The sequence below is a fragment of the Alosa pseudoharengus genome, unplaced genomic scaffold, assembly GCF_046254945.1.
Source record: "Alosa pseudoharengus isolate Yale_2024_CS ecotype anadromous, Long Island Sound unplaced genomic scaffold, YU_APseudo_1.1 YU_APseudo_1.1_scf_22, whole genome shotgun sequence".
NCBI classification, from domain to species: Eukaryota; Metazoa; Chordata; class Actinopteri; order Clupeiformes; family Clupeidae; genus Alosa; species Alosa pseudoharengus.
Window position 1 is genome coordinate 22,653,102 of NW_027468680.1, and position 144,179 is coordinate 22,797,280.

Consider the following 144,179-nt stretch of genomic DNA (forward strand, 5'->3'; position numbering starts at 1 on the left):
ACTTGTATTCCTCTAATAGGCAAATAAGATCCAATTTAGGTTTGAGGCGGGCATTCAACTGAAAGACATACCGTCATAAATTCTGAATATAGACAGGATGGCATTTAAGGGCATATGCATAACTGGTCTTATAAAATCCAACAGCTAGCATTCCAGAGTCTGGGTCACTCTGTGTGGCGCTTGCAATAATAATCTCTCGGCTGGCTGCGAAAAGAGAGTCAAGGCCACAGAAATGGCGGCCCTAATAATGAGCAGCGCATTACAAGTTAAGGAAAAGTTCATGAAAAGAACGCATTCCAGAGGTAACCTCTAGGTGGTGGAATAAGATGACAGAAGTCCAGAAAAAGCCTCTAGCTATACGCAAAAATAAGTTGTGATGTTCATATATAAAACATTGTTATCCAAAGCAAGAAATGAGGTGAATAAATATACATGTATAATGGGCTCTATGGTGAGCACATGTGTAAAACAAGGGAAGGCAGAGGCCTGAAAAACCACAAGACTTTTTTTACAGTAAGGTAATCCTGAGTTTGTTTTGCAGTGCGTCTTCAAAACTGGCCCTCATGTCTTCCAGGTGCAAACCAGATATGAGCGTCTGGACTACTGGCACAAGCCCTACACAAACAAAACAGGAAGCTTTTGCCCAGCGACTGAACTCGCTTCAGTGATCAGCATAATGTGTCACTCAATATCTTAGTGATAAACTCTACCTGGCAAACGTACTGTACAGCTTTGAAAGTTTTTGATAGCTTTGTTTTGCTTTTGTTTGCTTTGAGACAGTGAGTAAAAGAGAAACCTAGAAAAAAAAGAAAAGAAAAGAGAAAGAAAAAAGACAAAGATGGATCACTGGCGTTTCGTAATTTGTTCCGTTTGCCCTTGTTTAATTACGAGAGGAGAGAAAAAGACAATCTACTGAAGAGGCACAGACACAACACACAGATAGCCAAACAATCCAAAATAATGAGGGGAAAATCATGTTTGACATTCACCACTGGCAGTATGCTCCTGTGACGGCTAGACAGACAGCAGCTGGGACGCTTCGTCATAGTGATGGTGGCCATATTCATTACACGGCCAGCCAGGAAGATATTTCAGCAGGGTGGGATGGAATTCCCACTACAGAGTAACCTCTCACAGGAAAAACAACTCAAAGGCAGCATTGTCCACTACAACCACAAGAATCAATGAGTCAGGCCTAACAAGCCCATCTACATGTATGTCAAGTATGACAATTTCCCATTCATGACCTTGCAAAAGGCCATTAAAGGTTCTCTCGCACCAGACAGGCAAACTAAAGAGATTCACAATGTCTTAACTAGAAATTAACTATGTCTTAACTAAGTATTAAGTACTAAGTCTTAAGTAAGTATTATCTAATATTTGGGCTCTCTTCATTATGCAACATGAACACATCAAATTTAAGAGGGTCTTTTATAACATGTACAGTCCAACAGAAGAGCCGATTCAAGAGGATCTTATACAGTCCAAAAGAAGAGCCAGGCAAAAAATAAATAAATAAAAAACACATCTTTTCTCTGCTCTTGACATGAGAGAAGCCCATCCCATAATCAATTAAGTAAGAATGTGTTTTACCTCGGACCAAATTCATTTAATTTTCATTTCCTTTGGCGATGATCAAGATAGTTCCTTTTTAAGTGTTTAAGGCAAAGTTTCCTCTGTTTCCAGTATCTGATTCCTGTTAAATTCAGACAATGTGAAAACTGCTACCATGCATGCCACAATCAGTTAAATCACTGGAAGGCTATGTTTAAGGTTTTGTAAACATTCAGGATTATCATGCAAGCAACACAGACTTCTGTTTGGAGTCTGTGTACAGCAAGACAGCAAAAAGCTAGCTAGCCTGCAGTATCCCATCACCGCTGTCATCAGTCAAGTGGAGAAAATGGCACTAATTTCACTGATGCATCAACACTCCGTTGGGGTCCTCAGGAAGCAGGGTTGCTATAATAAGTCCCTTGATAGCCATCACATCAGCAGCTTTAGCTGTTTCAATGAGGCGTAGATACTAATGTTTACAGTGCGTTATGACCAATCAACAAGCTAATTCCAAATATTTACAGATCCAGATTTTGAAGTATCAGGATGTTTTTTCTTCTTCTACTTTTCCATGCCATTCCATAAATGATCTTAAACCTGCTGACGAGTGACGCAGTGGCTTTACATGAAATCTAATGAACTTAGAATTCTAATGAACTGACGTAATTCTTGGGATACTTAACTTTTTTAATGCCTCCACAAGAACTACAGTATGTGCCCTACTCTGTTAGAGTATGGGCTACAGATGGTGTCACAAAAATCATACAAATTTATATAAATATTTAGTTCAATTGTAAACTAAACACAAGCATAACAGGCTATTGCTAACTATTTTGTTGTTCAAAACAACTCCAATTAATATCACTTTGGTCCCAAATGAATGTTTACACTTGTTATCACCCAAAGACAGATACTAGGTTGATCTTAGACTGGAGTTCTTCTTTAATATAATTGATCATTTAACTACTGGTATAAAACTACATCTGAGAACTTCTTGTTGACTTAAAACAGGCACCAAACACTGAACTTAGGGATGTTGCAAAGGCAGCCATACCCTTACTCTTAGAGGTAGTTATCAATTGTTGATGTTTGGCCAAAACCACTACTCGACTCCTCTGAGAGAAGCCTTTTGCTAAGGTATGTTTTCACTGGAAACACCACTGAGGCAGAGCAATATAAGCAGAAGGCAGAAACATATAAATAATGAGAACAGGCAAAGACGTCTTTTGGAATGTTACGTAACACGGCAAAACAGAAGTAAATTTTCCCATCTCCATTTTAATGGCCCAGAGCGTAACTCATTGACCATGCTTATTTTGTCTTCTTTTAGGCCATCTTGTTAGGATTGTATAAGAATTCACCCATAAAATCATGTCATGTATGACTTGGTTATGTACATCTTCTGTATGGCTATGGTTTTCACACTTGCACATTTGCAATCTCCTAAGTAGCAGTAGGCCTACAGCAAAGCTTGAGCTGGATCCTAGTTAAACTAAGTGTAGGCCTACACTTGCTATTTTATATATTTACATGATTTTTTGATTAATAAAGTATATTCTTTAAAACATGCAACATACTTGGACAAAAATGTAGAAAATGTACTGATGTCCTCACAAATAAATGGCTAGTGCTGTTGCCTAAAGTAAATTATATGTAAAACCTGATGTAAATATTTACCGCTGGAACACTGGCTCAATTACAATCAGACCTCGTCTTTACCAATGTAATAAAGTGCTGAGGTACTGGGTCTATTTGTAATAATAATAATAATAGTTAATAATAAACAGTTGTGCTGAAGATGAAATAGATCAAAAGCTAAGAGAGAGTTTCAGGAGTTGGCAAGGTTAATATATGTTAGACCAGAACAGGTAGTAGTGATCAGTGATATATGATGTAATTTTCATAACATATGAGGAAATTAAGAAAAAATGGAGTGATTTCACAGTGTAAGCAAAAATTCAGTCTGTGCTTTGCTAAACTTGTCCTGGCCTGCATCCAAAACAAATCTGTCTGACTTTTCTCCTTCAACACACCCTTCATCACAGCATTTAAGTCACTTGAAGTGACCAAAACCAACATAGTGCCTTTAGGTAAAATGCTAAATGCTGTCATATTTCCATCCATGTTTCCCAGCTTGAAAATGAAATGGCAATGCATTGCCAGGTTCTTTCTGAAGGGACATTAATCATATCTGAATATCCATTTAAAACACTTTCTTTCTGTTGCATTATGCACGCTATCTCAACACTTTCATTTGGCCTTAATTAAGTCTTAATTAAATCTTGCTATTATGTTATAAGAGTCCTGATTACTGATGTTTGATGAGTATGCAAATTAGAACATCTTCATCCAACTGTGATTTTAAGCCAAAGCACAGTCTGGGGTAGTTGTGTAGAATGGCTTAATTTCTCTACCTTGTGTCTCTTGCTTCTCACCACAACATGGAGGAACCATCAATCAGCCTCAATGTCTTTCCTAAAAGAAAACAAACAAAGTATAATTAACAATGTCTCTAGTCATAAGTCAAACAGTGTAACTTTTACAAGCAAGGACAGGGTTTGATGTTGACATAACTCACTCAACATCAGTCAAAGTCAAACTTAACATTAATCATGACATTTAATATTTCATTTTAGCAATATGTCACTGGCAAAACTCAGACAGATTAAAAACTGGATGAATCATAAATTAAATCTGAAATTAAATACATTTAAAAAAAAAAAAAATTGAACTGATCATTGAAATGTCTAGCACTAACTTAACTTTATTTCAGTATTTATGTCTGAGAGGTGTGTGTATAGTGTGTGTTTGTTTTGTGTATGTGTGTTTCTGTGTGTGTGTGTGTGGGTTCGCTTGTGAGTGTGTGTGTGTGTGTGTGTATGTGTGTGTGTGTTTGCGTGCATGCACACGTGCCTGCGTGTGTGTTTTATGTGTGTGTCTTTATGTGGGTGTGTGCCTGCATGTGTGCGTGTGTGTGTGCGTGCGTGTGTGTAGCTGATATGGCCCCCCATGAACGGAATTCCATGAAACATTCAGAGGGTGTCAAATTTCAATTTTCAAATGTTGTGCAGTTCAGCTGATGATACAGTACCTGCGATTACAATGCCTTTGCCTTTTCATTTTTAACTAGGCGGCGCTATACCTCAAATGAGGATATGGGATGTGTTGACATGGTCTCTGGAGACCAACATACAAAAATAATTTGGTCATCTTAGTTCTCAAGATATTCACAGAAAACTGTCTCTGGCCATCTACAGGCCGATTGATGTACACTAAATATACACATACATTTATTTATTGTATGGCCCCTCCATGAACGGAATTCCATGGAACTTGGCATGCATTTAGAGGGTGTCAATGATCCTACTCATCAAATAATGTGCAGTTTTGAACATGTCAGCCAAAAACGTCTCGTTTTTGCTTTTTCATTTTTAACTAGGTGATGCTATACCTCAAATGAGTGGATAGGGGATGAGTTGACATGACCCCTTTAGACCAACATACAAAAAAAAGTTGGTCATCCTAGGCTCTATGGTTTTCAAGATATTCATAGAAAACTGTGTCCGGCCTACCCTCCTTTCAGGGGGGCCAGTGCGGTGGGTGAGCGACGGATCAAAACGAAAAACAATGGTTCCTTATCATCCTTGTGGGGCTACATGCCCACCAAGTTTCGTGCAGCCCGGTCTTTCAGTGACCCGGGAATCATGGATGTAAATTCACTGAAGAATTTTTTTTTTTTTTTTTTAAACAAAAATTAAACCTATATGACCGCCGCTTCGCTAGCGCGGCAGTCATAATAATCAGTAGAGAGTGTAAGGGAAAGTTGAATGGCAATGACCTCAGCTGCAGTCCAAATGGAAACAAAATACTACAGACCAATGACAACTGCCCAGGGATAGTGAAAGTACCCTTTTCTGTAAAAAAAATTGTCTATGAAAAAGTATGACTATGTTACACAAAATTGCATTTTTTCAATGCAACAGAGCTTGAAAATGTCTGTCAATGACCATGGATTGGAGTAGTGATGGATGTAAATGTGGGAAGGAATACAACAGTTTTCTAGATTTGAACAATTTGATAGATCAGTCATTTTACCATTATCAATGCATACCTGCTTAGCTACTTATTGAAGTACTTAGCTTTAGGTCTTTGCTGTGTGTGTTCCACCAAGCCACAGTATAGATCTTGATTAGGGAAGGTAAACAGCAATCAAGAGCTTTTACAGTGAAGACAAGAAAGGCTTAAACCACAGAAATGCAGGTCAATGTTTGTGTTTCCTGCAAAATGTATTTAATGACAAAAGAACTATGCACAGACAGAAGTGTTTCCTCTATGTTGCCTTTTAAATGATCCTGCCGACGTGTCAGTGTCCTTCCCCTGACTGCCGCTCACATTGCAATTGCAAACAAAGTAGAACTAGTGAGAGGTTATTAGGGCCCGTCCAGATTCACTCCACATATTGATTGAGGTTGCGGACTGGCCTACCCCCACTGCTAAAAAAAAAAAGTCTAGAGGAAGCACTGGACAGTGCACTATTGTTTTCACAGAAAACATAGTTGGAAGGCAGGAAAGTTTGATCACGGACAGGCATCTGCAGCTGTGGATGTTGGGGGAGATGGTGTGACCGTGTGGATTATGTAAATGTGAATTGTAGTCTGGTGTTCTGTGAAACATCAAATGATGCATGCCTTTTTTGAAAGACACAAAAGCAAAGTTGTCTTCATTTCATTTTCCCTCTGAATAGCCTGATTTATTAATTGTTTGGCTCTTTCTGCAATTTCAGATTTTTGACAATTTGAAAGCAAACGCCTTGTAAATACTACCAAGTCATGTCCCGGGAAGTTAAACTAAAACACATTACGCAACTGTTTTGCAACACAGCCTTAATGTTTAAAGATCATGATTTATTGTTATTCCTCCAGAAATGTTACAAGGTTTCCATGTGAAATACTACAATGCCAGATTCACTAGGTTCATTTTAGAGAAACAGAAAGAAGTCTATAAATATGTCTATGGCTGCCACCTCCTGCCACTCTAACAATGTTGGTACAGCATGCAAACTATTCTATGGTAGTGAGGTAAAACCACCACAAAAAATTTTAAAAGAATAACTTAAAGGAAAACCAATATTCTGTTAAAATCACGTCACCTGAACTTTTAATCCATCAATTATCACCACGTCAGGAACTTTATTCTAAAATTATGTTTGATGTTTCAACCACTGAATCTTATATTATATCCCACTGACATTCATAAATATATGTGAAACACTAACACTATGGTAATGTTGTCAACAAGGGACTGTGAGGGAGCTGGCTTAGTTGCTCATATGCTGTCAACAACCCTTAATGTAGAACAGCAGACTGTTCTTAGAGCACACAGCGAACAATAAGACTATTGACTGTTCAAAACTGTGAGAAGCACATGTTCTTGATCCATGAAGGGATATTATGTGCAATGAACACCTTACATTTGAATGTGCTGCCATTGTGCCATTTTTCCTGATTGTTTAAACACATTTACCAGATTTATAGGCATCCAAACCATCTTCAATATCACTGCTCTTTGCACAAAAGAAACTCATATTGCAAATCTGTAAACACATTTGGATTGATTTCATGCTTTTATGAAACACTCAAAAAAGTAAAAAAAACTCACCCAAAACCAAATTTATTATTTAGAAAAGCATGAATAATGCTTCATAAACAGATACCGAATCTGCTCAAATATATGAGTCATTACTCTCAGTGGTGGAGGAAGTACTGAAACTCAGTACTTAAGTAAAAGTACAAATACACAGAGAAATATTTACTTTAGTAAAAGTAAAAGTACCACAATGACAACCCTACTTAAGTAAAAGTAAAAAGTACCTGATTTTAAATGTACTTTAAGTATTAAAAGTAAAAGTATTTGCATAATGATTTATTCTCTTAATATCTTCTAAAAGGAAAAATCAGTATGGGCTGTGGTATTTTAATTAAGCTAGTTTTAGGTTATACTCGACTAAATAGTTTTAAGCTAATGCAATTGTGCTTGCCATCTGTGGCACAGTTTACATTCTGACCTACAAGACTGTAATTCTGGTTACTAGGGTGATCTGCTGAGTAATATAATTCAGCAAAACACGAGATCCTGAAGCAGAGAGGGTTAAAGCGGAGCTATATCAAGGATCTTTGCCTGAAGTTTAACGGGGTAGACAATGGAAACGTCGGGTGGATCGTAATGCTAATTATGCTGATTGAACAGAAAAGTTGCTGAGAAAGGTGTCTTTATAATTAGGTTCAGTTTCACTTGCGCAGACGCATAGACATTGAATGAGCGCTCACATTACTACCCCCCAATTGTAGGCTATGCATCTTTATTTGATAACACACAATTAAGGAATATTTCCTAATCTGGAAAATGTTACGTTGTTTCCGGCCACCGATTCATTAATAGTCTAGGCTACCATTCATTTGTGCCACAAATGATCAGACGTGTGACAGAAGCATGGGCAGAGCCTGTAACTTCGCTGATCCGCGGATAGCAATCTCATCAGAGAGGAAGGCACAGAACACCGTTGCATGTACAGTGTAGCCATGGGTCTGGTGAATATAGCCTACCGAATGCAGATGGCTACAAGCTCACGCTTTGCCTGGTCTAGACTAAAAGCTTATGTTTCTAAGAATGCACGTAGCGCTCCAGAATCTTTGGTAGCAACCCCGCCCCCTGGTAAAACAAACGTGTTTGTCAGAGAGAAAAAAAAACTGATCATAAAATGTATCGTAAAAAGGAACGATGGTGTTGTAGAAATGTAGCGGAGTAAAAGTACAGATAATTGCTGTAAAACGTAACGAAGTAAAAGTCAAAAGTATGCACTATACATTTTACTTAAGTAAAGTACAAATACGTGGAAAATTTACTTAAGTACAGTAACGAAGTATTTGTACTTCGTTACATTCCACCACTGATTACTCTGAAAAAAGTCAGCTTGATGAATGATGGTGCATTAGCCAATGTTTCCTCAAATCAATTCATGAGAGACAATAAAGAATGGCTATTTGGAACCTCACCAGTATTAGCTCATCTTCTTTAGGTGGCAGCTGATACCAACTTGGCTGACTGTCACAGTTAAAAAAAAAATGACAGCACTGACCAATATCACATGCTTTCCCAGTTTCCATACTTGTGTGAGAGAGAGAGAGAGAGAGAAAAAAAAGAGAGAGTGTTTGTGTGTGTGTGTGTGTTTGTGCATTTGCATTGTATGTCTTGTCGATGGATGCTTTTCAGTTCCTCTGTGTTGGCTGCTTAAGCAGTGCTGACAGAAACTCTAGTGCTGAATCTGACCAGTTTTGTATTGAACCACTGTTTTTTCACCTTTGCTTGGAAGCGTTTGGAACTTGAATTTCATTTATGGCTAGGCAGTGAGGTGAATCCACGTGGTTTACTCTGGAAAACTTAATGTCAGAGGTAATGATGCTCCTCTGCTGACTTATTGACAGATGATCCTGATTGGCCAGTCACAACTAAGTCCTGTCTCTGAAAAACAGCAGTTTTTCTAAGAACAGCTCAGACAAGAGAGAGCTGATCCAGGATACTGACGTGTGAACAAAGCAGACATGAACTGAGCATGGCTTTTACATTCGTTTTTGATGAACAATTTTTTCCCCCCCATATGTGAGGAGGCATATGGAGGACATGGTGATTTTGGTCAATTATGGTGTGACAGACATGCAAAGTCGTGTCCAAAGGTTAACCTATACATCAGCAGCCACACACTCTGCATTGTGTAAAAATGCTGGAGGCTATATCACACAGGGAGCGCCATGGGTTCTGTATTTCATGCAAAGACACCTCACTTGTTCAGCCCTGACAACTTTTGCAGAGTAAGTCTCTTGGTTTCAGGTTACCTGAGCCTGGCCAGATAACGGTTTCAGGGTTTTTTTTTAGACTGTTCTAATCTGAAAGGACAATTATGTCAAAGGGGGTGTGGAAAATATGAGCAATAGAACCTCAGAATGGCACTTATGATGAATAAATAATAGAAGTCAAAGAGTAGCACCCTGGAAAACATTTTCCATTTGAAGATGAGATTCCTTCCCGGTACGCTAAAAACAATCAGCAATGTCAAAAATGACAAAAACTGCCTGTTTTTGTTCTGTTGGTGAAACCTAAATGGTAATGCCATACCTTGACTTCAGCCTATCACAGGAAGTAGATAATAAGAGATAAGATCACCTGGACAAAATCAGAGAGCAGAATTGAAAACTATTCTGTCCTGATACTTGGTGTTTGCTTACTATGATACAACAGATGTTAATGATATAAATGGCAATGAGAGTTTAATGTAAATGTCTTTAGAATAAAGTTCCATTTGAGTGGTTTTAAGAAGCACGCAACCTCTATTATTTACATCTGCAATCAATCATGGGGTTACATTTTAGGCTCGCTCGCCTTCCATAATAATTCGGAAATGACACCAGGTGCAAACTAAACTTAGACAAACGGCATGAAATAATGAAGTAATAAAATCATAAAATCAGGCCAGAAGGATTCTTGGCAAGAATAATTTTAGTTAATATGTTTTACGAAACAAATCATTTTTTGCAATTACAAATATATCGAAAAGCTATACTGTATACTAGCTTGAATTGTAAATGGGTTCATAGGAACACCGCATTATGAATCATTCACAGCTTTAGTCATGTATGACAATTTTACCAGTGACAATATTCACCGGGATTGAGAAATACGATGAAAATGAAACTGGATGGAATTGGTGACTCTTGAGTGTCATACCAGTCAGGTTGATTTGTGGTGCTGCCACTGCATTATGCAAGTTAACATTAAAGCAAAAAAAAGAAACTTATTTAATTTACTGCTACTCATATGGTTGTAGTTTATGCACATGTGTGTACAAGAGGACTCCAGAGGGGGAGGCACAGCATATGTTGATAAAAGTCCAAGAAAACAAAAAGGCCCAACCATTAAACAAAGTCTTTTACTATGCTACTGAAATGAAAAGAAGAGAATGAGTATATCAACTGTCTTTTATAGGCTCTACATGATTGAGGCTTTGGAGGGACAAATGTTTTTTTCCTGTTTGGAACAAACCCTGAAATCTGCTACTCCCTGAAGGCACTCCTGGTGTGCTCACTTGCCAGTTGAGGGCTTGATGAAATAAAAAGTGTTCCATATAAGGATGGAAGAATGGGTAATATTTACCGTATGAGCTATTCTTGACATTTATGTAAATTCTTTGTAATGGCTTCATGGGGAAAATGTATAATTAGGTAAGGCATGAATTAGTTCAGTTTCTTCCTATCAGACCACTACTCTCTGCACAACTTAATAGACTTAATTGACATTGACAATTTTCACACTTACTATTAAAAAATACAAATACTTGGAGGCCCATTCCCCCCACTTGGAAAATAAACCAGCCACAAAGTCACATTTTTGAGTTAAAAAGTATCTCAAAATGTTTAGCTCAAAATTCTGACTGACTATCTTAAATCTTTCACCTAAAATGCCTAAGTCAAAAGTTTGACTTTGTAACATCTCAAAATTTCTATTTCGTATCTCTTATTTTGACTTAGTGAGGCCAACAACTAAAATACATAGTTATTATGTGATAATGCAAGATTTTTCTCATGTTCCTAAAAAAGAACTGGATCGAATAGTAACACTTTTAAATGCTTTTTTTTTACAACAGAAAACAGTTTTAAATTCCTTTCCCTTTAGGACATAATTCACTGGGCCGTTTGCAGTGTTAATCCAAATAAATACAGATTGTAATCTAGGTTTTATCCTTTCACTACAACTGAATAGATAAACAGGTGTCATCAGAGGTAGTGAGGTTTCATATCATTTTGTTTCAGTGCTGTATCTTCTGTGTTTTCTTAAAAGATTACCCGAGTGACCTTTGGCTTTACCTCAGGTTGCAGTGCTCCTAAGTGATTCGGCTTTCACAGGAAACTCTACCTGGGAAAATCATCAGTGTGCTGTTCTTGAAATATTTCTGAAGAACTTTCTGATCTTTCCCACCAAACCAGCACTTGGGTAATCAGAGTCTAGCCACAGATGTCGCTAGACAATCTAAACACCAATGGTCCCCCTCCATTAAATATCATGTTCTGGGGAACTGGGGGCATCCCACTCCATTAAACACGTTCACTATTTTAAACTAGACAGAAAATATTCAGGTGGTGTAGCCTTCCAGGCTCAACCATGTGTCCGATCTAAAGACTTTTTGATTTAGGGTCCGATTCCAAGATCTTAATTTCTAATAGTACAAGTATAAGTATATATACTTTTTTGATCCCGTGAGGGAAATTTGGTCTCTGCATTCTCTCTCTGGACACGGCGCAGTGAGCTGCCTGCTACAACGGCGGCGCTCTGGGAGCAGTGAGGGGTTAGGTGCCTTGCTCAAGGGCACTTCAGCCACGGCCCACTGGTCGGGGCTCGAACCAGCAACCCTCCGGTTACAAGTCCAGAGTGCTAACCAGTGGGCCACGGCTGCCCATATACATATGTTTTGAAAGATAAAGTGTTAGGTGATGTTAGATGGGGTTAATGATGTTCTTTAAAGTTAATGATTGCCGTAAAAGAAGGCTTTTGGGATCTTCGGCCTGACCCTAGGACCCCAAATCTTTCTTTAAGACTGCGCTGTGCTTTATGTCATCCTGATGGAATGTTTTATCTCTTGACCTCGGAAGTGTTCTTGAGATGACATTTCCAATATGATCTCAGAAAAAACTTGAAGAACCGTGTCTTTTTCACATCCCCTCATAAGTTACAAGAAGCATGTCTTAAAAAGCTGATGTTTTGAATTGATGCATTTAGTAATGATGTCATGTGTTGATAGAGGGAACAAGCAAGAAACTTTATAAGCCATTATGAAGGGTGATGCTTGATGTATCAGCATTCTTGCATGTAAGATACTACCATGTTTAAAGAGTACAAAAATAAATTATCAAACAACCTTATATGACCAGAGTCGGAGTCGGCACAAGATCCACCACTGTTCTTGGACTATGATGAAAGGACTACTTGATAGCGTACTTTATGATATGCTATAACCAATTCCCTTGCACTGACTAATTGTATGCACTGGTTGTTGTATGCTTTTCTAAGCATGCATATTCAAATTAGCATGTAGATGATGGGGAAATGGTAGAATTGGAGTTCGTCCATTAGAAGGAAATGAAAACATGAGTCAGCATGATCGAGGTTTAACGAGGGGACACCCCGTGCAGACATGAAAGTCCATGGGGACTCTCGGCATCTGCTTTGTGGAAAATCAATTAAAGCCAAATCTTGTTAAAGTACCTGTTTTAAAGCACCATTTCCTCAGCAGACAATTCACAGCCTCTGAACACTCAACATTTGTGGTTACTTTACAGGGACACAAGTGTGCTTGCGCTTTTTTATTTGTTCCTGTGTCCCTGTCTGCAATCTATTTACACCTAAAACCTTATATAACCCCTATCCCTGGCACCACTGGTAAAGTATGTAGAAGAAGACTAGATCCTGATGGAAAGGGTTGCCTTCTGTCTAGGATGGTTGGAAATGTCTTCTCCAAACATACCCTAAGGTGTGCCATAAACACTGCCTTCGTATAAAGACTCAGTTCAAGCGCACATTTGGATCCTTGTTGATGACTGAGTTTCCCTAGCATTCCTCAGAATAAAGAAAGCAAGAAAACAAAATAGGAAATGGAAAGCTAGGGTACGGGAAGGCCTATGAATTACCCAATGCTGGGAATCAGCTGTGGAGTATAGTCACTCATTCCTCAGAGCCATTCCCCCTGGCAAAGTTAAAATCATGTCCCTACAAGAGTTAATCAATCCATTATTGTTTGGACAAGAGTAAAACCCTGATTTGTGCAATTAAACCACCACTTATTTTACCATTTAATTTCAATTCACAGTGAAAGCCACAGCTTTTAATGATAAAGTTAATGGGCCAGCCATGTGCTTATTTTTTTGTTAATGTTATGGCCTGTGCTGTCAAACAAAACTTTTTCTAAGGGCAACTAGTTCTGGGCATTTGTCCAATGCTGTTGCTTTTGGGTGTCATGGCAACTGACAGGTGGGACAAGAAGGTGAGTATGGCATGCAGATAAGTAGCGGTGACTCAGTACTCTGTATCTGATGCATGTAATCTAAAGAACATCTGGCTGAGTTGCCCCTGGTACCTGGCCAGCTGTCTAGGCCAGCGGGTCAGAAGACGCGAGCCACAGATGTGCGGCATGTGTAGTTAGCTCAGACTGACCAGTCAGGCATTTAATTCATGTGAGGGTGAGATTCCAGTTGCGGATCAGCTTTTCTCTTACATCAGCAACCTGGGTTCAACTATAGTAGTTCCAATTCATTATCTTATGTATGAATGATTCATTATTAATTACTTATTAATTAACATATGGATTAACATTTAGAACCTCAATGCAGGCTTCATGTATGCACATCTAGAAATCTGTTCACGTAAATACAGAAGTAATATTTCTTGCATTTTATATTCTTTCCATATAAAGGCTCTGTACAGCATGTACTGTATCAGACGAATACTTAAAGTCTACTCAATCTCATTCTGTAGGCAGATACAGGTACAGGCACAACAGTGAATCCAAGCCTGACACATATACACTGAGCTGCAATGAGCAACTCTGGTAATATTTTAAATATGTGAAAACCTGACCTTGGTTCTTACACTTAGCAAGGGCAGCAAAATCACAAATCAAAGTAGGACCTTCCAGAGGCCCAGGAGCTATTGTTCACATAATCTAATCTACATTTTAACCATATGTTGCACTTAGTGTAGTACTTTGATCTTAATACACCTGTATGGAAAGGGCAAGGGGATGGGGTGGGGTTCTGTTACTTTTTAAATTAGTACATTACATATTAAGAATGACTGCAGAGAACCATACTCTTTGTCTCTTAATGACATGTCGACCTAAAATAAGCATACTTTTATTTAAGGTGAACTCAACCTTTACAATCTCACACAGTAGCTTAACAGATGGAAAACATTAGCTCACCTAAATCTAATATACAGTTATTTCAGAGTTTTTTCCCCACTAACAAAGCACCAGACCAAACATTTTCCTCTGCTGGTTTCTTCCACAGCCTGTCATGAGGAATGTTCATTTCATCCATGATGCACAGATTCATTTTTTTTGTTGCATGTATGTTAGAAGCTGCTTCCAGTCTTCAGGTCTGTACCACACTGCCTTGAAAAGGAAGCTGGAAAGAACAAGTAGTGAGAGACGTAATGCATGCACTTGCATTCTTGGTCTGCTGACAAAGACTTTCATAGTGAGATCCAATGCTACTGTGAATGAATTATTAGTAAAGCCAGACACACTAGACAGAGACCGTGCTAGCCACCCTGAAGGATAAATGACTTCACCTTCAAGAAAAGCAACCGTCTTTGTCAAGACATACCAGTCTAGGCTACTAATAGTGGAGATCACATAATACTCATACTCCTTAGAGTGATTGAAACCTCAGAGTCAATTCACTGTTGTGTCATCAATGGGTTTCAGGATATAAATATTGGCTCTTAAAATGGATAGAGCCTCTGATTGAGTCAGCCTTTCCAAAACCACAATGTAACCTAAAACTAGATAATGACTACAAAGTGAAAATGCATTTCTGCAAGAGAATGCAAGAGTATGATTGCGTATGTAGCATCAGGACACTGATTTCTCTTACTCTATGCAAGCTATGCAAGAATGTTTTGGCACTACTACCCTTTGTTGGACCAGGTATGTTTCAGACTGCGGTGTGAGGCGGTAGTAGGAGCTGGGCTAGCATGCAGTAGTAGCGTAGTGGCTAAGGAGCTGGACTAGCATGCAGTAGTAGCGTAGTGGCTAAGGAGCTGGGCTATCATGCAGTAGTAGCGTAGTGGCTAAGGAGCTGGGCTAGCATGCAGTAGTAGCGTAGTGGCTAAGGAGCTGTACAGTAGCCTGACAAGTTGTGGGTTCAATTCCCGGTTTCCACCGTTGTGCCTCTGAGCAAGGCACTTAACCACGTGTTGCTCTGGGACAATGGCCCTTGTAATATATTTGACACATATAAGTCGCTTTGGATAAAAGCGTCTGCTAAATAAATGAACATAAACACACTATAAAAGTATCCAAGCCATCTATCCACATTTTGGGTTTGCTACTCCCTGTTAGACAAGTAATACATAGCATCTGAAAGGTATAGGACAGTAATTCAGAACAAACAAAATGGGAAACACTTTCACCTCATAGCCATGATGCTGGCGGGGATGTACATTAAAGCTGGGTATTATGGTCAAAATGGCTTTGCCCAATGCCAATGCCGGACTGTACATAATACAACTTTTAGATACTACTGAGGATTCATACCCTCACTGACTCATGATTGCATTTTTAGAAACCTAGTTTGATAACGCTGAACTGAGACAGAGCCGCTCACAGATTTATTGGGTTCTTCATTGTCTCATGCTTACTTCTATCTAACAATTTCATGAGAATAAGGGAAATGGTTACTTGCTTACTCACAGACAAACAATGGACCAACAGACAAACCCACCAATTACCTCCTTGGTGGTGACTTGGTGGTGACTGAATAACTGTTCAGAATAAACTAGTAAAGAATGTGTGTGCATGAAGTTTTCATGTTATTTGGTTTTGAAAAAGTAATGTTTGACACAATTAATTGAAGACTCTATACAATATGGTTCAAGAAGTTTCAAAGATACTCAGTGTCTGCATTCTACTAATTGAAGTAGCATTAAATGCAGTAGCTGTTACACTGTGGTGTTGTTAGTCAGCTTCATATGCTTCCTGCCCTCCCCCCCCCCAACCCTACCCTACCCTACCCCCAGCACATGTGTTCTGAATTAGAGTTTTGGCAATGAGTAGATCTGGAATCTTCCTTGAATGGATGTGGCCCAGGCAGACTTTTACTCATCCACCGCTGACAGATCTTAGTGGAAAATCTGTGTCCAGTTATGCTGTGAAAATACTCAAGTCTAAACCTGGTAAATTCAAAAGTAAGAAAAACAGTTCAGTGACAAGTTTGCCACTATGACCCATCATAACACAATCAACCATTGCTTGTCTACAACATAATCATCATAGATGGCATCATAGCAATTTTTGTGTCCAAAAATAATTCCATCATTGAAATAATTCCACATGTAGTCCTCCCACATGTCAAGGTACAGTTAATGAGACAGTGTTACCTTAAATTTACAGAAGAGCCACTTGAGTGAATATTCACAGGCTGGTGTACTAAAATTCGCAAATGGAGCGTAAACAGCTCCATTGCCAATCAGCAGAAACCACACACTATTATTTACATTCTATTTAACAAAACTGAAGCTCGTGGCATAGTCAGCACTTTTCTCCACCCCTCTAACATACCGGTAACTTGCGGTGCTTACAACTGCATGTTATCATTCACACACAGCTGAAATGAATCAACTTCGGAGGACATTAAAAGGAATAAAAATTTTAGTGATTAGGAAATAATACAATACATGCTAATATGATGTCAACAAACAGAGAAAATGCAGGGCAGTAGTTCTACTTCACTATAAAATGTGCGGTTAACAAAAAGTAAAGCTTGCTTTTGACATGGTACGAGAAAGCAAAACTGATAGATTTCTCCTGTTCATGCATTTAACCAGAGTCTGGATTACCCCGCTTATGTTCCGACAGACAACGGTACCAGAACATGGCCCATAACCGGTTCGATAACTACAAGTTCCGAAAATCGTTCTGATAGGCAACCGGTACATGGCCCATAACAGGTCCAGTAAGGACCAGTTCCAAAAAACATTCCGATAGGCAACCGGTACCAGAACATGGCCCATTACCGGTCCGTTAAAGACCATTTCCAAAAGAAAAAAAACATTCTGATAGGCAACCAGTACCATGCATTTTTCACCGCAACAAACACGTGTGTTGTCACCCATACTTTAAATACATACTCTGGAATACCTATATATCGCTGTTAACACTTCTCCTCCCATGGTTTTGAGCGAACCTCCCACTTTTCCCTCGACCTTCCCATGAATGCATGTGCATGAGTAAGAAAAGTGCAGCTTGCCCTGGCAGGCAAAAGTGCTTTTATTCAAATGTGGTCACTTTGTACATAATATCATGCCATGTTTCAAGGTGCAAATAGCAAATAAATAACGTCTGAAACAGGCGGTAATGATTTTGTACATCTGGCCGTTAATGTAACTAGATGTACCGCAGAGCGGTACAAAATATGACCGCTGCCCAGTCCAGCACATTTTTTCCACAAAAATAAATCACGCTGAAAGGCCTATATGATTCTAACTGTCTCACTAAATTGCATTATACACACTCAATTCTCACTGGTATCTGCTAGACCAAAACATGATTAGTTCATAGATTTCACATTATTTCACATTACAATTCATTTTATACAACCCCACCCCCATCTTGCCTGTTCATAATTCTGAGAAATTTTTGAATTGTGTGCATGTGTGCGTGTACACGTTTATGTTTATGTGTGTGTGTGTGTGTGTGTGCTTGTGTGTTTGCCTGCGTATGTGTGTTTGTGCATGTGCATGCATGCGTACATATGTCTACTGTGTGAGTATGTGTCATACGTATGATTACTGTGAATGTATGTGTGTGCGTGTGTATCTGTCTGCCAAGCACTTTTATCTGGCCCGCCGAGCATTTAATTTGGTTATCAGGCTGCTCTCTATTTTTTTCCTGCGATAGAGACGACGTTGGTTAGCTTTACTGCAAACTGCTTTTCACTCTTCTTAGAGAACGTTTACAATGTCAAAACATCATGTTAAATAGAGATAGCATCATGTTAAACTAAGTTAACTCTTAGTTATCTCCTTTGCAGCAGATCTAACGTGAACATTATGCGATCCATTTAATTGGGAACGCGTCTGCACTCACGAGAGGGAGAGAGAGCCGCAGGTTCCAGCTGGCTTGTCAATGTTGATCATTGATATCCTTCTTATAAGAAACCTTTAAAAGGAAATCATGAAGGCAACAGTAGTTCCCATTACTGACCATTTAAAAACTGTGAGGCCCAGCCGTAGGTACAGCACTAGTCATAGCGGAGCAGGCAGAAGATCATTGAGAAATAAACGTGAATTAAAGCGACTGTCTTTAAGCGACAGTGCACAATTCATACATTAAACAGCATAAAATTAGCAGTATGTTTAAGCAATTAATATTTTAAAAGAAATACTGTTCATACTAAATTATAGGCTATAAAAAAATGTTTTTTTTTTATGTGTGTGTGTGTGTGTGTGTGTGTGGGGGGGGGGGGGGGTTGGGGGGTTGTTGTGCGGCCCGCCCAATGTGGCCCTTGAGCCAAAAAGTTTGCCCACCCCTGTCCTAGGCCCTACGGTTCTCAAGATATTCACAGAAAACTGTGTCAGCCCTACCCTCCTTTCGGGGGGTCCAGTACAGCGGGGGGGCTACAGATCAAAACAAAAAACGATGGTTCCATGCTATCCATGTGGGGTTACATGCCCACCAAGTTTCGTGTACCCCGGTCTTTCAGTGTCCCGGGAATCCTTGTTGGTGTACGGTCACTAAATGTACACATAAATTATTTTATTGTAAGGCCCCCCATTAACGAAAGTTCACAAAACTTGGCATGCATTCGGAGGGTGTCATAATGATCCTACACTTTCAATTTCGTGCAGTTTTGACCATGTCAGCCAGAGATATTGTGATGAAAACACCTAATTTTTTGCTTTTTAATTTTTAACTAGGTGGCGCTATACATGAAATAAGTGGTAATGGGATGGGTTGACATGCCCCCTTAAGACCAACATACAAAAAAAAGGTGGACCTCCTAGGCCCTACGGTTCTCGAGATATTCACAGAAAACTGTCTCCGGCCACCTACAGGCCAGTTGGTGTATAGTAACATAAATTAATTTATTGTGTGGCCCCCCATGAACGGAATTCCACGAAACTTGGCGTGCATTCAGAGGGGGTCATAATGATCCTACACTTCCAATTTCGTGCAGTTTTGACTATGTTAGGTCACAGATACCTGCGATTACAACACCTCATTTGTACTTTTTTGTGTTTAACTAGGTGGCGCTATACATGAAATGAGTGGTTATGGAATGGGTTGACATGGCCCCTTGAGATCAACATAAAAAAAAATGGTCCTCCTAAACCTTACGGTTCTCGAGATATTCACAGAAAACTGTGTCTGCCCTACCCTTCTTTCGGGGGGTGCAGTCCAGCGGGGGGGCTACAGATCAAAACGAAAAACGATGGTTCCATGCTATCCATATGGGGTTACATGCCCACCAAGTTTACCCCGGTCTTTCAGTGTCCCGGGAATCCTTGACGGAAATTTGGACATGCGAAAAAAAAAGAAAAAAAAGAAAAAAATCTGACTAAACCTAAACCCACTTCGCTGCGCGGCGGTCATAATAATGATGCCACTTCGGGCTCTCATTTGAGATTTTGACTTATTACAAAAGCTGGGTTGTGAAGCAGAGAGGATATCTCTACAACACCACTTAGAAACTGAGAGACTTTTCCTTCTATAATCAAGTGCCACAGTGATAATGTTTATTCCATTTTCATGTCACTGTGTGACATTTCATGAGTTGTCTTTTTTTCTTCTGAAGGTTAACAAATAATCATTCAAACAAATGCACTTACAGTACATTTCATAATTTGTATGATTTCATATCCTGTGCAGTTATGTGACTTCCCTGCCTGTTTAGTTCAGTGTTACTGAGCTTCATCAACTCCAAATGTGATATAAAGCATAAAAAAATTATATGCAGCCTTTTCGGCCAGAGGTTGTACTTTCAAGAGTCAGACGTACATTAGAGAGAAGGAGAGACACCGGTGCAGCTCAGATGTCTTCTTAATTTTCAATTTATTTAGTAAAAGGTGCAGAACATACAACTAACGTTTCGATGTGAGTCACATCTTCTTCAGAGTCCTAGACGTACAGAGTCAGACGTACATTACTTTTGACATTCTGCTTATAGATAAGCATACAACCCCAAAAAAGTCCTTAGTTCCAGAAATATCAGCTGGCCTCTTTGTTCTTTTGCTCATAACCTTAATTACCTGTTTCAGCAATTACTGTTAAGGTGGAATGGTAATTGAACAGAGACTGAGCAGAATAGAATGGTCTTGGAATATGGAATGGAATAGCTGTGATGTGAAGCATTTTTCCTGTCACAGAGCATGTCCACTGCCTCACATTTACACTGACATATGGCAATACTTACAGTGAATGGAAGAGTTGTTTCCATCTGCCTAGCATTTTTAGCTCAAGCTTTACTTTCATGCAAGCCCTCTTATCACAACCCACATCTAAAATGAATGCAAACCTTAGACAGATGGTAAACTCAAACTTGCTTGTTGTAAAATCAAAGACGGCAAATATATGCTTTTGAATGGTTGTACCCATTCAATTCCAGTGGTAGAATTTATGATGATATTTGAAATAAGTGATATAAACAACTGATTGGAATTCCAGTCAGACACAAAAATAACTTCCCTCAAAAGTTTTAAATCAATGAAGCGAAGCATAAGCTATCAAATTATGCAGTTGTGATAAACCATTGATGCATAATTTGAGGTTACCTGGTTAAGAGAACAATATAATTTGGGGAAATAAATAATCAAAAGCACATTCTTCACACTATTGAAGCTTATGTTATACCATCCTGAAATTCTATTGTTTTCTCAAACTTCTCAAACTGATTTTCTGTCACATGAGATACATAGTATAGTTTTGATAGATCTGGCAGGATGGATAAGAACCTATTAAACATTGAAATGTTTAGAATGTGTCCTGATGTGAAAACAAGGAGCCAGTCTGGTGTTCTTGTTCACACAGCTCTTGCACTTGCCACATGCAGATCAAAGCATTTCATTTGGGTCAAAGCCCTAACATTACAGGATGCATCCTGGGGCCACTTCCGAGAGAGATTAATGTCAGCAACAAAGTTATTGGCAGGAAAGACACCCCACTATCATTACTGAAGACTTTATGAACAGCCCATGGGATAGTCATATTTGAAATAGTTTAGGCCTATGTCAAAATGCCCTACAAATGCCCTTGAAAAGCGAGCGGTCTCTATGACTGAAGTCTAAAAATGTATTATATAAACAACAATCACATCATAGCAACATAGCAACAACATCAAAATCATGCTTTTGTTCATCTGGACATTGCAATGTAGTGAATATTGTGCAGAGAAACTACAGCACTCCACATGAAAAAGTCTGTTTAGCAACGACAAAAACAGCTGTGATACACCCAAGACTGTAATGTGATCAGAGATCATGACATTATAATCGTTTTGTTCATTCTACTGCCTAATTTGTATTTTATTGGGTTTAAGAAATTGGCTTTGTATTTTCTATCAAAGTACTTTATACTGTAGTTGTCCATTTCTGTAGTTTAAACATATTGGCAAATATTTTTTTGTAAAAACAATACTTTTGGTGATGTGATGACACCATAAAAAAGCAAAACAATGAATGTAGCATCTAACTGGTGCTGACGTCGTTATTTGCCCAGAGTTGATTCAGGAAGATGTTCCAATGCAAGATGAGTAACGTATAGGTTGCTCCCACACACAATGCACCCACCCCTCTCACACCAACCTCAAGTTTCTTGAGAACTTTACCCATCAGTTTGAGAACTTTAACCATCAGTTTTTTTTAAGAACTTTAATCAGTTGAAGACATGAAAACCTTATGTGGTTCCCCTGCATCATTGCACAAAAAGTTAGCTGATGCAAGCTATCATCCATATCCCATATCCATATATCATATTGGTGTCAATATAACAACCTTTTAGCATTTAGGCCTACACAGTACCCAGTTAGTTAAAAACAACTAAAAGGGTTATGAATCATGATCCAACCTGATCAACAGCTTCACAGTGCAATGTCATTCTGGGCAAGCATTGACAATGTCAGAGACTTCATTCTTTGTATTACTGTATGTCAGTGTACCATGAGTTTGAAGCTGTTATTTTCAGGTAATATAACTGCATTGGGTTGCTTTAAGCCCAATTATGTGGCTCTCAGTAGGTTCGGTGGTTAGTTTGTACCACTTGACAAGTTCAGTTGTGACTTCTTGAGTGAATCTGTTGACTATTTGCAGATTTATGGCATGTCTCCTAGGCAGAGAAAAGCTTTTGCTCTCAAACACTGCCCATTTTAACAACAATCAGTCAGAGTAGTGATGAAGAAATAGGTTATAGACAGATATGGAACGTTTACAAAGTGATGTCATGCCCCCTTTAAAAAAGTATTTTTCGTATTTTCAAAATACAAAGATACAGTATTTTATTTTGATACATGGTGTGGCTACTCTATTTTGTAGTTTATTTTGATACACTTAAAATTAGGGTATTTTATATTTTATTTGAAAAAACATTTTGATGTATTTTTGCCCATCCCTGATTATAGTATGCCAAAGATTATTTCATCCCCGGACACAAGACATACTATTTTCTGATTGGCTGACAGGGAGCAATTCATTCTGTATATCTCCACACCTATTGTACAGTAGGCCTATGAAGCAGATCTGGTATCGGGACATCTCGGAGGCTGTTATCCCTGATATAATCTATCGCTGTCATTTAAGAGGGCGAAAATGCGTCAGCCAAATATAATGTAATGAATTACAATGTTCCACAATATAAAGATTACAAGGCTTTTAAAGTATTAAACTAACTCTGCATTAGGGGATCAACACATGCCTTGACGAATCCTTATCATCTTACCCCATATGACTGATGTTGTTTATCATCTTACCCTACATGGCCAACGCTGTTTTATCATCTTACCCCATATGGCCGATGCTTGTCTCACCCTATATGTTGTTTATCATGACCGATGTTGTTTATCATCTTACACTACTCGGCCAGTGTTGTTTATAATCTTACCCTATATGGCTGAGTCAATTGAGCAAAAACAATAGTAGCTTCGTATGAAGAAGCCAAAACACACTCTTGGAACTCAAGGTCATCTAGGGACATACCTTTTTACCACACATCTTCCACAGGTTCTTCTAGCTGAGTTCTTCTGACTTCATCCGAAAGTTTTTAATTAGCTGAACTCCTGGAACACTTCTGCCAAAAGAAAATCTACATCACCACATCTGAACTACTGCCATGCCTGATTTCACCATCTCATGGTACAACACAGAAAAGATTGGAGAGGTAGGGCATGGGATTCATTAGCCTATTGTAAATGAAAAAAAAGCAAGTTGCTTTGTCCTTGATTAATGAAAACCCTGCTCTCAATTTCCTTTCTTAATAGTGTCATAGATAAAGAAGATGAAACAGGTTGAAATAGTAAAAACAGGAAAAAAACATATTAGCACAAATTAACATGTACTATTAGGCATAACTAGAAAGTAATGTTGGAACTCCTGAGCCAAAATAGCATGTGTCATAGCATAGCAGAAACATAGCCCATGTTTCTCTCACCAACTTCTGTAGGCCCTCTGGATTCTGGTTCTCGTTATTTGGTAATTAGCTTTAGGCTACTAATTAAATCTGGACCTCTGACTTCACTATCTAAACATGCAACACCTGTAGACCTCTACCTAACTAAAAAGGCACTTATCAGAGATTGTTCTGAAACTACCGGGCCAAATTTCTCTTTACTGTACATAAAGAAACACAAATAGCCTAGGCCTACTTTAAAATAGTTTTACCCCCAACTCTGGCACGTGAAATAATTAAAATGGAAAAGTTCTCCTATGATTTGGTGGCTAACCTTGCCTACTGTTGGCAGGTTCACGTGTAACGTTAGGCTATCACAATGCTAGGCTACCTTGACTAATGTTACAGGCAAAAATATGGCTGACTAAAAACTAACAAAAGTGTAGCCTACTTACTGTCCCGACGTAGGGAAATTGTGGTCAAGTCCTCTCACAAAGAAGCCCAAGCAGGTTCACCATAACTCCATTCAATGTGTCCTGCGTTGCTCATTTTGTCATGTGCAACATCCAACTAGGCTGTCACGTGTTCTTTCAATTTCACAATGAAATCATTGAACTGATTAGCCGGCTTAAGCTGTCTGGTGCCAGCCTATTCTGATATTTTAGTTTTGCCTCTCTAGAGAGAGAGAGCTACTGTAACTCTGATAAATGTGCTAATTTTCCAAGTGAAATATTTAGTCACTGCAACATAACACATGTGGGAAAAGTCTTCACATAGGCTACTTTGGGAATAGGAAATATTCATTTTTCAGAGGACAAGTAAGCTAGGCTACCAGTCTCCCTATTATTGTGCATTATTACCAGAGTGTGGATAACAACATTTGTCTGGTGCAGACGTCTGCTCTGCACATAGAGCTAAAAATAGTCCATCTTGGAGATGTCCATAAATGTGTCAGACATGGCTGTTACATGACCCTTCTGCGTTCATTGAATAGGCCTATGTTTGAGCTAGTAAGGAAATAGTCACAAAAGCAGGGTTCTCAGTAAACTTTGATGTTACATTTGTTTATTGTGGGTTTGCAATGCAATAGATATATGTATGGTGAAGAGTGGTGCTTTCATTCTGTGGCCAATATGAACAAGTCTTTCTCAGACACCTGGGCCTATCTCTATGGACCAATATGAAAAATAGGATCCGGCAGGCATGTTAGCTTCACAATGTCAACTGCCCCAGTAGGGTATCCTATTTTCAATGAGGTAGAATGCAATACTATTAAAATCTACATTTGTGCTACATGCAATGCACCCAACCAACTCTTGCAAGTGATTTTATAATGTGGTAGGCTATTATTTTTTCCAATGTCCAATATGGCCTATAGTGGGAAACTGCAAATGCCTTCTTGACATTGCCCCTTGTGAACCCACTATGAAATGTCATTCTAAGAATTATGGTCCGTTTACGCTAATCCAAGAAGTTAACAGACCAGCATTTCCCCTATAAATTTCATAGCAATTTCCTCCTGGCATCAAGAGATCAAAAATACTCTTTCCTGTTCATCATATCCTGATAAAAATGGGGACTCAGAAATATAAATATGGGAGACATATCATACTGGAAAAGTCGTGGGTCTTAGAGAGGGGCAGTAAAAGTCAACATAATACTGCATTTATGTACTGCACACTGAGTGGAGAGTAATCCAGCATGCTCGGAGTGTTGCAAGTTGTATTGGTTGTACAGAGCATGAACATATTGCTTTAAAAATATGGTATGCTACAGAGAATGCATAGCCTGCTGTAAGCAATACATCTGATTCTGATGCATCAGAATTCAATTTAGTCAAATATTTATCTAGAATGCATGAATGATTAAAAAAAAAAGTATATATATATATATAGTCAGATCAAAATATTAGCTACAATCAAATATGTACAATGCAGTTTGATCCTCCTCATGCCATGATCCTAAAACAGTCCTTACACAGATATTCACCTCCTTTTTACAGGGCCACCCTCCATCATCACCGCCCCCCCCCCCCCCCCCCCCCCCCACACACACACACACACACAAACACACACACACACACACACACACCTCATTCCCATCTGCTTTGTCTTGCTCCAACATCCTGATGTTGTTCATGCACCGTTCCAGCTGCAGGTACTCCCTAACAGCAGGTGTAACTAAGCAGGCCGTGGAAATGACTGTAAACTTTCAGAATATTTCTGAATATTTCTACATATTTCTATATTTCTAATACATCTCAGACTCATTAACAAAAATGTCTGGCTGCGCGTAACAGTGGGTACAGTGTGCCAGTCAGTAATAGTGCGTTACAAGCATACACCTCTCAATTTCTAAACTTTTGAGTCTCACTCTTTCTACTATAATTGAGATGAGATCAGAAGTACTCAGTCTTGCTTTGTTTACATTAGTTGAGTTCAGAATGACCTGACCTGACATATTTGCAGCTGTCTTTTTCTAGACTTGTTTACAACAGTCTTTTTGCACTTTTGATCACATACGATCTTGTGGTTTTATTTCCCATTTGAACACCACAATGTCTTAGTAGAACGACTGAAAATTATGAGAAAATGAAATCATCTGACACCTGAGAAATCGGAAACCTCCGGCTGATTAAAGATGAATTACCCTGATCTAAACCCTGATGATTCACGCTTGTGTTTACACATTCTTTCCGTGTGAAAGCAAGGGAGCACGAACTGCAGGGAGTCTGATAGGAGGGTCTGCTTTTCCCCACAAGTAAAAAGCCAGGATCAAGGAAATCCTCCACCACAGCCACAAAGCAGTGCTGCCAAATCCACAAACGATGAAAGCATCTGTATCTCCGTCTGGCATTGCACACGCAGTGATAAAAAAAAAACTGATAGCCAAAGACATGCTCACTTCTTGACTATTTTTAGGCCCCTGAAATGGTTTGCTGGAGTGACTGGAAAATGATAGGAGGGTATCTGAACGAACTCCAAGTAATAATTAACACTGCAATGAGGTAAAGACTAAATGACTAATAAAAGGGAATTAAGAGGTGTTTAAATTATAAAACTGTGAATACAAGCTGTTCCATTCTTTAATAGTAAAGTTCATTACTATTTCGGAATGCAATGCACACAAGGGCATGTAGGAGAAAATGAGCTTAGTTTAGACCAGATTTGTGCATGTATCTAGTAGCACAGTAGCCTACATTGTAGGTAACGGAATGGCACAGGCAAATCTAAGTCAGGCTCATTGTTTCCAACGCAGTCTGGAGCTGTCGCAACACTGCTTTCATCATGCGGCCAAATTTCCTGTAATATTTCTAATTTGACCTCACAACATACTTCAAACATGAGTGTACAGTTTTAAAAGAGGGATGTTTGAGACCAATAAATAAAAACTTGAACTTCAAGGGTTGATGGAAAATGTGTGTATGTCCCATTTGGTATAACAGCAATGTTTTAAGAATAGGCCTACTATTCTGAACAGCAGTTAGATTAAAATGTTAGTACACAAAGTGGTCTTTTCATGCTGCTTAGCTCTATCTGACTAGACATTTTAATATATAAAGACTCTGTAAACCAAAAATGAATGTGTTCTGTGTTCACACTACAGATAATTCTGAATAAACAAAAAAGCACTTGCAAAAAGCAAATGCAAAGTATATAAATTAGGTTTCAAAATCATTACAAAATCATTAGCATAGTCTGCTTTCAAATGCTGTGGGTAGGTCAACTGACTGTGCAGAAGCCAAGTCGGAGCAAAGGTGCTGCCCCTCTGAACTGTCATACCACATAGTTCTAATCAGAGCGCTAGACAAAACAGAGTGGGGACACTCCCATAAGAGACTGTGGAAAAAGATGGCAACGATTTCCGTGCCAGACTCCGGCATGGGTTATGGAGACAGTTTTGGAACTGAAAACTGCCAATCATTTAGTCAGTAGTTAATGAGTTACTAAACTAAGCCCTCCAGCATCCAGGAATAAATTCCACCCTCCTGCATACTTAAATTGAGCACAGGTTTTTTGGAACTGTTGATCGCGACATCAAGGAGTTTCACAACTCCCTCTTTCTATGGCTCTGGTTCCAGTCATCTTCAAACCAGAGGTGCGTTAAAATTCGCAAACATAGGTGAACGGTGCAAACATTTTGCAAACAATTTTCTTTTAGCCTTGAGTTTTCTGCAAACATTTGCTAACATGTTGGGAGTTGGGTGGAGAGATAGCCTACCACTGAGATTGGAAGGTTTAAAGAAAATCATTCAAATTTATCTGTTCATACAAACATGTTTGCCGTGAACGTTTGCCTCTGTTCCAGGAATTTGAACACACTGTGGCTGATTCTAATTATCCCAGTATATACTTCAGGAAGATAAATTAGCTAATTAGTGAAAACACAGTGTGTTTACAGGACCTGGCTGCAGTATCAGTACCACCTTGGGTCCAGGTGGAACCGGGTTCGAGTCCAACCCGGGTCAGAAAGGGATCGATTAGAGTGGTGTAACGTCACGGTCACCCCGTTGCTCCACTAGTTGTGTGCATTGCTCCATTCACTTCAATAGATTCTATTCAATTCTGCCAGTCGCCTGCCGTGAATCGCAGTCGCATCTCTAGTTGTGTGTGTTGGCCTTTATTTTCATGGGTTTTTTCACCTGCTCACCCAGCTCCTCAGGGGAGGGGTTATACTAAGCAATGAACTCATCATATCATGAATACCCCTTTTTAGTACTGCCCAAACAGCACCATGTAACATAATGCAAAGTTTACATCTGTTTCATTATCAAAAGTTCAAAGAAGCTTTATTTTTAAGGGCATATACTTAAGGGCTTATACTAAAATCATAACACTGTTTGGGTGCATGTCATAATTGATGTCAATCATTATACATTTCTGAATACTTTATAATCTTTTATGAATGTGTTTTGATGTCTTATGAATACCGGGTTTACAATTGTTACCAGGAATTCTATCTATTTGTTCATTTAAATGAAGTTAAAACATGGAATTCAGTGAGTTCATGTCGGAGTGATGATCCTCCATTGCTAAACTTGGCTCCAGTGGTCAGTTTACAACTACTTAAACTCCAGTTTCAGCTGAGATGATTGTTACGCTTGCAGTCAGTTGCAGAGTGCAGGCCGGGGAGTGTATGACAGACTGACTCATCTCCGCTTCCATTCAAGTGATTGAACGTTTGCTTTTAAACATGTCGCTGGGAGGCAGCACAGCAGCACTTTTTCATCAGCGTGTCCTTGCTCCCAAATTCATCCAGTTGTAAACTTGGCCTGACCGAGCAAACACCATGGCGACGGTCCAGGAGATCCCATTCTCAGAAGGCAGCCCTGCTTCTGCTGCTGAGTCACTGATGACATCGTGCACAAAACAGTTTGAGTCATTCAAGCCAGGGGGGCTTGTAGTACAGATAAACCTCAACCTGAACCTACCAAGTGATTAAAGCAGCTGTCCTGACTGCAGACAGAGTACAAGGGCTTGCAGCTGCTGGCTAATTTTGGCATATTCCAAAGGAAAAAAAGTAGGCTATTGTGGAAAAAGGAGCAAGGTTTTACTGGCATATTACAACGTGACTAAAATATTCACACTCTCGCTGTGAAAATCATCAGCCATTTTTAAACATTTTTGATGTTTTCTAAAGTCTGACAAATATGATGTGATGGAAAATGGACAACATTCCTACTATGGGGGGTGGGGACAAGACTTAGACATACAGAGTCGGACGGCTTCTGACTGCTTTCTACTTACCTTTTACAAGATTACCCCTAGTGTTTCACAGGCTGAGATCAGACGTACACACCTTTGTGGTCCAACAGCTTTAACTGGCCGTGTGTTTACTGTACCTGTTTATGGTTGGGAAGAGTGCCTGAACTTTAGCAGTTAACAAGCCCAGGTTGCCATCTTATAAAGAGATGAATGGATCTAGAGGGGGCACTGCAAATCTGTACATCCTGTTCACACAGTCTAATGGAGTATCAAACAGCCACCAACTCAGACTACCAGCTAAATCAACTATAGGTTAGAGCTGCCATCAACTGCAGTCTTCAAAAATTGGGTAGTTATATGTGAAGCCTTATTCACTGCATGGGGAAATCAGATTAATCTGAAACACATTTTCCGATCCCCTAAGGCTCAGTATTGCTATTTTCAGACATAAGCTGAATTACATGTGGGTTAGTCATGTTATTTCCTGGTTGCAATGCAACAGACTGTCTGATGCATTTTATAATGCTTGTTAATCAAGCTCACGTGGGACATACAGAGAGACTGATTGACAAAGTACAAATTTGCACTTGTGCTTTGTCTTAAAAAAAAGATGTTGATACAATTGGCAACATTTCATTTGCATTATTTCAAAAAGGTCAGAGCCACCCAGAGTAACAACTCCATAACATCAGGTACACATCATGAAACAGGAAGACAACACACTGCTCTCGAAGCATGTCCACTCTGTACCATAAATATCTTCTCTGACCACTGACCCGCAGACTGCTCCCCCTGAAAGCGACTGCTGGGTTATTACTGGGCCTAGTTTCCTCTGTATCCCCACGACCCCCAGCTTGCTGAAGGACAGTTGGAAATGTAAAATAAAATCAGCATGGGTCCTTTTCTGTTTCATGAGCGTTGATTACTTTTCATGCTTTTGCGCTCCAGGTCAGTGGGAACTGCTCTGTCGGGGGTGTGTGTGTGGGGTGTGTGTGTGTGGGTGGGAAGAGGGGGGGGGGGGGGGTGACAGCTGGAGCCATAAGTGATACAACGGGAGATATTGTTCTCTTTCAAACCAACAAGTCACATTTGGCAAATGGACTATACCAATGAATAGTGTAGTCTCTCATAACTGTTTTCACAACAAACGTTTATTGGCCTATGAGGAGGTGGCATGGTAAACATTTTTAAATGGTCAATTAATTTGTACAAAACAACAAAAAATCATCATGATTACATGAATTTAAGGTTATGGCTCATGAGTTCATCATGTCTGTGGCCCCTCAACTTGAACTCATATCAATTCCTGATGATTCATGAGATACTGTAAGAAATAAAGTAATACATAAATCATGAATTTATGATAAATCATACCTACCCTACTTACCATAAAGTGTTACCAGATATTTTTTCCACATTCTCTGGAAAGGTCAACCTGCAATAGCATAATATGATGTGAAAACAACACATGCCATGTGACATTTCAATCTCATTTATAATCTGAACAGGACTAATAATTACATAGCATTCTTTTCTAGCATGCCATGAATGCCAAAAGATGTCAAAAGGCCATGGAGCAAACTGATAACTGATAGTAATAATAATAATAAATCTAATTTTTATAGCGCTTTTCGCTTAGCACACTCAAAGTCGCTCTGAGTTTTATTGTCTGGGGTATGGTCCATTAACAATGATTAATTGTTAGTTATATTGGTTGGCATGATTTAGGTCTGATTACATGAGGGTTCAGTAGAGGCTTTGTTTGTATTCCATTTTAATTAATGAAATTAAATTATTCCTAAACTACCACAAATTATTCCAATCACTGAGAGGTTCAATTGTTCTGAAATACTTTTAGCCAACAATAACATTGACAAGGAAACTGCTGTTTTCTTTTTTTCACATCAGTGTTTGGGTTCATGGCACAGTAGTCAGTCACTGACATTTACTTAATTGATATTTTAATTATATTCAATACATTAAATGAAGTGTTTGATTGTATTTATTCTGAGCTATTGACAGTGACATGTAAAATGGATCCCTGGCTCAAGAAGATTGCTAACATACAATTTTATAGTCTGCATTTTGGTCCTGTCTGCGGTTATATATTTCCACCTCTATCATGACTTCAGTGTCAAGCTACTTTCATTTCCTGGTCTGTTTAATCAGTTTAATCTTAATTATGGGGGTTAAGGGCAGTTAGATTTTTATCGTTTGTTTGTAATGTGTAATTATTGGAATTGTTATGTCAGGTGCTTCTTTTGCCAAGGTGTATGTTTCTGAGATTACAGTAGTAGAGCCATTACACTTGGTTTAGCTGAACAGCTCAGTCAGAAACACCTGAGGCCTACAGTAAACATTATTTCAAAAATCTTAACATTAGTTTGCTTGCCATGCTATGAGTTGAGCTTTGACTCAATGACAACTCGGTCGCCATCAACGCAAGTGAGCTGACCAGCATCCAAACCACATCTCACCACTTTCTGTTGAGCTATTGCATACCACTCTTTTCCATTATCCAGGCGTGAGGCATTGCTTATGGAGACTTTACGAACTGCGTGCCAGCCTGGTCAGAGGCAAATAGTTGGCACCGAGTTTTTGATTTGAGATCATGATTCACTCAAGTCTCCAGAGACAGGATGGAAAAGGAGTAAAAGTGCAAACAGACTACATCCCATAGTCATCCATCTCCTGTCATCCCAAAGTTAACAATATGTCACACTATGCCCCTTTCAAATGGGGCACTTGTGAAGTGAATACAAATATGATTTATACTGTATGATTGCCTGCCACAGACGTAAAAAAGGGGTATTGAGTTCCTACTGTATTTCATTTTAATCCATAGACAAAAGTTATGTCTTCCTTTTCGTTCCCTTTGGTAGAACTTTAATGATTAGCCTATAGGCTCAGAAGAGGTCATTAACATGTTTTCCCAATATTCGACATAAAACATACTGTACTCCATCTCTTTCATCTCAGCATGGAGAACCGGCTTTTATGCAGAGCCTGCACAACATGCAGGCTGCAGAGCCAGCCTCACGTGTAGGGCCCACTGGTTTACATTAAGACAATGTGCTGAATTTTCCATAAGCCTCACATGTAAGACAGCGCCATCACTTACTGTATGTTGCCCGTCATATGCCGCCCATGCAGTGTGCAGCATTTACATTCACCCCTGAATGGATGGAATGCTTTAGGCGCGAGATGACATTGGCCATGGAGAGGTCCACATGCTCCAGGGCCCCTCTGCTTTGAGCATTCGCATGGAAGTGCAGAAGACATTAGGCAGGAGGCAGAAAAACATCTGCAAAGTCCATCACTGATAAAAATGGGACCATCATTGAGTAATATCATCCCCTTGGAATGCCTTGTCCCTGCAGTTTCTTGACTAATTTACCTTTGTTTTGTTCATACCTTTGTTTTGGCCATTCATAGGTTTATTTGGAACACAATTCCAAATTCATCAATTACATTACATGACAACAAATAATTGTATGTTTTTAAAATGATGGGTGGATAAATTACATTCAAATATCTTTCATGGTCCATCTTATATAAAATAATGTCATTACAAATGACTAAAATGTCTCTTCAGAAAGTCCCTTGATACTGGCCATGGCTGAGCACTTCAGGTCCTGTGAGCATTTTGATTAGGGTTTTATATCTCAAAAAATGTTCAGGGCTCCAAACTGTACAAGTTCTCAAAGGTTCATGCCTTTATGAAAGAATTGGACCCAATATATACCCTGTACTATGAAAGTTCAGTAAAACTGGCAAAAGTACTGTTTTTGACCTACATGTATGCACAAGTTCCAATTTTGACAATGTTCCACCACTTGGATTTTCATGGACTTTTGGTGTGTGATATGGGAAGGTTTTCTGAACTGAATACAGCATAATTTCTGTTGCAATTAGTTTTGGGTTGGATGATTTTTCCTCACAGATTGCCTAGACTATACTGGTTCAGTGCCATATAAGCTATACAACTCTTTAGGAGTGCTTAATATGCTTAATATCTATAAGGCTCTGGGTTCATTGAATTCAACATGGAATTTTAGAATCTTGAATTGTTGCAGAATGGAATGTTTTGTTAAAATGTTCAAAACTCTGAACACTGAAATAGCTGAGGATTAACATCAGTATTTGTTTTAAATGAGGAATGACTTATATGCTAAGTGTGAAAAAATCGTTTCTCATGGGGAATACGGTTAGCTCCCACTTTTTTGGTTTAGACTACTTCATGGGACAGGAAGATAAACACCAACATTACTCTTCCAGCATCCGATTAGAGCTGACTCACTCACAGAGCATCTGTTTAGCAGAGGTCCTACTCCTCTTACTCATGCAATCCCTTGGGCTTGTATGGCAGGGTGTCTTGGTACCGGACATGACCTCTGACCCTTTGTTACATTGGGGAAGGCCTCTCAAGGCCGATTTCTCATAGGCAGATTTTAAAATGTGTTTGCAGGACTTCCTCTTGCTTTCCTCCTTGTAAGGGCCGTGCTGATTCACTTGGCTGAACACTCAGCCTCCAGACCCTTCCACCACCCACAGAGCCAGTCGACTGAGAAGTAAGGTGGGTTAACGACAACCACAGATCTTTCCCCTACTCCATCAACAATTACCAAAACAGAGTGACTCACCTATCTGAGACCATTTTTGGTTGTGAATTAAACAGAAATTAAACACTGACTTCCAAGGGAATGCCGGGGTTTCAGGCCAAGATGCTATTACCTCATACTGTTTATAGAAAGACAAATAACAGTTTCAGTTCAGGAACAGTAATAGCATTACAATTAATGAGAAGTCAGTTCAGGAACAGTAGCATTACAATTAATGAGAAGTCATTTTATGAGATTTAACAAATACCATACGATTTATTGAACCATCTGGGACATATACTGTAAGCATATGTGGCAAAATATACAGACATGATATATGCTGTTTATTATGAAAATGACCACAAAAAAACAATGCTCAAACACCTATACAAACTGTGTCCCTGGTTCAAAGGGATGGACCTGCAGTATATTCCACTTTGAAACAACTTTACAATCATGAAGTCCATTCTTTGCTTGAGTTACTGGACACATCCAGGGCTTTCAAGTTGTCCCATGTTGTTTGTAACAGGGTTGGAATGAGTGACCCTGTACTAGTCCACACTCAATCCATCTTCTGGGCTGTGGTCCATACCATCAGACATTTCCTTTTCATTTCACAGCTAAGGTTACATGTCCAAATTACTCCAAAAAACTCCTCTGGGACACGTGAATGTGTTAATGTGATAGGACTGCATTTTACAAGTCCCAAGAGTCCTGTTAACTCCTGGCAAATACTAGACAGTTTTATTCTTAAAACTGGGTTAGAATGTAACAAAACAAATATTACAGTAAAGCTGTTTAGAGTTGTTTGTATCATAATTATGACCGCCGCGCAGCGAAGCGGCGGTCATATAGGTTTAGTTTTTTTTTTCTTTTTTTTTTCTTTTTCGCATGCCCAAATTTCTGTCAATGATTCCCGGGACACTGAAAGACCGGGGTACACGAAACTTGGTGGGCATGTAACCCCACATGGAACCATCGTTTTTCGTTTTGATCTGTAGCCCCCCCGCTGGTCTGGACCCCCCAAAAGGAGGGTAGGGCAGACACAGTTTTCTGTGAATATCTCGAAAACCGTAGGGTTTAGGAGGACCATTTTTTTTTGTATGTTGATCTCAAGGGGCCATGTCAACCCATTCCATAACCACTCATTTCATGTATAGCGCCACCTAGTTAAACACAAAAAAGTAAAAATGAGGTGTTGTAATTGAAGGTATCTGTGACCTAACAAAGTCAAAACTGTACAAAATTGGAAGTGTAGGATCATTATGACACCCTCTGTATGCACGCCAAGTTTCGTGGAATTCCGTTCATGGGGGGCCACACAATAAATTAATTTATGTTACTATACACCAACTGGCCTGTAGGTGGCCGGAGACAGTTTTCTGTGAATATCTCAATAACCGTAGGGCCTAGGAGGTCCACCTTTTTTATGTATGTTGGTCTTAAGGGGGCATGTCAACCCATCCCATTACCACTTATTTTATGTATAGCGCCACCTAGTTAAAAATGAAAAAGCAAAAAAGTAGGTGTTTTCATCACAATATCTCTGGCTGACAAGGTCAAAACTGCACGAAATTAAAAGTGTAGGATCATTATGACACCCTCCGAATGCATGCCAAGTTTTGTGTACTTTCGTTCATGGGGGGCCTTACAATAAAATAATTTATGTGTACATTTAGTGACGTACACCAACAAGGATTCCCGGGACACTGAAAGACCGGGGTACACAAAACTTGGTGGGCATGTACCCCCACATGGATAGCATGGAACCGTAATTTTTCGTTTTAATCTGTAGCCCCCCCGCTGGACTGGACCCCCCGAAAGAAGGGTAGGGCAGACACAGTTCTCTATGAATATCTTGAGAACTGTAGGGCCTAGGATGACCATTTTTTTTCGTATGTTTGCCTCCAGGGGTCATGTTAACCCATTTCATGTGCACACATGTGCACAAACAGATACACACACACACACACACACATACATTCACAGTAATCATACGTATGACACATACTCACACAGTAGACATATGTACGCTTGCATGCACAGGCACATACGCAGGCACACACACAAGCACGCACACACACACACACACACACACACACACACGCATAACATAAACATGTACATGCACACAATTCAAGAATTTCTCAGAATTATGAACAGGCAAGATGGAGGTGGGGTTGTATAAAATTAATTTTACATGTGAAATCTATGAACTAATCATGTTTTGGTACTTGTTGTCTAGCAGATACCAGTGAGAATTGAGTGTGGATAATGCAATTTAGTGAGACAGTTAGAATCATATAGGCCTTTCAGCGTGATTTATTTTTGTGGAAAAAATGTGCTGGACTGGGCGGCGGTCATATTTTGTACCGCTCTGCGGTACATCTAGTTGACAGTAGCCTTGTAGTCTACTTCCATTTAAGCATCATACATAAGAATAAAGGAAGTAATGTTTCAAAATGATAAAAAAAAATACATTGCTCATAATTTCTCTCACTGTCTCTCATTCTCATCTATCAAATGAAAGCCACCAGAGTATTAATTTCCCACAATGCGTTTCCACAATTATTATGTAAGTACAGGCTCTTTTCAGAGAGCAAAGCCTCCGAACCAATCAAAAGTGAGGAAATCTACAGAGGCCTCGTCCTATCGCATCATTGATTCCTAAGGACCTGCACGGAGCCCATCCTCTCAAAGAATGGTCGTCTTTTACTCTGAGCCCTGGGACAAGATAGTTGCTCCAAATAGTTCCAAGAACCTTCATTATGAAAAGTCACCAACAAGCTTCCTTCCAGGAAACTGAAAACATTTATCTTAAATTTAAGTTTCCCTCATAGCTCCCAAGCAATCAGACCAATTTTTAAAAAGTGCACAATTGATGGTAAAATGAAAAATACATTTAGGTTAGCATGGTATTACACAACAAGACCAGCTAATCGAGTTAGCACTCTCCCTCTCAAACCTCTCTGCGCTTTCCTGCCCGCCCTCATGATGCTCTGATGATCTCATATCACGCGTTTACACTGTTTAGACTGAGAGCCCGGTGGCCCAGTCACTGATTCAGAGTTCCTTTGTAGCTTCTGGTTGGTGAAACGTACAGACACACTCCGAGAGAATGGGAGAGTTCAGAATGGAGTCTCTTAGTAATGCAAGCCTGACTGTTCAGTTCAACTTTTATGTAACTTTAGGGAACCGTCCAAATAAAGATATGCTTTTGAGCCCATCTCAAAATATTATATTCTCTATATCTCATTCCTTCATAGTATTATGATAAATGTTAATACTGTATCCCCAGATTTCAGTCCTCTTTGATGTCATGATAACAAAATGAGGACTGAACTACTGAGGAAAGGGTAATGTATCTGTCAATCAGAACAAAAAGCCAAAAAGCAGTCAATTTAGTTAACTTTTCATTAAAAGTAAATCAAAAGTAAATTAACCGATCCCAGGAAATGATAAACGATAGATTGTTTTACCCCAATTCATTACAGCCCCTTGAAAAACTTGTCCAACTAAATTAGGACAACATGACTATTGGACAACACTACGTTTCAAACTCGTTCAGTCGTTGCAACCAAATGTCATCAGTGTTAAAAAAAAAAAGTATGCATGCAGACACTTTAACCCAGGATGACTTAAATTTATGACATGAAAAATGTTTGAAGAAAGCTTTTGCAAAACACTGTATTTACAGAAGTTTAAAAGGGATATATTTGGGGAGAGTTTTGTTTGTTATGTCACATGGTCTCTAATAAAAAGCCAGGCAGCAGAACTATAGCATAAAAATAGATTATCATCAGCTATGTACTGTTTTATGCTGTATTAATAATGTCCTATATTTTATGTACATAGGTTTAAAAAGGTCTTTTGGAAAATGTTCAACACATCTGTCAAAGCAATTGTGCAATCAAACAAAATAGCACATTTTGTCTTGCGCTCCACATTCAGAGAATGTTATGTAACGTTACATTCCAGACTTCAGGCTCCGAGGCCCAAGTGCACTCCTTCAATAGTTTGCTTCTCCACTTTTTTCCTGAAAAATTCCTTTGATCGACAATTCTAGAGAAAAAGTGTTCAAAGATGACTTTAAGGGCATAACTTCAAGGACAAGCATCAGTAACCCTATTGAATTGTTTTTATAGATCAAAGACTGCAAAAATGTCTTCTGTTAGATGTTGTACACAAAATGTTAGATACTGGAATCCAGTTTTCTATTTATAATGGGTTTCATGCTAGAAGTTGAGGTTAAACATGGACTCCACTCTATTTAAAAAAAAATGCTATATGCTATACATGCTATATAGATATTTCCCAGTTAAGCTTACTTCTTAAGAAAGAAGATGAATTAACACAGATGACCAATTTTCAGTAGTTTTATTGAAAAATGCCTCCTGTGGTCCAGAAATAAATAAGAAAATAAGGCTGTGGAATTCACAATATGCAGTTAAAACAACTGGAGCAATCCTATGACTATAGTCATGCACACAAATTTCAACTGCATCGGTATTGATATATATAAAAAAAAACTATATTCTGGTTTAGAAAAAGAATCCTTACTAAATATACAACACAGACAATTCCACCATTGGTAAGAGTCAGCTGTGAGTTGGTATAATAAAACTGGTAAATAATATTTTGACAGAAAGAATGAAATAAAGCCACATTTTGTAGACAATGAACTGCAGGTGAACATGAACTGACAACCCTCTTTACTTAAATGAACAACAAAAACAATGGATGACAACACTTCCACATTTCAAAATATGACTTATCAAATGGACGTGTGGAGACTAGTGGTTAGTTTCACACAAACAGGTGAAATTTGATGTTAACATCCTTAGTGCATTTAACGCTGGCCTTAAATGATCACAGATGCAGACATGTTATAGGCAAAAACACACAACAGGACAATTGGCACACACATAGGGCTTTTGGATGAAGTAAGAGTAAGAAATGGGAGGAAAATGACAAGCTTTTGTTACTGAATTTCATGTTTTATAGTGCTGTGACTCTTTACTATACATCTATCCACATGATCTTTGAAAATAACCAGAATTTTAAACAACTTCCAAGGATTCAGAGAAAACAGTCTTCTTGGCTGATTATGATTCTATATCCTCTCTGTTTCCTCTCTTGATAGAGATCTCTTTCCACGCTGGTTTTGTAAATAACCGGGAGATTGTATTTCTGTATCGTCAGTTTCCCCCTCTGGTACGGAGACTACACGGTTGTTGGGCGCAGGCTGGTAACCGTCTGGTTGGAGATATCGGGTTGTCCAATTGAACAGAAACTTAGTTTTGGATGTTTTTGCATGCATGAACTGTCAAGGCTTTGTATACTGTAAACATACCTCAAGTGTATGGAGAAACATTCATCATCTTTTCATATCACTACAAATATAAAACTTACAAAAAAAAGGATTCATGCTCACTTACAAACCACAATTATCTCAATCTAAGAGACATTTCCTAAAATAATCTTATTAAAAATAATTGTTTTACTTGTAGTGAAAAAACATAGAATAATTAAAATTCTTGTAAAGATTACCACCAGCCATTGATTCCCTAAGAGCCGTCAAGGCCCTTATCCTCATATCATATTGAGGTATAACATGAACAAATGAATTAATAAAAAATAAAACAAGAGTAAACACAATTGAAACAAAAAAAGTGACAAGATGTGACCTAATGTGCACCAGTTATGCAAATACAAAGATGTTGTCATGGTTACATGTACAAATGGGCACATGCTACATTGGTAACCTGAGCAAAGGTTGTTTACATCACTCAAGGCAAAAATAACAAACAGAGGTTATGTTGGCAGTCAGCAAGCAGCGTGTTAAAAGGCACAAGCTCTGGATGAGGTGTTAACTCATGGTTTCCCTTTTTTATTCAAACATCATTTACAAGGCACAATTAGTTTATTTACATATGTCTTCCAGGCTGAAGATGTTTGGTCTCAGAGGGGAATGCAATCATGCATTTTAACCACTAAATATCACTGATTCGGATATTTAGCAGCTAAAGTAAACACTCCCCTTGTCTCAGCTACGACATCCACTTGGTTAGTAGTTGGACATGCTCTTTATGTCAAGAGAAGCCCTGTAACACTGTTTCCTACAGTTTGGGATGCAAACAGGCCACCGTATGTTTGCCAACTCTGGCGTTTCATAAAAAAGTAGCTGTGAGATGATGTTAGTGACAGTCCACTTCCCTCTGGGGTTTGTTTTGCTTGTTGCTTTGTTTGTTTGTTTGGCTTGGTTTTTAACGTCGCTCAGCAAATGTTCATTCATCATGTCCATGGTGGTTATCCTTAAGGATTCATCAGCGCGTGCGCTACTATCTCAGAAACAGGACTTTTTTTTCAGGTTTTCAAACTGTAAGCAGCACAGGCGGCTCTAGAAAGCTTACTATGCTGTACCTGCAAACAGGTTAAAATTGGGGTGTTAAATGCTTTAATGGGAACAGACTCATTATTGTCTTCATGCCATATTCAAATAACATCACTCAACATAACATTAATCTGTTAGCTCTGTCTCCATTAAAAACATGCGTCATCATTCTAGCAGACAAACCCCCTAGCCTAATGTAAGACTTTGTGACTCACCCTGGTACCCTTGTCCGTTGTAAGGAATACCGACACACTGGGAAGAATCACAGTACCCTGGGGGTCCCGGGGGTCCCCTAACTCCTGGGGATCCCTGCCGGCCAGACTGACCACGTTCCCCAGATGAGCCAGGAGGACCGGGAGGGCCGGTCTGCGATTGGCCTTGTGGTCCTGGAAGAAAGAGAGAGAGGGGGGGGGTGGGGTGGAGGGTAAGAGTGTGTGTGTGTGCGTGCGGGTGTACAGGGGGTGGGGGGGGGGGGGCTTAAGACATGCCATCAGCAGCCTACTGACATCACCCTCGCACCGTCCCGAGTGGTCGTGATGCGGGGGGAAAACGGGGTTTCTTGCACTGTAATTTAAATGTTTAGATGGCTCAATTAAAAAAAACAGTGGGGAAAGCATTCCGTTCTCGGCGGAGTTACCCCCTGCCCTCGTCCGTCTAGACAACATAAACCAAGTTTGGGATTTCCCCCCTCCCCTCTCCCTCTCCCCTGTCTGCTCGGACTCGCTCCCTTAAATCAGCACATGTGCTGTCGATGAAAAGCTCCAGAGAGCAGGCGCTCGTTGAAAGAACAATCTGATTATCCTCCCCCCCCCCCCCCCGACTTCTTAAACAATGAGTCATCGGTCGTAAGCTTCCTCCTACTGTACCGCATTCACACACATTTTGCCATCAGTTCATTCACAGAAACAAGACTTTGGCAGTGTCTGTACGAGCGAGAGTGGACTCCCCTCCTCAGCATTATAGATGACATCTCTGGGACTCCGGGGGCTCAGAGCAACTTACTGAATAGTCATTTGTACGTGGGTGATGGTCATAAATGCTGATTTGAACATTTCTTTTTTTTTTCTGCCAAAATACTCAACAGACGTCATGCCGGAGCTGTTGAAAACCTCATCTATATCTCCTCTCATTTGAAATCCCACGGACAGTTGGGAGTCATCATCTCCACGACAGAAACAGTATAGGACTGACAAAATTAGGGGCTCAATTGGGTGAGATAAGTCTTCTGAGTTGTATTTTCACTAGCCTTCCTGACCGATAAGGGACACTGTGCAAGTCAGCTGTGCGTGTCCATTCATGTGGATTAATGACAGCCTGATGTGTACAAACATCTGCCCTAGGGTCACTCACCGGCGAGAGTGACATAAATTCAGGAATAGAGAAGTGTGGCTGGCAATGCATCTGACCACCTGAGATTTAATTTATGATGCACAGCTGCCGAAAACCAGGGTTCACGAAATACATAAAGGTAAATCTCGACACCCCCATCCCCTCCCAACCTCTCTACCATAATGAGTCAGTCTCAATTGTGATGTTTTGCTTTCCTGTGCTTTCTCTTTGGTCCACATGCGTTTCACAACTCCAACGGCTGGGTTGAGGAATGTGCTGTGGGGGAGACAGAGCTCTCAGCCTTTCAGCACGGGGGACACACTGAGACTTCTCATGCTGTTGTTTAAAGTTGTTAAAAAACAGTGGAACCACACACAACGCAAAACGGTGTTAAGTGTGAAGGACTAGTTTGTTGGCGTGAATGGATGTGTGGGGGTGCGTACCAGGTGGACCAGCTGGTCCTCTCTGTCCTCGCTGTCCGACTCCGGCGCTTCCTCTCTCACCCTTTTCTCCGGGCATTCCTGTGTGATGGACAAGAAGAAGAAGCCAAAAACAATCATTAGTGGCAAAGAGACCTGAGCAAATTACTGCCTCGTGATCTTATCGCTCCACCAGCGCATGTCTTCCCTCTTGTTCCGTTATCTTCAACAATTTACTAATGGACTGAGATTTGTTGTTTGCAGATATTCATGAAATTCATCAGTGAAATTGTGCTTTTACTGCCAAATGGTGCAAGGAGTTACGGTACTCCACATGCCAACAGGTCTACACCACATTGTGCAATGCCTTAGATCTCACTTCCTCTCTAAGAGAAGACAGTTTTGTTGGATGTGAAATCCAAAAAAAGATTATCTTACGTATTTCAAGTCATCAATTCAAGCTGGTTAGAATCTTGAATGAATTGGTTTCAAGGACTGAGATGTCATTCAGTGACTCTTAATGAATCTGAACAGGTCTAACTTTACAGCCGCAAAACTGGTTGGTTACTTTTCAGTGGCTTGCACCAAAGACAACAAATGTTAAGAATACCTCATGAACATAATTATCCAGTTTAAAGAATCGTAGTCAGGCAAAACCAAAAGCCATCAAATAAACAGCCTGGAGAACGAGCTCCTCACCTCTCTCGCCCTGTGGTCCTGGTAACCCGGGGTTTCCAGGGAAACCGCTGCGCCCACCCTGTCCTGGCTCTCCGCGTGGACCCTGGTTGCCAGCCGGTCCAGGAGGCCCGGGAGGACCAGCGACGCTGCTGCGGTAACCGCTCGGGATCTGGTTCAGCATCATGTCGATTCTGCTCATTTGTCCTGTGAACAATTTACACATTTCCATTTATTAATTAAGCAATTTTTTTGTCCAAAGCGACAGATGTCAATGATATTATGGGGCTATTGTACCCAGAGCAACTGGGGGTTAAGTGTCTTGCTGTGGGTATTGAACCCACAAACCACATTAGATGTATACATAATACACAATGGCTTGTCTTTGATGAAAGCACGCTTGAGAGATATACAATGAGGGCACTCACGGTTGACCAGTTGCTCACACACTTGTCTGGCGACAGAGCGCATCATGTTTTGGGATGCAGTATCTCCCTGATGGCGACAGAAAGAAGAGAGTTTATTCTCAAGACTTTGATGTCTATTTTCAAAAGCATGCAGCAAGACAACATGTGCATGTTTCACTTACTTTCTCTCCTTTTTCTCCCTTCACACCCAGTAGGCCCTGAAATCAACACGGACCAATTGAACAACAGGGTTTCACAAACTTCCAAGTTCAATTTATTTTATGGTGTTTTCTATGTGAAACGAATCAACACCACAGTTTCTAATTAAGAACGGTTGTGATTCCTCAAGAGATTTCAAATGGCATGGAAAAGACCTAAAGTTTTATGCCATGTAATGGCTGCTAATTAACACTACATTTCCCATAAATGCTGTTAATAGAGTCCTCCGTTGTTTCACAGCTCAACTCATCTTTGGTTTTTAATGCATCAATGTGTACTGTGTCCATAGGTCTGTTTACACTAAAGAATTGTGTGACCAAAGCGTAAACATACAGGAAGTCCTGGTTCTCCTTGTTTTCCTGTGTTTCCTTGTGCCCCTGGCATTCCGGGTGATCCTGGGCTTCCCTGGAAGAGGGGAAAGAATACACTCATCAGCTGTCACTCTGTTAGTCATGCTGGGTAAAGTCAACCATCACAAACCCTCCAAGCTAACAACTGGGACTCTGTAAGCACTAACATATGATGGGGGGGGAACAAAACCACAACTCGGGTTCAGGAGAATACAGAGACAGCGCATAGTATAGCCATGCGAATGCAGGGCTGGCGTGACGCCTATTGACATTGAGGGGCCATTAACTGGAGGCAAGAGGAAACCACAGCACAGAAAATTAGATGCACGCTTTATTCTCATCATGGGAATGCTACAGACGTGCAGACTTCGCCTCCTGAAAACGGCAGAGCTAAGCTCTGGAGCCGAGGGGTAATTGCTAAGCATCAATCAGAAATGAAAGTGCACTTGTTTTGCATAAGGACAGGGAAAAGAGAAGGGGGGGGGGTGCGTGGGAGAGAGGGAGGAAAAGTGGGGAAGGGGGAGCATGGCCCTCACCATTGGTCCAGGCGAGCCTCTGGGTCCGGATGGGCCCTCGGGGCCGGGTTGTCCCTATTTAGGCAGAGACAGAAACAATCACACACTGCAAATGGACTCCACTTGAGTGGCTGCATTAAGACCAGTGTTGGGAAGAATACTTTTAAAATGTAATCAGTTACAGGATACATGCCCTAAAATGTCATTTGTAACCTATTCCTTTACATTACTCCATCTAAGTACCGTATTCTAAATACTTGGATTACATAAGCGCTATTTTACATTTTATCAAGTGTGAATCAAGCTGTTATTTCAGTTTTTAAGACCCACAGGCATTGTCAGCAAAAACCCACAACTTAACTTTATAGGATAAACTGAAACATTATACATTTTGTTAATGCACAAGATCATCTCACAGAAATATTAGAAATTCAGTTCAAAAAGCCCAGAAATTCATATGAGAAGGATTCTAAAAGTAACCCCTTAAAATGGCCAAAGTAACTGTATTCTGAATACCACTCATTGAAAATGTAACTGTAACTAAATACAGTTACTCATGATCCCGAATACATGTATTCAGTTACTTCCCAACGCTGATTAAGACTGACATGACATGAGAGGAAGTTTGGGTTTGGTTGGGGGCATCTGAATTTGGGCATTGCGTTGTTGTTGTTTGGTTGGGGGTTACAGTATCTGAAGTTGAATGTGGAAAACTACCACTGTGGGTGGCATCCCCCATGTGCTATGAGTCTTACCCTTGCTCCACCTGGCCCGGGAGGACCAGTAGGACCAGCAGGACCAGGAATACCCTGTGAGGAGAGAGAACAATTCCTGTCAATACACTACTGTACTCATCAACAGCAATGCAGCAGCTTTTACTTACTTATCATCTTCAATCTAAAGAGACGACCACACAAAGCAACCAAGCTTAATATGTCCAATTTTGTCGACATGGCCTTGAGGGATGACATTGACATATGCACTACTAATAAGCTATGAGTGCTACTAATAGCGCCACAAGCATTTTCTGAAATCATGATTCATGTGACAGCTGTGGCCATAAATCAAATCACTGAAAAAAGACTACATCAGTGAAGAAAGCAAATCTACAGATAGGAGTGCTCCTCTTTCACCATGCTCATTTAAATGAAACAGATGAATGAAATTCTTCTCCAGAACTGGCAGAGCACTGAAATAAGATTGTTTTGATTCATAAATTCAAGTGTGTTCTCCACAGAACATGACATCTGTTGGAATGTGTGAGAATCTAGAACAGAGCCAAACTGCGCAGCCCTTACCTGACGTCCAGTGATTCCAGCATCACCAGCATCTCCTTTCGGTCCGGGACGGCCCTGTGGTACGAGAGACAGCTGTGAGGTGAACTTTCACACCACAGCCCCACATCTACAAAGCTACACACGTCTATTTTTAACCATCTTCCCCCTTTCTCAGGCATCACCCTCAAGGAAAAGGGAGTGACTGGACAACATAACGTAACTCAACATAACTCCTGCGCTTGAGAGGTCTGAGACGCTGCACTGTAAATCAGAGAGCCCTGCAGAGCGTTCTCCTCCACGGCGTCTCCCACAGTGCTCAGAATGGATTAGGAAATGCTAATAAATGTCATTGACTGTGTTGCAGAGGCTCATGCACTGTGAGAGAGAGAGAGAGAGGTCCGATGATGTTTACATTTTCCCAGCCGGGGGTGTAGCATGACTTACGGGCTCTCCTGGAAGGGACAGCCCTTGTGGTCCTTGTGGGCCAGGAGGCCCCATTGGACCGACGAGTCCTTGCTCTCCTCGTGGACCGATAGGACCCTAAGCAGAACACAGATATAAATATATCACACTGCTGCAAATATGAAACAGGAGGCAGTAAAGCAATCACCGAGCAAGCCCTTCTGACAACTCCCTCCCCAAAAAACTCAAATGGTGTCCTATCCTGAGTAATGGCAAATTAAAGACACCTTGTTTCTCATTAAATCTAGACATCTTGCCGTATTTAAAACACAAGGAAGGAGAATGCACACTGTGATTGAGTAGATTAAGTGAGTTCAGATATGTGTGTGTGTGTGTGTGTGTGTGTGTGTGTGTGTGTGTGTGTGTACACTTGATGCAGGCTAACACTTGGTGGCCACTGTTCCACAGCTGTGCATGGGCTCTCGGCTGCTCAGAAGGGAGGATGGGAAGTGATTTAATGGGGCTACTTACCGGAGGGCCTGACTCGCCTCGGTCTCCACGCGGGCCTTTGGTACCGGGAGCTCCCTGAAAAAGCCAGCACAGAAAGGCAGTCAGCCCTGCCCACTTCCCCTGGAGACATCTCCAGAACATGCATCTGAAGTCCTCAGAGCCGAGCCCCTCGGGATTAGAGGGTCATTGAGCACGCGCATGGACATGCATGCTCAGTCCCAGGCTTCTTTGAGTCTCTACTTGCCATCCATATCTCCTGCTCTGTCTCTGTTAACATTTTTTCTGGCTGGGTCTATAAACTGCCTGTTCCATATACGTAGGTTGCTTGCTACAGTATATCCTCCAGATACGTATGGTGCTATTCACTAATGCAATGCTAACTTTCTTGGTCAAATGCAGAAGTAGTTAGTGGAGAGGAGGTGTCCCCTTGTTATTGCTAAATCTAAAGAGCAGGCGTGCGTTAATGGCTGGAGGGATAGATGGCCCTCCATCCCTGTAACAGAACACCTTTCCACATCATCACAAACAGCATGCTGAGTGGGCCTGTGATGACTTTGGGGGCCTGACGACTGACAAGAGAGCTTTAATGGATTTACCTGAGGGCCGGAGGGACCCTGAGGACCAATGCTATCCTGTGCACATGTGCAGGAGTGGGGCAGAGCCGGACATTTAGCCTCATCTCTCTGGGAAAGGGAAACGGGTTTGGGGAGGACAGGAAGAGGGGTGGTGAAAAAAAGAAGGGGCAGAAGACAAAGAGAGTGAGAGATGAGATTGAGTTGGAGAAAAAAAAAAACATTTTGTGGGCGGCGGCTCTCCTTGGTTCTCTCCCTCTGGTAGCCGAACAGAGGGATCAACTGACCCATGGGTCCAAGGTTGGATTGGTGCTTCAGACACAGAGCGCCACATCACTGGTCAAAAGGAAGCAGGAAATTACATTCCGCCACCCCACTTGAGTTTATGGGAAAAGATCCCAGAAACTGTTCAAAGACATTAAGATGAAGGAAGCACAGAGAGGTTCTGCTCATTGAAAAGAACCAGGAGTGTTGCCATACAGTGAAATGGTTCGCTAACTGACAGGATTTAAAGATCACAAAGTATGCTCCCTTTATATAGAACATTGTCAACCAGGTAGTTAAATAAGAATAATACATTTGTGTTATTAGTATGAAATTAAAGAATGTTATTATATTGTCCTGTAAGGGAATGTCAAGTGATGCAGTGCAATGCTGAATCCAATTGAGACTTATTTTCCAAATTGGCACACTTTTAATCCAAACATTTAGTTAAATTCACTTGCAACCAAAAACTACATGAATGAATAGAGGTACTGTGTAGAACGTAACTAGGAAACACAAAATAAGCTGAATTCTTTATGTCTGACTGGCTTTGCAAATATGGATGTCAAGACTTTTGCTGTTGAACCTTGATCAATGTGGTAGCTTTGCAGAACAGCTGGACTCAATCATCTGTATGACACTGGGAATATATCGAGCCACATTACATGCTAGACTTTAAAGCATGGCCGTTACAGCTGCATTAGGCTTCATGCAAATGACATAATCCGACATGAGTCAAGGAAGCCAGCGACTGCAACTTTCTATACTTTCTGAATAAATTAGCAACGGCAACTTGACTGCATGACTTAAAACAAACTGTAATGACCGTTACACCTAACTTCTTAACTTGGCTTCATATCAAAACCAAAGCTTTCATATGCTCATCTAAAGAAGTCATACTTTAATATGAAACAGTTTCTGTGAAATATGACAGTTTACAAATGATGATCATGCACATTGACTAGTCATCACTTAGATGCTCCTGGTTGTAACTACACTGACACACATAAACCTGCAGCGTCATCCAGACCTTCTCATTCAGTTGGATGCTACATCTGCATGGGAATATATTCACAAATGTATGTGCACGTAATAACATGCTGCAAAGCACAAGACACTGAGGACACTTCATTTATCATTCCTTTGTCTCTCCGCAGGCAAACTGCCCATTCCTTTCTGACAAGCCTCCTTTGAAGTAGAGCAGGCCTGATGACACCCCTAACAGCTTCATCTGTGGGGATGGCATTGCTGAGAGAAGATTTAGCCCCCCCCCCCCCCCCCCCCCCCCGCCAGGGTTAAGTGATCCGACTGCACAACGACAAAGCAAATCCTCCCCTTTCTCCCCCCAGCAAGACTATCTGTACCAAAAGCATCACTTACCGTAGCTGGCAGGTCACAACATCTGTCTCTGGTGGTCCAACCCAAGCTGCACACAATATCAAACATCTGGAGCTGGAACTGCACAAGAGAGGGGAAAAAAGAAGCACAAACGGATGTTACAGATGGCTTCCATTGACTCCAAGCAATGGGGAATGCAAAAACATGGCCACATACGCAGAACCAACTGAGCACAGGGCAGGTAATAAACGAGTGTCCTGTGCAACTATCCATCCAGCGTTGGGCATTCTTCAGTGCCGGGGCTGGACTCGCCAAGTCTTAATAGCCCATCGATGGACAAAAAGCTAAGCATAACAATGGGGTTCTTGATTCCTTTAGATAGCTGCTCTTCCTTGGAGATCGCTCAGAGCCTTTTTCCAGCAATTTTTCACTTACTGTTGCCGACTCCCTCTTGCCGCCACCAGACTTCATTTTGCCGAGCACCTCGTAGCCATCTGTGGAGACATTCTTTGCCTCTTTGATTTCTTTTTCGCCAACCTCCTGACAGTCCACGTTCAGCTTAACACTCTTCGGGGTGACTGTGATGTGGAGCTGGAAAACAGCAGTACATAGACGAGAATTGTTTTATTTTTTTCAATCCAAACTGTACAAAAGGAATTGGGACTTTACTTAGTCCCTTCTCAAAAACCATTCACAGAAAGAGAGAAAATAAATATTCCCTTCAGAGCCTAAACTAGAAAGAAAATGAACTTATTCAACCCATCTCAGAGTACAATTTTATTGCAAGCTATATATAGAAAGACTTTGCAATTAACAATAATGCTCGTAGAGACTTAGGCCTACAATTAGATAAATTATAGATTATTATTACATTATATCAGCCAGCGGTTAAATGTGAAGGGAAATCATGCGTCAGCTGTTTTCTGATCAATGGTGCATGGCGGAAAAAAAAAACCTCTGAATCCTTTTCCTTGTTTGCATTTTCATGTAACATTAGGGCCACACAAGAGGTGCAACCTTCCAACTAATTCTTTCCGTGCTGTTCTGGAGAACCAAAAGGACTTTTGTTGCCATTTCCTGTCAAGAACAGCTTCACCACATCTTGGTATTATGTCATTTTGTGGTATGCCATCAAAAGTGCTCTTGTTTCCATACTTTCCTACGCCGTTGCAATTCTTGGTCTACCCATCTGACAAACAGTCTCTTAACACAGCTGACTTTCTTACTTTGCAGTGAATGATACCAACCCACAGACTGTAGGTCATCTCTCTTGGCAATTACTGTAGTGGAGCACTAATCAACTTCCTTGGCAAGAGAACCCAGTTGTTGACTTGCCACAAGTGAAAAGGGGTCCGGGCCTGTGGCGTGGATTGCAGTAGATAGCCAACCACCATGTTCTTTGAAGCTTATTTCTCTTAATGATGGAGAGTTTAAAAAGAGGGACTGTACAGTTTCAGATACTAATGCAGACATAATTATAACTAGGAAAACCATACCAAGTTGGATAGTATCCTTTTTTGCAACATCTCTTTTTCATCATAGTATTAAGAAGCAAAGTGGACATCCCTCCGATATGCAGAAACGTATCAAACATTTTGGAATGTCAGGAATATGGAGAAAACTCTCTTTGGAGAAAAGGAAAATATAACACGAGAGGAAAGTAATAATCTAACCATCAAAGGCCCACAAGTCACACACCCTCTCTAACCCCCACAAGCTTTCGGCTTTCTGGCTCGGCTGATATGTTCCGTTCTCACACTTAGTCGGATTCTCCTGACTGGCTTCTGTGGGTGTCTGTGAACACCCAGCATGTGGTTCTGTTTTGGGCTTCTCCTGTCAGGCTTCCACCGGGCCTGTCTGTCTCTCTCCATTTCATGCTCTCTTGGCCTGGCGAGCCAACTCTTTTCCTCCATTTTCTCGCTGCCTTCTCGCTCGGTGACAATTACAATTCTCCACCACCCCAAAGCTTATCACCACCGCAGTCTCAGTTAAACTTTAACGAGAGTGCAAAATCAGGTCTAATTTAAATCCTGGTTAATATTAACATTCATCAGGTCCCTCCTCCACATCTTCTTTGTTGACAGTATGATTCACTGGTTGATGGTAACAAATAAAGTTGAAATATATAGGTCAATTTGTTTTACTGCAGTTCAATAGTATAAATTATAATGGTCGATGGGGACATATTTTTTGACTAGCCCGGAGATCAGAAAGGTTTCCCAAGTGAATCAAGGGGCCCAATTCCATTCACAGTTACTGCTTTGATTGCTAAAGCAGTTTCACGATTCATTAAGTCTCCTTGTATACTTCACTAAACATTGAGATTTCTTTAAAGAGCGTTGGATAAAGGGCTACAGTATTAAAACCTCGATGTGAGAACAAAAGACAGGGCCAAGATGTGGTACAGCAGCTTATGGGTGGACTGACCAAAGCGAGCGCCTTTAAATTAAATTTCTAGGAGCTCTCTCCTCGCTCTCATTAACTGGGAATACTGGCGCGCATTCATCTCGGATACACGAACGGAAAGTTTGAGAGTCTGGAGGCTTTCAGAATAATAATACAGCAATTGTAGAGTTTTTGAATCCTGAAAAACATTGAGATAATAAAGTGCTAATGTTATTATTTATATTTGTTGTTAACACCTTTTGTTCCAACAAATGTGATCGTCCAGTTGTCTGCACAAGCCACTAAACTACAGGTAAGTATTCCAAGAAAGGCCAGTTGCAAAAGTTGCAAAGTTTTTCTTGGCAGACCTCCAAAAAAGTAAACCAAGGGGGCCCTGAAAAAACCCTAAGTATTTGGGATCCCCAGAGGGTTAAGTCCCCATTTACAGAAACTATGATATTGGGGTTTCCTCCTATGATCAGGCTGAAATGGATATAACTCCAGTGCCCCACCATTAAGCAGGACTTAAAGTAGTCTACGATATAGTAAAGCTGTCTGTGAAAATACACAGTAACCACATGATATAAGACACTGGCCATAACCAGAGACACTCATCATCAGACCACTGCAGATAAGGACGGCTGTGAGGAGAGAAATCCTGCTTGTCAGACGGATGCCAGACTTGCCAGTATGTCTCTCCATACACTGCCAATGTTATGGTTTCAAAGTCACTATAGCTCCATGGCTTCAGCGTTTGACTTCTTTTTTTTCTCGTGTTGGGTAAAGCAGCCTGTAATCTTGTGACCTCTATGGTGAGTTTAACTCTCCCATTGGTCAGGGTGGTTCGAGCCAGTTGAGGTCTCTTTGTGAGGCCCAGTGGTGATTGAGGAGGAAGCCACTGAACACACAAAAGACCACTGCAGCACACCAATGGTTTCTGGACCCAAAGCACGACAACTACAGCCCAATAAACTGACTGGCCAGGGCTCAACTACAGTCCAGGCGCTGCAGCAACAGTGGGGACTAATAGCATTCCACCAGCCTACTTTCTGATGTTCTTTAAAAGACTCTTTAATTACTTTTCTGTCTGCTTTGGATAGCATGTCTGCTGAGTGTACAAGGTCACTGAGAGAGTAACTATGAAGCAAAAACAAGCAAGAAAAGGTTCAAATCATGCAAAGGACAGTAAACATTTCCTGCCTTCGTTATTCGTAACTGCCATTTGATGGTTTTTGTTCTCTGCACAAACACTGCTGTAAGTATGAGTGACTCACACAAAGAAGTGCGGGCTCAGCGTAGCAATCTAAATCAGAAATTCTACAAGAGAGGAACTATAACTCTTTGATAAGTTCCTCTCTAAACACTGGCAGAAGGATAAAATGAGTGACAGATGGTTCCTAGCATCATGCAGATTCCCCATACCTAAGCTGATGCGTTCTTTCTCTTGGGAACCATGCACAGGGAAAGGGCAACTGATCCCATATATTTCTAAAGTTTTCCAAGTGTATTTCATACTATGTGGTGAATGAGTCACGACGGCATATTACTCTATGGCATGTTTATGTGAGTGAGCCTGAGGTTTCCTGACCTTCGAGGTATGTCTGCATGTGATATGACATTCAGAGTTCCACACTGTTCCATAGTGTTTCTATTCTGAGGAATATCTACCAGTGCAAAAAGGTTTTATCCATATAGGTTTGAAACAGTTTAGAATTGCGTAACTTATAAACATACTGATGTCAGAACGAAGCCTGAAATGTCTGATGGAGGCAAGTGATAGGACTTGGTGTGTGGGCACTAACATCATAACAAGGTGAGAATCCAAGTCAGTAAAGCAGAAGCAGAAGCCTTCAATGTCCACAGATGCGAATACTATCTATCACTAGCTTCTGTTCTCTGTACATTTTTGCTTGGTTTGCAACCGCAATGTACTTTCCACCGATCATTATATTGCTGACATAAAAAAAGTGTGATTAACATTTTTTGGATGACCAGTGGCCAATTCAGTTGGAAATCCGTTTCCAACCACAGAGGAAGAACAACAAATAGGAGTAATTTATAGCCTTTGCTAAACAGCCTTATTAATAATCCCAAGTGATCATGTCAAAAAATCTTGCTTCCACACAGAGGGGGTATAACACACACACAAAAAAAGAGTAAACTTATTGTAAAGAATTCCCACTGTTTCCAGTGGTAAATGATTAAGAATGCTGTAATAAGATACTGCTTGTCTAAACATGCACTGATCCATTGGATCTCAGTGCCATTAGTTCTCCACAGGGCAGCCACTGGGACTGTGGTGAAGAGCTCTCTGAGGCCCAATTACTGAAGTGTTTACAGCTTGCGATAGGTCGCGGAGGTCAGAAAAAGCCTGCTGACAAACAACTGTGTATTTACTGACTCTCTGTCCTATTCATCAACATGACTGTCAACAGAAACAGGACTTGTGTAAACCAAGTGGCCAAAGAATTTGTTCTATTTAAAAAAAAAAAAAAAATGAACTGTTATAGATCCAGTCACTTAGTGACCAACATTACTTTTGGTAGATTTAAATTGTTCTGGCACGTACAGACAAACTAAGCAAGAAACAGGCCAACAGAAACAGAAGGGACCTTCAGAATGCCTTAAGTTCCTCAAAATGTTCCTGAGCGCCAGTGACATGTTTAAATACTTCAAGGTGCTGAATGTGATAACGTTTCTGGAGTACTTAGGCTAGCAGGATTTACTCTCCGATGACTATCATGAAAATAGATGCAATGATTAAAAAACTGGCTCTGTAATCAGGAACAACAATTTCAACATGGCCCAGCTACGCTGACCAATAAGGAGACGTACAGAGGCAGACAGGCGCCACTGCCTGTTCATTTTTTATACACGGCATAACTGAAGAAGGGAAAAGACTGCTTGATGAGTCTGGTAGCAGTTATCAAGAAATCGCTGGTCAAAGTTACCTCGAGGTCAGTTTTAATGGTGCTTACCTTGTGGAAGCTCCCATGGAAGATCTTCTTCACGGGGGCACTATCAAATGAAACTGTCTGAAGCTGACCTCTGGTGTCCTTGTTGTAAAAAGAGAGAACCTTGCTGGATGCTAAAGGAAGGGAAAGAAAGCATTAAGATCAGCAAAATGTTTCCAACAAGCATTCACAACTAGAAGGTAACATTGACAGAAAAGCAGTGCAATGAATGCAATGAATTTTCCTTAACATTGCCAAGTTTGACACGGTAAGTGTTAAAAAAAAAATGCAGCACAGCAGAAACCACTCTGCATTGACAGTCCAATTGTGCCAATGCTAGATACAGATGCTGATTCTGAGGTTTGGGGCTCCTTCTCTAAGCAATTAGTGTGGAAGATCAATGCAACGTTTGAGCCTGGGACCCATTAAAATGGCCCAACTTTACACACTGTTATTTGGTACAGAGGGAGGGGGGGGGCGGGGGATCAGAGACTAGGCTACAGTGGGTACAGATGGTGGCCGTGTTAGTGATACGCTCCACACTAGCCACAGAAAAGGGGGACTTACGGTTCAGGGTGAGTCCGACTTCGGGGTTGTTGTTTCCATCTGCAAGCTGCCATACGTCAAAAGCTTGAGTCGGGGTGTCAGGCAGGAGGCGGAGGAGCAGAATGATGGTGAATGATGGTGGCAGTCCGTCTGGGTGAATCTCCCTAGAAGAAACAGCAAATAAAAACAACATTAGCTCTCTTCTCTTTTCTTTCTCAGATGTTGTTTTGAGTGGTTTCACTTTGTTCGCTGGAAGGACTACAGATACTGCGGGGGATGTAGCATAGAATTTGGCACAAACTATTTTTTTTTTACTGAATCCAGAGTGCCACTTCAGCATGCCTGCCTTACAAATACATGCTGCTCACTAAAATAAAGACATTATGCACACATTTCACAGCCCACGACATAACATCCAAAGCAGAACATCCACTCCAAAATTCTTTACTCAGACAGGAGACAATGAGGAGCCATTTCTGTTATAAAAAAATGCATTGTGAGGTTAGCCATTAGTTTCTCTAACTTAACCGTAAACGAGCAAATGAGACAACCACTGTATTATTTTCAAGGGTACCAGCACAGGTCAAGTACGTCCTCTACTTATGCTAGTATGTGAACTTATGATTGGCACATGCTACACATGATTACAGGCCTGCACTAAATGCTACTGACATATTTTAAGTTTGCAGCGCCATAGCAGCTACAAGTTGACCACAGCAAAAGGCTGAGAAATAATCACAGCTGTTGGTAGGCGGTGTCAAGAGAGGGATCCCCTGCCCAGTCAGCACTGGAGACCAATGGAAAAGCCCTTGTTCACATACAGTATGGTCTTTGGGGTCAACCACCCCTCGGTCTCTTTCTTCTTTCTTTTTTTTGGGGGTAAGTGATATTTTCTCAGTTGTATCATCCTCAACCGCGGTGTATTCCAGGATCTCCACTGAGTAATTTCCAAGACGTTCGAATCAGACACAGGAGTGACCAGGCGCAGACAAAATCCCACCGTCCCCACAAACCCAAATAAACACCAAATTGTTCCCAGGTTTAAAAAAAAAAAAATTACAGCACATTACAAGAATTTTCTCCCTTCCCTCCTCTCTCCTCCCTTCCCCTCTGGTGTGAGAAATGTTTCCATTTGTGGAGTTTCCTATAGCACGCACAAAACAGAAATCATTAAAGACAAATTAACAAGAGACCACTTTGGCCAGGCAGGAAGGCTTCGGCAGGATTCTTTAGTGAGACTGCAATTGCCTGAGGGCATTGTTTTTCACAGTTACAGTAAAGGCAAGGTCCTGACCTCGGGGTGCTAGGATTGCTTTCAGTATGACATGTGTGGGAGTGCACATCATGGGACCATTATTATCCCTAAAACAAATCCTTTTCTCACAGTCACACTTCAGGTCGGCGAAACTGCGGCAACAAACACGCTTGCCCAAGCGCGTTGCTAATGCGAGTCAGGAGGACTGTGGTCTTTGTTGCTTTTCAAAGGCCATTAAAAATAATGGCAAACATTACAAGACATGGGAGAGCCCAAAGGTCTACCAGAGGAGTTTGGGAGAAAACACACCACCTACTTTGTGGGTGCGGAGATGAATGCATCCTTGTGAAGTCTGTATGTGAGGAAGCTGTTGAACGTGCCGGGCTCCATGGAAATTCCGTTCATGGCAGCAAATGTCCTATCAGTTACGTTGAAGGCCTCCAGCATTCTGAAACCTGCCAATTACATTTCATTCAGTTGAACTCCCATAACCCATGCTAGCATGGACAGATGTCTTGATAGAAATCATGTTTACTTCACTGTCATTTACACATTATCTGATATGCATGTTCAATAATGCATAACATGTTCTAGGTCACAGGTAAAGAGGACCTATAGATTCAAAGGTGTTGGTATTTGATCATCAAGAAACAGGTATAATGTACTTTCTGTCCTCATTCTTACCAGGTGTTGTGAAGCCATCCAGGTAAATCAATGGGCAAGCTGCAGGACAGAGGACAACATGGTGTGAAATAATTCCATGCTTTCAGTGGCAATTATCTTTCTAAAATGACGTATGATGGGGTCTTACTTGATGTTGCAGTTTCGCAGATAAAGGTGATGAGATTATCCTGGATCTTTGTGAAAGCATCAAAGTCATCAACCACAAAGACATGTCTGTCACTTGGCTTGCTTCCGATGTTTCTCAGCTCTACAACATCCACATCTGCAACTCCGATGACGAACACGCTGTAACCTAGAGACAAAGACAACATTTTTAACATACTGTAAGACACTTATCATTGAAAAGACAATAACACCACTACTAACACCTTTTCATAAATGATGGCACTCTATGTGCATAAGCCTCATCAAACAGCAATAAATCAAAGACTTATGAGCAAAGCTGATGATTAAAATGTTTTAACAATCTCCTGTCAGCTTTACCATGGATCTATACCAATTTCAGTCTTCATGTTATCTCTCCTGAGGAACCGTCTCTGACATACCAGAATGCTGGAGTTTCATGGCACTCTTCTTCACGTCATCTTGAGCACGTCCATCGGTGACCACCACCAGGACCTTAGGTACATTCCTTCTCATGCCACTGTCTGAGGTGAAGACCTTCTCGCTAACGTACTTCAGAGCAGCACCTGATCAAGACATGAACATGAAACAAAACCTAGTTGGAGTTGCACAGTAAAACATATACCATGGGAATGGGACAGCAAGATTATATATATATATATATATATATTGATAATAAGGTATTATTTGCATGTAATATACCTTAGTTATAACAATGGGTCGCAATTCGGAACAAACCTGTTTTTGTATTTCCTCCTCTGTAGCGAACCAGTTGAAGAGCAGCCAAGGCCTTTCCTTTGTCCTGGTACGTGTTCAGCTTGAACTCGGTCTTGGCCTCATCACTGTACTGCACGAAGGACACCTGTTTCCACAAAACCAACAGTCAGCACACCTGATGACGCAGAGAGGAGTTTTTTTTTGGCTGAAATGCGAATGAGGGGTTCTGCCACGCACCTGCATGCCTTCATGGTTGACGACATCAAAGGAGCCGATCATGCTGAAGACAAACTGGATGACTTTAACGAAACTCTCGTCACCAATACTCCAAGAGCCGTCGATGAGGAAGACCAGGTCAGCCTTGGCACCTTTGCAGACTGTGGCAGACAGAAGCACATTTTGAGTGTGCTGCGTCAATACTAACAAATGCATGAGCAGCTTAATTAAACACATGGTGGTTTGAAACATACCCTCCAGGGCTCCAGGGATGGTGGGTGGTGGGGGGGCGGTCGGGGGCTCAGTTGGTGCCTCTGTAGGCTTAACCACTGAGGAGAGAGACAGACAAACGTTGTCGTACCGAACCACATCCATTTTAGAAGTAGTAGTCAAAAAATCAAATCACTTCATCCAACCCAAAAGAGAAAAGTCCTTACGAGTTCTCTCCTTGACACTGACTCCGGGGCCCTCCAGGCTGGGGGTTTGGGTGAAGACGGTGGTGTTGTACAGAGCGTCTGGCGTCAGCCCGTCGAAACAGTACTGGCTCTCCGCTGCTGTGATGGTGACCTCCTGGGCACCGCTGTTTGCAGCTGTGAGAGAAAGAAGACACCGAGAAGCTACAGTCAAGGACACAGTGGACGAGACGCACTGGACGAGTCCAGGACACTTTGCACGAGACAGAAAATGCCACTGTGATGACTCACACCTCATGAGGTAAAAGCAACTGATGAAAATGAGCCCTTAATTAAGCAGCTGCACTTCATATCGCAGTTTGGTTCATTAAGAAAGCACTAATGACTTCAAGTGCTCTGGTTTTGCTCAACTTAAGGATCATTTATCTAGAAAGAATCACACCAGGCATACTGTATAGATAAAGAAATGGTGTATATTTTCTACAAATGACTTCTCGGCAGAATCGACAAGCGGATGATGAACAGGTACACTATGGAGACTGAGACCATGGCGGTCTTTATTTGAAGCAGCAGCCACCCTCTAACACACACAAGACTGCTTCGACTTGGCAAGCTGCTGCGCTTCCATCTGTAATTGCTACCATATACAGACTTAAATATTCCAGGATAGCTCATTTTTTTACAACCCTCCTCCAGTCTGTTAGCTAATAAGAAACAGGGGATCGGAGCGCAGTTCAAATGAGCATAATGTATTATTGTTAGACTTTATAACAGCTGAACCTTGAAGTTATTAGCTCCTCGATTATCTGGGCATGCAAACTAAGAACTACAGTAAACAACTCTGAGATTTGTGGATTACTTCTGATCCTTGGGCACAGTACATGTCAATAAACATTATATATGCCTGGCCATGAATTGTGCAATTGTGAATTGAGACTGAGAGATACTGTGTGGAAGAGCTAATTAGGAAGTCAGCTAAACACATAAATCAAAGATTGCATTACAGATCTAATAGCACAAATTAGCTGTGCTATATTTAATGAGGATATGTAAGGATGTGTTGCCTTGGACTTACGCTCGAATGGGTTGATTTTGAGGCGGTAAGAGGTAGCTGCTCTGTGAGGTGTCCATTTGACACAGTAGGAGTCGTAACCAACGTTGTATGTCGTCAGATCAGTCACATTCAGATAGACTGCAGAGAGAGAGAGAGAGATGGGACAGTTTGAAGTCTTCTGATATAAATAGCTCTCTATGCACATCAGTGATACATTGCATATGTTAGCAAATTCTAAAATCAATTCCAAATCAGAGAGGTTTGTATGTAAGAGAGCTGGATAAGAGGACATACGAGTAGTTCCTTGGCCAGGCAGAACTCCGCTCAGGCCAGCATCATACTGAGCGTACAGTTTCAGATCGTAAGTGGTGCCAGGCTTCAGGTTGTGCAGGTGGTAGGTGGTCACATCTCCCACATTGGTCTCCATAACTTCATCAGTTCCTACAGAAACCAAAAATATCACATCAGTTTATGACCATTCTTGCAAGACTAGATTGGTATTTTAGTGTAATACTGTTCTCAGTGGATGTAATCATACCTAGTACAAACACACTGTTATTATTTTTAATTTTCTGCTTTTATACCCAGAAAGTGACTAGCATTACAAAAGCACTCACCTTCTGGCTGATAGACCAGTTTGTATCCATTAACCTTGGCAGGGGCAGCATCCCAGGACACCCTGAAGCGAGTGTACCACTCATCCGAAACACGCAGGTTCCGGGGCGCCAGCAGACCCACTGCGTGTGGAGCAACAGACGGGAAAAAACAGATTGAGAAATTGCATGCAAGCAATTCACTGCCATTACCATGGCTCTGGCTCTGGGTTTCTTTCGCTGCACTTTTTTTGAGAGTGACTGCGACTTGATAGAGAAGATCCAGGGTCTTCCTGCTTGGCAAATGAGATACAGAGGGGAGAGGGGGGGGGCAGAGAGAGAGAGAGAGAGAGAGAGACAGAGAGAGAGAGAGAGATAGAGCAAAAGAGAGAGGGCGCACCTAAAGAAGAGTCTCTAGGTCTGGAGGACAGCCAGTTTAGAGGGTCTGGCAGAGAGTGCTCCTGACCACGGGCCAAGACCAAAGACTGCTATTGTTTCAGTAATCTGCTCTGATGTTGCCTGCCTTTTGGTCTAACCGGGGAGTCAAGTTAGAGCCGCAAAAACCCCACAGGGGCAACAAAGTGGACAGAGACAATAGGAGCTCCATACATTACAGACACATAGACTAATTTACAATGCAGAGTCTATACATAAAGTATGTCCACATGTGCGTATGTAGTGTGTACAAATGTATGTACTGTACATTAGGCATGCATGGTCAAATGCTTGTATGTATGTATGTATGTATGTATGTAGTTCGTACATGTGTGACCATCCCCAGACAGCTCTCCTCCAGGCCCATCTGGGTAGATGGCAACCACGTTGATTTTGTAAGGTGTATCAGGCTGAAGGTTGGGCAGGATTACGCTGTTCTGATTCCCAGGTACTGTTGTCTATACATGAAAAAAACAAAAAGAAAAAAACAAGACGACTTTCTTAAAAAGAATATACCTGGAATTATACCTACACACATACTGTACATGACACATCTACTATTGTGAAAACCATAAGACAGCATTCTGTCTAACTGTTTTGTGTGTGCTGGTCTTAACTTGGCAACTACATGTATACTGTAGAAAGCTATGTTAATTAACACTTGAGGCCACTTACAAATTCCTCAATGGGGTCTCCAGTGGTGGGTGCGTAGCCAATGCGATACTGTTGCACTGGGCCCTCTGCGTGCTCCCAGCTGACCGTCAGACTGCTGGTGGTGGGATCGTAGACACGGAGATTCCTGGGCCCACTGCGTGGCACTGACCCATACATGTAAAAACAAAACAAAACATGAAAAAAAACAATCCTAGTTAAGCCTCTTAATCCACTCTGAGCCTTTTAATTCATTCTCTCAGTGGTTTGTACACAGGGCTGCTCCTTACGTGTTTTGCCGTCGTCGGTCACAGAAGGGCCCTCCCCGTCGGAGTACAGGGCTACCACGGCGACCGAGTAGGCCGTGTCTGGGGTGAGCTGCTCCAGGAGTGTGGTTTGGATGTTCCCTGGCACCAGCACCTAGGAGGAAACACCAGGGATGAGTCAAAGGCACTCAGGGGCTTAAGAGTATTCGTCACACTCCGCACAGTCCTTCAAAAACATACTCACTGGGAAGCTACACCAGGCGCGTAACTGAAGTGTTCTGTTCGCTTTGCGTCTTTTGCAACAATTAGCTTCCACTATAATCAATGGAAGTAGCTACACCAGACGTGAAAGCGGTGCGTACGTTCGAAAAAAATAGACCAGTCTTCTAAAATGTTCTTTACGCGTTGCAAACTGAACGCTTCAGTTACGCTCCTGGTGTAGCTTCCCTGTTAGACACAGGGCCCTAATGTATTTGGCAGGCAAAGTGCAAAGTCATGCATGACATACAGCTATCGTGTAGCATATCAGAGAATTGAGCAATGTTTGCGCTTTCATGTTTTGCCCATGGTGTTAAACTAGCAAATAGATTTTGTAAATTGGCTTTAGTTAGACTTAAGACTTTGCACTTTGCCCATCATTATGTAAGGTCACCCTGGGGTTGAGTTCAGACTACTCTGTTTATCAGGAAGGGCTGTCATACGTCATGATAAAAAATTGTGCTGAATACTTTGAATATCTAACGAGACTTGGCATGTCGGAGTTCAAAAAAGGTTTCCTGTGTGAGAAATGCACCAGTGAATTAAAGGAAGCAGGGCCCTTGTTGAGACCATCTACTGTGCTCTGCAGCTGACATCTGACCTCTTTCTGTCGCCGACATCTGTTTGTGTTGTCTCTCGGGAATATATCTCTCGTGCCAAACGACTTGGCCTCCACGAGCAGCCACTTGTGTTGGCGTTGCAAAAGTGAAAGGGAGCCCAAGCATGCCTTTGATGTGCCTCGGTACTGAAAATTACTGTGCAGAGGAACAAGTGATGAGGTGGCGGTTGCCAAAGGCCCTCTGTATGGTTATTTTGGGGGGGTTTTTTACCCAGCAGCCGGTCATCGGCAAGTCTAAACAGGACCATTCAAGCCTCCTTGACAGGAGGTGAAAGTGAGTCAACCTCTTCTGCCTTCTTCTAATCCTGCCTTTGTCTCCCGCATTCAATGTGTCATGGCTGAGATGAAGCAGCTTGGGATCACTTCTCATCTGGCCTGCATGGAGCCTGACCCCGTAACCTGTTACATAAGGCTCAAATAAGCCCCCTTGTCCCTTATCTGTAACCCCTAAATGCTAGTAGTGTCCTTGAGTCTGCAGCCATTTAGTGATGTGTTGCAGACTTGCAGTATACACCCTCATGCATAAGTGAGACTCGAGCTACATTGCGAAAGATGTGGAAAACTGGCTGGTTTGTCGGAAAAAGGCAAGTCCAGAGTCTATCTTTTCCCCTCATGCAAAATGCTACGGCCTTGGAAGAGGCAGCATCATGGCTAATAACGAAGTGAAAAAAAGAGCACACCAATGGTCTATAATGTAATGTTCTTGCGCCTTCAAATAAAAAAAATGGCCTTTTGTTCCAAATGTTTCCGACAGATGTTCGTTTTCACGCAGTGTTAATCTGCGCAGTTATAGTTGCCTGACGGCCAGTCTGCCTCCGCAAGCACTTTACACCCCACTCCATGGGTCACATGTCACCAGTGAGGCCTTAACGACCGCAAACAACTTGACTAAAACAAGCACAACATCGTTAACAGTGTCCACCCAAAACAGAGGGCTTTTTTTTTTCTCGATGTCCAACATATGTGCAGAGCATCTAGAGCCAATTTATGAGCTGAATAATGGAAGCTGTAACAATACTCTTAGGGAGCTTCTGGTAAAGCCTGACCTCTGCTCTTTGACCCCAGTTGGTGGGCTTAATTAGAGAGTACGGGGAGGTCTAGAGGGGTGGTGACTCACCGACTCAGAGGGACGGTCTCCTCTCAGGGGGGCATAGACCACGCGGTATTGCAGGACCTCACCGGAGGCTGGCTCCCAGCGCGCATTCAGGGTGTTTGTGGTGGGGTTGTAAACCTGCAGGTTTCTGGGAGGGTAACGCTCCACTATAAACAAAGAGAGAAAGAGAGATAGAGAGAGAGGGAGGGAGGGAGAAAGAGAGAGGGAGGGTTGAGGAAAGTGAGAGTTGTCATGCACCATCAATCACACATGCATACTACCCTCGTGAGAACAACAATAAACAGTTATAGCTCAGAGCCAATAAGCTGAAAATAAAAATGGGCAAGGATTCTAACTTAACAGTTACCTGGTCTGAGTAGACTGTATCTTTCACCACAAAATATAATAACTTAATAATAATGTTTTACCACCATTGGTGAAAATTGCCTTTAAACTATAACAGACTAGCAAAACTTAAGGTTCACTGCCATGCAATAAACTCATAAAATACACAATGGAGAGCTTTTTTTCAACCTCATCAGGCACTTAAAGGCTCTGGTGTAAGTGATACAGAATTGCTCGTTGTTTACTAGCATTAACAATGGCAAGATGCCAAGAAGAAAGCCTACACAGTTGAATAATAAGGCCATAAAACAGTTAAAATAACAGCGGCCTGTTCTTTACCCATGGGCTCTCTACATGAGAGGCCATTCAAGAGGACATGCATACAACACAGACATATTGCTAACAGAGACATCAATGAGGGAAAAAGTGACCCTCACTACATCACGGACCAAGCCAAAGAGTGTTCAAATGAAATGGCCCTTTGTTGTTTCCATCAATGGGAGCAATGGGTCAAACGCAATAAAAAAAGGCCCCCTGTCATGACACCCCCTCCCCGCCCCCAAATGGAAGCCGGTTTCTCACATCTGCCTCTGACAGCGATGGCATCACTACCAGTCATTACACCCAATAAACGGAGCTCATTAACTCCAGACTGGAGACACTTTTATAGGGTTTCTAACGCGTAGGCATGGCATCCTGAGTAATCAATCCACTGGGTCTGACTCATGCTGAGATACAGGCACAGACTTAGCTCTTACTGACAGGGGCCAGCCCAGCAGGCTACCATGGAAATGGGCTGCATGTTTGGAACTCCTAACAAACCCATTGTCCAGTGGATTACTGTACATGTTATCTGGATGAAATGGCATTTGTGTGTTGCAAATGTGGACTTACGTGTCTTTCCATTCTCAGACATGCGCTTGCCCTCGCCCTGGGGGTACACGGGGACCACAGTGACGGTGTAGACTGTGTCGGACATGAGGTTCCTCAGAACTGTGGTGGTGGTGTTTCCACCGACCTGAGCCTTTAGGAAGAAACAAGAAACAAGCACGATGTCATGAGTCTCCTGCTACACAGTGTCTGAGTAAAAATTATTTAAAGTAATCTATCAGAGACAGGCATCATCAAAAAGTTGTGCCACTAAAACACTACCTGACAGTTTCAAATACATGGATTACGCCTAGTTCTAGACTACAGCTTTTGTTAGTGGAGATTTTCATTGAAGTTTTTTTGATTCTAGAACTGGGCTTAATCCATGTACAGGACCCCTGCATTACAAGTCAGATATCAAGAATAACCATTAAATAACTATGTTGAACGTTTCATTGTATCACATGTTAATTTAATTTCATAATAAATTATTAGCATCATACCGTCTCCTCCACACCACCTGCGGCAGGCACGTAGTAGAGCTTGTACTGGCGGACATTGCCCTCGGCTGGCTCCCAGGTCACCTTCAGAGTGCTGGTGGTTGGGTCTGTGACCTGGAGGTTTCTCACGCCACCCAAAGGCTCTGCCGGCGCAACCGTTCAACACACAAACACCATCACTCAGACGATAGAAGATAAATAAAAGAAATCATGAGACTGATTAACCAGCATGCCATTCTGAAGACTCATTTGCTGGCCACTCACTTGTGGTGCCTTCGCCATTTAAGTCCATGGCTTCTCCAGTGCCATAAACAGCCGTCACAGTGAGGGAGTATGTGGTCTCGGGAGTGAGTTTCTGCAGATTCACTGTGTTCTTCTTGCCACCAATTTGAGTCTAGGGAGAGAGAAAATTAAAACCTTAACCTTCTCTTGAAATATGACACACGTCATATTTTATAACAACAACACTAACCAGTAAGGTATAACTATTTGGAGTATGGGTCAATCTATTATCATGCGATCCAGTCAGTTTACATAAAGCTGGGTAAACATGACATGGGCTCATTCAAACCCCAGTGCCAATACGTACACAAACGAACATGCTGCTTTCAAAATGTCCACTGTCTGATAAACAGCTCCATCACACAAAGCTTTCCACCATGTTCATTTAATTGAATGTTTGGTAAAAAACACAATCTTGTGATTCCATATATCTTCCCATGGAAGTAATACAGGAAGCACTTTTTACACAGAAGATACCAACATATATTAAAGGTTGTATCAGCGATTTCAGGCCCAAAAAAGGCCCAAACATAAATGATCACATTCATCTAATCTTTCCTAACAATCCGCTAGCTGTCTGCCCCATAAGCAGGCCAGGGGAGGGAGTAGCGAGCTAGCTCTTTGTTTTGTTTGATAACAGAAGTGACGTATCCCTGCTATCGTTGATATAACCTTTAATGTATGTTCCAAAAACAAATGTCAAAATAAATGGCTGTGTGTTTAAAAAGTGTTAGAAAGTCTTATTCTGATTTACAGGTACAGGCCCCAACCTATTCCACTAAGGCCCAGAAGTGAATATAACTCAAACAAACAACAAATGTGACAAAGGAAACTTCAAATGGGCTTGAGATCAGCTTCCGTTGATGATAAAACGCTTGAATTACTAAAGAATGCCGACTTGGCTTTGCCACTGTGACTTCTTTGAAAATGGAATTCATTGGGCAGCAAAAAAGAAGTAGAAGAAGAAAAAAAGAAGGAAAAAACACAGTGAACATTCTGAGATCTTTTTAAAAATAATCTGCTTCCCAAGGATGCAAAGAACACTGTTGCATTTTTGTTGTCCCATTAAGAGAGGGGACCTCGGTCCACTAATGGCCAAAACAGTCGGAAGGATTGTCAAAAACGTTAGAGCTGGATTTACTGCCCTGCCTCTGGCTACAGGACAGACACTGTTAAAAAAATAAAGAACACAAGGTCGCTGCTATACACAGATGTCTGGCCTAGAAAAAGAGAAATACTGTAGGCTGACTGTCTATGAGGGTGTGTGTGTGTCTGTGTGTGTGAGTGTGTGAGTGTGTGTGTCTGTATGTGTGTGTGTGTGTGTGTGTGTGTGTCTGTGTGTGTGTGTGTGTGTGTGTGTGTGTGTGTGTGTGTGTGTGTGTGTGTGTGTGTGCACGCAAACATGAGGGTATGCCTGCATGTGTGCGTTTAGGAGTCAAAAGTGACTCTTTGCCAACTCTGTGGTGAAGCAGCCAGTCTGAAAATCGGTGGAGACTGTAACTTGGGTGAGACAGTGAGAATCTTATCAGCAGACACTGGCAAGCTCTGCAATGGTGTCAAATCTTTCCAGTCGGCGCTAACCGGATTTTCATCGCCTGATACACAAGGGGTGTGCGTGAAAGAATGTGTCTGTATGTATGTCTGTGTGTGTGTGTGTGCCCTCTCACTGAAGCAGACCTCTTCCTACAAATTGGAGATAGCAGGAGCTCCCAAAGCCCCATATATGTGATGAAAGGAACACTGAAAGACCAGAGAACTTGGCACGCTGCTTGGAGACAGCTTCCAGCTTTCCAGCAGTGTCTGAGTGTTTAGCAAGCAATTTCATCAAGGCAGTCTGCTGATGGCTATCATGACAAAAAGGGTTTCCTCTCATTTAGATGGGAAAACATTCCACTTCCAAAACACCATGGAAATTTGGCATCAACAAATAACTAACGTATCACTGAACATTATATGAGTCACTTTTTTACTATGACAGCATGCAATGAAAATATCAATGAGAGGGAAAACATCCCTACTTTTATGGGGAAAAAGCTGTTATCAAAGTTGTCAAAGCAAAATTTGATAATGGGGCATAAAACCTTAATGTAACTGGTGTAAAACCACACAGAAAAGAATAAAAAAATCTCTTGAAACGACCCAAGACCAATATATCTCAGAGATAAAGGCAAGGCCAAATGGATTCCTCCCAGACCATTTACCATTTAGCTGAAAGAGAAAACTCAGCCTTGCGCAAGGCTCTATTTAAAACCACACATCCATCCTTGACTAAATGACCTATTCTAGAAAGTTCTGGGTGACTTGTGGTGAAAGATGCCTTTGACACTTACCATTTGAGTTCTGCCGCCTGCAGCTGGTACATATGTGATCTTGTAGTTCTGAACACGGCCTGGGGCGTGGTCCCATCTTAGGGTCATAGTGGTGGTGGTCTCATTGAACACCAACAGGTTTGTAGGGGGTCCAGTGGGGGCTTGATGAAACAGTTAATTAGACAGATCAGTTACATCTTTACCACTCTCTCTGCACTGAATCCAACACCTCATCTAGTCATGATGAAAACACTTACCAGGGGTGATGACAATCTTGGGAACTATGGGGAATGAGAGGAAAGAAAAGGCCACAAGACCACAATTACTGATGCTTACTCACACAGGCTTGATTACACAGTTTAAGCTATTCAGTTAAGTGTTGGGGTTTCTTACTGCGAGCTACTCAGTTAATTCAGTTAAATGCTCTATTTAGTTAAATGCTCTATTCAGTTCAGTGTTGGGGTTTCTTTCAGCAAGCTACTCAGTTAATTTAGTTAAATGCTCTATTCAGTTAAATGTTCTATTCAGTTAAACGTTCCCAGCAGTTAAATGTTTTATTCAGTTCAATGTTCTAAGCAGTTAAATGTTCTATTGCTCTGTTCAGTTCAATGTTGGGGTTTCTTACGCGTGCGCTGGCTGCCCAGCAGGTCCTCGCTCTCCGACTCGTCTGGGTAGATGGCCGTCACAGACACGTCATACAGTGTGTCCGGCTCCAGGCCCTCCAGCACTGTGGTGGTGTCTTCAGCATTCAGGATGTCCTGAAACAAGAGTGGGAGAGATGAGTGACCAAACCTATCAAACTGAGGGCCAGGGCCAGCCAGACAGCCAGTCACCACTCGGGTGCTTACATATTGGAAGTTCGTCTCGCCCTTCTTTGTCCATCCAATGCGATACAGAGCAACATCAGGCGCTCCATGTTCCCAGTGGGCCCTGAAGCTGGTCTGGGTCACTTCAGAGAACCGCAGGTTTTTAGGTGCAGGGACAACATCTGTTGAGAAGGACGTCAATTAAAATTTGTGATGTGATTAATCTGTCCGCCTAGATAAAGAAACATCTAGCACCTCCGCCAGACACACTGATACACAAAGCTTTATCCAGTCATTCATGTGCAGTCCTGCTAAGTAAGGCCTTGTGTGTATCTGACTGAAAGATGTGAGATATATCTCCACACAGAGCTAATGTGAAATGTGAAGCCTCATGGTAGCTCTTTATGAGGGAAAACAAAGCCCTCACCTGTGATGGCTCGGTTCTGCATGGGACCGCCAGTTCTGGAGTCATACACTGGTGTAACTGTAACATCATACTCCGTCTGGGAGATCAGGTTATCCAACACCCGCGTTGTGACGTCCCCTCCAACTTCAAGCTAAAAGGAAAGAAATAGTCAATATTGTCGCAAATCCCAAAACCCCTTCAATATCCTTTCCACTGGTGCTAAGTAACATGGTCTGACACTATCGAAGACATTTTCATTAACACCAGGAAAAACAATCAGCTTGATGAGTGATATTACACGGAAGGGGAAGTATTTGCTCATTCGGATTTTGAGAGAAGGAAAATAAATTGTCTTGGTCAAAAACAAACATCCATTTAAAATGCAAAATTGCACTAAATATGTCCCAGTAAATATGGCATACCAATCTCTGTCAAGGCTCTAGGCACATGGAGCTGGACAAAAACCTGGACTAAATAGTAATGCAATCTGCTTGAAGTAGTAAATCCTCAGGTGTGGTCTCTCCGGACTGAAGAGGAGCTTCCTGTTTCCATGGCAAGCGAAGGCTGTGAGCCATCGGCCCAATGGCACATCATCATCCATCAGGTAACGGGAGACTTCGCCACTTTTCGGGCAGTCAGCGACTAAACAGGATTGTCTTGAAGCCTCAATCCACCCGGGCCTCCCCGCGCATATGTGTTTAATTCATCTCCAGCTCTCCAACAAATAAGACTTCCAGCCACAACCACGCCATGATTTATACCTCAGGATGTGATACAGGGCCTGAGCCAAGTCTGCCATCGCCAGCAAAAATGGCCGAAGCTCTCAAAACACAAGATATATGTCCACGCAAAATGGCTTTTGGGATGGAAAGGGGACGACGCAGCTAGCGCATATCATTTATACAACACTCGGAAAAATATTTTCGGCACACACGTTCAGGTCACGTCTGCTGTCTCCATCTCCATCTCAATCGTTTCCCACCAGCCCCTCTGTCTGTCTCCCAGCACAGGAGTCTCGGAGTGCTGCCGGCACAGTCTCCCCAACAGCTGCTCTTCCGATCCAGCCGCTCACCGCAGAAGCTGCGGTGCATGGGTGGTGCATGGTCTCTGCCTTGGAAGGTGGCCCAGCGTGTTACACGCACTAGACGCGCCGCATTTCCGGAGTATCTCCCACCGAAAAAAAAAAAAAAAGGTCTCGCCCTCCCTGCTGTGAATTTGGAGAGGGCACTGAAAGCACAGCGGCTGCTGGGCGGTCTTACCTCTTTGGCGTCAGCGTCCTCGTGCTTGTAGCTGATGATGTACTTGCGCACAGGGGCAGGGGCCGCGTCCCAGTCCAGGAGCATGGTGCTGTGGGTGACGTCGGTGATCCTAAGCTCTCCGGCCGGCGGCATGGGCACTGCGGAGCAGAAAGAGATAGAGCGAGAGAGCGAGAGAGCGAGGGAGGGAGGAAAGAGAAAGACAAGACAGGACGATGCAAGAGAGATTAGGATCGACAAGTGGAGGAGGGAGCCCAGTCTCGGCGGGACGTTACGTCACATGACCTATCTCCACGCACATGACCTATCTCCACGAGTTACACCCGTATCTGTCAGGGGGTCGCTGGCTGCTTCGCCGTGCAGGGCGAAGACCGACAACGTGTAGGCCGTGTTGGGGATCAGCTTCTTGAGTTGGATGTCCGTCTTTTTGGTCCGGATCTGGGGAGGCAACCAGGAGAAAGTGCATTAGGCGGATGCCGGATGTCAGCCATGTCAGGAAGCAAGCAGCATGCTCAGTTTTTGTTCCACAGCGCAGTATTTTCCATAACAGTGGGTGGGCAACGGCAGGCGCAGTGGACAGACATGGAGGCTGTTCTCAAACACCTGTTTTCCCAGGGCTAATGAACCCCTCGGCCCGTGTCCAGTGAACAGGAGTCGTCTGCCAGCACTGGCTCTGACACGCTGAAATAGTGTATCTCATGTCTCTGTTTTAACATAAGACATGATTTTGTGTGGAAAAATAGGACACCAGCAGGCTAGAATGAGCTAATTACTATGGTCCCTTTTGGGGTGGCCTTGAGAAGAGCTTCCAAATCAAGACACTACACATAAACATGCACAAAAATGTTTGGCAGTGACATGACATGACATGTAACAACAACAACAGCAGACAACTGGTAAACTAAATACAGATTAAGATCAAACTCCAAATATCAACTAAACATTGACTAGCAGTGACTAGCATACTTTTACTTTGAGGATCTTGGTCCAGATATGTCAGCAAACCTCTTAACAGCATTAATAACTCTCAAGATCGTATACTGAGATCATACCCTTGAGAGTATGATCTCAGTATACCACCTTGAGAGTATGATCTCAGTATATGATCTTGAGAGTATGATCTCAGTGTCCACCCCCACCCCTTCTGCCTACTCCCGCCCTCTGTTCCCTAAGGATGCGTGGCATGCATGTACGTACCTCTGCCTCGCGCGTTGGTCTGGTGGCGTTCAGGGCGCTGTAGAGCAGCATGTAGCCCGTGGCACCGGGGGCCGTCTCCCACTTCACCCTCATGGTGGTGGTGCGCTCGTCGTAGACGGTCATCTTACGCACGGCGCTAAGAGGCACTGCAGAGGGGGGGGGGACAGTCTTTTTCTCTCGTGCTCGTTCTCCACGGACTCTAGCTGGACACCCTCGGGAAAGAGCGCAGGCATCGAGGGACAAGAGGCTGTGCCATTCACAGGACGGGTGACGGCCACGCGGTCAATGGATGGCACGCGGTGGTGGGACACCGGGGATGCCACAGTGATGGAGCAAATGCAAAATGGAGGACGTGGAAAGCATGGTGGGAGTTGATGAACAAACAGCGTGATGAACGACATGGGGGTGGGGGACAGATGAAAAGCATGATGATGAACAAGCACATGGACAGTGGATGGGGTGGTGCTTGTCCAGAGCACCTGGCTTTTGTCATGCATCACATCCATGTTCAGTGAATGAATAACTGAATGAATAAATGGATGGATGAATGAATGAATGGATGGATGAATGGATGAATTGATGAATGGATGGAGAAGCTCGCCATGACTCTGTCCTGTTAGGACTGCAGACATTGTGCACCACATTGAGCATCACATCACATCAATGCAGACCATCCCTGGGCATGAATGTCATGCCCTAGTGACAGACTGCAATGTCCATGCAGTAGTGTCATGCACAACACAAACACATTTCGACAAATGTATTTTTCTTTTTCTGTTATAATCAAAAAAAGCTGCAAGACGTCATGTTAGGTTTGGGACAAATATTCATGTTGACAAAAGCACAAATTAAAAGCTCGAGCACACACACACACACACATAACATACTGCCAAACGACAACACAGGTTATTATTCAATTCAATTTCACAGACATTTACACAACACAACAGAAGTGTTTGGGAACGGCTAAAAATCCCATGGAGTAAGACTACACTGCAAGGAAACTACAGTGTTTATTTGGAAATCACTGGGTCTTGAGTCAATGCCAGTGATTGTTACAGTTATGCATCCAATAAATGCCCAGCCCAAAGTTTGCTGCCATTACTCTGCATGACAAAAACTATATTTTCTGGTGATCCAACTCTAGTCATGCTACAATATGTTCTATTTTTCCTCCAAAAGTTGGCAACAGTAATGAGGATCTGTAATACCGAACTGAACAATCACACGTCTATCTGAACACTGCACTTCAGTCCATTTAAGAACATCCGTAAGCGGCTTGTATTAGGTTGGAAGTTCTCGTCTTTCTACTCCTGAGTGGAAAGGAGCTGGATGCAATGCACTGGAAGACTAACAGCTGCTTTGAAGCAGAGTGAGAATGGAGGAGATTACTTACGAGTGGTCTCTGTGCCTTTGAGAGGTTCGCTGCTTTCGTCCCCGACGACGGCGTAGACCATGACCACATACTCAGTCAGTGGGTCCAGGTTCTCAAGAACAAGTGTGGTCACCGCACCGTCCACAAACACCTACAGATGGCAGATGAGGGCAGATGAGTCATTCGTTTTAACTATGGGTGAGACCGCACTGAGGCCACAGTTGAGAATTTTCTCTTGCTGGGACACTTCACTGACCGCTGTGGGATGGCTTTCCTGTCCCTCAGTGATTACGCAAAAAAAACATTCCTCACCGAAATGCAAATCCAGCACAAAGCAAGCCTTTTAATCATTTACAAGTGTTTTTCATTTGTGCTTACAGTGAACGCTGATCAAGTACAGCATACTCCAATAAGTTTCCTTTCCTTTTTCTTGTGTTTAAACAAGGATGAAACGGCATACAAACCGCATAGAACCTACACACTTAATAAAGAAAGCTACATCTTGGCCTCCTTTAGTTATAACATTGACGTAGCCAGGAAGGTTCAAATCCAAAAGGCTTGTGCTCGTTTCAATTTTGGTGGTCAGCTAACCATTGGTGGAGTTCCACATTCCACCAAACAGTTGGAAATCCCTAATAAATCTGCTCATAGCAGCTCAAAATGATTGCTTTGGCCCAGGTGGGCCGTGCATAGCAAACACAAAAATGAAAGACGACTGTGTTCTCACATCCTTGGAAACAGACAGCGGCGTGCAGCCTGCTTGATGTGCCTACCTGCTGCGCTTGTGTTCCAGCCACGGTCATGTACTCCACGCGGTACTTCTCCACGGGGCCGTCTGGGGCGGTCCAGGTGGCGCGGAAGGAGTAGTGTGTCACCTCCGAGGTCACCAGGTCAGTAGGCCCCGCCAGCCCTCCTGAGGGGGGATCATGAGGTAAGTGAGAAGTTGCATGCCAAAACTTGTCCTGCAGGCTTAAGCTGCAGGGTTTACACTTCACTTAAAGTGAAAGTACAAGACAGAAATAAAGGCTTGGTTCAGTGGTTGACATCTAAATGTCTTAGTAACATATTTCAGTGGTTGACATCAACATGGTTACCTCCCTAGTACTACTGATTACTTTTCATATTGTTATTCAACTAGACCAGCATATGAAGAATATCTGATGGATGAGGGTACTATCTAACTGCCTGAGATGCCCATCTCACCCCATAGCATGTTTGCATACTCTACATACAGATATAGCAGCACTTAATATCTGATGAACATCTGCAAGAAAACAAAGTGGGTGATCTGACTTGCAGACATTACAAAATCATTATTCATCATTATCAAACACGTCCAACCAGTAAAGAATCAGGTGAACAGGTTTGAAAAAAAAAGTAGAAAAGCAGAAAAAATGGTGATGTACTGTAGACTTTGGACAGTTTACCTGGACCTTTCACGCTGTTGCAAAGATTGACGGAAAGGTCATCAACAATGTCAAGCAGGAATGAGAAGTCATTCACATTGTACATGTGGATCTCATCAGGATCTGAGGCGATGGACCGCAGCTCATTCTCATCAGCATTCTTCACACCTTTGAACCAGGACAGCACACATACATCAGCCATGCATCATTGCTTATAGTAATAACCCATCATTCTTAACTACAAATCGCATCCATGGGTTTATTTCAGTGAGTTTTTAATTTAAGAAACATAGTTTTATTGTCATTACAAAAAAATGCTTACCAATAGCATATAACTCGATGTTCTGATCACGCAGATTCTGAGAGTTGACAATGATATCGTCCTGGGACTTGCCGTCAGTGACCAGCACCCCAATTTTACGGGAATTTTCACGCATTCCAACGCTGGCTTTGAAATTGTTCTGGAGGATGTAGTTCAAGGCCAGGCCTGTGAGGAGACAGAAGATATATGTCTACAGTGATTCATCATCTCTGGACCAGGACATTTTTATGCCATGGAATTCGCCTCTGTGGTTGTAATAGCCATAAATGTCAGAATGCATTTCAGGTGAATTCTACCAAGCTTATATAACATCTTTACGTTGTTGAGCCCCAGTGTACCTGTCAGAGTGTTGCCTCCCTTGTATGGCAGGTTGGCCACAGCATCCAGAAGCTCAGTTCGGGTCTTGTGTGTGTTCAGGTGCCACTCGGTTTTTGGGTCTCCGCTATACTGAACCAGACCTAGGAACGCACAAAGGGTAAGTAGTTAGCCTAAAATGTATGGATTTATCTATGGCAGTCAATCACAGAATGTGGAGGCCTTCAGTAAATCTAGTGATATGTGAGAACCTTACCAATCTGGACACGGTCTGGGCCAATGTCAAAGACACCAACCATACGAGCGATGAAGGCACGGATAGTTTTGAAGTTCAGGCGTCCAATACTCCAGGAACCATCCACCAACAGGAGGATGTCAGCCTGAGCAGTGGTCTTGCATGTAACATCTGTGCGGCCAGAAGATATTCAATTAGAATCGGAGGCAAACAGAGGGATCTATTAGGCAGCATGTAAGAAATTGATTGATGAAATATGACCAACGGAATTTAGAGGAAGTAGAGGAATATGAAAAGGGTCTGAGAAAAGACTGGGTTGAAAAAAGAGAGATTTTTTTTGAGGAGAAAAGTCAAGGCATAGCATCAAACACTTTGACACACGACACTTCAGGCGCCATTTTATTGTAAGATTTAGACACTTTCAGTTCAGTTAACATAAATTTTCCTACAAAATCCACAGTGTATTAATTTTTCGGCATGGCGTCAAATATTTAATTAGGCTTTTGTCTGATCCCTCTGAATGATCTTCCAGCTCTGTTGCATGATAAAAGAAGCCCCCATGACATGTGATATATGAGGGTCTTTATGCGAATTATAGAGCATTCCATCATCCAACGCTTGCCCCAGTTTTTCCAGACACCTGCACGAAGAGAAAGGGGGAGGGGGGAGGGCAAACAGCACCCAGCAATAAGCCAGCAGATGTGCAGCCATGCAGACGTTGCATAACCTGTCGCTGTCCTGTAACTGAAAACAGGGTTACATGACATTTGATTTACCGCCTCTCACTGGTTTGAGAAAAGAGAGGCAAACACGAATTATAAACATATGGAGAGCAAAGAAAAACACAACACAACAACCCCTGTCAAGTCCTTGAAGTGTGTAAAACATATGTCTGTCAGACAGGCTCCTGATTGAACTGCTGAGATGCTGTAAAGCACTAAGGCTATTTGAGACGCAGAGGAAGATTTATGGAGCAAAACAGATGCTTGTCCCATGCAACAGCATGTAGCCTCTTCAAACGCTAGGCTTGCTCATGTGTGTTTACAGTAATAGTTCCTGTAAACTGTGGCCCTGGTTCAGTCCACTGCTTTCACTAGCAATTATATGGCTAAGATGAGGTATTCTTGTGACTGAGTCTGCTAATACAGTAGTCTGGTGATTAATGGAGTCCCACAAATCAAGACTGGCCATGTTTTTTAATAAGCAAAGCTCCCATCCAGGCTCCAATAATTTTTGGGTTTGAACGCTGCTTGGCTGCTATGAACAGGAGTAGGAGAGGAACATTACTAAGGTATTTCAGTAACCTGAAGTAATGATTTACACGACCCATAAAGAATCATGAAACACCTGTTCCAGCACTGAGGTGTTGACATCTTTCCAAATATTCATTCTCGTAGAGAGCTACCCTCAACCATAACAAATAGATGTTAGATGAAACAAAGACTTCTTTATGGGAGCTACTGTAAAGTCAGCAGATATTATATGTGTGCCAGCAGTAGCATAAACAATACTCTAACAAAGTCCCATTAAAGTGTTCTGTAATTAAAATGAGAAATATTACTAACAAAATCTTCTGTTTGAAGCTCTAGACCGCCTACTCACGACTGTCCAGGGCAGACAAGTCTGGCCACTGAATCTGTTCCCAATTAGCGATGGAATTCCTACCCCACGATCCCTTTGCTCTCCTCCATCGGACATGTCACATTTTCCCTTCCTCACGCTACGTCTCTTCTGTGTCCTCGAACTCACCAGTTAGTAATTGTGAGCAGACCATTGAGCTCTTTAGACTAAAAGTCTCACGTCTCAAGTCATGCGTGATTAGATGTTGCACTTGTCATATGGATTGCCCATTAGGTCCACTTGTTCGTGACACCGCCAGCTCTAAGGAAAGCCTTTCAAATACTCGTCTGTTTATCTGTGTAGGAACACAATTACCTGGTTCAAAACTGGTTTGAGTTATGAAATATGTGGTAACACTTTACTTGAAGGTATCTACATAAGAGTGGCATGATACAACACATAACCCTAACACTAACTGTAATCCTAACTTGTCATGACAAAAAACAAATGACACTAACCCTAACTTGTCATGACAAAACCCAAATGACACTTAATCACAGAAGCGTATGTCATAAACATTTATGACTTGTTTATAATGTTTATGACACATTCATGACAGTGTCATGTCACTCTTATGTAGATACCTTCAAGTAAAGTGTAGACTAATATGTTTAACAATGTGACAGAGAAGAACTCACATGGGAACTTCACTGTGGCTGCACTACACAGAGCATGATCATAGCATTAGAGGAGGAGCATAAACTTGGGCCACAGGATCTAAGTGGGTGTGAGCAGGACCAAGCAGCATGGTGCAGTACCTGGAGTGTAAAACGGTATCTCAGGTGCATCAGACAGAGTGGTCTTCTCCTCTCCAGCCAATGGCATGCTCATTCCTCCATCGAACATGCCAATGACATTTACACTGTATTTGGTTCCAGCCCTGAGAAAACGTGTAGGAATAATTCAGTGACCAATCTGCTACAATCCAGTGCATGACTATAATCTACATTATAATCTTGATATATGAAGTACCTCAGTTCTTCCAGAACAACTGTGTTGTCATATGGTCCTACAAGAAGCTCTCCAAGGTCTATATCATCACCTAAGGGATGGAAGGTGACTTTGTACCCTTTCACTTCCCCAGGGGCGGGGTCCCAAGTCACCCTGAAACTCGTCCTAGTGGGCTCAGATGTCTGCAGGTTTCTAGGAGCTTTATACGGTGACACTGGAGGGAACAAAATAATCACATAAGTGCAATATATGTGATTTTTTTCTCAAAAAAGCAAGTAATGCCTTAGCATCTGTGTGGTTCGTCATGGATTTATTGTATGTTTCTGATGTATTGAGTAAAACCAATAAACTGAATACTATGTAAAGCATTACACAGAAATTGAAATTATTCCACGATCTGACCACACACACCCCTCCCTACCACACTCATGCCAATCAAAGGTCTATTGGCACTGATCAGCAACCCAAGTGTTTAATTATGGACCAACGTACGTGTCGTTCCTACTCCTTGCCTTGCTTTTCCTTCTCCTTGCCTGTAGACGGGTATCACTGTGATGTCATAGGTGGTCATGGGCTGCAGGCGTCGCAGGACGGTCGTGATGTTGCCCCCTGGCGTCTTGGTGGCCAGCTGCCGACCCCCGACCTGTGGCTTGTATGTCACCCGGTAGTTGACGACAGGGCCAGGGGCCGGCTTCCACGTCACGCGCATGCTCCGTTCCGTTTCCTCGGTGACGGTCAGCGCCCTAGCAGCTGCGGACACTGTGAAAGGGAGGAAAAGCACCGCTATTAGGCACAGAAATTACATCCTCTCAGGGATTAGTTCATTTAGCCCATGTAAGAGGAAAGCACCATGTCTCCCTAAACGGTGTGAAATTGCATCTTTAAGCAATTGGAAAATCTAAATCCCCTGAGCTCATGCTGAATACCTTTTCCACATTTTGGTGTGCACGCATCCGCCAAGATAGATCTATCTGATTCCATGGCCGGATGTGAACAAAACCAGTCATGTTGAGACAGTGGGTTTCCAAGTCAAACGCAGACATTCTACGCCTGCCCACATCACATGTTCTCTTTCCATATCACGAGCCACGCTATGGTATTGGCAAGGGAAGGTCAAGGAAGAATACTCAAGGCTCATGAAGATCCTTTGAACATGATTCCAAATCTGTATTTTGTTTTAAACATGGCTCCCAAGTTTTCATCCTGAATGCTATGGACCCAACCCACGACTGCTGGTTTCAGACTGTCAAGAGTGCAGAGACCACAAACATAAAACATACAGTACTTTTGAGGTGCACTCAGGTTGTTTTTCTGTTCAAATTGTACTCTGTCTGGTGGCCAAAATCAATAAATAAAGCGGGCGACACTTTTTTCCGTTAGCACATTTTGTCCTAGCAACCAGTGCATAAATTCCCAAATCCGAGTCCGTTTTAGCACAGTGTATGCTTTTCTCATCTTGATCCCCACGTGAAGTGAAGCAGAGAAATAACACACTCTGCCCCCACTACCCTTAAACATGTCTGAGTCCCACAGCCCCCCTGATAACACAGAACAGGTGTGACACAGTACGTCATTGGCCCTGCAATGTTTTTCTTTCACACAAACATCACACATTCTAACACGCAGACAGAGAAACTAAAAAAGGACAGGACCTTTACCCTGGCATTTCTAAATGAACAGAAAAATACCCCGCCAACAGAGATGACGCCAGCACCATGCTTAAAAGAAAGAAGTTATAACTGTCACCTTTTTTCACTTTTTCCACATAAAGCTAGGCACTGGACGCTGAGGCTGACGTTTCTGTCTTAAAGGTCTGTGTTTTTGACATTCCTCTAACTCTCGAGACTATGTTTCTTTAAAGTGGGCTAGGATATAGGCCTTTGGACTCTAGTATATGTCTGAGCACACCATCGTGGTTGTGTAATGATGTATTTATTCCGTATTAGTTCTCCCCAGTGTTTATTGTCACAGATAATTAGTGTCTCGAATCTTTTTCACACAAAGGTGCAGATAAACTATAAAAAAGCATTTTTTAAACATTGTTGCTCTGGCCAATGAAACCAACTAGGGATGATGTCCAAACACCACACAAAATTGCCTCGCCTCATAACTACTTTGCCTCATTACTATGAGAACATGTTTCTGATACACTGATATTTTTCCCCAATTTCCAACTAAATGTCTATATCCCATTTAGATGCTGTTAAGCATTTTCACATCACACATTTCTGATTTTTTTTTATTCTTCCTTTTCAGGCCTGAGGTAACCTGGGGACGAGAAAAACCCATCTCAAGCAACAAGGGGGAGAGGGGTCCCGACACCTGGTGGAGACATTACGAGGGTGGAATGAGCTTACCATCTGTGGTCTCCTCTCCCACTAGAGGCTCCCCCTCTCCGTGGCCATAAGCTGCGTAGACGGAAACCTTGTAGCGAGTCTCTGGCGTGAGACCGTCTAGCACCGTGGTGGTCACGCCTCCGGGGACAGTCTTCTCACCCGCCTCATCAGTGAAGAGGGATTTCCAGGTGACCCGGTAGCGGCGCACGTTGCCAGGAGCCGCCGTCCAGAGGACAGCGAAGCTGGTGTCGGTGACGTCTTTCGTGACCAGGTCCTTTGGGGAGCCAAGTTCTGCATGGGAGAATGAAGCGGGGGTTAGAATGGAAGAATTAACTCACACAGACACAGACACACATAGATAAATATCACATGACAGCTAGGATAAGGACGCCAAGGAAGCAGTCTTGGCTAATATTTGCAGCAATCAAACACCAAAGGCTCAATCCCTTAATTTCTCTGCGGCGAAGCAAAGATTCGTCCTGGTCCAGACAAAACTGCACCAAAGCCCCTGACAGGCGGGCTTCTCATCCTGCTTAACCCTTTGGGCCCTTTTGGGGCTTGTACAGATTGACTCTGTCTATAATCGGCTGCCCCTGGGCGAGTGAGAGAGAGAGAGCTGCAAAATCCATCAATCCATCAGGCATCATTTCTTTCTTTTTTCCATCAGGCACGTAACCCGACCTACTAAATGCTATTTTCAAAAATTGCAGATGGTGCGCCCTCTCTCTCTCTCTCTCTCTCTCTCTCTCTCTCTCCCTCCCTCCCTCTCGTGCGCGCCTTCCCTCGAGGGAAAGGAGGCAGCAGAGGAGGAGGAGGAGGAGGAGGAATAATGGGATGTGAAATGATGGGCAACGGGTCCTTTGCGGCGGCGCTGATGACGCCCATTGAGGCAGAGCTCTGGCAGCGCCAGGCCAGCTCCCTCTCTCTCAACACTTCATCCAAATATGCAGATCAGGCCACACGACGGCTACCTGTCTCCAGCCCCTAGCCCTCGGATGTGGTCTGGCGCCCTCACTCCACTTTTCCACTTGTAGATGAAATGTTGGATCTAAGTTGCAGTAGCCACAATGCCAGTGAGTGTGACTCCAAAAAGTAGTCAGAGGAGACCACAAGACCCAGGAGTTACCGAGTGCACACATTTTCTTTCCGACTCGGTTATTGAGTTTGAAGTTCTCAGTTCTCAACTACAAATCAGATAAAATGGCTGTCTTACTTGATATATAACAACATACAAGAAGCTTATGAAATTAAGTTTCATCATTAAGTTTTGAGCACCCTGCTAACTACACTGTGTTTCAGTTACCTAACTAGTTTATATGAGTTGTACATCTATATTTTTCTACGTAACACAGATGTGGAAGTGGATGTTTATTCAAGGATTCAGTATGTGACAAACCCCCTTGCAAGGGGAATGAATTACTTTAAGAAAATATCCAGATTTGAAAAAATAAACTCTATGAGGAATTCCAGTCTTTCGAGTGCCTGTCTAATATATTGTGCCGTGGTAACAGTAGATGCCAAGTGGCTCTGATCCAGGGAACGCCTACCCTGCCAAGCTCCACGAACTGAATTTACCGACGGTGCACAACAGGGACAAGCTCATATGATAATGACTTCTGCAGACAAAAAGACACTTTTCCACCATTCAAATGGAGAGAGAGCCAGTGGCTCAACTCATGCATTGTGATGTTTGTTTACTAAGATTATGCATTCTCTTTTCAAGCACATAAAAGCCAAGAAATATTAGGTACTAAAGATATCCAAACCTGTCACGTAAAACTATTACATTTCCATCAGTGGACACTGAAGTGAGAGTTCCTTCAATGGATCAGGCAAATTGTCTTAAAGATATAATATCCATTAGTAGATTATGATTGTTTTGCTGCCAATGGGTGCTTTGTCTTTTTAGTTCAAAGCATGTCAGTTTGATATATAGTAATTATTAACTAAGCAACACATTCCACAAGGACCATCAATCTTGGTAGCCCCCCCATAAAAGCACTCCTCCTTTTTGGACAACAATTAATTAATCCTAATTTTAATAAGGAAATCAATCCCAAACTAGACTACGATGTGGCTTGTGCCTTGTATCTTTTGGCATGTTTTAGCAAATCTGTAAAATGTCTGAGATTCAAAACATGTCCTATCTGTGAAAAGAAGGCCCTTCAGCAAATTCCACAGGGAGCAGTCCATATAAGCATTGAGTTATGTTTGGTCAAAGTGGCTTGTGGGAGAGCCAATGACATATAACATGGGCAACCTACCCAGTAGGACAGCCTTAATCTTCTTAAATAAGTACCTGATGTTACAGAGAGTGGGCCAACATCTCTCTCATTCTGTCTGCCCGTGATATTGGTTGTTGATGCAACCCTGCAATTTAGAGTGGACAAAGGCCAACATCTTACAAGACAAACAGCCCTCTTAGAGAGAAAGACAACATCTTTCTTCATGCAACCTTTTTAATTTGAATATGTGGTCAGCTGTAAGTTATTTCAGGACAGTTTCCCCATTGAGAGACCCTCATGAGCCCATCAACCATGCCACTCTAATGCCGAGGGCTCTTTTGAGTTTCACGACTTCCACTGTTTTATGGTGCCTGTTCTTGGTCCACCTGGGTGTTCGTTTGGCCAGGCCGCCTCCAACTTCACCAGAGGATGCCCTTTTCTGCCCCCCTCTCCTCAGACGACCTCATCATTAAAAAGGAGCCGGCTCTGGGTCATAACTCAAAAAGCTGGCACATGCTCAGTCTGCACGGCCAATTTTCCAAAAGACCCTTTGATGAGAGATGAAACACAATTCACTAGTTCTACTGCAGTCACCTGATGGCTTCACTCTCACATAAAGAAGAATAGTTCTTGATAATTAAACATGAAAAAGGGCTTGAATGCAATGGATGGGGCCCAACTGTACTCACTCTGACACACAGTGAGAGTTTGATGCTGAGTAGGAAGAAAACGCTGGCCAACAAACCACTGTTTTTTTATCAAATCATCCCACACTGTACCACAAGCACTGACGACATGGAGTAACAAGCAAGAGTGCATAGAATTCTGCTCGGATCATGCAGAATTCCCGAACTGTAATTATGTCTTCCCACCAGCGGGGATAGCGGTCCAGTCGGGCATATGTCATAATCCACTCCCACCACAGGCCTGGTTCCCTCAGACTGTTGCTTGGCCATTGCGCTGACTGGACGGATATGCCTCCTACTGAGCGTGCCCAGAGGCTGGCGGCACCAGAACACAAAGGGCGACCTTGTTTCTCGCGACGACAGTGAGCCCGGCGTGGGTCAAGTCAGGGAGGCTTTGCGTCATTCACAGAGACAGTCACTGTGGTGAGTCAGCAAGTCCACACGTCTCTAAACAGGCTCTAAATCTCCAAGGGGCTACCGCTTTCAGTCAAATGGGAGAGAGGGGAGTGGGGTGAGCCAGGGGATCGGAGGGTGGGGGCAGGGGGGTGGGTTCTCCTGAGGAATTTTTATGGCTACTGCTCATGGCTTCACCTCATAGGGAGGGAGTTAAAGTTTAAGCCATGGTGACTTTTCATTGTGGAACACTTCGCTGTTGTTCCCAAAATGCCTCTGCAGAGTACAAAGTGCCCAGGGCTTAATGTCATCTCTAATGATCAGGCTGCTGCCAACAGAAAAGCAAAGCCACTGAGAGACAAGGAGTTCGCTCGGTTTCCTTGGAATGGGAGATCACTTCAATGCCTTTGTAGGCCTTTTGCTTTGAGGTAAAATGTCTTCATTCTGGCTTTAGCTACTTTCATTCATCCAAATATGACATCCAAGCTCATGAGTCTACCTGTCAAACTAACCAGGAAAAAAAATTGACTGGCCCTCTATGAAGGTTAGTGGCCTAAGTCTTTCTTATTAATTTGACTTGTCAGGAACTTGAATGAAGAGTGCATGATTAGGCGCATGCAGAAAGAATGTGTAACAGACACCACGGCAGTTAGTCTAATTCATTCCCTTGCAGCCTTCACCGCAAATCACACATCTACCCGCTCAGGTCCTACTGCCTGGGGCCTTTATGCGACCCGTCGACTCTGAGTCTGTAACATAAACCAGCTCCGCTAATTCTTCTCGTGACCCCTGAGTCCACACTTGACAATCACATTACACATCTATGCTGCTGACAAGTCGAGATGAGAGTTGTAGATCTAGATCTGTCCCTGATGGTCAAAGCTGCTCTGGCTGTGATTGTGGCATAAGCGTCCAGATCTCCTCCAGAAACAAACCCCTGGGATGACCTCTTTGATGCTAAGCCGACATCAACGTGACGAATCAGTGGCCTGTCAGTTCCAGGTGAACGGAGCCCAATGACCATGTGGCCTCCGACTGCCCCAGGATGTTAGTCCTTCCTGACCCCTGGCCAGTGGCCCCTGTCCATCACAGAGGACTTTACTTTTGCAGTGGCCAACCTGGAACAGATGGCTCCACTATTTGTTATTCTTAAGGGTCAACACACTGGAGTCTGCCTCATTCAAAGCAATGGGGGAAAAAAACACTACTTTAACTAGTGACACCAGTGTGTGTGTGTGTGTGTGTGTGTGTGTGGAATTAAAGAATAGTTTGTAATTCAGGAGGAGCCACAGTTAGGAGCCCTCTTTTTCAGCAGCCTGATAGCAATGGGAAGGCTTGCGTTGCTTTATGGGGTCTGCTGTTGCCCCCACCCTATTTCCGCACCTCAGCGTGCTGGGTGGGAGTTAGACCTCAGCCCCATCGCGGCGACATATGGAGCACACAAAAGCCATGTTACTGAAGCAACATGTGAGGAAGGAGGAAGCTTTGAAAACTCAGCCCCCCCCCCCAAAAAAACGGCTCAAATCTGTTGCTCTGTTAAAGTGGGAGGTGAGGAAATGGAGAGACACACAAAATGTGGTGTGCACATGGCCAGGCCATGTTGAATGTTTGCCTGGGATCAGTGGAATGGAGGCTGGAGTAATCTAGCAGGGGCCAGGAAGTTTTTCCAAAAAACAGCACAGCAGCGCCTGTCATCTTTTCTCTGAGATAAAAGGTAATCAAACAGAAAGCAGCCTCCTAAGTAGCCTTGAAAGTAACAAAACCAAAACCTTCAGCCCACCCCGAGGCCGCCATGTCAGACACTATCCATCAGATGGTTTCAGCCTCAGAGGATGGCAGCAGGAAGGACGGAAAAAAAAAAAGAGTCAGACCACAATACCGCCACAAAATCCTCAGTGGGTCTGCTTCCCGGCACCAGTTGTGCCTAGAGCAAGCTTCTAAAACTTCGACATCACACCAAAAACCCACTGACAGATAGTTAAAGCTGCAAGACTCAACAGCAACATTTTCCCCCCCTTACCTTCCAAAGTGGTGCCTTTGCCCAGAAGCGGGTCGCCGATTCCGGAGGAGTACCGCGCACTCACAAACAACTCGTACTCGGTGGCCGGATCGAGATTCTTCAGCTGGACCGTGGTGGTGTCGCCCTTCACGCCCACCTCTTTCCTCTCTCCGCCCTCGGCTGACTTGTAGGCCACTCTGTACTGCACCACGTTCCCGGGCGCTGCCTCCCAGGAGAGGCGCATGGTGGAGATGGTCTCGTCAAACACGCGCAGGTTGCGTGGAGAACCGGTAGCTGTAGGGGATACAAGGGATTTACATTACATTAACATTTACTCATTCGGCAGATGCTTTTATCCAAGGCGACTTACATATGTCAATTATGTTACAGCCATTGTCCCCAGAGCAACTCGGGTGCCTTAAGTGCTTTGCTCAAAGGCACAACGGTGGAAGCTGGGAATTGAACCCACAGCTTTTCAGGGTGTATCAACTCGTCTATCTTTCTCTCTCTCTCTCCAATTCACATCACTTTCCATAAGGTGTACCATACACTAATGATCACCTAGCAATAACCCAACAACCTTGATCACAAAAGTTTAGATGCTTTTAATTGAAAAAAAAAACAGCTTTTGTAAATATCAAAGCTCAACTCAATCCTTGACTCAGCTGCCAAAATCCCTCACTCAACACCATTAACTTGATTGGTAAGTCCACAGGACAAATGTTCACTCTCCCTACGAGTGAGAGTGTTACTGACCTTCCTTAGTGGTGCCGTCAATTTCCATGGCTTCTCCCTGGCCAGATGCGTACTCTGCGATTACTGAGACCCGGTAGGTGGTGATGGGAAACAGCTCCTGCAGCACAATAGTGGTGGTTTTACCATCCGTCTCCGCCTCCAGCTGCTGCCCAGGGTCCGAGATGGCATAGTAGAAAAGCCGATACCTCAGCACTGATCCAGGCGCTGCTTGCCATGACACTCGGAAGCTACTGGTAGTCTCCTCTGACACCCTGAGGTCTCGAACAGTTCCTTGTTCTGAAACAGACATGGCTCTTGTCAAACCGTGCAGGCAATGGTGTGATTATTTAGCCCTACTTAACATTTTTACTATTTGAATGCCAGAACAGATCAGTGCAAGAACCAACACAAAGGCCTTCTTCTCTTAGCGGTTTGTGAGGGCTCAGATGTTGGCTTCTTACCTTCTAGTGTAGTTTCTTCGCCTGTTAGAGGAAAGCTGTCTCCCTTGTCATACTGGGCAATGACAATGACCTCGTATCTGGTCAGAGGAATGAGGTGTGGCAGGATGGCTGTGGTGGTGTCCCCTGGCACTACCAAGGAGATGTAGTCACCAGTGGTGTCAGCGGCAGGCCGGAAGCGCACCAGGAAAGACATGACACCTGTGGTGACATCGGAGATCCAGGTGGCACGGAAGCTCCTTGAGGTAATCTCAGAAAATGCCAGGTCTCTTGGAGGCAAAAGGCCTGTGGGGGGGGGGGGGATTAGATTAAAGCCAACTCTTCACTTTCATATTGATACCTGCTTAATGATAGAAAGATGAAAAAAATGCAAAAAATCTGAGCCCTAATAGATCTGTTTAGCAAATCTTTCGACACAATTACAAGTACAATATATCAAATTAAAGAGCAACAGATTGGGCCAAAGCAGTGACAGATACAGTATGTTGTTGAAACCTCCCTTCTGGTGATTTAAATTCCCTTGTCCATACAGTCCATTACAAAGAGATTAAGTCAGTATTGCTAACGTGTTGCTACTGAGGCAATGAAACGCATCCTTCATTGTGATTTTAGAAAGCAATCCCAATGTCCCAATCCCAATTAGGATAGTAATTAGGTCAAACTAACAGTGAGTGTACTGTTGTCATAGTGTTGAGAAACTTAGCGATAACACATGCTGTAACAATATCCTTCGAGATTTAGGCATCTGGATCTCCAGTATTCAGGGGCATGCTCGGCTAGACTTAAAACAATCAAAGCCACACTTGTGTTTGCCGGACGAAAGCCCAGCGGGACAAAACAAGTCATCTCCAAGATTGACATGAAACAGATCAGGTCTGCTCACATACACTTCACAAGCACAATATTTATTCCGTGCTTTGTCAGTTGAAGCAGAGTTGTTTTTCTATTCTACAACAGTCCGGAAAACTTCTCCACCTTTTACTATATTGTCCAGACAACTTCTTCTTTCTGAGTAGTGAAGACATTCACATACAACAGAATAATAACCTAATACCTGTGATAACCATGGATGTCAATACATGCCATGGCAAAGCATTCATTTTGAATTCACTTACTTTTTCTTTTGATGTTTAGCAGCTCCTGCTCAATCCTGAGGCAGATGGACTGGGTGAGCTCCTTTGAAATCCTCTCGAATGCATCAAAGTCCTCCACCTCGTACACGTGCGTATCGGCTGGGTGGTTGGCAATGGCCTCCAGCTCAGAACGCACAGCATCTTTCACGCCCACGGCGAAGATCTCCACATCTGCATTACGCAGATTGGTGGCTGGGATTTTGAAGGAGTCGGAGGATTTGCCATCGGTGATGAGGACCATGACCCGCGGTACGTTATCACGAGCCCCCCTGACTGGCAAAAAGATCTTCTCTCGCACGTAGGTCATGGCCTTCCCAGTGTTGGTGGAGCCACCCCTGTATGGGAAGGTCTTCACAGCCTTCACCATCGAGGCGATGTCATGGTGCTTGCTTAGGGTAAACTCAGTGTGGGGGTCCCTGCTGTACTGGACCAAGCTGATCTGGACCTTGTTGGGACCAATGTCAAAGGAGTTGACCAGCACTTCGAGGAAAGCTCTGACTTTGGCAAAGTTAGCCAGTCCTATGCTGTAAGATCCATCCACCAGAAGGACCAAATCTGCCTGCACATCCACTCCAAGAGAACAATCTGTGAAGGAGTAAAAAAAATGTGCCTAGTTCTTATATATATATACTGTATGTATATGTATATATATATTTACTGTATAATTAGCAGATAAGAATAGCCTCAGGCTCACCCATGGAGACTTTGATAGGCTGGGTCTTCTCCATGGCGTTGACAGGCTCACTGGGGCTCAAGCCCTTCAGAGCAAACAGGCTGATCTCGTACTCGGTCTCAGGTGACAGGTCCCGGACGTTGACGGACGTGTGTGTGGGCCCTGTGTAGAGCTCTTGCCTCTTGCTGCCTGCGATCATGGGGATCAGCTGGAGTTTGTAACCTGTGATGTCACCAGGGGATGGGTCCCATGTCACCCGCATTGACTTGGAGGAGATCTCAGTGACTTCCAAGTTTGAGGCTGGTTCAATAACTGCGGAAAAACAAAGAACAAATATGAGTAACTCTCAAGTCTTTAGAGGTACCTTAGTCCTTCACTTTGAGGTATCATGGGGCTATCAAGAAAAAGTGTCAATACACATGCAATATTAGACAGATTCATACAACGACTAGTGATTGGTTCTCAAACAACTGATCCATCAAATATGGTAAATGTTCTCAATGGTGTGTTTAGTTAGATTTTACTTACGTTCCTCCCCACTCACGAGTGAACTTAGCTGGTCCTCAACTCCTGAGCAGACTTCATTGATAAGCTGTCGCTGGACATCTTTGATCACGTCAAAGTTGGGGACATTGTAGACATGTTTGATATGAGGAGTGGAAGCCATTTCTCTCAGCTCTTCCTCGTCTGCTCCCTTGATGCCTACAAAGACAAAGGAGAAATGTATGCATTTATGAATTATAATTCATTTGACATACATTGGATAATGCTACAGGGTGTTACTCTCATTACTCACCCAAGACAAAGATCTCCACTCCAATATTTCTCAGTCTCTTCGCATACTCCTCCACAGGATCCTGGGATTTACCATCTGTGATGACCATGGCTACTTTGGGGAAATCTTTTCTTGATCCAGCTGCCTCAGTGAAACTATTTTTCACCAAATAATCCAATGCATCACCTTGGAGAACAGAGTATACAAACATAACAGTATTGATGAACACGATGAATGTTCTATTAAACTCTGTATAGTAACAGTTACAATAAAGAAATCTATTGACAACGCTTGTAAAACCCTTGTAACAAATGTCCACCTCCGCGGCAGTTGGCAAGACTAAACTGAATACTTAGACTATTAACTATACACATTATATACCCGTCATTGTGTTGCCTCCTTTGTATGGCAAATTTTTGATGGCTCGCAAAAGGTCTCCACGCCTGAAGTGCTTGTTCAGGTCGAACTCAGTGCGAGTGTCGGTACTGTATTGCACAATTCCCACCCTGGTCTTATCCTCTCCAATGTCAAACGCTCCAGCCATGGCACCAATAAAGCTGCGGATATGCTTAAAGTTATCCCGCCCAACACTCCATGAGCCATCCACAAGGAAGACCAGATCTGCAATGGCACTGACCGAGCACTCTAGAGACAAGTAGAAAGCAAGAGAGAGCTGGATTAAAACAGGATGCTTTCATTATTAGACCATTTCCCTTGTGACAGTGAAAACTGCCTTTTGCATTTGGATAAACACAAAATGTTCATTCCCTTGAATGTTCTAATAGACGTACTGTATGACCAGACAGAAACGCACGATTAAAATTGGAATAAATTATTGTTTAGTCATTTTGATTCTCTGGAAACATTCCACCTAACATCTGCATGTGCACTGGGGTAAACTGCACTGGTTTTCTTCTATTCCCAAATTATGTAATCTAGAAATCTGTAAAGAAAATGGACGCATTTTTGGTGAATGAATACATTCTCACCTTTTGAGATTTGTTTAATGCAGTGTCAGAACTATGCACAATACTCAACTGACAAAAACTCAAGGCCAAAACTCTAATGTTTTCCATTTCTTTCAAAAAGTATGCCTGTGTCTGCACTGACCATGTTTGGAACTGGCAAAGAAGTGACCTCAGCTCACTATGCATTGTGGGAATACAAGGACCTCTTCATTCAACAACGCTGAAGTGGACAGGGTTCTTTTCAAACTCTCCCTCCATTTTGATGCCATAACTGCTTTCAATTACAAACTTATATGTGTGTTTCCAACCACTGTCTTTGCCTCCCTGCTACTCTTTCTGTTTGGGCAAGGATGAATCTATTCAGCCAAAAGGGGGGGGGGGGGTGAATCATTTATGGGAAATACATACTGCTGTCCCCTGGAAAAAGCAAACAAAAAATCCCATAACATCTGCTAAGTGGTTGAGGAAAATTATGTGTTCTCAGTTTTTTTTTTTTTTTTTTTTGGAGAGGGAAAATATTTCAGTGAAGAAATAGGGAAGTCGGGGCTGAAATACTCACTAACTGCATCAGACGGCTTCTTTGGAATTCCACTTGTGTTACTTGATTGAACTGAAAGAAACATTTTAAGTTATTCCAAGCATTGTTGATCTTTCTTTGGTCGACCATGAAATATGTTGAAAATAGGAAGGGAATCTTAATGTTTTATTCCTGAACATTATTACTTACTTGTCAGTTGGCCAAAAATGGGTATACTCTCCTCTGCCCCAAGATAAGAGTTTATAGACACTGAGTAGTCTAGGTCTGGTGTAAGGTCAGTAATGGATATAGTTGAGGCTGAGGCTGTAAGACTGAAATCTTTGGATGGTTCATCTGCAAGAAAAAAAATAATGGAAATACATGCATTTTCATTAAAAAAAAAGTTCATATTCAGAACATATTTTGTAAAACACAACGCATGAAAGCTGTGGTACAGCATTAGAATGATAGAGGAAGACTCACCTGTGTCTGAAATAACTTGAATCCTGAACCCATGTACTGGTGATGTAGGGAGCCTCCAGGTCATCTCTACTGTGTTTTCATTTAGGATTTTAAATTTCAAGTCTGAGGGAGGCTCCACTGTGAACAAAGAAGTTATCGATGTTAGCTTCTCTAGTACAAGTGAAATATGTACTAAATTTGTAATTATTTAATACTTTAGGCAAAATATTTTTCCCAACGACAAACACTTCATGATTGAAGCTGATCGTTTTGTTGTTGGGCAGGACAAAAAGAGCCAACAAAGGACGAGGTGACGAAAAGGTAACATAAAGTGACATATATATCGTAGTGAGCCATTTTATGGTAAAATGGCTTTTGTTTGAGTTGCAAAAACCAGGTAACTCATGGTATGCAGCTCAAGCACAGAAAGTCAAGACTCAAAACATGAAGTACAGACTACCTCCACACAAATATAGAACCCAATGCAAACATTGAGGTGACCATACATAACATGCTGTATGCAATCAATTCAAAGCATGCCCAACCAGCCCCAACACATTAACTATTTACAAATAAAGTTGCATCAGTACAACATGACAATACAATGTTTTCATTCCCAAGTCATTGATTATACAATGGAATCCAAGATGCCAGATCACAGTAGAAGTGGAGCTGACATTATATTATATAGAGTACTATATGATATATATACAGAGTATATATACATATATTTCATATGTAAGGTGAAATCTTTCTATGTTTAAACTTTAAACATGCCAATGGCACACATCCATTGCAAACCTCTTAAAAAGAATACACATTTGTCATAGAAGACTTTTGTGTACTTCCTTTTCATTCAGAATGTATACACAAGATGCCATGAGATAACAGGATACTACTCAAAAAATGAAAGGAAAGTTTAAAATGAACTGCACATTAAAATAAAAAAAATATGACAGATGCATTCTGGGGAATAAAAATACTATGCACATGTCCATACTGAGGTTGCCGTCACTGCATCATGCACATGTACATATAAAAGGTGTGCAGACCAAACTGAAAAAAAAAAACGGACAAACATTTCCATGTACGACAGGAACCACACAGAGAGACCATAAATATATTTTAAAATGATATTCTCAGGAGACTGCTTGCATGCCAGTAATACCAGAGGGGGTTAAATACCATGCCATGATGAGAAAAGCATTATAATAATAATAATGCTTGATATTATATGGAATGCGTATTACTGTCAGTATTATGAGTGAGTATATACATTAGTATTATAAGGAATGAGTGTTTCAGGAATGTGTTTTAGGGAAAGTGCTTGTGAAGGTGTATTGTCCTGTATTTTATGAGTAACATTTCCATTACAGGAATTACCTATTAAGTAAATCTACAAATTGCATTTAGTTATAAATTATGAAGGAATAATAGCATCTACTTCAGACTTAACATAGTGGTGCGAAAGACAACATGCGATTGTCTTTGTTGACGCATGCAAAGCCTAGTTTGTTACAGTGGAATGAGCATGCATTTTGGATTAAGCATACATTTTTGTCAGTGGAATGAGCTATGTGCACAGGTGAGTTGTGGCCGGGGGTGGTGGGTGAGGGTGGGGGTGGTTTGATGATAACAGCGTAAAGGCTAACGGCCACTGGCGGCATCTGACGAGCGTCAAGTGATGCCAAAGTTTAGAACTCCTTTACTTTTAATGGAACAAAGCCCACTGGTGGTGCCTGACACGCGTCGAAGTTAGCCTCGACGTTAGCCTTGAGAATATCAGGGGGGGGGGGGGGGGGGTTAGATGATGAGAGTGTGAGAATATCATTTTAAAATACTTAGAAGAGGAAGCCATGACACATCAGGTGCACAGGCAGACGACACACATGACCTGAGCAAGAAGCTTAGGCCATGGAGACCACTCAAAAAAAGAGGCTCACCAACCTGGCACGTTCAACTGTATGTTGCTTTCCTGTGTCCAAAGGGGCCCTTTGCTGGACCCACGCACATTGTGCTGCATGGGAGTAGTCTTCACCAATTCCCAAATAGTGAACTGAGCACACCATTGCCACCGAACCATAAAATGTGTATACCACGTGACAAATGACTTGCACACGTGATGACACAATTGACTTTGCTCAAATGTTTTTGTCCAGCTTTTAAATGATACGCATAGTGCACAGTCTTCATTATTTTAAAGTACCGGATAAACAAATAGAAATACACTTGTTGTATGGAAATGTTATTATTGTTTGTTGACATCCACCAATTTCTTTTCTTCATTGCCACTGGTGTGCCAGAGGGACCCACCGACTTATGAAGAACACCTCTCCCTCTGTCAAGAGAGCTCGCCTGGCCAGTGTCAATAACCTCTGCCTCCAGGCAGCCAGGCATTCATTTTGGCCTGTGCAACTGCCAGGCAGCTAGCAGAAAAGGCTGGAGTCTCCCAGAGAAGGAGAGCAGATGCCAAAGTAATTCCACAACATGTGCTGACATTAAACATTACTGCATATTAACTTTCCATATGAATTGCAACTCAGCATTTTTGAAAATGTCTGAAAGAAGCCTAAAAAGCTCTTTGTCTTTGTGCTGTCTGAGGACTAATTTGCCTCTCTTATATTACATCTTTCCATTCTGTTGCTGAAGATATATGGGGGAAGACATCTGATACCCCAAAGAAGTTTGAGGGGAAAGAAACAGAGTTTCCATTTTGTCTTCCAATTTACTGTAGAGCCTATACAGATCAAACATTTTTTGAAGAGAATGATGACAGTTGGTAAAAGCTTAAAATGTTACTGCTTAATTTGGCATGTTGTCCGAATATAAATTAACGATGAACAATCTGTTGAAGAAATTTCTGATAAGTGAAATATAACAAAAGTTGAAAAAAGTTCACTATAGCTCTAAAAGTTTGTGATTTTTACCTGATTAAAGGGCCTGACGTTTTTTTTCGTTGGATAGGTCTGACAGCCTCAAGTTGAGAGAAATTGACTAGGCTACCAACTCATATTGATGACCTCATACCCTTAGGTATGTTGGGACTGCATTAGGCTACTGACTATAAAATGATATCAGGAAATGTGAAAAATCATACTGCTTCAAATGTTACACTGCTTTGAGTTTATTACCTCATCCAATTATACAAATTGTTACATTAGTTTATGTCCTGACATCCGTTATTAACGAATAATTAATGTTAAAGATAATCAAGGGTTTCAGTTAATTTGTTCAACACTTTGCTTGTTTAGCTGAGAATACCCCTCGCGAATGCACAATAACCAATCATAATAATATGCATATTATAAGTTTAGTGAAATGTTGACCATATTTCTGGGTGATGAATCACTGAAGAGAAAGCTGTTTGGAATGATATAATCATAGAGGAAGGGGGAGTAAAGAGTGAGGGAAGAAAGGAGGGACCATTACCTTGTGCATCTACTGAATTCAAGAGCAATGCAAGGAGGGCGGCTGTAGCCACCAATAGTCTTGTCTTCATTTTCAAGCAGGAGGTCAGCAGAACATGAATAAATCTATAGAAGACACATCAATGATTTATTAAGCCTATATTGCATTGAAGACTTTGTGGCTAAATAAGCTAAATAACGAGGTTAAAGTAAGTTAAATTTAGACCGTGTGGCACAAAAAAATGCGCATAGGCCAGCCTATATTATTATGTAAGATACCCTTTGCAACCTAAAAATTAAGTAAGAAAAAGGTTAGCATATCCCTCACAAGAAATGTATCCATACTCTTGAATACATTATACCACTGGAATTGTGTCTTGCAAAGGCTTCCACTGACAATTCTAATTAGCCATGAGTGACAGTAGGCTATTCTAATTAAAGAAAGGTTGGCACTCTGGCAGCTCGAGGAGAGTTAAAATTGATATCTGAATTCGTATGGTTATTGAGCGCCCCCGAGTGGTTATCTAATTAGACGTCGATTGCCAATACTGAGGTGATGTTTAGCCTAAAGCAGAGTTCTAGACAACAAAATCTTACTAGAGGTCGAAAATGTTTGGGAACGGAAAATAAACAAACAAACAAACAAACAAAAAATACTCATCTAAATCTAAAAATGGCCTGTTAAAAAACCAAAATCGAAACCTCCCGTCTAATTGAAACTGCCTGCAGCCTTGTGAATGTTGGACAGTGTAAGGCTATTAAAATAAAAAGTGTAGCCTAAATAAGGCTAATAAAAAAATGAAAATAAACAACTAGGCTAAGTAAGAAAATAAGTAAACAAATAGGCTAAATAATTGGGCTGGCTAGATACATAAAACATAAATATTGGCCTGATTATAATCTGTGGCGATCCTGTGACATTTCCTAGACTGTATAAAGAAACAAATATAAGCTAGCCTACAGTGGAGCCCTGAATTTGTTAAAAAAAAGAGAAGATATCTGAACTAGGCTAAATTTGCCTAAAATCTCTCACACATAGAACACTGATTTAGTCTAATTGGACAGATTAAAATAGTCTAAAAGGCTACATTATTTTAGACTTACCTGATTAAGGTTGGGAAAGTTTAAGAACTATGCGTTTGCGGAGATGCCCCCCTCAGAAAACCGGTGAAGCTCCTACTGGGTGCCTAGAGAAGACTTCTCTAGATGACTGCTTGAAGCTCAGTCTGCAGATGGGAGCTTCTTGAGGGACAGCCTCTTTTCAAGTGGGACGGAGCTTTCCTCAGTCGCCTATATGCGACTTAATAGGGGGGAGTTCCTGCCTCTCACTTTAAGAAACTAGGGGAAACTCTGCTTAACTCAGAGTGCTGCTACAAATTGGGCAAAATGCCCAAGTACTACATGGTAGCCTCTCAGGCACTCCCTCCCTCACGTCTGAGGTATTTATTTCTAAGATGTAATTAAGTAGGCCTATGCTTCGTCATTTCGATGGATGCAACAAGGGTTGGCTATAAACTATATAGCCTACTGTAGCTATTGCTGTATTTTCTTGATGTTGATTTTTCACAAACAGCCTTCAAGTCGCTATCAATAAAAAGCGCGTTCACTGCTAATAATAGCCTAACTGGATTTAACAATTGGGCCATTTTGCTTCGATATTTTATCCCACTGACTTACTCATTCACACATTTTTGTGACTTATTGGCTCTGATTAGGCGAAGTTAATTCTCAGTGCCAAAGATGTCAGCCGTTTGCCCAAACGTGTCATTTCTCCTCATTAGTGAGATGATTTTGTTTTTCACATCGCAAGTCTGTAACAAATTGTTGAATAATGATGATCATAAAAATAAAATACGCTGTCCCCCATCTGCAGCATTTCTCATATTTTTATGTTTGTTATGAATTCAGAGTTTCACGATCATGGGCAGAGGATGTTATGGTAAATGCTGCCCTCTAGTGTATCAGGATTGTAGCTCAGATGAAAACAAGCTAAGTAAAATATCTCATGATTACATATTGTGGGAGAAGATGTGTCGAAAAGGTATACCAACAATTTGAACACCTCTTTTGAGAATTTCTGTCTCTTGTCCTTGCTAATGTTAAACAAACAACAAACAAACACTGTAGAGATTTTATTTACTATTTGTTGATTGCAACACCAATCAAGTATTGATCCCATTCACATTAAATAACACTCATTGACGAGACAAAAGACTCCCTGATTACGAATATGTACATTGGCAAAAAGTTGTTGTACACAGGGGTAAGTCAAATGAATCAGTCCTTCTTCTTAGGGCAAGCAGCGTTGAACAGCTCATATAAAAGGTATGCAGTACCTGTTCAAAAAGAGGGGGAAATCATGCATTAGATTTTTTATCCATTCATGTCAAACTGGTAAATCTACCAAAAAATACAACAAAACAGATTTTCATAAACAGTGAGGTTGAGTAAATTTAACAGCCCTAAAATTAAAGTTCACCCACCCGCAATAGTCAATGTCATGGTTGCCCTGTACAGAAGAGCATCTTTGGGGCCTCCCTTCAAATGAATGGGTATACCATTGTCCTCCTAGACACATATAAAAATACATATTATTATGGAGATCAGAGTGTTTATGAGATCTGTAGTGTATGAGCAGCTATGACTACAGATGAGCTGATATGCATGTGCACTGTGATAAAAGCAGGGAATTACTGTATGCTCACACTGGGGAAACAAGAAAAGCCTTGGGCTAACCCCTATCCTTCATAGAAATAAGCCAATAATGACACTGCAATATGGCCCAAATCTTTAAAATTGCACCACCTCTGGATCATATTGCAGGTAAGTTACTATACAGATGTAGGTTGCAATGCTAACATAAGAACATAGGATAAATCCCTTAAGAAGCCATATTGTAGTAAAGGGGGTCCCCATCATGGGGGACTCGTGTCACATGACATTTTGTAGGACTTGAGACTTGCTTGATCAACATGTATAAAAGACTTGACTTGAACATGCTATTCATGACTTGAGACTTGTCTTAGACTTGAGGCAAATGACTTGAAATGACTTGACTTTATTTATTTTTTCTCTTTCTATTATGCTTTTTAGTAACAAGATATTAGGTTAAAATGTGTGAAATGGCAAAGTGAAACATTTTCTTGTCTAAGTTTAATCTTGATATGCTAGCGAAAATGTTGCCAATGTAAACTAAAGTAAGCGCCTTTCTTTCTCCCTCCCTTTTAAACACGTCCCTGTTCCATACGTTACAGCCTAGTAGTAACAACTGTTAGTAGGCCTAGCTAACTGCCAGAAATCAGCATAGAGTAAAGTAAGTTTACTTCACATGTTAGGCTTATGTATAATGATATAATGTCCTAAACCCTCCTAAAACCCATTGCGCTGTCGCGCTTGTCAAAGTTTGGCAGTGATGTCAGCGGCAGCGTTTGATTGATTAGTTCACTTTTTCAACATTATTGGGTCCCTGGAGATGACAGGTGTAACTTGAACTGTTTGAATATATTTTTGTGATGTAGCTTACCTAATAGTTGAGGCATATTGAAACAATAATAGGCTATTTTGTAATACTATTTTGTAATAATATTTTGTCTACTTTAAATAGCCTACATTTATTTTTATTCGTATATATTTCATCTTATTCTATAAATCATTCAGATGTATCTGGCTTGAATGAATGCAATGTCTATTTGATTGTTGCAAATAAAACTCCAACAGTTCATAACTAGCCAACTGTAGCTTATTTTAAACTGAAAACGTGGGTAAATCAAGAATTTGTATGATTTGGCTATGACTTGACTTGCTTGACCCATGCTATGACTTGACTTTTGTCACAAAAAATGACTTGGACTTGCTTGAGACTTGAAGGTTAAGGCTTGAGACTTGCTTGCGAGATTATTAGACCTAAATGTACAGTGCAAATGTTTGCCTCAAGAAATAGGTGAAGGTAGGCTAGCCGAGGTCAGGAGAGATGGAGGCGCGAGTGTAGAGCTTAATGTTCATACATAGCCTACAGCCAAAATTAATAAGATTCTACTTAGTTGGCCCTTGATAGCATATTATTGTGTTTCTTAAATCTTAATAGTGAGAATAGTTTTAATAAACTATAAGTTAATAGGGTTTTTTTTTCCAGGCATGTCTCCGTTTCAGCATACAGCTGATGATTATTATTATTTTTAAGCTCCCAATAGAAATGACAATCAGACCAGTGTGATACTAAAGGCAGAATTACTCAATCTCAACATCCAGAACTCAACATATGTGACCAGACCATGTTAAAATAAACATAAAAGGAAACAAGATGTTATCGCTTATCAATTGCAATTAAGTGGCAGGTAATATCAAAGCAGTCTAGTCTCTAATATGTTTTGGACTGCAGACTCAAGAGCGTGTGTCAGCATCTACCACAGTAAAACAGCTGCTCAAGCAAAGCCTTGAATCTGATATTGTTTGTATGTTCTGCTAAGGGTACTGGCAAATCACGCTGCACACATGCATTAGTCATCACAGCCTTCACTACCAGTGAAACCCTGGTTAGCATAACTGTATACTTATCTGGTTTTCTATAAAGGCAGAAAAAAATAATCACTCCAGAGCCTGGGGATAAAATGAAGACTTAACCATAACATTATCATTATAACATCAACAGGACTAAATTTGTTCTGACAAATAGAAATAATACATGAACCTCAACAAGGGATGCACATAAGTACGAACAATCCCATTACATTAACGAATGCCAAAAAAAAATCAGGCAACATCAAGTTTCCTCAGACTCACCTGAAACATCTTCTGCTTCAATGGGACTTTATTGTCAACTTGCCTACAGACACTAGTGCCAATACTCCTCCTGGAAATGTGCCTGAGGGCCTATAAACACAAGATGCATGAAAAAAGGACTTGCTATGCATTCAGATGACTATTGTGTTTAAAATACAAATACAACAATATGCTTAATACAGACCCTAAAACAGTGTGGAAAACAGTAACATTAATTCAGTGAGTGACTTATCACTTATCGGGATGTGTCGTGAGGGAGCACGTAGCCTAGCTCTGCTATCCCCATATGGAGCATACATAAACGTAAATTAGCTACGTCAAGAGGCCTATTAATAACTCCCCACATAACTATGTGAAAAGATTATTTCTAATGAATTCCTATGTCTATTGGCATAACCATTTCTAATTGTATATATATTATATAAGCTATAGGGTCTGTGACAGGATCAACTTAAAACAACTATGCAGTATTTAAAACATATCAAGTTAAACACGAGGCAATGACGATTACGCCACAAATTATCGCAGCAGGAAAACAACACGTTCTATATAAAGTTAGAATACTGGTCTCAAAATAACACTTTCTTTGAAATATGCAATTTTCGTAAGGGCGTCACAAATGTGGCTAAGAACAGCCTCTACTTAAAACCAAAACAAAGTAACACTGGTGTTGGCTAATACACCGTTACTGCTGATTTCTAGTGCGAAGTTCAGGTTTGCGACCATTAACGTATAGAAGCTAGCTGCTACAAATCACACAAAAAATGTCGGGCATTACCTTGACGATAAGGTTAACGTTAGTTTTTCGCTAACGTTAATTCTTGAAAACACAAAAAAGTCGCGATGCCATCGACACATCATTTCCCTGGGACATGTTAACTTTGTAACGTTAACGTACTGTCTATAGGTAACCCCATAGACAGTAAAAGAAACCATAGGGGTTACAGTACCTCAACGTTAGCTAACTTAGCATAGTGAGGTAACATTGACCCACTAATGTTAATTCACACGAATATAAGACTTCCACAAAAAGGGATTCATATTCACAACAGCAACATTCCAAAAGTTCATATTGCAAAGATAAAAATAATACATACACCCACCATAAAGTGCCTGTACATGGACATTTTCTGCTTTATCAACCGTCTCTGACACAAGGACACAAAACCGCTCTTCCGTGATATCCCAGATACCCTTGCGAGTATTCTTCTTCTTCCGCTTCTTTTGTCGGTTGGTAAACCGATTTTGGTGCATTACTGCCACCTTCCGAATAGGAGTTACGTTTATACTCTCCAGAGCCCGTCCTGCAGGCTGTAGCCAGAGCGCTCTCAACTATCCATCTAGCACACCACCATCTGGCAACAGAAAAAATGTCTATTTCACTGGTCTTACCTCTACCATTCCTAGAAATTTCATCAGATTCGTTTCAGATTTGGTGTATGAATTTGCAGGCGTCCTAATTTTATATTATGGGCTCTCTTGTGTCATTGAGTCTTGTGGTCAGCAAATAACCTTACCCCCACACACAAAAGTTGGTAGGGATGTGGACCTCCCTAAGACGAACACAAGGGGATGGTGTCATGCCCCCACCCCCTTCAAGTGGGTATGCTGAAAGCAGTTTTTTTAGGATAACTAGTCAACTGTTGCATTGCATTGCACATCACAAATGTGTCATAAACTAATAACTTGGAAGCGTATCATTGTACCCTACATGTTACAGTTTTAAACACAACTGTGATTCTTATAGCACAATTCCTAAAACTATTAATACAGCAAAACCACTCACTGAGTTCGCAAAGCTAAAAGCACAAACACTGCTTTGCACAACTGTAGGCACAATGGCTATTATTTACACTATTTTGCCAACTCTCTGGCACACTTTCTCATGTGAAAACTGTTTTAGATAATTAGTTCACTTTGCAATCAGCCTAAGCACTATAAATAAGCCACAGGTAATGTACAACAATGGAGTGAGCAGGAAGAGTGAGAAGAGAAAGAAATAGCCCTTTTACAGACAAAAAAACAGTCTACATGTGGGGATATTGTCATGTCAGGCCTGGATACGTCATTCCAGAATATATTTTTCCTGGTGCCTTGGACTAAGACATTGCATGTGATGTAGACAGCATTTTGAGAGAGACGACCAGTGTTGGGAGTAATGCGTTACAAAAGTAATGTAATTACTGTAATATATTGCTGTTTGCGGTAACGCGGTAATGTAAGGCATTACAAAAAATTAATTGGGTAATATTTACTCGGTACAAACTTCAGTAACGCGCGTTACAATGCAGTTTAACCCAAAATTAAGCGCTTGTTTTGTTTTGATACATATTTGCAAACACCACGCGAGAACAACAGAGGAGAAAAAATCCGCGCAAAATAGTAGAACGTTATCTCCTGATACTGGTTGAATATGACTGTGGCTGCAGCAGACTCGCAGGCGGACTCTATTTGCGGGATGGACATAAGCCTACGCTCATTATTTTCAGCTTGTCAGAGACAAGGCTATGAAGAACATAATAGTTAGTGCACTTTGTGTGCGAAACCGAAATATCTCTCAGCTCGCGAAATAGCACAAGTAAATTAATGAAACATCTAAAGTAGTGCCACGCTAATCTTTTTGATTCTTGATAAAACACAAACTATGCTGTTGTGCATGTCAGCTTTGTGTTGTGAACTTGAATTGAAGAGAATAAAGGGATAGAAATGCAGAAAAAGATTGTGTAGCCTGGCAGTGCCACCGCTCCCACCACGCGCATCACGCACTTTGCGCTGGGCACCAAAGGACAGAGGGGGCACCCAAATGTAACCAATGAATAGTAGCTTTACTGCAAACTGCGTTTCACTCTTCATCAATAACGTTTACAATGTCAAAATGCACTAACACGATGTTACATGCAAGTTTGATACCTTTTGGGTTCTCTCAATTACCACGTAGTACTAGAATTGGTGGGTCTTCAATCATTCGTTTTCCAAGCATTTAGGCTACATGAAGCACATGATATGCTGAGTCGACTGAAACGCATTCCATTCAGATAGCTAGGTGGATACCAGGCTCATAATTCACTTGTATTCGCAAAACGAAATGTGAAGCCACATGTCATTGCATACTTCCATTTCCAAAGCAATGAAGGTTGCTTAAAACAACTTAACAATGTGCATATTATTGTTAATATTGTGCTATCAATGTAACTCAAACAAATAAGGCTTGTAAACAAGAGCTAGCAAAAGGGCATTATGACAACGTAAAGATCAATGCTCTTAAAGTGACAGTGCACCATTTATAAGTAAAACAGCATTTCTTCAGAAATTAATGTTTAAAAATACACAGTAATGGTCTGTAAATAATAGGCCTTTTATTTTACTTTAGGTGTTTGAGTTATCATTTAAATGTCACTCACTCAAAGCCACTCACATAGGGCACCGAAATGGCCAGCAGGCCACCATCTTGACATGTCTTTATTAAAGGAACCGTATGTAAAAAATGTATTTCAATTAATCATAAAATTGCACTGATATGTCACTAGACATTAAGAAATCATGTTCATTTCAAATTCTTATATCACTGACAACAGTAGTCTGGCCAGGATATTGTCATTTAAAAAGTGAAGTTGCAGCCCTCAACTGATGTTGATGTTGTCATGTTGTGTTTTGGCCAAATGTGCCACCCTCCACCTATCTACTAATCACAAAGTCAGTAGTGTTTCGTCATCCAGTTGCCAACTCTGCCAGTCAGAGGGGAGGGGAAGGGGATACACCGCTCTACAGTAATTTGAAAGTGATTGTAGTACCCGTTTTGGCCACAATCTTACATACGGTTCCTTTAAGCTTTGATTTACAATATAGTAGGCTCTCTATTGATTTTAATGAGTAGGCCTAGGCCTTAAAGTTACAGTATTTCTATCACAATTTACCAGACTTTGACCTTTTGTCGGTTTTTAACAAAATTCTGACTATGATTGTTCCTTGTATTGCATTATGAGTACTGCGCCTATTGCATTCTACTGTTGCCTTAAGCCTAGCTCAGTCATTATGCTATACCACATCTCCCTCCATTGCATGGAAGAGCAAGCTGCATTGAGCGTAATAAACTGCATTTAGAATGGCAAATCCATATTTCTAGATATTTTGGTGAAAGTAACTTAAAAGTAATGCAATAGTAGTGTAATGCCTTACAATTCAGAGACAGTAATATTATAATGTAACAAATTACTTTGAAATGACAGTAATAAGTAATGCATAGTACATTACGATTTTGAAGTAACTTGCCCAACACTGGAGACGACCCGATGTAGACTGATTTGTTTTGTCTCAGTGAAATTGCTATTTTGTGTTTTGACTTGGAAAAACACACTTGTGTTTGTTTTGATGTGTGTAAATAAATACCAATACGAAGTTTGGATTCCTGTATGTTTACAGAACTATGACAAAAGTATGACCTCAAACTGACATAGTCTTGTGCACAGAGAAAGCAAAAGCCAGATGTGTTTTTTATTCAGACCATCAGTGTGTAGTTGGCACATTGTGTGCTTGTGATGGCTTGTGTTTACTGTTTGATACGAAAACACCATTTTTACGAAGGTGTGAAGAGTTAAGCAAGGTGTGTTAGCTTTTGCAAGAGAACTACAATGTTTTGCCATTTGTGTGTAGAGTTTTGCAAAAAAAGCCATAGTTACAAAAAATGCGCTTAAGCAATCAGAAAAAACTGTAATGGTGCACTGTAGTGACTACCATCTGTGTAAAATGTCACATCCAACAGGAAGTGAGCAGGTGCTTCTGCTGTAGAAAACATGCACAAACAAATAGCACACACGTCAGATATGTATTTGACAAACGTACCAAAAGTGCTTTGTTGGATTCTAAAATGTCATGGGTCGCGGACCGCAGGTGCTCGGGCCCGCCATTGTCGCTTGCGGCTATATTTCCAATATCTGATCATATTGATGTAGGATCCTACGATAGTTGAGCAAGCACACTTTTCATTTTCTGTATGGAAATGCAGTTGTTTCATCGGTCATCTTGGGGGTTGTGCGAAAGCCCACCCACAGTGATCGCGTAACGGGAAATATTGTGCACATTGCACACAGCGAATAGGCATGATTTGTATTATGTCTTATTTTCTCTTATAATATTATTTTATTTATTTTTATTTGTTTACTTATTTTTGTTGATGTTTTCCTTTATGTCTGTGTTTTACTGTCTCTAGTCTCAATTTTTGTATGTACTGTTATTGCATTATTAAAAAAAAAATCAAAAAAAAAAAAAAAAAAAAAAAAAAACAGCGAATAGGCTTAAAGGGGGCGAGAAAAAAAAACAGCGCCTGCTTTAAAGTGTATCACGGGATTTAAACCGGCACTCTCACTGGCATAATTAAGCTTGTGTCTGACAGTGCGACAGCTTCTCCATTGCGCTATGCAGTTTACAATGTGCTCTGTACATTCTAATCGGGTACCTACAGGGCTGTGAATGACCACACGAGTGAGACACAAAGTGAGTGAGAGGTGTTGCTAATCTCCTAGTAGCCTCACAGTCAAAGATGCCCTACAGCGATACCATAGAGCTTATGTAGAAGTGCTCACTTGCTCCAAACCACACAAACTCATTGGCATGTTAAACTCACAAAACAGCAACCATAACAAAGGTTGTAGTAGTCTGTTGTTAGGCTGTGGGAAGGCACATAGAGATCTGAAAACAGTGCCAAGTGCACATCAGCCCTGCTACAGAGCACTCAACTACAGTAACTATTATATGAAAAATGTCTGTTTAATTGCTCAGCCCTCCACTAGAGTATCATGACAGTCATTGTATCATACAATGTTCAAATTTAGTGTCTGCACAATATGAAGTAAAATGGTTCTGTAGGGCTGTTTCGTACCACCAGGTCTTTGTCATGTTTTGTGGGGTCATTCCCACATTAAAGACTAGGGTACATTGCAAATAAAGTCTATTCCAAAATAAATCAAATGGGATCAGCCAAGTCAGCTGCAAGCATAATTAATTAACATTTGGAACAGCAATGCTTTTGCTAAGCATACAGCATTACGGCTGATGCTCAGGTAATGTACAGTACAAGAGTGCATTCTAAGTATAAGTATAAGTATACTCTTTTGACCTGTGAGGGAAATTTGGTCTCTGCATTTATCCCAATCCGTGAATGAGTGAAACACACACACAGCACACAGTGTACACACAGTGAGGCGAAGCATACACTAATCCCGGCGGAGTGAGTTGCCTGCATGGGCGGATTATGAACTTTCGGGCCCCTGGGCCCAGATATATTAAGGGCCCCCCACTTATTGTCGTATATGTGGGAGGGGGGTGTGTGTGTTTTTTTAATTTGTTTGATGTGATTTCCTGTATTCTAGTGCATTTTGGGGATGGCCAATACTAAATTCAATCAGATTCATAGCCTACTCCTGATTTGTAGATATTGAGGCAATGATTCCATGCAAAGGCTTGGGCTTCAGGGCCCCCCTGACCCCTTGGGCCCCTGGGCCTGGGCCCGGTAGGCCCGTGCAGTAATCCATCCACTGGTTGCCTGCATCAACAGTGGCGCTCGGGGAGCAGTGAGGGGTTAGGTGCCTTGCTGACCATGCCTGACTCATTTCAGCCACTGTCCATTCAGCCAATGATATGTAGAGCAACATGTTACTAAGACAACCAAGCAAAGTTAAATCAAACACCCTTTATTTACCCCTCTTACAAAAGAATCAAGTTAAATAAGGGAACAGTCCATCAAAAAGTTCGGCCTTCTGTTTCAAACCGATGGTCCTTGATACATTTAACTATATACCTTTGTCCCATAAATGAAGTTGTAACAAAATGTAAATACAATGTTCACAGTAATAAATATTCAAAACAAAATCCTTTTTTTACAATCACATATAATATATATTCATATATTTATATAACTATATATGGTAAAAACTTTATTCTTTCAAGTTAAAGAAAAATGCAAAAGGATAAAACAAAAACAAAAATGGCTGATGAGCAGAATGATGATTGCATTTTTCATTCCCAAGGCAACGGTTACCATGGCGATTCAAGATGGTGAGTAATAAATAGCTTGATATATCTTCAAGATTGTAGTGCATTACTGTAAATCAAACAAAAACAAAAAAAACTATAGTGCAAGCCTTTTTTCTTTTCTATGAAACAATGTACTATTTCATAAACTGTGAATAAATGAAGAAAAAAAAACGGAATGACCATGAAAATCGCTGAAATAGCTGACCTGGTCTGAGGCCACTCCTGGGATTTTGCCCCGTTGCACAGCTGTGTCACTCATGCTAGACTACCTGGGGTGCCGCCCATCACAGCTAGACTAGCCTCCTGACAATAAAGTGATTTGCACTGCATTGGTAAACACTGCAAAACAGCTGAGAAACGTGCTGTGTCTTCAGTGACCCTACCGACCTGACATGGCACTAGTGACCCTCCCCACCTGACATGACGCTTCAGTGACCCTACCCACCTGACTTGACGCCGCATAAACGGACGTGCCCATGAGTGACTCCCCCTCAGTAGTGGGCCCTGGGACGGCTCTAGCCCAAATCCGTTCTGCCCTCTGCAGAGTCAGGGCCTTTACTGTGCTGGCCCTGCATCATATAAATGCACCTAACGCCCTCTTAGAAGGGTTTTGCCAGGAAGGGTGACGTGCAGGGCAAGCTGCCCCAGGAGTGGAGTTAGACCAGAGAGGTGTAGTGGAAAAACAATAGAGTGCAGCACCTACTGATCCTGAACCTCTGATTGGCTAGAGTCCCTTCAGGTTCCTGATTGGCTACAGCTCTTTGGTGACCCGGTTGGCTGTAACTTGTCAGATGGCAAAGAGCCACTACTGCTCAGGCTCTTGACTTGCTGTAGCCTCTCAGTCTGGCTACAGGCCTCCAAACCCATCCAATCAGTGCACTGAAGGGGTTGTTCCTGGTCTCTGGATTGGCTACGGCCCTTTGACTTCAATGGCCATTCAGTGTCCTGATTGGTTGAAGGCTCTGTCAGTCTACTGACTGACCACAGCTTGTTCTGTGTTCTGAGTCCTGATAGGCTGTAGCCCATTCAGTGGTCTGATTGGCTAAGGGCCGTTAGTGTCCTCCCTCTTGGCAACAAGCCTCACACATGTGGCGAATGCCAGGCTTTTTTGGCAAAAGATTTCTTACAAATTATACAAAAACAAACAAACAAACAAAAAGAACAAAACAAACAAACACTTAGGTCTTGTGTAACCCTCAATGATTTGCCCATTCCTAACCACCACCAATAGAGTCTTTGTTTGTGTAAGTGTACGTATGTGGACGTGTCCATAATATACACTTGAAGGTCTGTTTTTGAGTGTGTAAGTGTACATATGTGGACGTGTCCATACTATACACTTGAAGGTCTGTTTTTGAGTGTGTAAGTGTATGTGTGTGGACGTGTCCATAATATACACTTGAAGGTCTGTTTTTGAGTGTGTAAGTGTATGTGTGTGGACGTGTCCATACTATACACTTGAAGGTCTGTTTTTGAGTGTGTAAGTGTATGTGTGTGGACGTGTCCATACTATACACTTGAAGGTCTGTTTTTGAGTGTGTAAGTGTACGTATGTGGACGTGTTCATACTATACACTTGAAGGTCTGTTTTTGAGTGTGTGCCTATACCAGATTACGGATCTTTGAGTTGTGCTTGTGTATGAACAGTTTGTGCATATTGTGCATGTACTTGTATGTGTGTATAAATGTATGCATAAATATGTGTGTGTATATATATATGTATGTATGTATGTGTATGTATGTGTGTGTGTGTATGTGCATGTATGAAGGCATGAATCTTTGAGTGACTTGCGCTAAACATCATTATTGTCACTGTCGTCAACATCGTTGCCATAATCATAATTTGATGCATAGAAAAAAGAAAACCCAGCAATGTTCAACTTAAGGAAAGTTCTGATGGGAGTCAATCCCTCATGCAGCATATTGGTGTGACACACGCAAGAAGGCAGGTTTCCGTCTGTGTGTGTTAACGTGTGTGTGTGTGTGTGTGTGTGTACACATGATCTGCCTTTGAACTTGCACTTTTCCCTGGCTTCTGGTCCCACTGTAGGGACTGTTGAAAGGGTTTGTTGTTAGGGTAAGGACCCAAGTTGAACTTTGCCCTCTGTGGAGAGGTCAAAGGTCAGACCTCGGCACCCAGCTCGATGACCCCCATCTCTATAATGGGAACCAGTTTATCCTCCACCTGAACCAGCAGGATGGCCCTGTCCATGTGGGAGCGCGTGGCCAGGTCGCGGCTGCAAGGCACCCACCGGTGTATTACCTGGACCAGATAAACATTATTATTATTATTATTATTATTATTATTATTATTATTATTTGGTTACCCCAATTTGGCAGGGTTGTGTGTTTGCAGAGGAATTGTGGGTAATGTAGTCCTTTAGCTTTGTGGTCAACTCACATGTCCCTCCATACCCTCGCGGGGGCTCCAGTCTCTCCAGTAGTTACGTCCCGAGCGCAGCCTCACACACTCATCTGGCCACTGCAGCTCCTTCCGCTTGGATATGTTAATCACCTCCAGCACCTGACTCACATCCACTATCTACACACACACACACACATTATACACATGAACAATACAAATGATATTCATCACAGGCTGTGTGTGATTTATATTTATGTAGGTATGCACGCACACACACACACACACACACACACACACACACACACACACACACACACCCACGCGTGTTTCATTTCACCTGCACTCGGTAGGAGATGTCGTCCCGCCGCAGGCACCCGAGCGTGGGGTGGTGTGTGTGTGGCGCGTGCATCATGTGCGGGTGGTAGTGTGTGTGGCCCACGGCGCTCAGCATGGTGGCGGTGGTGGCGGTGGCGGTGGTGTTGGGAGGCTCCCCCAGGGCGGCGCCCAGCCCTTCGCTGCCCAGGAGCCCCACCAGCGTGTGCCGCTTGCAGGCCGGGATGCTGTGGCTGGACAGGGACCCCGAGGGCCCTCCGGGCGGAAGGGGCTCCACGCAGGGGCCTGCGGGGCCGGCGCTGCCCAGCCGCAGCTGCAGGGAGGTGGGCAGCGTGCGCAGCGAGAGCTGGCTGCTGGACGAGCGCCGGCATGGCTCCAGGCCCGTGGCCGACGTGCGCAGCGATGAGTGCCGGCTGCTGCCGTAGCGACAGGACGACGACTGGCTGGCCACGGAGGCGCGGGCCGGGGAGTGGCGCACCAGACCGGACTGGACTGACTGGGAACTGTGACTGGTGCCTAGAGAGAGAGAGAGAGAGAGAGAGAGAGAGAGAGAGAGAGAGAGAGAGAGAGAGAGAGAGAAAACAAACCCAAATGTAGAGAAGCTTATTTAAAACAGACAGGGAGAGAGAGGGAGAGAGAGAGAGATAGAGAGAGAGAGAGAGAGAAAGAGGATGTATGTATGTAGAGAAGCCTATTTAGAACACTTGAAAGAAGAAACTAAAAATCAAAAGTAGATTAGAATGTTATCTGGCCCCAAACAAAGAAAAGAAATTGGCAGAATATCTCTTTACTATCAGAGATAGAAAACCGAGACTGACCCTAACTAAATACAGGCTAAGTGACCACACATTAGACATTGAAAACAATAAGTCATGGAAACCAAAAGAACAGAGAATATGTGGTCACTGCACAGGTGAGGTCGAGACAGAAAGGCACTTCTTACATTGTACATCATTCACTAATTACTAACTATCAAAATTAAAGATACCATTAGGAGAAGGAGACGGCATGTGTGTGTGTGTGTGTGTGTGTGTGTGTGTGTGTCCATGTCATGCTTACCAATGGAGTGGGGCTGGTAGGAGGGGGGGGCGGCCGGACCCGAGAGTCCCCCCTGAGAGACGGAGCTCTGCTGCGAGTCACTGACCCCCCCATTCCCACTGCCACATGATAACCCCCCCGCGTCCGAGTCCTCAATGTTCCCCCCGCTGTTACAGCCAGCACCGCAGCCCTTACGCAGCCTGATACAGCCCCACACACACGTGCACGCACACACACACACACGTACACACACGCACCCACACACACACACACACACGTACACACACACACACACACGCACACCCGCGTGCACACACGCGCACACATGCGCACACACACACATGTACACACACACACGCACACACACACACACACACACACACACACACACACACACACACACACACACACACACACACACACACACACACACACACACGCACGCACCCACACACCCGCGTGCACACACGCGCACACACACGCGCACACACACACATACATACACACACGTGCACACACGTGCACACAGAAAAGGGGGAAAGGGAGAGGAGTGTTATTGAGTCCTTCACACTGCAGCAGCTCTCCCACACTCCCTCTGCAGTTACAGCTCAAGCACCTGCACGTGTATGTTGTCGTCCAAACAGAGTCTGCTGCTGCAGCTCACTCCACGTGACTAACACCATTTACTTTATCTTTGTTAATACAACATAATGGGATGATGAAATAGGCAAGTCATATTTACTTATGCCCACACACAAACACACACACACACACAAACACACACCTGTGCCATGTGCTGACGATGAAGTTGCGGATGTTGCCGAAGCTGATGGGTCCGCCCAGGATGTGACCCAGCTGGGCGTGGCTGTTGCAGTAGGAGGTTGTCAGGGGCGACACGTAGATGGGGTATCCGATTGGCTGATCGCAGGACGAGTTGATCATGTTGCGTAGAGCCTGCTTGGCGTTCTGGATGCTTCCGCGCTCTGGGTTGCGGTTCCGCAAGAACACCAGCTCCTGCTGTTGCCCTGCCCACAGCCCACGCACACACTCCTTATTGACCTAGAAAACACACACACACACACACACGTTAGTCACCTTCAACAGAACAAAACATACAAAAAAAAAAGTGAAACACAGAGCCTGTTAAACTCAGTCACTTATCCGCAGATGCTAGTCAAGTCTGAGGGGTCAGGGCTTAGATCTCAGGGGGCAGAGTGGCAAGTAATCATTATTCCATAAAAAGAACACAGTGCTCTTGATGACCCTGAAGCTGAGGTACAGTAGACTTGTAGAAGAATGATGATCTTGTATTCTTTGGTGCTCTTGGTGTCACACACACACACACACACACACACACACACACACACACACACACACACACACACACACACACACACACACACACACACACACCTTGATGACCCTGAAGCTGAGATATCGGCGATTGAGCATGATGATCTTGTACTCGTTGGTGCCCTCGTCGAGCACGTGGCGCAGGGCGAGCAGAGAGGGCGCGTTGGAGAGCACGGCACTGCGCCAGGCCGGGTCACCCTCGTGCGCGATCACCAGGCTCTGCTGGTGGGCCGAGATGGCCTCGAACAGCACCGCCGGCTCCTCGTACTCGTCTGGACACGTGAAGTGGTCCTGCAAACCAAGGCCAGGCCATTTAGGAGCGCGACGGACAATGCAGTCAATGAGAAGTAGCCTAAGCACTGTATTAGATGCACTCAAAAAGTCACAACTGAACTTGTCAAGAGCCACAAAGTGGAGATAAGTCTCTGACATTAATCAACAATAATGTCAATGCATGCCCAGATTGCCTGATATTGCACTGTATAACGCTGTTGATCAGGAGGGATCATGACCCTTTTAGCTGTTTTTTAACTAACTGGGTACTGTGTAAGCATTAAATGGTGATATATTGATGCCAAGGGGCATAAATATAAATGTTTTATTGTGTTGCTTTAGGTCAGTGTTTCTCAAAGTGTGGTCCGCAAGCTATCTCAAGTGGTCAAATTATACATTGCCATTTTTTTCAACCCAATAAAATACAAATGACAAAATACTATTTTGTATTTGAAATATGGATTTTAAATACATGTATCATAAATACTGCCCATCCCTGACAACAGCGGGAAAAGCATCATTTGTCTCTCGATCTCAGACTTACTGACACACAAACGCACCCCCCCCCCCCCCACACACACACACACACACACACAAAGGCCTCACCTGGTGTAGTTTGAGTGACATGCGGATGGCCGGGACCACCACCTTCCTGAGGAGCTCCATGTCTGCAAAGATCCACTCGTCCCTCACCGAAGAGATGCGGAAGTCGCCCTTAAACAGGGCGTGCAGCCCGTACAGAAACGACTCCAAGTTACTGTCCAAGACAAGGACAACAACAAACCCAGGGTTAAGGACAGTGGGGGTGAAAACTCCAGTTAATTGAGGAATAAGGGGCTTATACCTGGAACAAAACTAGAGCAAATCTTATTTTGTACAAGTGCTACAAAATGCTAATTGAATCATCATATCTTCTGTTGTGTATAAGGAGCTTATTTTTTACTAGAAGGCCCCATGAGGTTACTTGTGTTGACCTGTAGGAGGGGAACCAGCAGCTTTCTCGCACAGGAGGTGAGTTTGACATGTTTGTGGCGCCCTCACCTGGACATATGGTGAGCTGCAGTACCCAGTGCTCTCCGGCCCAGCACACACAAGCCAAAACAAAGCAGCACCAGAGACGAGTCCTTCTCACTCTCCAGAGGCTACAGAGAGAGACCCGTGTTTAGAGAGAAAGCCATGGGGACCATGATATACAACACAGAGGCGTACCATTTATTAAAATACACTAGAACAGCACACGTAAGAAATACCACACACAGCCAGGAATGAACTGTTCTATTTCAAACAATGTTTCAAGCACTCGTCTTCAAACAGAAAAGGATGTGGACAACCCTAGCAGCCCTGTACCAGTGCACTAGTGCCTATCTGTCCACTGCATGCATATGTATGTGTGTGTGTGTGTGTGTGTGTGTGTTGCACCTTGGTCCTGCGTGAGTTGCAGTACTGGATCCAGCTGAGGTAGGTCCCGCAGAAGCTGTCGCGTGAGATGCCGGCCAGCCGGTGGTCGTAGTCCTCATCGATGTTGGGGTTGAAGGTGGGGTCCAGGTCCACATAGTGGCGCTCTCCGCAGGCGCGCAGGCCCTCACGCATGGCCTCGTTGGCCAGCCAGTCCTCCAGCTTAGGAGAGGCCATCACGTAGTAGATGATGCCCTACAGGACACAGGTGGGGGCAGAGACGGACAATAAGACAAGAGACAGAACACACACACACACACACACACACACACACACACAGACTAGCGCACACACACATTCACACACACTAGCGCACACACATCCACACACAGAAGCGCACACACACATCCAAACACACTAGCGCACACACACATCCACACACAGAAGCGCACACACACATCCAAACACACTACCGCACACACACATCCAAACACACTAGCACACACACATCCACACACACTAGCGCACAAACACATCCATACACACTAGCGCACGCGCACATCCACGCACACTAGCGCACACACACACTAGTGCACACACACATCCACACACACTAGCGCACACACACATCCACACACACTAGCGCACACACACACATCCACACATGGAGCAGTTTTATAAGAAGAAGGATCAGGCTGAACAGAAGCTAAAAGGCAACAATTAAAAAGAGACTTGAATGGGCAAATTATGCTCATCAACATCTCTCAATTGTGCTGCGTCATGTGGCATAATATATCTCATAGGACAGTGTTTCCCAAAGTCTGGGTCGCGACCCACGGGTGGGTCGCAGGAGATTTTATTTGGGTCGCCAGCACAATTTATGTTGTGTTATAGGCCTAACTGATACCATTTGGGTCATTCCGTGTGAAATCACCCAATTTCAGCGCAATTTGGCAGGTGACCCTCTCCGAAAAAATCTGAAAAAAATCTCAGGTGTTTGTAGACCAAATCCATGCATAGATCTTAAATAGTATATCTGTATAACTAATCGTTGCAAAACTACAGCCCTTTGAAGTTTCAAGTCATTTTAAGCATTGTGGTGAACAATCCTTTTTGTTCAACTTCCAGCATTATTGGCTCTTTTGGTATTTCACACACATTAGTGAAACTATGTGAATAGAAGTACATTTTCCTGTTGAATTAAAAAATCCAATCGGATCAGACGTATCTTGTATACTTTCCCCTCTGCAAAGCTCTGAAAATGGCTATAAATTCATAATGTGAAAAGACATCATCACCTTTGAGGGCTTCTCATTCAAAAAGTATGTGACACAAATTCATCAGATTTTTTTCCTACACATATATGTATTATAAGGTCCTGTCCATGCATTAACTTTGGTTGTTATCATTTTCATATTTTCAGAGCATTTTTTTTAAATTGGGCTTGATTTTCAAAAAGCCTGTTTTCATCTTCTCATTTCACCACGTGGACAGTTAACAGGATTTTTTTTAATTTTACTATATATCATTCTGTATGTGAGGATCATCTGCCCAAAATTTGGGCTTGTTGCTGAGTTTCTTCATTGAGATAAGATTTTTTTTAAATATTGTCTATAAATCCACTGAATTTGTACTGGATCTGCAGTACCACTTTGCACCACATGTGGTGCTCTTTTAATACAATGGAAGTCAATGGAAGAGTAAGAGATTCACTTGTTTGCTGCACATATCCAATCTAAACACACAGTTTATGGTTCATAGTTGAATTGGTCCAAATAATTATTGCAACATGAACAACATACTACTCATACATAAATTTTATTTAGAGAAAATAAACTGATCAAGTAAATTATACACACATAAGACTGACTGGTCATCATACATGCAGCAAGAGGATTTAGCATAATTACCATCTTTGTAATGAGTTTTCTACACCAGCTTCAACCTATCAGTGCCTATGTGAGCACTTTAATAATTTCTAGCCAGCTGGTTAGGCAAAGTCTATATTCATCGTCATATGCTTGGGATGCAGTCCTCTGTGATACATAGACAAAGAGCATCAAGATGGAGTTCAGTGCTTTAACAAACAATCAAACAATGGGTTTCTAAAATTCAGTTCATCAAGGTATTTCACTTGATGAAGATGACCATGTGTGTTTCCATCACAAGTATTCATAACAAGGTTTGAGGACTCGTGGACCCAAGAGGCATTTGTAAAAAGATGATAAATCTTTAGTATTGATTTTTCTGCATCTGACAATGCACTGAATTTTAGAAACCCCTTTTTACTTGAACCATATGAACCATAAACTGTGTGTTTAGATTGGATATGTGCAGCAAACAAGTGACTCTCTTACTCTTCCACTGACTTCCATTGTATTAAAAGAGCACCACATGTGGTGCAAAGTGGTACTGCAGATAAAGTACAAATTCAGTGGATTTATAGACAATATTTGTAAAAAATCTTATCTCAATGAAGAAACTCAGCAACAAGCCCAAATTTTGGGCAGATGATCCTCACATACAGAATGATATATGGTCAAATTAAAAAAAATCCTGTTAACTGTCCACGTGGTGAAATGAGAAGATGAAAACGGGCTTTTTGAAAATCAAGCCCAATTTAATAAAAATGCTCTGACAATATGATAATGTTAACAACCAAAGTTAATGCATGGACATGACCTTATAATCCATACATGAGTGGGAAAAAAATCTGATGAATTTGTGTCACATACTTTTTGAATGACAAGCCCTCAAAGGTGGTGATGTTTTTTCACATAATGAATTTATAGCCATTTTCAGAGCTTTGCAGAGGGGAATTTACACAAGATACACCTGATTTGATTGGATTGTTTAATTCAACAGGAAAATGTACTTCTATTCACATAGTTTCACTAATGTGTGTGAAATACCAAAAGAGCCAATAATGTTGGAAGTTGAACAAAAAGGATTGTTCACCACGATGCTTAAAATGACTTGAAACTTCAAAGGGCTGTAGTTTTGGAACCATTACTGATACAGATATACTATTTAAGATTTATGCATAGGTTTGGTCTACAAACACCTGTGATTTTTTTCAGATTTTTTGGGAGAGGGTGACCTGCCAGCCACTGGGTGATTTGACACGGAATGACCCATTTGTCATTTGATACCAGGAAAGCTAACAGTTTTCTATTAGGATGTAGATTGTTAACTACCACAGTCACGGTTTTGTCATAAAAGGTCATGAAACTGGCGCATGAAACTGGGGGACGAACGCATCGCAGAGGGGGTGCCTGAGCATGGATATCTACCTCTCAAAATGAAACCGTTCTGTGGGGGGCCTGCCATGTACCTCGCAGTTGCAAACTGCAAGGGACATGAATCCGCCTATTTGCAACATTAATAGATACCAGTTCCTCAACTTTACCGATTAAAATCTAGTGACCGTGCTGTCAACTAAAGCAGACATCCATAGACCGGACATAAGGCCATTCAATTTGCATAGTTTTGATTGCAGATGCAATCTTTAAAGTTAATAGCAACCTCCTCACATTCTTATTTCTGATTTAAAATTCACAACAGTGCATTAATCTTAGTTTACAATTTAAATGGGCATTTTAAACACTATTCCTCTCGTTTTCTACCTCGCAATATTGCGCAAATGCCTCTTGTTCTGATATAACGACTATACAATATAATATAATACAACAATACAATATAACGACTTGAGTTATTTGCTGTTTACATTGGAATTGACGTCCACAGTGTTATGGACCCATTTGTCTGCAACGCAATGTAGCCTACAACATTTTTTTTTTTAGAAATACAGGAACAGCTTACTATGCTGACGAATGACGACTGCGCAACATGCGAGAATTTCCCCTACTCTCGGATGCGCATTAAAACGTATTTTCAGTAGTCATTTCCAACTTTTCACGCTGATGGTGCTCAAAATGCAACACAACCGTGTTCAAAGCAGAGATCCTATAGCAATGTATGGTTGGGGGAGGCATAGAAAAGTTGGAGAACCTGTGGCCTTAAACAATATTGGTGGTTGCAGGGTAGATTTGAAGTGAAATGGGTCGCGATGGTCTGTCATTTTTAAAAAGTGGGTCGCCAGAAAATAAGTTTGGGAAACACTGCCATAGGAGATGTCAAATCAAACAGAGACGCATCACACACCTTAAGGGGCAGCCGTGGCCTACTGGTTAGCGCTTCGGACTTGTAACCGGAAGATTGCCGGTTCGAACCCTGACCAGTAGGCACAGCTGAAGTGCCCTTGAGCAAGGCACCTAACCCCTCACTGCTCCCTGAGCTCCGCTGTTGTTGCAGGCAAGGATTAGTGTGTGCTTCACCTCACTGTGTGCTGAGTGTGTTTCACTAATTCACGGATTGGGATAAATACAGAGACCAAATTACCCTCACGGTATCAAAAGAGTATATATACTTATATACTTAAACACAGTGGGCTCTATCTTCCGTCCTGGCGCAATTGACTTTGTATACTCGCGAGTTTGTCTTTCCTATTTTGCAGTCAGCGCATATTGGAATTTTCCCTCCACAGGTACATGCCTGTAAATTAGGGAATTCGATTGCGCCCACGGGGGCGGTTCAGCGAAAAGACGGGGCGTGTTCCGGCGCAAACGTTCACTGTTGATATTTTTGCAGTTTCAGAAAACAATTCCGCCACAGACCAGGAACTCCCTGGTCTAAAGTCTGTGGCGAAAATGCAGATGCTATTTTAAGGGCGCATGCATGACCACAGGCCTGCATGAATGAATGCGTTGCACACCAATCTACAGACACCCCCGTGCACAGACGGAAACATTCAAAGCCTTGATAATATTTGTCCATTTCCCGGTTTTGTTCGTGCATTGGTGACCTAAATATTTAGTAGCCTATAAAGTACAACATCTACATGCAATATCTTTACAACAACGCCTAATTACGACCTATTAATCTGGACAACTTTATAGGCTACAGCCCTATAAAGGCTAAAGTTACTTTTAGTTTTGTTCCAATTTACCGTTGTGTAAGGTTTTAAGCACCATAATTTTGCCTACCTTGTTGTAGCCCATCTGAAATAACTCCAAGCTTTGCTATGTTCCCTCCATCCTTTCGTTATTTTCAAAAAACTTTTATATCCATGATGGCCTTGAAGTCTTGAGTTAGTGAATTAGCTTAAATCAGCTTTTCATGTGCTGTTAAGCAGCAACAGATAGTACAAGAAAGCAGCAAGTGTGGTTACAATTTCTGTACAATTTCTGTAGTTGCTGCATCCATTCATTGTTATTCTCTCTCCTGCTCAAATAAATGTTGTGCGTGAATTAAGTTGATGATAATGTGTTTACAAACTCTGCTTTACAGAAAATATTGTAAATAGTCTACTGTCACGCAGTTAATGGGATACTGTGCAGAGTTGAAAGTTAGGTCAACTTAAACGAAGCCCTTGCTTGGCCGCCTGTGCTGCGCAACGCACACTTAGCTCCTCTCATCTATACAATGTAGTTCCCATTTCTGTAAACCATACATCATTTCAAAGAAAAATATTACCACTCGAGGAAAATCAGTGTGGTGTCCATGTGAAAAAATAGGCATAAATCTAGCGTACACATTTTCACGAATCACTGATGTGTTGATGACATAAATTAGGAAATGTTAGAGGACTTAAGGAGACGTGATGTTGAACTGCATGCCGATGCCATTTAACCCAAATGCCCCAGCGGCAGCACGGGAGAGAAGAGATTAACTGACGGAAGATATGCATTGTCTATAGAGAGGTAATGTTAGATTACATTGTACATTGCAAATATATCACCATGCATTCATAACCTCGTGATTCAGTGAGAATGATCCCAAAACATCGGAAAGTATGTCTTTGTGACAATTCTGTATTACATTTTGTCAAGATGAAAAATCAATAGCTAACTGTTCCCAACTGAACAGTGATTATAGCGCTGTGAACGCTCCTGGCTGCGCCTGGCAAATACGCCACCATAATAGCAATCAGCTATGGAACAAGCGTGCCTGTTGTTAAAGGGAATGTGAGATGACGCTCTGATTGGTTTATTGCACGTTACGCCCAAACCACACCCATGATTAATGTAGCTACTTCAGACCACCCCATTTTAGATTTGCGTCGGGCGCAACAGTCAATATCCCGCCGGTAAAATAGCATCAGCGCCCAAGATCCGCCCACAAAGTCACTTGCGTTTTGCGCGAAGACACTTCCGTTTCAGACCATTAAAATAGGGCCCAGTGTGTGTGTGTGTGTGTGTCTGTGTAAAGCCCCAGGGCCTCTGCTTTCTATTTTTGTATTGTTCTTCCTGGTCTGCATTGCTGCTCAATGAACCATGTCACACCTCTAGAAATAGCACTTCTCTCTGTTCATACGAACATTTCACCTTTTCTTTTTTTTCCCTTTACAGTCCCCTCCCCTCCAGTATACCTCTGCTCTCTCTCTCTCTTTCTATCTCTCTCTCTCTTTCTTTCTATCTCTTTCTATCTCTCTCTCTTTCTATCTCTCTGATGGGTTGTGATTTGACATCTCTCCTTTTTCTCCCCTCTCTCTCCCTATGGGATAGAATGTACACATACGCACATACACACACACACACACACACACACACACACACACACACACACGCACACACCTCATGGGCCCTCTCACCTTGACGTAGTAGGTGGTGAGGATGCGGCGCAGGTCGAACACCTGCAGCATGGAGGCGGCGCTGTTGTCAGTGATGCTGTAGCCCTCCAGCACGTACTTGGTGAGCAGCACCTCCCAGGCCAGCCAGCGCTGACCGAACGCCGTGTTGAAGGACAGCAGGTGCGGCAGGTGGCCCGGCTCACAGCAGCAGCAGCCCTCGTCCTCCTCCACGCCCTCTGTGATGGCCTCCACCTCACGCTGCTGGCAATACGTACCTGGCGGACGGGGAGACGTGCACGTCGGTCAACACACACAGACATGGACAAGTAACACGGACAAGTAACACACACACACACACACACACACACACACACACACACACAGACGAAAGGACAGATGCAGGCCTTAAAGCATGAACATTCTGTGTCTGGATTCTTTGGAAGCCACTATAATTCTGATCTCTTATGACTGGGCTGAGCAATGTTGCTGGGCAATGTTCCTCATTATTGTGGTTCTGCATGTTCCCATTAGGGCTGGGCAATGTTCCTCATTATTGTGGTTCTGCATGTTCCCATTAGGGCTGGGCAATGTTCCTCATTATTGTGGTTCTGCATGTTCCCATTAGGGCTGGGCGATATACAGAATATACTCAATATACTGCAGTTTGCTGTATGTGGAATCCATTGAAGTGTTATATCGCAAATATTGAGTATTTCATTGTCGTCATTTTTTTAAGCGGCAACACTTGCTTTGCCGTTTTGGGTCCCTCTCTCCCTCCCTCTCAGTAACAACATGAAAAGAATTGCGCATCACACTCACCAACCAATCCTAAACAGTCAATTCAGAAGAGGATGTGATGTAACATTACATTACATTTGGCTGACGCATTTTTAATCAAAGCGACTTACAACATGGCAAACAGTTTAAAGCTTTTTAAAACAATTCTCCCAACAATTCTAGAACAATTTAAAACTATTTAAACGTAGAGTACAAAAAGAAGTGCATTGGTGAGTGCTGTTTTTATACAGTCAGGTGTCAGTTCTAGTCAGATCTAGTCTAATAAGGGCTACTGTCTATGTGCTTGTCTGACTGTTTCGAAACACACATCTCACTCCCCACTCATGCTTTCCTCTCTGAAGAATTTTAATCATCAGTAGGCAAATAGTCATGATCATCCAATCAGAATAAATGGAATATAGTTATATAGTTGCCCAGCAACATTGCTCAAAAGGTTGCCCCATGTATCATCACGTTAACCTATTATCAAATATAGTCGATAAGTCTCATACATAAGCACGTGTGTGTGTGTGTGTGTGTGTGTGTGTGTGTGTGTGTGTGTGTGTGTGTGTGTGTGTGTACAGACACAGTGAGTCTCATGCATAAGCACACATGTGTGTGTGTGTGTGTGTGTACAGAAAGAAACAAAGATCTGCATGTCCACACCCACACACCCCTCCCACACACCAGCACAGAACTGGACCCATTTCCCACTCCGCACTCTTAAGCGTTTGCTCTTAACAAGTCGTTTAGTGGACTGTGTCTCAGTAAATGTACGTGTTTGGGCCCACGGCCAAGCGAGATGTGATGAAGACTTAATAAGAGCAAACGCTTGAGAGTGCGGTTTTCTACTTTATTTTTAAAAGTCTTTTTCTAACTGGAACTCAAAGAGGGATTCATTTGAGGAGTTGAGCGTTCCTGCTCCGGCGCCCATTTCCCACCCCCGATCCTCTGACCTCTGAACTCCAGGCCACGGAGCTGGAAGGTGACGAGGCCGTTGCCGATCTCCACCAGGTGCACCAGGGCGTTGAGGTAGTCGGAGGCCAGGATGAAGCAGTCGCCCGTGGTGTAGCTGCCCCAGCGGCCCAGCAGCAGGTCTCCGCACAGCGAGTGCTGCAGCGAGCGCGTCAGGTGCTCGTAGAAGATGGAGTTCAGGTTGTTGTCGTCCGAGCCTGGGAAACACAGGAGCGAGCAAGAGAGGAGGTCAAGAGAGGAGGTTTAAGAGAGGAGGTCAAGAGAGGAGGTTTAAGAGAGGAGGTGATGAGGAGGAGGTTTAAGAGAGGACGTCATGAGGAGGAGGCCATGGAAGAAGAAGAGCGCTCACCTGGGTTCCTATCCAGCTGGGAGGCCAAGCGTGTATTAGAGTGATCAACTCTCTTCGTGCTGAAATAAATTACAACACACATCAACAACAGCTTACACACACACACACACACACACACACACACACACACACACACACACACACACACACACACTCTTGAAGAGAACAATCTACAGCAACACCATTGTGCATCAGCTTCTGTGCAGTACATGGGTTTGTGATATGTGGCGCCCTCTAGTGTTAAATCTAGTCATCTTGACAGATATATCACATGTATATTTCTTTTGCACATCCTTCAAGTGCTTTACATTCACATTATTCACATTATCATTTGAAGATGATGGATGGATGTCAATGCAATGCAAAGGCATATAACAAAGGATTATAAGGATCATAAGGATATATACATTCAGAAACTATGCATTTCCACATCAGCATGTACATTTCACAGTGTGAACCCCTGTGTGTGTTTGACATCTCCACCACCTTAACACAGAAGAGAGCTGTCAGGATTTCATCAACATTACTGGAACAACAGAAACAAAAGAAAGACAGAGAGAGAGACAGAGTGAGAGAATGAGAGAGGGATCAACAGAGAAAGAGAGAGGGACAGAGAGAGAGAGAGAGGGACAGATGGAGAGAGAGAGAGAGAGAGAGAGAGAGAGAGAGAGAAAGGGAAGAGGAATCAAATAGACCTACTTGTAATCCCTCTCCCAGAACTTGACGGGTCGGACATAAGAGGTGATGAAGATGGCGCTGCCCAGGAAGGGGTTGAGGGGAGTGGAGAAGATGGCCGACACAATGGCCTGCACAAACAGCATGGCAGAGTCTGGGCACAGCTGGTTAAGGAGGGCACTGAGACACCACACATACACAGGTGATACACAGACCACAAGCAAGCGCGCACACACACACACACACTCACACGCAGACGCACACACACCACCTTTTGTGCAAAAGAAATGTAAAAAAGCTGGTAATGAGTGAAATCCGTGTGTGTGTGTGTGTGTGTGTGTGTGTGTGTGTGTGTGTGTGTGTGTGTGTGTTTTACATACAGAGATTTCAAGGATACGTGGAACAGCGAAAGGCTGAGCGAAGGCGTGGAAGGCTGAACCCCATGTGATCTGCCACGGAGCGATGTAGGTGTACACAAACCTCAGCTTATAAAACAACTCCCACAGCTGGGAAAGAGAGAGAAACAAAGAAAGCAAGAAAGAAAGACAGGGAGATGGAGAGAAAAAAAACGAGGACAACAAGGTTTAATGATCAACCACCCACATGTGAACAGCACAAACAAATCTGAGGCCACCCCCTCCACCCATCAGTACGCCAGCCACATCACTCCAGCATCATCCACAGGCAGGCTGTAGCGCTAGCATCAGTAATCTTGTTGCCTCACATGCAGCATTATGGCCACAGCTCGCCCTGCTCTCCTGTATTTAAGAGGGATAATCACATTTGGAGGTCACTACCCAGGCCCAAATAATCAAATTGCTGCTTGGCCGTTGGTCAATCTGGCTGCCCATTCTGCCCGCTGGAGCTGGACCAAGGGTCTGGGCTGGCGCCGCTACGCTACGCTACGCTAGCCCTGCCACACCATTGACGTACACCGTGAGACATTAGAAAGAGAACATGGTCATCATTTTAGAACCTTTCTTTTCCAGAGCAGTTCTACAATGACAAATGGCATTCTGGAACCGGAATGGAACCAGGGGGAGTGGACTCTGACAGGACTCTAAAACGGAGCCCTGGGCCAAGCTAAAGCTAGTCGATACAAGCACTGAGTGTGTGTGTGTGTGGGTGTGAGTGTGAGTGTGAGTGTGCGTGTTGTGCACCTTGCTGAAGATGATGGACATGAGGAAGAGGTCAAGCAACAGGGTCTCGGACAGGTGCTGGTAGTCGAAGGTGAAGAAGAGGACGGTGAAGAGCACGGTGACGTACTGGTGCGTGGGGCTGCTGAAGGACGAGCGCAGAAGCTTCAGGCCCGCCACTGTGATGACCAGAGCACCCAGCCTGAAGGAAAGAGAGAAGGTCATGTAGGCCTGCCACAGTAGCACCACACCAGAGCACCCAGCCTGAGAGATAGGGGAGCATTCAGTGTTTACTTAGAGTATTTATGATGTAGAACATCCATTTATGATTTTTTGTTTAATTATTATTTATTGACTGATAACTACTGTTATTATTATACAAAGAGAGTGGTGTGTGTCATTGTGTGCCAGTCACTCACTCACTCACACGCACGCACGCAAGCACGCACGCACGCACACACACACCTCCTGCAAAAACAACATTGGCCATGTTGCACATGGCATCTCTTATTTACACCTTTGCTTTTCCAATAAAACAGTTAACATTCATTCATTCATTTCTTTCAAGGGCAACACACAATAATTAACATTTCTGTAAAATGTGCCATTAACCAGCCGGCTAATTTTCAACTGTAGTCCTTTGGCAAGATGTTATGAGAACAGTCAGCAATAAACTATATTTTACAAAAGCACATATAAACACAAAACAAAGAAGCAAAAACAAGACACCTTAAGGGGCCAACAGCAACACAGGACACTATGAGACCACTCTGTCTCTCTCTCACACAGAGAGAGAGAGAGAGAGAGAGAGAGAGAGGGAGAGGGAGAGAGAGAGAGAGAGAGAGAGAGAGAGAGAGAGAGAGAGAGAGAGAGAGAGAGAGAGAGAGAGAGAGAGAGAGAGAGAGAGAGAGAGAGAGAGAGAGAGAGGTGTACTGACTCGGTGTTGAGTTTCTTGGCCAGCTGCTTGGCACTGCCACTGAGCTCGTTGAGGATGACAAGGGGGTAAAGCACGTTCTTCTCCACAAACAGCAGCCACACGTGCAGACGCTCGAACCACATCACATGGGCTGCACCTAACACACACACACACACACACATTTTTACAGGATTGATTGGAATTCTTTTGAATTCACACACAACACTTTGTACAGCTTTTTCTCCTGTGTACACAAAGGCAGACAGACACACACACATACACACACACACACACACAAACACACACAGACACTCACACAGACACTCACACAGACACACACACAGACACACACACAGACACACACACAGACACACACACAGACACACACACACAGACACACACACAGCATACCTCTGACTAGAAACTGGTAGTGCTCGTGAGTCTTGAGCAGTGGGTGAAAAAAGTAACACACACACACACACACACACACACACACACACACACACACACACACACACACACACAGACACACACACACACGGCATACCTCTGACTTCAAACTGGTAGTACTCGCGGGTCTTGAGCAGTGGGTGGGAGAAGCAGTACCAGGGCAGCTGCTTGCGGAGCTGCGGCAGCAGGTAGTGGGTCAACACCCCCACCGCCCCCAGTAGCCCATACAACACATAACTCAGAAAGGGCTGCAGAGAGAGAGGAAGAGAGGGATATATATGTATATAAAGAGAGAGAGAGGGAGGGATAGAGAGAGAGACGGAGAGATAGAGAGAAAGTGAGAGAGAGAGAGAAAGAGAGAGAGTATAAACATGAGGGAGGGAAAAGGGAGATTGTAGAGTGAGAATGTGAGTTTAAATGTGTGAAGGCCATTGATCAGTACGGTGCAGGTGTAAATTGCATTCCTCCGTGTGTAGGAGTGTGTGAATAAGCAGCCCTGACTGGCGGCACTCACCTGCAGGGCGATGAACACCGTGCTGACGTGGATGGCGAAGTAGAGCACAGCGATGAGGATGCACACAATCAGATCCGACTGTAGACGCTCATTCTGATCGACAACAAAGACACATACACATGACCTCTGGCCACTTCAGTTTTCTGAGTACGTCTTTAAAAACGCATGGACATACGTGTGTGTGTGTGTGTGTGTGTGTGTGTGTGAAAGAGGGAGAGCAGTGTACCACTGAGTTGCGTAGTTTCTCAGGCAGTGGGTCGTGCACCTCGGACAGAGGGTCCTCTGGGTTCTTCTCCTTTAGGTTGGGGAAGACCTTAGACTGGACCAGAGATCTAGACCAGGGGAGAAGATGGGGGGGAGAGGGGGGGCAATTAGTTAAGTTAATTGATAGTGTAAATGTTTCCATGTACAAAAAATAAATATTATAGTAGTTACTTACAACCTATGCTTTTGTTTGGATGTGGATACACGTTTATGCTAATCTGGTTCCCATACACACACCCCTCAACACACACACACACACACACACTCACACACTCACATGAGGATGCAGGGGTCGCTGCTCTGGCGACTCAGGTGGTAGGACACGGCCACCATCAGGCCACAGAACACAGAAAACAGCACAGGGATGTGCTCCGCATCCCACGACTCCTGCAAAACATACACGCAAACACACACACACGCACGCACACAAGCACGCGCACACACACATTAGAAAAAGCATAACTTCAAACAAATACACAAAAAAAGTGTTATACTTTTGCAGTACAGACACTATGTATATAATTATAAGTATATATACTTTTTTGATCCCGTGAGGGAAATTTGGTCTCTGCATTTAACCCAATCGGTGAATTAGTGAAACACAAACATCACACAGTGAACACACAGTGAGGTGAAGCACACACTAATCCCGGCGCAGTGAGCTGCCTGCTTCAACGGCGGCGCTCGGGGAGCAGTGAGGGGTTTTGGTGCCTTGCTCAAGGGCACTTCAGCCGCGGCCCACTGGTCGGGGCTCGAACCGGCAACCCTCCGGTTACAAGTCCAGAGTGCTAACCAGTGGGCCACGGCTGCCCCAGCAATGGCCCTATGACATTTATGTTAGGAAGAGCATGGCTCAAATAAGCAGCAACAACAAAAAAACTCATCTTGCCCTAAAAATGCCCTCTATACTTGCTCTAATGCCATGTAACTGCCCCCTATACTTACTCTAATGCCATGTTAAATGCCCTCTATACCTGCTCTAATGCCATATAACTGCCCTCTATACTTGCTCTAATGCGATGTAAATTAATTCAGTGTGAAAGTGGCAGAAATTAATCTGCTTTGTTTTTGTGAGTGGGTCACCTTCAGAGCACCATAGCAGAGGCCATAGAGCATCGCTACAGTGAGGAGGCTTCGCAGAACACTGTAGAGAGAAGACAGCAGACTGGTGCATGCTGGGAGAGAGGAAGACGGGACAGAACAGAGAGAGAGAGAGAGACAAAGAAAATAAAGTTTAGGTAAGGATAGGGCTATACATAAGCATTAATGCATATATAAATATAAAGTTGTATAATGATCATGGATGTACCAGAGACATGCATCATATACGGTCATATATAAAGCCCTTTACAAGTCCTCCCTACTAGACTCAACCTCTCTATCTGGTTTCCCACAACTCAGGTCCCTCATTGCTTGCATCACACCTCAGAACATATCACTGAAATACTGTCACACATCGTTAATGGCTGCCATGCCTACAAAGGAATGTACATAGCACGTCATGACAGAATAGTAGACCTCATAGTGAAAGACATATCAAACATTTTCCACTCTCAGTAAGAATGTACAAACATTCCCAGGTAAAACCATCCATGTTTCAGCACTGCAATAGTAACTCTAATACTTTCTCACACCTGGTTGCCAAAACGCCAGATGTGGTTATTATCAATGAGGAGTTCAGTGAGGTGTACATTTTGGAGGTAGGCTGCACCTTTGATTCTAGCATGGAGGAGGCTTTCTGCACCAAGGTAGTTAAATACCAACCACTCCTAAACACCATCTCAGAGCTAGGCTATAGGTGCAGATTACTCGTATTCATATTTGGTAGCCTAGGACACGTACACAGGTTGGTAGTAAGAGGGCTGCAACTACTTGGGATGGCCAAAGGGACGGCAAAGTACTGTGCCATCTCTGCTATTATTGGCAGCCGCCACATATGGCGGAGACGTTGCTACTTATACCCTTAAGAACTGAGTATTGTGCTTGTTAAGTTATATATCACTTAAGTTAAGTGATATTGTGAAGACCTGGTGCATGCTACTGGTCCATAGGTTTGCATATGTATTGTACTGCATTCTTAATATTTGTGTCCGTGTACCATTTTCTTCATGTGGACATAAATAATCTTACCATTTCCACCGAAGATGTGGATGTCCAGCTGCTCAAACAGGTACATGACAAAAGTGTTGACCTGTGGTAGCAGCCCCACAAAGAAGATGACGGGAAAACACAACGTGAAGACTGGAGGAGGGAGACAAAGGGGCAACAGGAGCAGAGTGTTTAATCGCCACATATAAACACATACCACACACGTGTGTGTGTGTGTGTGTGTGTGTGTGTGTGTCCGTGTTACAGAGTGTATATGTATGTGAGTGTGTGCACATGTGTGTATTAAAGTGAGCAGCAGGAAGCACATGATGACCACGTGTGTGTGTGTGTGTGTGTGTGTGTGTGTGTGTGTGTGTGTACCTATGACGAGGTCTCGTGCAGAGGCGAGCAGCAGGGAGCTGGTGATGACCACGCCGTAGAGGGTAAAGCGTGAGGGACCCCACCACTCGCTCCCGTAGTGCAGCAGCCAGATGAGGGCGCAGCACATGCAGAAGTACACGGGCCGGCTGTACGCTATGATGCGGTTATGGCCCTGCAGACACACACACACACACACACACACACACACACACACACACACACACACACACACACACACACACACACACACACACACACACACACACACACACACACACACACACACAGAGAGAGGGAGAGAGGGAGAGGGAGAAAATACATTTTTGTTATTCATATATAAGTATTTGTATTATTTTTGTATTTAATTAATTCGTTTCATTTGCATTGTTGCAAAACTGCTTTGAAAGAGGCATGCCAATTAAGCTCATTTGAATTGAAAATGGACGCCCTTTATATGTACTATGTATTATATGATTGAAAGATGGCGGTGCAGAGGCATTGCAAAGCCTCTCTCCAGATTTGGCAAATTAGTGGTAATCTACTTGTTTATTTACTGTTCACATTGCACTTTTCCACTTTTTTGCAGTTCTGCTTAGACACTAAGTGCATTACGTTGTCTCTGTACTTGTACTCTGCACAATGACAATAGAGTTGAAGCTAATCTAATTTAATCTAATGTAATATTTTTTAGGGGTTTGGGCCTTTTGTCCACACGTAGACAGTGTTTTTACGCTTTTTTAAAATTCTTATTTTTGTGGATCCATGTGGACGTGACATGAAAAAAGGAAGATCAACGATGGTAACCATGACAACAGGAACAACAACTAAATGTAAAATTAAAAAATGTATCTGTTTAAAAAAAAATACCTTGATACGTGTTCACAGGGCCCAGAAAGATTGAATAAAGAGAGGAATAAAAAACAAGACAGGGGAGCAGAGCAGGCACATGAGCAGATAAGAAGGAGGATAAGGGGAGAAGAGGGGAGAAGGAGGAGGAGGAAAGAAAGAGAGAAACAGAAGGGAAGGCAAAAAGTGAGAGAAAGAAAGAGGAGGGAGAAGGAGAGAGGGAGAGAGAGAGAGAGAAGGAAATAGATGGGGAGAAAGTGAGAGAGAGAGAGGGAAAGAGAGAGAAAGAGAGAGAGAAGGAAAGAGAGATGAAGAAAGAAAGTGAGAGAGAGAGAGAGAAAGAAAGAGAGAAAGAGATAAAGAAAGAGAGAGAAAGCCTTCTTGCTATTTTAGGTGGAAGCCTGAGGGAGGGCAGGAACCGCATTAATAAAAGACATCATTTCAGCTTACAGTCCCAAGTGCGCGCGCGCGTGTGTATGTGTGTGTGTGTGTCTGAGTGTGGGTGTGTTTTCACACTCAAATGAAGGCAGTAGATCACAGATTGGCCCCCTCATTTGCAGGAGTCTGCAGGAGAAACTTTAAATCACAAAACCTTTCCCTGTTTGATATTGAGAACAGACTCTCTCTCTTCCCATCTCAAAGAGTTCACCATCAGTTCAACCCAGTCAACTGATGATTACTGCAGCAGGACTCATAAGGCAGCAAAACAGAGTGAAAGGGGGAGGGGGGAGGGTACTGAGAGAGTGAGAGAAAGAGAGGAGAGAGATACCAGAGGAGGTCTGGGTGTGGTACTTACATGGCGAGGTGAGGAAGAATCTGGCTGAACACTCTGAGACAGAGAGAATGCAGAAAGAAGACTGTTATGGACCCGTGTATGTGTGTGCAAGAGATAATATTCAACCCATCCATTATTGCACCATTAAAAACACATAACATTACAACATCAAATATAGAAAACATACAGACTGACATATCCACAGATTGTTAGCAATCTGGAAGAACTCACTCTGTTACAAAAGAAACCTTAGCTGGCAAAATGAAAAGCCCCACACACACACAGACTACGGAGAATAGGCAGAGTGACCGCCCCATACACACACAGACTACGGAGAACAGGCAGTGTGACAGGACGAGAGAAAGAGCAGAGTCCGCATGAGTAGGACTAATTGCGTGTGTGTGTTTGTGTGGTTTTTTTTACTCATGTGTTGAATTTCACAGTGGGAAGCCCAAGATAGCAGATGCAGGGGAGAGTGTGTTCAGTGTGTGTGTGCCCATTACAAAAGTGTCTGCACATCTGTTACTACTGCATAAAACCAACAGCATATTGGACAGTTGTGTGCAAGAGTATTTCTATGTGTCTTTGTGTGTGTGCTTGTGAGAGTGGGAGAGTGTGTATGTGTTTGTGTGTGCGTGTTTGTGTGGGAGTGTGTGTGTGTGCACATATACCTTCAGCAGAGAGTACTGGCAGCTAGCAATGACGAGGCAGAACTGAAAAACCCAAATGTCTGTGAAGAACCCCTGGACCAGAAGCAGAGAACCCAGAAAGGCCACAAGAACCGCCAACACCACCGCTAGAATGTTCTCCAGGACCTCTCGGTTCCTGATACAAAAAGCAAACAATCAGAATGCTCCAATGCACAAAAAAAGCATGCAAATTGGCTCCCTTAAAGTACTGTATCTATGGTCTATTTTTTTATTTTTTTTATTTAGCACTTGTAAAAAGTCAGAGAGTCAAAGAAGACACAATGAAAAGAAATCAGTGCAGGAAGAGGTAGTAAACCCAGACTGGCTTATATGAGGCCTCCAACTAAAAAAGTAACATAACAACAAGAGCCACAACAAAAGTATCAAAACAATATAAATTTAAACAAATTACAAATAACAAAAAAAGAAGAAAGAAAAGGAATGAACAAACAGTGTAAGCACTACAGTAGAACAAACTACTGGTTCATTTATATCACCTTTAAGTACTGTATCTATGGTTCATTTATATAGTTCACCTTAAAGGACTCCAGCATTTTTCACATAGATCTCTCATTCTCGAGGTCATGAGTACTGTGGGAAAAAAAACTACCTAGCTTGAGTTGCTGCAGCCAACAGCTAGAGTAGCCAGGTAGCTACAGTGCTACACTCTGGGGGCATCATGCCACCAGAGTGTAGCACTGTAGCTGCCTGGCTACTCTAGCGGTTCGCTGCAGCAACTTGAGCTAGGTAGCAATGATTGTTTACGATTGTTTTTTTTTTTGTACTGACATTACTGTGACCTCAAGAAACAGGGATCTATGTGAGAGTTTTCCTTTCAAAGTTAAATAAAATGTGGGGTGTGTGCCGTGCCATGTGTGTATGTGGTGTGTATGTGGTGTGTGCATGTGTACCTAATGTGTGTATGTGGTGTGTACCTAATGTGTGTATGTGGTGTGTGTGCTGTACCTAATGTGTGTATGTGGTGTGTATGTGGTGTACCTGTCAAACAGCGCGAGCAGTGTGAGGCGGTCGAAATGCAGGCCGACCCACAGGTGTGGCAGCAGCCAGAAGCGGTAGTACTGTTTGGCCTTGTGGGCTGCCGTAGCCGGGTCGAGCGTGCCCAGAGGGGCCTCCTGCAGCTCAGGACTCAGGTCAACATCCTGCTGCTCCAGCAGCTCTGGGTCCATCGTTAGCAGCCGGTTCAGACGGATCTGAACACACACACACACACACACACACACACACACGCACGCACGCACGCACGCACACACACGCACGCGCACGCACACGCACGCGCACGCACACACACGCGCACGCACACGCACACGCACACGCACAGAATGTCAGTTACACGTCAGAACACACAGTAACATATACACACACCCACACATGGACTGATGAAGGAAATATGTCTTACATATACATTCACGGTGTCTCAAATGGCATACTGCTGTACTTAAAATACCAGATCAAACGGTCATAACGGTCAAAAAGCTGAGTGTGGAACGCTGGACACTTTTTGCCTTCAACGGACACCGTCTTGGCTACATAGCGGAAGGGGGGTGGCATTTTCAAACACGTGATTGAGAAAGCTGAAGCAGCAGCAATGGAAAACACACTTTACAGAGGTACAAGCAAGCTATAACATAAACTGTTCATGTTTTGATACAGTAATAGAGGACACCAATAAAGTTATATTTAAATGTTGCGATCATCATTTCCATTAAGTGCACGGAGTTGGTGTTGGATATGAGACTACACTATTCTGTTGAAATTCACACACTTAGTGCCCACAGTGCCCTGCTTTAAAGTGTACTTAGTGCCCACAGTACTCTGCATTAAAGTGTACTTAGTGCTCACAGTGCTCTGCATTAAAGTGTCCTGTTGAAAATATGCCATTTCAGACAGAGTGATGAATATGAAAACAATGCCATGACTCATCACTGGGGATGTCTACAACTCCACTCTCCATAGAACAGAACAGAACACACTCTCTCTCACACACACACACACACACACACACACACACACACACACACACACACACACACACACACACACACACACACACACACACACACACACACACACACACACACACACACACACACACACACACACACACACACACACACACACACACACACACACACACACACACACACACACACACACACTTACCAGGTCATGGGGGTAGAAGCGAACTGAGGTAGAACTAGAGAGGTGAGAATCTGTTTCCCTGTGGACAAGAGTGTTTGATTAACTTCTCTTCCAATTCAACCTAATCTAGGTCTCCACCAAACAAACATTCATCCAACACAAAAACGCTCTGCTTTAGGTGCAACTGCATTTGGAATGTGTTTCTTCAGGGTTCGTACAAGGTTCGTTCGTGGAAGGTTCGTATTCCAAGATCAAATTCAAGCACTTTTCAACCACTTTCAAGGTCAAACATTTTACAGTGGTGGCAAATTACATATTATATGAACACTTTTTTTTATCACATTAAGAGATGGTATTAACAACCAAAATTGTGTTTCGTAATAGGATAAGAAATTATAGGAAAACACATACTATACGTTTTGTGTTTAAAAATGTGTCACCTGTCTGGAAGAAGACTTTGCTTGCTATCTAACCTGGCTGAGTCAATAATAATAGTCAATTTCTTTTTAAATAAATAAAATAAACTAATAATAAATCACTTGAGAAATAACTATTATTTGCTGAAAATGTGAACTCAAACTACTGTTAAGGCTCGCTCTTTTATCACATTCAAGACTGATTATGCCTCTTTCTTGCCTACAATGGCATGCAGACAGGTCGGTTATCACGAGCTACCGGCCAGTAGGCTTGCAATGCAGAGATGTGAAGTTGGGTGACATAAAGGTGACTGAGCTGTCATACTGTAGAATTGGCTAAATTTAACTTCTTGCCAAATGGCACAATATGCACATACGCATGGTGTTTTATTGTTCTTTCCACTTGTAGGGCCTTTAATTAAATGGCTAACATTAAACCACAAAACTGAGCTTGAGACATGATTTTGGCCGTAGTCAGGATTTTTCAAATACTGAGGCAGGGGCGTCGCTAGAAATGTTACCCCCCAAAACATTTTGGGAGCATGCCCCCTCCAGAAGACAATTTTGAAAAATAACCCCCTAAATGATGACTTATGGTGATTTTTTCGCGGAAACTAATTGATACAATTTCATATATTATAGCATAAATCACACTTCAGCCTATTAGGCGTATAGCTCATTTATAGAAGAGCAAAGTAGCCTATATAGGCCTACGCAAGACTAAAACCGTAGAGGGCTGAAGACAGTACAACCGGAAGTTTATAGCATGTTTTGTTTATAACTTAAACCAACACACTTTTCCACAATATTCTACCTTTTTTAGATGCACCTGTATATCTCAAAAAGCCAAATTGGCTTTAGGGATATTTACACTGGTCCCTGCTCCATCTGTTACTAAGAATGTTCTACTTCTCCTCATCAGAGTAGTGAATTTTTTCAAAAATGCTCAAAATGTGTCCCCCGATATCAAGACATAAATTGTTAGGCTACAGTAGTTGGCCATTACTCATTGCTGTGCCAAATAATCCCTTATTACAAACTGGGAAATGGTGTGCTAAATGGTTAAATGGTATGCTAAATATCTGACCGAGAAAGGTAGTGCAAAGGTGAGATGATTATCTCAGTTAAGTGAAGGGAAACTTGATTGCAGAGCCATCGCTTACTGGATGTAAAAGTTGCAGAATATCACGGAATTCTAAAAGCAGATGAACAGATTGAGAAATTACGCACTGCCTTCTCTCTCCGCCCTTCCTCTCCTGTAGCATTTCATTTGCTCTTTTTAAGTTGAACTAGGGTAGTGCTTAACTAGCGAGGCTACTACAAACTATTGTTAACTTATGTGATCATGTAAATAATATTCAAACCAGTCAGTTTTTTCTCCTTTACTCACCCCATGCCACCTTCTATCCCTGCTCAATTGTCAAAAATCATCACAACCCCCTCCCACCTCTCTAGGCTGCTCTGAATGCATTACATGATCACAGGGAACCATGGTAATATAGCCACACAAAGGCATACCCAGAAAGCATATATGCAGATTTTTTCATGCACAAGTTTTTGAATATTTGCTACTTTGACCACAATATCTGGACTTATGTTCTTTACCAATGCACAGATTTATGTTCATATGATTATAGTTATGTTAATTTATTCAACCCTCAATGGCATAAGATAGAATGGCACACGGAAATGAGAAAAACAGTATTATTTGACATTATTGTTTAAAAGAAAACATATAAACATATCACCCCATGTGTTCGTACATAAAATGGCACATTTGCCCCCATGTTGACTCATACATGTTAGCATCTCATTTTCTAGCCCCACCTTTATTGTATTTAACCATTAACTTTCTCACCTTCCCTCCTCTTTATCTGCTCTTCTGCTAGCTTTCCAAACATTAACTTTGTTTGTTGCAGCCTTTGTTAAGGTCAGGTGAATTAAGATCACAGACAGAACATCAAATTTATTTATTTTGGACAATGGATTTGTGGGTAGTTTATGTAAGCTGCATGAGACACTGCGTTGCGTTCGTTAACTAGTTTAGGACACACTCTGCGGTATCAGGCTAGGCAGGGGACAGGGGTCTCTTGGGGTGGTCTGGACGGGGTCACTTACCAAATGTTGTTGGAGGCTCTACGGGTGGCAGGTTCAAAGTTCACCAGGGACATGTCACAGCCCCCGACCTCATAGAGAGGAGGGGTGAGCTTTCCTGGAAAGAGAGACACATTTACACAATCTCACAAATGGACAAAGTCACAGATCTTTATCACTTCCAAGTCCATTACAGTCCATTGGGCTATACAGCCTTGAAGAGTGGAAAAATTATGTGGCTTAGGAAAAAGGAAATGTCACTGGAAATGACTATTAACAGCTTCATTTCAAGTTTTAAAAACGTAAAACCTATCGTCATCAGGTGCATAGTTAAAACAAAATACATGCATGCACGCACACACACACACACACTGCAATATAAACAGCCTAACAGCATAATGGTCCACCCAGCTGTCCACACACACGCACGCACGCAAGCAAACAAATATCTTTTATATAACACATCAGCCAAGTCAGGCAAATAAGCTGGCCATTAGATGACTGTTCCATCAGATCACTGTTCCATCAGATCACTGTTGATGTCATCACTTATGGCCTCATCACCGACTAACTGCCAGACTCATCTCCCATCAGCTCACCTGTCAGTCCCTCCAAGCACTCCCCTCCAAACGCAGCGCATTCAGAGCGCTCAGCTCAGCTCGCTCATCACAACACAATGCCACTGCTGTGTGCATTCTTCTACTTTGACATCATCTACATGTACAAACTCATGTTGATAGTGCGTGGTGGTATGAAGCACCGATAGACACCTGTTGTTCCCACTGGCAGTCCCGATATGCACTTTATAGTTCTGTGGTCCAAACCAGAACACCACGTGAAGAAAGAAAAAATTTCACAGAATGATATGGCCAACTACATCACCAATTAGAGGAGTAAAGGTACACGTTTTCGTACCGGACCGTTTAGGTACAGGATGTTAAGTTCAATACAGATGTGCCCCGAATGTATGAAATCCAGTCTTAATCAAGAGTACGCTTTTTCAGTGTGGACCATATTTCAAATTCGAGTTCCAACACAAATATACCTTATGTCAGTTTAGTTAATTAATGCCAAAAAGCATGACACCATTTCAAAATACTATTCCAGCTTATGAGTTGAGCATCAGCAATATTGTTAGTGAATGTTAGGCTAGCAGTACTTTCAGGCTTACTGTACCGAAAATTAACCGAACCGTGACTTCAACACCGAGGTACGTACCGAATCGTGATTTTTGTGTACTGTACAGTTAAACCCCTACCATCAATAGGCACCAGTCATTTATTAATGAACAGACAGCTGGTCCAGATAAAGCTATGGTGAACATCTGAGAGAGAAGGAAATGTTACAAAACTAGGATATTCTTGCCTTAGACAAAGCAAATGTGAATCTCCAAGTCATGTAGCCACATTGGCACATCATGACACAAGCTGTGTTGGAATTAGGAAGTATTATTTTATGTGAGGCTCATGGAATGTCTCTCGCCCCAATCAGAATTAATAGTTATCAATAGTAAGGATCTAACTGTTGTGCAATGTTGTGCAATGAACTCAAGTGACCATTATGACAGTAAATTCTACATCAGTAGTGTATGACTCTGGAATCCAATCCTCAAGGTTGAATAAAGACCCATACAGGAATTGAAACAAGAACATTTCTGTGGCTGAAGTTAAAGGAGAATTCCGGCGTTTTTCACATAGATCTGTTTCTTGAGGTCACCGAGTACTGTCGGTACGAATAAAAACGAACACAATCAGTTTAACCTAGCTTGAGTTGCTGCAGCCAACAGCTATAGCTGCCAGGCAGCTACAGTGCTACACTCCGGGGGCATGCTCATGAGTGTAGCACTGTACTATAAATATCTAGCTTAAAATCTGAAATGGCCCACACCTGAAAATGGTCCATATAATGGTCTGCCATAGGATAAAGGTAGCATGGGCAGTTGGCACAGGGTGGATTTCAACTCGTTATTGCCAAATCTGGTCAGAAACAGAAGTTAGGAAAAACCCAACAGTGGAGGAGTTTCAACATCTGGCCCTTGGACTATGAATCACCCAGAAAGAATTTAATTAAAGTTGTCTGTGCATGAATATGTGGGGAACACGCCTTGTGATGCCTTCACTGGTGCATACTTTCAGAGATCAACAAATAGCAACACAGCACGTCAGAGAATGTTGGGAGTCTGCAAAAAAAAAAAAAAAAAAAAACCTTGTTTTTGTGTAACTTGTTGCTCTCCGGACTTAAAAAATGACTGACTTAACGGCCATCAATGAGAATGTGGTTAGGGATATGTATAACCCTGACGAAAAAAGAACCAAAGCAACAAGAGAAAGGAAACTACGCAATAACCCAAACATTCTCTTCAAAATAATGAGAGTGGAGAAGCTTCATTTGTTGCTATTTGATCCGTCTGATGCCGTGGATGAATGGGTAAGAGTCCTTACAGCAGGGAGTCCAACGCATAACCTGTCTGTGCAGGTGACCACCAGATACAAAGGATCTACCCCAAGTGTCACAACTATTAGTTTGTCAGGGAAAGCTAACAACCTGGAAACATTCTGCCAGGATTTTGCAAATCTACGGATGGATGTGCTTGAAAGAACTCAGCACAAGAAGAAGAAGAAAGAACTGAAGAATGAAGAATGAATTTAGCGTCACAATACGGTAAGGACATAATCCTAAATAACCACGAGACTAATATTTTGATGCCTTGACAAACAAGAGACAGAAAAGAAAACTTACAGTATGAACTCCATTTGTCCCGGCATGCAGGACCCCAGAGGGAGCTAGAGATGCTGAATGTTCCCACCAGCTGACTGCTGAAAAAGCTTTTCCCATCAAGCCAAGCTCTACTGTGGAACGCAGTCATTGATGTCAACTTACTATGCACATCCTGCAAATGTATTCAGGTTATTACTACTACCAGCATATTTATACACAACTTATATAGCATGTTCGTATATTTAGGGGTCCACACAAATAAGCCGATCCTTCATCCAAACTGCTTGGACCCCTTTAGTTAATCTTTCCTTTAATCTAATTTAATCTATCTTTCTTTTTTTTTTTTTACTGTGAGGCCCTTACACACATAATCTTTGTATTTCAACATCAACAAAATAAAGTTAATCATGAGCATCGTATTCAGCGCACTCAGGTTGTTTTATTTATACGTAAGTGAACATCCTGGGGGCGCTGTGGCCCTATGCTCCACTGTCTAAACAAGGAGAACAAGAAGAACGGGGCATCCGTGGCGTACTGGTTAGGGAATCGGACTTGTGACCGAAGGGTGGCCAGTTCGGTCCCCGACTGGTAGGAAAAATGTGGGTGGGGTAGTAACTGAACAGCGCTCTCCCACATCCACATCCACGGATGAGGTGCTCTTGAGCAAGGCACCTAACCCCCAACTGCTCCTCGGGCGCCGAATCAAGGGCTGCCCACTGCTCCGGGTGTGTATGTGTGCTCCTAGTGTGCTCACTGCTCTGAGGGTGTGTGTGTGTGAGTTTGAATGGGTCTACACTGGGTGTGTTGCGATGGGTAAAATGCAGAGCACAAATTCCTTGCAAGTATACTTGGCTAATAAACCTGATTTACATTTGAAGCGCCCATACCATGTACGGTTCCAAGTGCCCACTGGGACCCGAGTCCGACCTGCGGTCATTTTCCCAAGCCCAAAAAAATGAACATCCTGAACAGAGTGAGGTTTAAGTGAAAGTGGACAATAAGTGGCTGGTTGCCACTGGTCTTTGGTTGCGGCTCTCTTCCCTCAGTACAAAACGTTGTGGTTGGTTTGACTAGGTCTGTGAGTCACTCACCACTCTAAGACATATCTCCTTATCATGTATATGACATAGAGATGCCAGATACAGCCAGTTCATGTTCTGTGACCTAAAAACTATAAAATCACACACAGTCACCTTTAAAATGCTGATTCAGGTCAGATTACATGCATACTGTAACCTCAATATTATATTCTTCCCTCCAATTCATCATCAAACAAGCCTAAAGGCATTCGATGAAATGTCACCACTGACCTTGATAAGAATGTCAGAAGAACAAAAGCCAACCTATGGCACCAACTTTGTGTAGGTATCATGAGTTTGTGACTAAAACAAGGCAATGGCCAACAGTGCAATGCAGCATATTCACGTTTTTAATGCAAATAAATAACGCAAAGGTTCAAGTTTTTAACGCAAGGCAAATAATCCAACAAACAACAGTCTGATGATACCCAGATGTGCCCTGGCCCAGTGTAACAGGAACTTGCCATCACAGCTGCTGATGTGTATAAGTAATTTGATTACAACTGAAGACTGACCGCATTCAGCCACACATACACACACACACAGGCCACACTCTGTAGCAAAGCATAAACCAGAGAGTCATTCTGCACTGACCCCTATGCATCAATACAACCACAACACACATTCAGACAGTGGAGAAATATCTGAGCCAACTAGTCAGATAGCTCTGCAGCAATAATCAAATGAATTAAGAACCCATCACCAGAGCCAGTTCTTCATGCTAAACGCTTTGCTCATGCACCCTTCCCTCCCAACCACCCTGCAGTCCCCCCTCCCTCACCGAACTCGTCCTGAAGGCTGGTGTTGCCTGCCGTGGAGGCCTTGTCCTGAGAACATTCCAGCTGCGCGCTTCCGTTCCTGGCCAGCAGGGAGGCGCTCGCGCTCAACACAGTCACCTGGGACGGGGTGCGGGAAGGCTGACTTCTCACCTGGGAAGTAGATGGCTGGGAGGCCTGGCTGAGAGCCTCCTGGAGACTGCCAGAGGAAAGGGTGGGGGGTTGAATAAGAGATTTTGGAGGGGTGGGGGTGTGTTGGAGTTAGGGTGGGGGGGGTTTGAGGATAGAGAGGACACAGAGTTTGCGATAGAAGGTTAGGTAAAGTATACAATCTCACACAGGCATGGCAGGTTAGGTACAGACGTGTTTGTACAATTACACGGGTAAAACAGGTGACATGGCGCACACACAAGGAGTCGAAGGTTAGGGTGAGATATGGCATTCGTCATGGCAGGTTAGACATACAAGATACAGAACCGCAGAGGAGACAGGAGAGGACAAACACAGGAGGACAGGCAGCTCGAGTAGGGTGCAAAAGGTCAACAGGCAGCTCGAGTAGGGTGCAAAAGGTCAACAGGCCGCTTGAGTAGGGTGCAAAAGGTCAACAAACAGGAAAACGGATCGAGGCAAAGTGGGTTAAGCTCAAGACAGCTAGTTTGATACTGAGGACAAGTTAGAGAACACTAAGAGGAGTGGACATGAGATGAGAAATGTAATGTTTAAGTGAAGGTGTCAATGTTCAGCACTCCAGCATGTGGAGAGAAGGGGAGAAGGACACACCTGCACACCAACACTCTATGCTGAAATGGGGAAACTACTGCACATACAGTATATGACTTCTATTTGGCAAAACATAAGTCTGGCCTCAGGGAAGTGGAGTAATGTGGATCGGGAGCAAGTGAACGAGAACGACTGGAGAAGATATGAGAGAGAGGAAGAGAGGAGACTTCATACAGCACACTAGAAAGAGCCCTGCCAACACTGCAACAATGAGCGCAGAAACCGGATAGGGGAAGGGGAAGGGAAAACGCAAGGCAGTTCCTGCAGGGAGAGGGAGAGCGGAAAGGAGAGGAGAGGAGGAGTTGGGTCAGGTTTCGTCAGAGGAGAGAGGTGACCACAGGCAAAAGTGGAGGGGTGGCAAGGAGGAGAGGAGAAAAGATGAGAGGTCAAGAGATGGAGAGGAAGGAGAGGTGGACGGATGCTAAGAAAGAGAGGAAGGGAAGTGGAGAGGAGGAGGGGGGAGAGAGAAGAGGAGAGAAGGAGAGGGGAGGGGAAGAATAGAAGAGGAGGATGGGGGGAAGAAGAAGAAGAGAGGGAGAGGAGTGAAGATGGGAGGAGAGGGGTTTTGAAGTTGGAGGGTTTTTTTTTAAGTTGGGGTTTCGTCAGAGGAAAGTGTTGGTCACTGGCGAGGAGCAGAAAGGTCCATGGAAAGTCCCTTTGTTTTAAGCTCGGGCCTGGGGGGTGAGGGGGTTGAGTGTAAAGGGGGTGGTGGGTGGGTCAACCCTTTAAAATGCAACTCCAGGTAAACCTGAACACCACCAGGCCACCAGGAGAGGGCCATCTAAGGCCATTTGATCACTCTGTGCTTTATTTCATCACTTGCCTTGAGTCAGGACTTTTCAAAAATAGCGGAGGGCCAGAATACCTTGCCTCTTCTGAGTTGGTCACACACAGGGATTGAGAGATGTATTCTTATACTGCACTGAACTATCGGCGCAACTATCAACTATCTAACCTATACTGATTAGTCACTACAAACCCTTAAAGGATTAATCAAAGACATTCATTTCTATTTTCTTCTAACATTCTTAAAGCTTATTGGACCCTCAACCTGCCAGGAGGAGGGGCTAGTAGCACTTTTTAACCAATAATAACAATCATGGAGAATGATTGATGCCTAAGGGCCAAGACTAGATTGAAACACCATACAGTGAATCTTCATAACAGTGTGGCGCATCTTTTAACTGCACTTAAAACTTAAATTCTCACATGAAGTTATCTGACGCGCTCTCAGTAGGTTAAGAGCATTTGGGTACAAATAAAAACCCCAGAGTGGCGCCTTTGGTAAACCTGAACGGGCTAGGCCAGTGGTCCCCAAACTACGGCCCGGGGGCCGGATACGGCCCGCCACCTCATTTTGGGTGGCCCCCCAAAACATGTCCGTGGTATATAGCATCTGGCCCGCACAGGAGTACGACATCGTCAAACTATAACCTCCGTAATTTCCCCCATTCATTCTCTATGGCGATTCTTAACAGTACACATGTAATACTATTTTTGTCCACTGGTGGTTGTTTTGGCGCTGTTTCGTGTTTGCCATCGAAAACGGAATGAAATGTAGGCCTACCTGCAAACAATATAAGAGGCCTATGCTGACTGCATCAATGCTCAAAGTATTCTACAAGTTTATCAATTAATTGTTAATAACTAACTAACTTCTATTCAAGTCATATTTTTTTTTTTTTTTTTTTTTTTTGGCCTTCCATGCCTCCAATCCACAGGACAGCAGAGAATGACAGGAAGCAAGTGGGAGAGAGAGCCAGGGCGGGACCCGGAAAGGACCACGGGGCGGGAACCGAACCCGGGTCGCCGGCGCACGGCGCAGGCGCCCCAGCCAGCCGCGCCACGGCTGGGGCCAAGTCATATTTCTGGGACTTTCTGGGATAATTATTTCTATTTTTTATTCACTCATTCAAATGTTCATACAAATTCACAAAGTTCTCATCAGGTGAGTGAAAGTGGTCATTTCAGATGTTTTTGCCAGCACTTTATAAAACTCTCATAGTTTGAGAACTTCAAATTATTTGTAGGATATTGCATGTTCACAACTTGAGCTGTATGCAAAGACACAGAGTTCAGAGTTCACACATTTTGAATAAAATACACATTTGGGACTCCCTGCTAATACTTTTGGGAATGCTATTTTTTTTATTAGTATTATTTCATTTTAGCTACATTTTACACTGATATGGCATGATTGCAATATAAACACAGCTAACAATGGTATTAAATTGCAGTAGCCTATGCTTAAATGTAATAGAATATTCAACTAAGGTAGACTGCTGTTGTTCACAGCACTAAGCTATTTATGGTTACTAACATACTCCGAGTCTCTGGCCCCCTCTTAGAGCCAGGCATAGTGAGCTGGCCCTCGGAAGAAAAAGTTTGGGGACCACTGGGCTAGGCCATCTCAGGCCATTTGATGGCTCTCAGGAGGCTAAACGTATCTAGGTAAAAATGAAAACCCAGAGTGGCGTTCAAAGCATCGGGTACAAATGAAAAACCCAGAGTGGAGCCTTTGGGGATAAAATGAACAGATCAAAGAATGTTCACAAATCAACTAATGACGTAGGAATACAAATGGTGGCAGACTCAACAAGGAATGTCATGAGTGTGCAAGATGATCTGTCCCTTGTTTATGAATTGTATGTGTGTGTGTGTGTGTGTGTGTGTGTGTGTGTGTGTGTGTGTGCGTGTGTGTGTGTGTGTGTGTGTGTGTGTGTGTGTGTGTGTGTGTGTGTGTGACGTATCTCAGGTACTACCTGCTAGGTCATATTAGCCAGCGCAGATCCCCATCTCCTATTGTGACATCAGACTAACATGCAAGGGTGGCATCAGGACAGGATGGTGGGGGAGATAGGGGAAGTGGAACTGCACTTCTCCCAGGATGCAATGCAGGGACTCACTTCACAGGTATAGAGAAGGGTTCGCTCCATTGGCAGGTTTTGGAGTGGTGATCATTTATTTTTGTTACATCTGAAGAAGTGACTCTGTATATCCAAATATGTACAAAGACAAAGACTATGGTAAAGGAACTCAGGAATTGATTTCTTTAACGCTTAATAGGAAGTGTGGTGGGACTTTTTGGATGAGGATACACAGCTGTAATGAAGGGGATTACTTCTGTCAGGTTTGGCATGGACAAGGGGGCCCTATCGACCCATGGCAGCCTGGCCTCTTTGCTTAGCATTTTTGTGGTTTGGCTGATTCTGTGGTTTTGTAAATACGACCTTCTAGAGGGGGGTTGGAAGAACATTGGAAGTTTGCCAAAGCTGCAAAACAGAACTGTAACTTTTCTCCCCTTTCAATGTCGTCTATGTCCTAAAGGATGTCTTCTCAATTAGAGTTTAAAGTTTAACCAAACACACATTCTGGGGAGAGATCTGAAGTGCCAAATGTGAGCGAACTTGCCTTTGGGCCATTTTCTGTAGCTACAATAGCCATGGGATTAGTGTGTGATGTGTTTGTGTACTGGGGGGGAAGCGGAGCGGATAAACAGTCAGAGCACTTAAAAGTTACACACATGACTCACTCAGTCTTTAGCAATTCAATGTGTATTACTTCAGCTCCATATTAGAAGGGAAGTGATGAAGTTGCTATAGTAAAGTAAAGTGACTGTGTGGATAAGTAAAGTAAAGTAAAGTAAAGTGAATGTGTGGATATGTAAAGTAAAGTAACGTGACTGCTGCCCTTGCCCATGTAGTTTGTGCAATTTGCACCCTTCACAAATAGCTCTTTGCAGATCTCTGAGGTAGTTGAAGAGCAGCGTGTGGTGTTAGATTGAGGGCCCTATTGACACTGGTAAGGCCCTCTGGTGGGATGGGCCCTATTGACACTGGCCCCCCCCAGAAGAGTGGTTTTAAGATCATGGCTGTGTTTTTGGTAAAGTCAGCAATACCTGTCGGCCAGGTGATCTACTGTGTCACATGGGCAGCAACTGGGGCACACGA

General features: G+C 42.5%; 3 protein-coding genes across 6 annotated transcripts in view; all 3 read right to left on the minus strand.

Moving 5' to 3' along the window:
• Positions 1 to 39,600: 39,600 nt before the first annotated feature.
• On the minus strand, positions 39,601 to 95,394 carry col12a1a (collagen, type XII, alpha 1a). Its single transcript, XM_076299359.1, has 66 exons — positions 95,280 to 95,394; positions 94,198 to 94,301; positions 90,790 to 90,906; positions 90,517 to 90,660; positions 90,349 to 90,399; positions 89,203 to 89,466; positions 88,843 to 89,007; positions 88,575 to 88,748; positions 88,068 to 88,358; positions 87,356 to 87,958; positions 86,244 to 86,525; positions 85,804 to 86,079; positions 85,069 to 85,341; positions 79,766 to 80,035; positions 77,901 to 78,167; positions 77,430 to 77,622; positions 77,216 to 77,337; positions 74,859 to 75,008; positions 74,626 to 74,745; positions 74,288 to 74,452; positions 73,987 to 74,133; positions 73,333 to 73,472; positions 72,581 to 72,710; positions 71,185 to 71,330; positions 70,287 to 70,425; positions 69,991 to 70,127; positions 68,753 to 68,882; positions 68,368 to 68,507; positions 68,145 to 68,277; positions 67,777 to 67,800; positions 67,541 to 67,680; positions 65,193 to 65,322; positions 64,932 to 65,071; positions 64,453 to 64,582; positions 63,238 to 63,380; positions 61,268 to 61,397; positions 61,002 to 61,144; positions 60,655 to 60,784; positions 59,916 to 60,035; positions 59,593 to 59,739; positions 59,320 to 59,436; positions 58,269 to 58,421; positions 58,086 to 58,160; positions 57,853 to 57,992; positions 57,637 to 57,760; positions 57,321 to 57,464; positions 56,903 to 57,067; positions 56,776 to 56,814; positions 56,408 to 56,546; positions 54,858 to 55,000; positions 54,315 to 54,424; positions 49,387 to 49,542; positions 48,994 to 49,071; positions 47,374 to 47,460; positions 46,799 to 46,852; positions 46,310 to 46,405; positions 45,887 to 45,940; positions 45,344 to 45,397; positions 44,610 to 44,663; positions 44,057 to 44,128; positions 43,687 to 43,722; positions 43,526 to 43,592; positions 43,122 to 43,304; positions 42,447 to 42,524; positions 40,890 to 41,060; positions 39,601 to 40,703 (listed from the first exon to the last, which is right to left on the minus strand). Exons 2-66 carry the CDS (start codon positions 94,265 to 94,267, stop codon positions 40,693 to 40,695), a joined length of 9,216 nt encoding a protein of 3,071 aa, XP_076155474.1. The 5' UTR covers positions 94,268 to 94,301; positions 95,280 to 95,394; the 3' UTR covers positions 39,601 to 40,692.
• An 898-nt stretch (positions 95,395 to 96,292) lies between these two features.
• Positions 96,293 to 100,169, minus strand: LOC143138903 (cytochrome c oxidase subunit 7A2, mitochondrial-like). Its single transcript, XM_076299360.1, has 4 exons — positions 100,058 to 100,169; positions 98,955 to 99,044; positions 96,659 to 96,743; positions 96,293 to 96,511 (listed from the first exon to the last, which is right to left on the minus strand). Exons 1-4 carry the CDS (start codon positions 100,079 to 100,081, stop codon positions 96,453 to 96,455), a joined length of 258 nt encoding a protein of 85 aa, XP_076155475.1. The 5' UTR covers positions 100,082 to 100,169; the 3' UTR covers positions 96,293 to 96,452.
• A 5,462-nt stretch (positions 100,170 to 105,631) lies between these two features.
• Positions 105,632 to 144,179, minus strand: part of pcnx1 (pecanex 1) — a 62,404-nt gene continuing 23,856 nt past the window's right edge. For 3 of the 4 annotated variants that reach the window (XM_076299363.1, XM_076299362.1, XM_076299361.1), the window contains 29 exons: positions 139,455 to 139,648; positions 134,901 to 134,994; positions 132,388 to 132,445; positions 131,206 to 131,417; positions 130,189 to 130,342; positions 129,539 to 129,571; positions 127,897 to 128,068; positions 127,558 to 127,668; positions 126,511 to 126,602; positions 125,705 to 125,814; positions 125,390 to 125,495; positions 125,164 to 125,256; positions 124,747 to 124,897; positions 124,221 to 124,356; positions 123,308 to 123,485; positions 122,545 to 122,653; positions 122,172 to 122,301; positions 121,473 to 121,531; positions 121,105 to 121,320; positions 119,393 to 119,646; positions 112,765 to 112,995; positions 112,387 to 112,487; positions 111,952 to 112,102; positions 111,133 to 111,363; positions 110,504 to 110,778; positions 109,741 to 109,919; positions 108,686 to 109,197; positions 108,385 to 108,525; positions 105,632 to 108,246 (listed from right to left, as the gene is read on the minus strand). In XM_076299363.1, coding sequence (XP_076155478.1) covers positions 108,106 to 108,246; positions 108,385 to 108,525; positions 108,686 to 109,197; positions 109,741 to 109,919; positions 110,504 to 110,778; positions 111,133 to 111,363; positions 111,952 to 112,102; positions 112,387 to 112,487; positions 112,765 to 112,995; positions 119,393 to 119,646; positions 121,105 to 121,320; positions 121,473 to 121,531; positions 122,172 to 122,301; positions 122,545 to 122,653; positions 123,308 to 123,485; positions 124,221 to 124,356; positions 124,747 to 124,897; positions 125,164 to 125,256; positions 125,390 to 125,495; positions 125,705 to 125,814; positions 126,511 to 126,602; positions 127,558 to 127,668; positions 127,897 to 128,068; positions 129,539 to 129,571; positions 130,189 to 130,342; positions 131,206 to 131,417; positions 132,388 to 132,445; positions 134,901 to 134,994; positions 139,455 to 139,648 — 4,624 coding nt within the window. In that variant the 3' untranslated portion in view covers positions 105,632 to 108,105. The remainder of the gene's footprint in view (positions 108,247 to 108,384; positions 108,526 to 108,685; positions 109,198 to 109,740; positions 109,920 to 110,503; positions 110,779 to 111,132; positions 111,364 to 111,951; positions 112,103 to 112,386; positions 112,488 to 112,764; positions 112,996 to 119,392; positions 119,647 to 121,104; positions 121,321 to 121,472; positions 121,532 to 122,171; positions 122,302 to 122,544; positions 122,654 to 123,307; positions 123,486 to 124,220; positions 124,357 to 124,746; positions 124,898 to 125,163; positions 125,257 to 125,389; positions 125,496 to 125,704; positions 125,815 to 126,510; positions 126,603 to 127,557; positions 127,669 to 127,896; positions 128,069 to 129,538; positions 129,572 to 130,188; positions 130,343 to 131,205; positions 131,418 to 132,387; positions 132,446 to 134,900; positions 134,995 to 139,454; positions 139,649 to 144,179) is intronic. The other variant, XM_076299364.1, reaches the window with a different exon arrangement.

Coding starts and splice junctions, on each gene's coding strand:
- LOC143138903 (XM_076299360.1), bottom strand. CDS start 100,081: ATGTCCATGTACAGGCACTTTATG. Junction 99,045..100,057: donor CCATGTACAGGCACTTTATG/GTGGGTGTATGT, acceptor TTGTGTTTATAG/GCCCTCAGGCACATTTCCAG. Junction 96,512..96,658: donor CATGACATTGACTATTGCGG/GTGGGTGAACTT, acceptor CTTTTTGAACAG/GTACTGCATACCTTTTATAT.
- col12a1a (XM_076299359.1), bottom strand. CDS start 94,267: ATGAAGACAAGACTATTGGTGGCTACAGCCGCCCTCCTTGCATTGCTC. Junction 49,543..54,314: donor TCCATGGGAGCTTCCACAAG/GTAAGCACCATT, acceptor GCTGTTTTCCAG/CTCCACATCACAGTCACCCC. Junction 45,398..45,886: donor CTGGAATCACTGGACGTCAG/GTAAGGGCTGCG, acceptor CTCTCCTCACAG/GGTATTCCTGGTCCTGCTGG.